Raw genomic sequence first — 120,315 nt, forward strand, 5'->3', positions numbered from 1 at the left:
TAACCCCTTCTCATACAAATTATTAAGAGCTACTATTATGCTGCTCAATGAGGGCAATTCTTGCCGTTGTGAGACGAGCCAAGCTCGAGGACAGTCCAGCCACCGCAGATAAACGGAAGACAGTAAATTTCAGCTAATACGAAAGGTGACGGAGAATTTTAAGTGATGTGTGATTGCCAATATAGTCGTCAGTGGGCCATCACTCTCAGTTGGGACGTGCAGAACGGGTTTGAGACCATCGCTCACTCAAATTTCAAACGTTTTGTAGTTCGTCGGGCGCGGTCTCAAAGGCTAGCAGATAAATTACCCGCTTTCGCACCTCGAACAATCCTCTGGCAAGGACCTTTTTTTTTTGCAAAGAATCAGTCAATCTTTCGTTTTCCATCGGATTCCCTTTCACCATGCCAAAGGCAGCGACAACGTCGAGAAACCCGTTGGTGCCGCCCGAACGCGCGGTTCCCCGGTCGGCAGGGGCGGGAAGATCACTTGCGCAGCCCATAGAGACTTTGCCTGGGAGCGTGGCAGGTGGTCTTGAACCGACGTCGCAACGGCCAACGAATGTTCGACAAGTATCGGTCCGTCCTTTATTTCTATAGCTACGGGCGTGCAGTCTCACTCTCATATAATTTGATAGGGGACGAATTTCCCACGCATCCAGAACCTTGAATCAAGACGACAGAGAAGCAAACTGTCAATGCTGAAATTGACATCTCCGCCGGCCGGTAGAATGATTACAATCTGGAAGCTTGCCCCAGCGCTGGCGACAGGCAATGTCCTGATCATCAAGAGTTCAGAGGTGTCTCCACTTTACGCTCAGCGATTGGCGCAGCTCATCAAGGAAGCAGGCATTCCAGCTGGAGTAGTAAACATCGTGACCGGCGAAGGAGCCGGCGCTGGCCAGGCTATTTCCGAACATATGGAGGTCCGCAAAGTTGCATTCACCGGCAGTGCAATCGCAGGTCGCAAAATCCTGGAAGCTGCGTCACGCACCAACTTAAAGAAAGTGAGCCTCGAGCTGGGCGGCAAAGGCCCGTCGATTGTCTTCGACGATTGCGATCTTGAAAATGCCCTGTTCTGGACGCGCATTGGAATTACCGCGAATAATGGGAAGGTTTGTGCGGCGGGTTCGCGTATCTACGTCCAGGATACTATCTACGATCGCTTCGTCGAAGCGTATCAAGGGGAGAAAAGAGGAAAAGCCTTTGTCCGGAAGAAAATGCTTGATAAGGGGAGCCGGTCATATTGATGCCGAGCAGGATGCTTTTGGAGAAAGACCTATCTGGCGTAGCATCTCCAATCTCATACGATGCGCATCGTCGACCTGCCCATTGGGCCCATATTGTCGGGTGGACCCAATCGGAAAAAAGCATTACCAACTGAAGATTCATCATTTGAAGCGGCTCGTTACCCACGAAAAAGGTGGGTTGTTAGACAGGCCAAATGATGTGCCAGAAACAGTATGCGAAGAATTATATATGGAAGAGTAGACAGTTAATATTCTTTGTTGTGTAATTGCGGAGCCGTTCACTACGGGTTATATCCTATTTTCTTCATATTCCGGCCGTAGTAGCGAAACGAAGAGATACCCAGCTTCTTCTGGGGCGTGAACGTCTTTCAAGAGAGCAGTCTTGAACAAAAACCATACAATCAAGTACAAGTATGCAGATAAGCTGCGTCAGTAAACACTAAAACTTTGACCGACTCAAAGCACCTTTCCGCTCAACCTTGGTCATGGCTATCGGCTAGGATGGAACAATTTCTTCGTGCTTCACGCTCGTCCCTTTGGGGCCATGACTGTCGACTGATTTTTCCATATCTTGCGACAACACCAAATGGCCTTGTACATTGTACAACCCAGCATCCATGGGGGCATCGATGCGGGCGTCAAAGTCAGCTCGCTGTTCCCTTATGAAACAAGATGCTGTGGCTGATAAGTATGTATTTTGATATGGGACATTGGAAGACTCACATATCACTAAGACGACACAAAACGATGCTGAAATAACCCAGGCGTTTCTAAAGGCGGACAAGTACGCCTCTTTCATCGCTACCACTGCCGCCTGAGCAATCTCGGGGGTGACCCCTGGCACCGCGGCGACAGCGTCCTTGCTTTGCGTGGCCAGAGCGTTGATCAGTTCAGGCAAAGATGAGGATGGCAGTCCCAGTGAGAGCGCCGCAGCACCGACTTTCGCAGGTAGCTCCTTATCCAAGGTGTCGTTCAGAACGGCATTGTTGATGGCTAGGCCAATTGCGCCTCCCAAACCCCTGACTGAAGTCATCAACGCCGATGCTAAAGTGATTAACTCTGGGGAAGTTGTTAACTGAGCAGAGACCATTGAGAGTGGCACAATAGAACCCATAGCAATGCCAGACAGAAGTGGGAATATGTAGAAGGCATAGCGGGGAGTGTCTATCTTGACCGTTGCCAGAAGAATAAAGAACAACAGAAGGGAAACACAACCCAGAATGAGGGGCGGCCGAATCGTCTTGCACTTCGACGACCACAGCCCGAACACTGAGGAGAAAACCAGACCTGAAAAAAACATGATGGTCAAGCTGGCACCAGCCGAGAGAATGTTCGCGTCATATATAACTGTAATTTCAAAGGCGAAGTAGGAGTTGACCGCGAAGAAGGCAAGGCCTTCGACGAAAATGACAAGAAGGGAGACGGCGAAGTTCCTATTAACCCACAGGTCATGATTAAGTATGCCATCCCTCTTGAAGCGCCATTCGTGAACAGCGAAGAGGATCATGGCGACGACGCCGATAATGAATGGACCAAGGATGTTCGCACTGCTCCAGGAATATGGGTTGTTGGACCACGACAGCGCCATGGAAAATAGGACGAGCCCCGGGGCAAAAAGGAAGTATCCAATCCAGTCAAGACGGTTGAGCTTTTCATACGTGCTGAGGGATGCTTGAAGTTCTCGGGGGGAGGATTGTAGCCGATAAGACACCCTAGAGCCCCGATTACGTAGAGACCAGCTTCAATATACCAGTATATACGGTAGTGGGTAAGGTTGCCGTGTTGGAGCATTCCTCCACCCATTAGCAACCCAGTAATTGCTCCCAGGCTGGATGCTACCATGGCAGACGCTTGACCCATGGGTCGGTATTGTCGGGGCAGAACTTCCGACAAAACAGCCAGGATAACTGACTGACATCCGAAGTTGAGGCCGAGAATGGCAAAGCCGGCGATGATGGTGCTAGAATTTTGGGCCCGGGACACAATTATGGATCCGACCATACCGGTAAGAGACAAGGCAATGAGGATTGGTTTCCGGCCCCAGTAGTCAGCGGCCTGGCTGACGGGCGGGTTCAGGGCAACTGTCATAATGACGATGCAAGAGGAGTACCAGACGGTCTTGTTTGTACCACCGACAATTTGTGCCATTGACTGTGCCAAGAAGCCTGACCCGATGAGAGAGATGAATTGTGCCATGTAGGTGATGTTGATGGCCTGCATGGAGGTATGTCAGTCTGAAGCCGATCGCTGCGGGTAGAGGATAGAGGGTAGACACACCACAAGACAGATGATTGTCTTTGAGTTAACATGGGTCGTCGGTTCTTCTGGCGCCGAGGGCGCAATGGCAGACTGTGAAGCCATGGAGGGCGGATTCAGACCCCGAGTTGACAAATGCTACGGAACAAAGTTGTTTTGCAACTTGGGCGCCAGCAGTGCGAAATCTGGGGCGCCTTTACTTATTATATATATATTTATATATTTATTTCCACAATGGCAACGCCACAGATACAGGAGGATGTGACTTCCACTAGGAAAACGTCAAGTTGGAAAACCACGTTGAACGGTACCCCGGCTTCCCCGTATTTCAACCCAATTACTGGCACTGGCATTTTTCAAGATTGGGAGCATTAAAAACCTTCCTTTCTTCGGCATTTCTCCCCGCTAAGGTTTCCCCCGGCTCGGCGTTTCTCCCCGCGCATTCCCTGTTACGGTGGATCCGCCCCGCAATCCAGAATCGATCCCGGCCGGAAACAAAACGCGGCTTCTCAAGCCGCTAAGACTGCGTAGTGGAACGAGAGCACCGGGAGGGTGAAAGACCTGCCGATTCGAAACACTTTGGTGCTTATGTGGAGCTTGCACAAAATTTAGGGTTGAAATTATAATAAATTTCGGCAATTGAATGACCACTAAGCCGGACTCTGACGGCATGTGTTTATGTGTCTTTATTTCCTCGGGTCATTCAGGGCCTTGGCGCGCGCGGTCTCCGTTAGTCTACCCTGGACGAAGGTAATTGTAAACATGTATCCCAGAATATAACGAGAACAAGCCAGGGTTATTGTTACTTCTTGACGTTTTGGATAGCATAAATGTCTGACGGGGCCTACTTAATAGCCGGGCACTGACCTAGCACTTGAAAATGCAGATAATAGATCAGACTTCGACTTGCTTGCCACCTCCTGATGCTGGATCATGGCCCATAAGAGGGAAGTAAAATAAGAGGGAAGTAAATGTGTTTGCGGTTGTTCCAGTGCATCCAAAACTTTCCTCAGACGTTGGTCAGCTAATATGCTAGACGAAGTCGAAAGCCTCACTTACATCCCGCCCATGCATTCCTCCGCAATTTCCAAGCCTGTAAGCGGTCGGCCGAGGTAGCCATCTTTTTCTCCGTACAGGATGGAGCAGAAGGACGCCGTAACGACAGTGTTCTGACGGACTCACAGTAAAACATAATGATCTTTAACCTATAACAGCTTAGTGCATTGGAGTGCTGCTGTTGCGAGAGCATCCAATCACGTGCCGTCAGGATTGGTCTGAGGTAAAAAGATGCCTTTCTTCGTCCACCATGCTACAAGCTCTGACGTTCCTTGTCTCCTCCCGCTTGAGAGATAGAGAAACCCGAGCAAGCTGCCTGCCTAAAAACTAGGTCTTAGCCACCAAGAGGGGTAAAGATACGTAGGAGAGAGCTCACCCCTGTTGTAGAGGTAGAAGAATAACCTTGCAAAAGAAGGTGGTTGATTGCATCAAGCGACAACCGGCGAGTCATGCAAAGAATAATAACATCAGCTAAGCAAGCAACCGAGTTTTGCGTCTATTATGGAGATGAAAGGGTTGGGTCTTGTACGGTAAGAATACACAGGCATCAGTGTAATTTAGTTGACTACTATCATTCTAGTGTTTGATTATCCTAGATAGACTGTTTGAATACATGCGAACTCAATTTACCCAAATTTTTGGACCTTTAGTCACATCCATTCCAACAACAGTTGTGGAGACATGGAGCGGTAACTTATAACTGGGCCAAGGATAAAACAGATGGGTAAAGGACACAAAACATCTGGCCTTGACCATAAAAGAGGGTCCGTTCTGAGTAAGTGTTAGCAGAGGTGATGAACGAAAATCAAAACGACTTACACGCCATAGAATCTAAGCACTCATAACACACAACTTGCGGAGCTACATGAACACCAAGTCCAGTGCATTCCGATTCAGCCGGATGCAACATCATGGTCAAATTCTTTCGCTAAATTGGATTGGTAGATCTGAAGATAACAGAGCATACTAGCTCAGCGTCGTATTCTTACTTATTCGAGGTTGGACTCCTATGTAGCGAATCCTGGTCCACTGTTGACGACCGATTGCGTCGAAGCGCTGATTATGAAGAACAGATAAGCTGCTATAGACGGTCTGAACATCCTGCGACTGATAACACGTGCTGGGAGAACCCGTACGATGGGGTTTACCTTAGGTCCATGACCGCCGATGCTCGGGGCATCTGGTATTGCCAAGCAATGCATCCATTTTAACCGAAAAATACATTGGAAATACAATTACTACGCCTTACCTGTTACAGTTAGTAGAACGGAGAAGGGGGTTCTTCTAATATAGTCCTTCATTTGCCCTGGCCCCTCACCTCAAATAATACGCAAGCTACCTTTACTATGTGTAAGTCTCGCTGTACTTCTTTGAGTACCACTTCTCAAGTAAACTAAGGGCCAAATTCAAAGTCTCACAAACCCGAACATACCACAATATCCATTTAAATAATATCATGAAAACTGTCTGACAGTACAACACGAGGTATGCTCTATTAAAGCTCACTCATACCAGAGTCCTACGTATCATCGCTATAGCCTCTTAGATCATGTCTTTATTAGTTACCGCAACGCCATTACAACAAGATAGATAGTAAAAACTTATCAAACTGGTTAGTCAGTTCTCGATACACATCGCACTTAGCATCTTCCCTCCTATTTTCTCCCCACCAAAGCCTTGTAACCTTCCGACTGCGTTTTTGCCTCGACCCAGTTACCATGAACCTGGTTCTTAGTCCGAAACGGAAGCTGTATGATAGCGACCGGCTTACTGAAGTCCTTGGTATCAATCACCATTAAGTCGCTTCTGTTTTCGTCCATCCTCTGCACCATTCCCATTATCCATCCATCGCCCTCTGGAGCACTCTCCGACCGCGGAATAAAGATTGGCTCTTCAGTAGTGCTATTATACCCAGGGTCGAAGAATGTTCGCCTACCACTCTGCTTTTCGAGCATGACATATCCGTTAAGACAAATAGGCACGATTGGCGGTAAGGTACTTGGCTTGTTGGGAAGCAGCACAGGGGAGAAAATAAGGTCATAAGGGCGAGTTAGAAATCTTTCGTCCACTCGCGCTAGTTCGGCTGGAAGATCCAGGATGATTTCAGGATCTGCCACGAGGGTTCCACTTGGTTGACTAAGATCGATCTTCCAACGGACATAATCTGCCTTCATATTCTTCGAGCCATGGTGGTCGCCTGGGGGGTCGAACACGCGAAAAATGTTGTAAAAGACACGGGAGCCCTCGAAATACAGCTTTCCATCGGCGTCTTCCCAAGCCGATGCTGTGTGCATCGCGACGGCATTTTCCCAGTGATACAACCGGGATTCGCCCATCTTCCAGCCGGATGGCAGCCTATCTGGTCTTCTTGGCACAACAATGAATGTAGCAGGACGATCATAACTATACTGCCAGTGCTGACCACCCGCCTTGATACGTTCTAGCTCAGCCTCGAAAGGCCAAAGAACCAGGACGATAAAGTTCTGGGTGATAGCACAGTCATGGATAGGAGCACACCAGGGTGCTTTGATCCACTGCTCATGGTGCTTATTGCCCATTTTATCCAGGGAGTAAATAACGACATCGTTAGTTGCGAGACCTTTGGCTTCATAGCCGAAGCAGACGAGCTCCTCGGTAAAGGGGTCAAACTTTGGGTGAGCAGAGAAGGTCTGGCCAGGACACTGGAATGGGTCGTACTCGATGGTGTCGAGGGTATCCGGATCCACCGCGTACGGCTGGGCTCCTTCCTTCAAAGCTAGAAGCTTCCCAGCCCAGAAAACGAGATTGGTGTTTGCCGTTGAGTCTATAGCTGCGCGGACGCACGGATGATGAGAGAATGGACTCCGGTATAGGCCAAAGAGCCTCTTATTCGCTTTTCGCTCAAGCTTTAGGCGTTCAGTCTCGACATATTTAATCTTCATGTCAACGGAGCCATCGTGGACGCGGAAGGCACAAATATTGCCATCACCCTCTACAGGTGGATTTCCCGGAGGAGGAGGAAAGACAGGATCGACCATGATGCGATAAAAGGTACCGTCAATCTCTTTGGGTATTTCGCCAAAGACAGCGAGGTTGGCCACCTCGCCTTCGAAGCGACCAGGGATGCCGTTCTCTATCGGGTTCAAACACTGCGACCATGCCGATGGTAGGCCAAAGAAGTCGTTATGGCTGCTGCTGGTGGGCACTGTAGACGCCATGTTGAAGGATTGGCTCAAACTAAGAAGTTCCGTTCCTTTTTGTCGTTGTGCAACGTGTTCCAGAAATAGCACGCAAACGTCGAAGTACAGATGGCGAAGGGCACAGATTAATGTGTAAAAATCAGCAGGATAGTCAGCTGTAGATTGCCCAGCATGTAGCTACGATGAAGGAGGCCGAAAAGGCCCTTTTTATATAGGTGCCTGTTGCTGCATCAGCATTAAATTGGTCAATGTTCTTCGCCGTTGGCAAGTGCCGTACTTTTACGGATTGCGGAGACAGAACAGCCGCATTTCCGAACGGCTTGTATGAGGGAAGCTACTATGCGTATTCCTCGGAAATCAGGGAACTCCCCTATTGGTTGCCTAACTCCCTAACTACCACCACGCATTCCCTGGTGCAGTGGATCCACCCCGCATTCCGGAATCGATCCCGGCCGGAAACGAAACGCGGCTTCTCAAGCCGCTAAGACTTCTTAGTGGAACGGGATACCGGGAGGGTAAAAGATCTTCCGATTCAAAACACTTCGGTCCTTATATGAGGCTTGCACAAAATCTATACTTGCAATTTTCTCTAGTACTTCTTCGTCTAAAATAATAGACTCCAGCAATTAAATGACCACTATGCTGGACTCTGACGGCATGTGTTTACGTATGTATATTTCCTCGGACCTTTGCATATGCAATCTCCTAGTCAGTATCCCCTGGACAAAGGTAATACAAAACATGTAGCCGTGTCACGAGACGACCCCCCACCCTTCGGGTAGGGGGTGTCCAACAGCCAGAATGCAATTAACAGCCATATTGCAAATTTCCTACCTTTTCAACTTTTACGCGTATTCCTACCCACCAAAAATGCCTAAAAAAACTCGGGATGAAGAGGATCTGCTAGCTAAGGCATTACATGCTTATACTACGCGAGAATATTCATCCCTACGTAAGGCTGCGGACCATTATCGCGTGTCTTATTCGAAGCTTCGCGGTCGCAAAAACGGACAGACATCTGTCTCCGATCGCCCTACCACGAATAATACATTGAATTCGAATCAGGAAAACGCATTGATTAGCTGGATCGAAGTGCCAAATTCTTGCTATACACCTCCAACTGCAAAAGGCATTGAAATTGCCGCAAATCGCCTATTGAAAATAGCGGGTTCGGAGAGAGTTGTTAGTTCAATGTATAGCTATCGGCTTATACGGCGTCTACCTCCACACATCAAGCTTATTACCCAGAAATCAAAGGAATCTTTACGAATTCAAGCCGAGGATCCTGGAGTTATTAGCCATTGGTATGATAGGCTTGAGTGTCTCTACCGTGAGCATGGCTTTGAACCTCATGAGATCTATAATTGGGATGAAACCGGCTTCCAAAATGGCGGACTCAACCAACACGTCGTCTCTACGCGTCAAACTGTTAGTATTGCTACTGGAGATTGAGGTGAAACTATTACTGGCATTGGATGTATTGCTGCTGATGGCTGGGTGATGTTTCCGTGGTTTCTAGTCAAAGGTAGCGTCCACACGGAAGACTGGTATTGTAATATGTCAACCTCTTCTTCGGCGTACAAATTTATCCATTTAACGTCTAGTGGCTGGACGGATAGTGAGTCTGCTTACCGATGGCTATGCTCATTTCATGAAGCCACAAAAACCCGTGTCCGACGCGGGCGACCGAGGCTTTTGCTAATGGATAATCATGCGTCGCATACAATTATCGAATTTCTCGATTTTTGTAAGGAAAACCTGATTATTCCTTGGTATTTTGTACCTCCCACGACTCATATATGTCATCACCTTTATGCTGAGGCTTTTTTAAGCCTAAAACATAAGTTTCAAATAGCGAATACTGAGGTTGTGGCTTGGGGTGGAAGCAACGAAAAACGCGACCTTTTCCGCAATATTGACGCCGTCCGACGCCACGCCTTAAGGTCCAAAACTATCCAAACCTCCTTCAAATCTACCGGTATCTGGCCACTAGATCCGACACAAGTTTTGGGTAATTTAGGGCAGTATTCGGACGAAGAGACCTTACGTATATACGACGAGCCGTCACCCACCCGCGAATTACCAAGTTCAGCGACTAATTACCCGCCCAATTCTTATGCGCGTATTGAAAATTGGAGAAGACAGTTTTCCCGCTGCTTGATAACCCGAATCCTGATTTACATAAAATTCGGAAGCATATACGGCGCGCAATTGATGCCGGAGAATCGTCTCTATACAATGCGGAACTTGCTGAGATGAGCCTTGGGCGCGCCCTTAGCCATAAAACGTCAGGGAAAAAACCTACAAAAAGCAAGCGACGGGTAAAAGGTGCTACAAAGAGTCCCTTTCATTTATTTCAGGCAATAGGCTCTTACAGCGAAGGTGTGAGAAAGAAGCTGACTCGAAGCTTCGTGCTTGGCGGAAAGACGCAGAGAAAATGGCGGCCGATTTGGCGGCTAAGGAATTGAAGGAAACACTTGAAAATGAGGATCATGATACATTATTGGCTAATGAGGATATTGATGGGCTTTACTTTATGGATCCTGGACCCTATATGTCTAAAAAATGAGCTAGAAGTTGAAGATATTGGAAATTTGCATTATGGCTGCTAAACGCATTATGGCTGTGGGACACCCCTCGCTGGTAAGGGGGCGGTCCTGTGACACGGCTATCCCAGAAGATATAATTGGTCCCCAGGTGACAGTATTCCCGTATTCCCCGTATTCCCCGTATAACAGTGGCTTCAGACGGATGTATTCACAGGAGGTGATGTTCCGCCGATAATGCTTCCGGCAATAGCATTCGGAAGACAGAGTGCATAACGCTGACAGTCCGTACTAAGGATCACTTTGGCAACCGTTGCGGCAGACCCGGAGATAAATTGTCTTTCCAATCGTTAGCAAAGCAAGCCTCCGTCCCTGATGTTTCACTCCATAATGATATAGTGCGGTAGGGTGGAGGTAGGCCTTATCTGTCGCGCTGTTTAAATGTCCGAGACCCGATGGAGGAAGAAGGGGGCAAGAGTTATCGGGTGGGCGGAACTCAACCACGACACATTTATTTTGCTTTAAAGATTCTTCTTGGACATTTCTTGGATTCCGCTGGCAGAAATACTTCAGAACAACTGCCACTGTTCAGGTCGCCCGTACCCCGTCGAGGTGTCTGCGTATGTCTGATAACGAGTGCCAAACCTGTGAAGTTATTCGCCAAATGGCTAGTTGACTTGCTAGTTAAATAAGTGAGTCATTGAATGCCACAACCATCCAAGATTAATCATCTGTATGTGTACACCACATTTTGAAAGTGAGGAAGAAAGCCTGGCTTCGCAAACAGCTCTTCATCATAGGCGAGATAGATGCATTGAAGAAGGAGAGTGGATCTTAGACGCAGGAGGATCATGATCTAATCATCCGTAGCGAGGAACTTCATGTAGTGACCTACTACGAGCAGCCTACCACGCAGGGCACAGCCACTCAGGCACCTTCTAGTGACTCTGGATAAACGAAAGAGTGTTGCATGTGAAGTGGAAGATAATTGTTCTGAGACTACTCCGTCCGATGACGAAGTAGATCATTCTCTACTAGGCACGCAGCAGCGAGAATGTGGAAAGGTTCGAAAGCGCTCCCGGCTTATAGAGGGGTAAGGGAGTCATGTCACTATTCTCATTCCAGTGGAAGTTGGGTTGGGTTAAAATGCGTGGGAAAGCATCATTAGACAGGAAATTGCGAGGGCGAAGTGAAAAAATCTGACAGAACACTCATAACGCAAGGGCTTCGTATTCCGGGGCATAACCCGGATCGACAGAAATCCTACCTGACTTGAGCGCTAGGTCACATCATCGGCAACTGTTCCTCTCTCAAACAGAAAGATGGGCTATCATAAGTCCGGCATACCTGTATTGCAACGAAATCCATGAGGCTCGGAGCAGTAGTTACGGGGAACATTTTCGAGGCACAGCCAATCCGGTTGCTGCATCAATGAACTATTCACCGAACTCCTTGCCCATCGTCAATAAGCCATATTTAAGTACGTTACAATGCTTGGTATCGGATTATTTATATGTATTTGTCCCTTGTTTGCGGGCAAATGTAACGATGGTTTTCCCCGGAAGCTCCACCCATCGCGCTGATCCAGATGCCAGCTCCAATGGCCTACCAGCACCACTGGTCTATCAACACTTTCTATTGATCGGGATCGTACATTCGGCCTTCACAATCCTGATATTCAAGTCATGATATATTACGCTCTAATGGTTGTTGGGGCCTTCCGTATAAAAAGCGACATCTCTTCGTTTTGATGCTCAAGTAACCCTCCTTGATCATTTCCAAGAAGCTCTCTGAATATCGTAGTGGAATCAACGTGTCAAATTCATTGCTTGAGCTGCACAATAAGCATCACCGGTCGAGCAAACGACAGCTTTTAAGTCAACCCGTTATTGGGGTTAATGAACCACTCTTTGTACATGGATCTGACTGGCTATGGGCTGTGACACCATCTATATTGTCCGAGCCTAATTGAGCCTAGCAGCAGGCGGACTCGACGGTCTACTTTCTTGGCTGGTGTCTCCGGCCTAGCAATTATGGATGCTATGCATGGAATTGCAAATAAATATCCACAGTAATCTCTAGCTTGTACTCACATAGTGTGAGGCACTCTCTGTGCTTTACACTGTTGGGCTGCCCCTTCTTCTCACCCCTTGCTCTTCTTTCTTCTTCTTCCCTTATTCATCTTGGTACATCTGTTGCACAAGGTGGTCATTTCTTTCTTCTAGGCCATTTGGTTTGTTGTTTTTGTTTGATTTCCATTTATCTGGGCTATACCATCGCCACTGGCCATCTGATTTTGGAACGCAACTAACCAAGCAGCAAAGCAGCGTTAGGCTCTGTTTCTGTTGATATCAATGTAGTCCTTGACCACCTGACTACTGAAGAACTACCTGTGGGGACGTGGTTGAACGTGGTGGGCTATGTGAGAGAGTCACTACTACCATCGTCTCTTTTTCTTCAACGTCAGAGTCGAAGCAGTCCGGTGATACCACTACCGGGCCTGTCAAGCCTGTTGTGCTGTTCCCAGCTGATGCCATTGCACCTGGAGAGTATCAGAGGATCTTTCGTAATTTGCAGCATATGGGGCGTATGATACAAGTTACCAATTGAGATACCAAGCGGTGAAGCCAATATAAAACCAAAAGCCATAATATCATTCACCTGGACACGGCTTCACAGGCCACTGGTATTTTAAACATCTCTAATATAAAAGGCACTTTACAACACCCCAAATGCAAGGCTCGGGGTATCAGATGCTAATCAAAGACCAAGACCAAAAGACCAAAGTCCCGGGCTAAAGAATTCCAACCTGCTTCTCCTCATCGTTCTGCGAAATCAACTGAGCTAACCTCTTAGCGCTCTTCCCTCCAACTTCTTTTTTATCCTCCTGCATGCGCATAATAAGCGCACTGCGCTGCCGAATCTTGTGTCCATACTTATAAAACACGAACGGAATCGGCACAATAACAATCTCCAACAAACCCAGCAACGTCCCCGACCAATTCGGCCCAAGACTAGCATACATGTACGAGCCCGCCAGCGGCAGAACACCCCCAAGGATACTCCGAATTACAGAACTTCCAGCCAACGCAGAGGCAGCATACATGCCATAACTACCTGTGAGGTAATTAGACGCATAGACGAAAACACCGGTGTTTCCCGCGCCGAAAGGGATACCCGCGAGAAGGGGAGCGATCCAGTGAATCGAAGCTGGGGAACAGGTCCAGGCAAACCAGAGCTCGCCGATTGGGATAAGGACTGCACAAATGCAGATGAAGGAGACCATTGCTTCGGCTGGTGGTTTGCCTGTTTCTGGGTCGACGGCGTGGTTGCTGATTAGGCGGCGGATTAGCGGTTCGCAGGCGATTGTGAGGACCAACCCAATTCCTATTCCGAGGAAAGCGAGGCCTGATAGTCCAAGGTCCCAGCCACGGATTTCTTGGAAGACAATTGGGTAGGCTACGAAGCAGAGGTAGAGGATTCCGTAGATGATTGCCATGTAGATGTTCCAGAAGATACTAGTTTTGGTTAGGTATTTGGTCTGTTGGGTGTGTGTCTTATGAGATGGAGGGTAGTTAGGAATTTAGGGCTCACCAAACTGGCTCGGTGATGGCCATCATGAATGGGCGGCTGAGGTTCAGCTTGAGGATCTCGTACAAGCCTGCCTTTTGGTCGTAGCGGCACCACCAGCGAGATTCACCGCTTTCTTTGCGGAGTCGAGCTGCTTTCTTTCGGAGTAGGGTTGGTGCATATGTTTCTTTAAGGAGGATAGCGAAGACCAATGCGATGGCGGACAAGATGAGCGCGATCCAGTTCATCCAGCGCCAGCTTAGATATTGGGTCACGAATCCCCCAATTACAGGACCAAGGACTGTCTTGGGTTACGAATTGCTCGACATGGTACACGGGGAGCAGGGATTACGGACCTGGTCCGTTCAGTGGGCCAATACTCCAGATAGAGATTGCCAGCGCGCGGTGCTCGTCATCTACCAGGTCGGCGACCATACCAGGAGCAGTGGAGATCATGACACTGCCGAAGAAAGCGCCGATAAAGCGAACGACGATCAATGTCGTAACGGATTTGGCAAGCGCGCAGGGGATGATCAGGACCGAGAAGATCAACAGGCAGATCACGCAGACGGGTTTACGTCCGTACACTTCACTGAGCGGCGCCATGAACATAGAGCCGATGGCGAGACCCATGAGATAAAATGTCAATCCGAGAGTAACGATGGTTTCGGACTCGCCGAATTCATCGGCAATCGGTGTGGTGCCCGAAGTATAAGAGGTTGAATATAACACACTGCCGGGCCAGTTAGTTCGATATTCCCATCAGACCAGTGGTCAGACAGGATACTCACACTACGAGGGTGTTCCATGCCAGGAAAAAGACTCCCATGGCTTTATACCCCAGTGTCCAGTTCTTGGGGTTCTCTGAGTCATCTTCACCCTCCCAATCCACCTCGTAGTTAGGGTCGGCAGTGGCATTGGTCACAATAGTAGTCACTCGTTCCGACAAGGACATATGCGAATTCCTTGAAGCGCGGGCTGTCAATGTCTTTCCCCCGGCACCGTAACTATCGTGCGTTTCTACCGAGGAGATAGACTCGCCGATGAAAGCGGTATCGGTGTTCTGGGGCCATTCCTCGGCTCTTGAATTGGGATGTTCAGACATCCCGAGAAGCTTTGACTGGCAATAGAAGGTTAGACAAAGCTTCCTTTATGGAGGTCTCAATGGAAAGATAAAACAAAAAGCTAAAAGTCGAGAGCGGAAGTGAAAGGGGAAGAGTCCAATTTACATATGTAGCAGGAAGGAGTAAACCTGGAAATCTTTCTAGCAGTGGGGCCAATACAGTGCTAAGCATCTTTAATGAATTAGATGCCGAGTGAATGAGGACCCCGGAATGAAAACCGAGAGCTAAGAACTGTTATATTGGTGTAGGTTTGGGTGTATGAAGACGTATCAGATGGCGCAATCTTCCTACGCAGACTTCCCATCCTATAGAGATAAATACACTGTCATATGGAGACTTCCTCATGGGACGAAGACTCCCTTGAGTGTAGAGATTTGTTTCGACACTCTGGGTCTATCAGGCCGGATGTTCATGCTAGATGGCAAAAGGACGGAAGAGAATACATCCCGACCGCTAGTTAAGCTACGTGAGAGTGGAACCAAGCCAAAATCGCAATCTGAAACTGGAATTGCGTTCTAATTGGAAGCGGGGCGAAACTTAAGCGGAACGTTCGCCATGCGTGTTAACGTTGGTTCCAATCTATGCACTATCTGAAGTTTTTAAAATCGGAAGATCCTTTACCCTCCCGGCGCTCCCGCTCCACTAAGAAGTCTGAGCGGCTTAAGAAGCCGCGTTTTAGTTTCCGGCCTGGATCGATTCCGGATTGCGGTGCGGATCCACTGCACCAGGGAATGCGGGGTGGTAGTTAGGGAGTTGTTTGGTCTCCCTTGCGAAACTAATAGGCGAGCACCTGATTCCTTAGTAACACGCATAGTAACATCCGTTACAGAAGCTGTTAGAAAATATGGCTATTTCTGCCTTCGTGATCCGTAAAAGTACAGCACTTGCCAACGGCAAAGAACATTGACCAATTCAATGCTAAGCAGCATCAGGCATTAACATATTACGTGCAGGGCAACCCACAGCTGACTATCCTTCTGATATTGTACATGTATCTGAGCCTTTGGCATCTGTACTTGCTGGTTTCCGTGCTATCTTGTGGAATACGCTACCTTACTTATATTACCGCGAAGAACAGATGTCCAAGCTTCTGTGCGGCGAGGAGGCCAAGGGGAGGAGGGGGTGGCGCCGAAGGGACTGACGGTAAAGGTGGCGGATGTGCGAGTAGGGGACACCCAGGGGATGCTGGAGGTATGGTGGACTCAGTCTCGGGGCAGATGGCGGTGGTGATCTCGGTTCTCTGCACGCCAGTGGAGACAGGCGAGGGTAGCGTTGGTGGCCGGGGCAGAGACGGTCTCAATGATGTTAGCGACGGACTGGGGAATAGGGGTTGCAGTAGATATTACTTATTCCTGAGGAAATGCTGGGCCTGGTGCACCCCGTATATTAGTCCAAGTTGTATTCGGATGTTTCGCCTTATCTTTCTTTATTTTTACTAGACTTATCTTCCTTTATTTATAGATATAATCTTTACTGTCTTTTGGGGAGACGGACACCAGGCACTAACGAAGAGGTGCCGAGGAAACGAATCACAACAGAGCGAATGCGATACGGACTCACTCCGAGAGTAAAGATGCGGCATATAACACAGAACGGACCATTGAGTTCGTTGAAATTTCCAGTACTTCCGTGTATGCCGCCTGCTTCCCTAGTTACAGGGGCCCGGACGAGACGAGGCTCCGCTATTGGTGTATGCGGCTCAGCTCAACGCCCCAATTGGGAGAAGTCCTCCTAGCCCCATTCTTTCCAAGGGACAAAAGTCCGGACATCTCATGGTCAGGATCTATTCGTGCCAAGTCACAGACTTGCTTTGCAGGAACTCTTCATAGCCTGCGGCTCCTCCGAAGCGACCAACCCCGCTGCTCTTCCATCCACCGTGGGGCAGGACTGGCTCGTCGTGCACTGTCATTGAGTTGATGTGGACAGCACTAATAAAACTGGGAGTTAGCACTTGTTCAAGTGGCTCTGAAATACGGTATGATGTGATCAATTCACTCACCCCGAGTCAATCTCCTTCGCCACCCGCAATCCGCGGAACAGGTTCTGGGTGTACACCGCAGCGGTGAGGCCGTATTCCGTGTCATTAGCCAGTGCGATCGCGTCCTCTTCTGTGTCCACCACCATGAGCGACACTGTCGGTCCGAACGACTCGGTAGCGTATATATCCATTTCCTTGGTCACGTTGTTGACAATGATCGCGCGCATAGCCGCGTTGACTGACTCGTTGGCGTTGGCGTTACCGAATAGCAGGGTCGCACCGCGGGACACGGCATCGCCCACGAGTTTCTTGTTCTTGACCGCAGCGGCGGAGTTGACCAGCACCAGGGCAGGCGCGTCCTTACCGAACAGCTTCTCAGCTGTCCCGGCAAGCTTCTGGCGGAACTCTTCGGCGATCGAGCGCTGCACGACAATGCGCTCCGTCGACATGCAGATTTGTCCGGACTATATAGGTTAATTGCTTTGTTCCTGGTCACTGATGTCATGGGTGGTACTTACGTGCATGAAGGAGCCAATGACGCAGTTCATGGCGGCCTTGTCCAGGTCCGCGTCGTCCAAAACAACAGCGGACGCCTTACCACCCAGCTCAAGCAGCACAGGCTTAATGTACTTGCCAGCAGTGGAAGCAATGATCGAGCCGACATTGGTGCTACCAGTGAAGTTAACCTTGCGGACTGCAGGGTGTCCGATCAAGGCGTTGGTGACAGCTGCGGCGTCGGAGGCCTGATGGAAGATAACATTCAGACATCCAGCGGGAAGACCAGCTTGCCGGAAGACGTCGCCAATAGCCCAGAAGCACTTGGGCGAGAGCTCGGATCCCTTGAGTACGACGGTGTTACCAGCGCCGAGAGGCTGCGCAACGGCACGGACACCAAGGATGAAAGGCGCATTCCTATGCAACCAGATAAGCTTTTGAGTCAACTTACATTCCGCACGTTATCGGAGTACTACATCACCGTGAACACTCACCAAGGTGCAATTGACAGGATCACACCGTATGGCTCCTTGAACACAATAGCACCCTCGCCATCGCGGTTGACGTTAGGCACAATACCCTGGATGGAGGAGATTCGGCCAGCAAAGTCCCGGATAAATTCCACACCTAGACCGAAGGTGAACTCGGTGAAGGGGCGACTGGCACCAGTCTCTTCGCGCTGGTACTGGATGAATTCCTCTTTGCGCGACTCCATGATTTCAGCGGCCTTGAGCAGGATCTCGCGGCGCTCATTGTACTTGGTCTTCTTCCATGCGTGGAAGGCAGCCTGGGCGTTGTCAACTGCGCCTTTGGCCTCCTCGACGGAGACACCAGCACAGTAGCCGCTCAGCTCGCCGGTCGCAGGGGCGTGGACTTCGAACTTGATATCTGTCTCAACGAACTCATTGTTAATGATGAGCGGGGTCACCGGCTTTTCGTTCGCCATGCTTTAAGGGAGAGAGATAAGATATTTAGGGGGGAATATGGAGATTCGGACGCAAACGAAGAGAACCTAATGCTGGTGGAGGGGTTTAAAAGAGATGAGCTGTCCAATCTTAAGTGGAAAATGGTGGGGATTGCCAATGAGCGACATAGAGTTCATATTCCGAGACTGTTTCCAAACTGGGGCCCCGGGTGACCTCCGGATCCCAGTTTTGCAGTAGACCTTGAGTTACCTCCGGTTCGTGGCGTTCCAGAGATATATCTCCGGCACGCGTATAAACAGACAATGCCGTTATTGTCGGGACTTCCGTGAAGGAAACACCCGATTGGAAGGAGGCGGGAACTTCCAGAACCCTTCCGCGTCAAATATAGGGGTAACAAAATCTGTTGTGATATAGGGCTGGAGCATAGGAGCTAAGCCGCATCACCGGAAATGATTCCTCTGGACTACAATCTATTCCGCTCTCTCCACATCCCACGCTTTGGTGTGTCAGGAGCGGCTCGCCCGGGGAATACATCGGCAGTGGCATTAACCGTGTTCCCGGATATCCCGAAGCAGGTATATATTCTTCTTTTCATACCGGAGGCGTTAAAGCATCATCTGCAACTTCCACGCGAGATCCTAAATTACACCATGCTTAATCTACACACTCTGCCCCAAGGCACCTGGCCTGCGCAGGCTATTCGCAACAATGGTCCTGACAATCTCGTTTTAGAGCGAGCGAAGCTGCGCGAGCTTGCGGAGGGCTGGCCCTGCTACCGGTAAGCTGAGATTCAAGGAATCAAGATCCAAAATATCTTCAGCGTCCATTTCTTAATCCGCCATAGTGATGCTTGCGAGTGGGAGAACTTCGAGTCAATCTTTCACGAGGATGCGCATGTATACACCACCTGGTCCGGTCGAGTCTCCTATAAAGAATTCATTGCCGCTTCCAAGACCGGCATGGACGAGGGGGCCTTTATCATGCACCGCTGCCTCGGAGTTACCACGGACATTACTCCCGATGCCACTCGAGCCGTCACCAAAATGAAGGCGACGATCACTCAGCGCTTCACAATCGACGGATGCGAAGTTGACGCCGAGGCCGACTGCCGATTCTGTTTCTTCTTCGAGAAAGCGAACGGCCGCTGGGGCGCCCGATTAGTTCGTCACTGGTACGAGAAAGACAAGCTGTTACCTGTCAACCCCAACAAGATTCCTCGGATCGATGAGGAGAAGCTCAACTCGTATCCTGAGGGATACAAGTGTCTTGCCTACTGTCAGGAGCTCATCATGGGTGTTGCTGTGCTAAAAGATATGCCTGGGCACAGAAGGCACTTTGACACTGTTTGTGGAGAAAAGCATGATCTACTTTATCAGTTTTCTAAGGACTGGTTGGATGGGAAGGTTATTGATATATAAGTGAATTAGAAATCAAAGATCCTGTTTCAGTGATGCACCACAATTGGATAGGGTAGACTATTAGCTTCACAGGGCACAGGTAGCAAAGGGCACGTCTTAATGAAAACATCGCTATGGCTCGCTGAGTTCCGCATACAATAAATTGGAGTAACTGCCCGAGCATGATTTGGATTCTCCAATTGATCATGACCAAAACATTGGGTTCCAAAACATACGTCGGAAACTCCTTTAACCGTAAGTCCTTTTGCTCCGAGCCAGAGCTGTGCTTTCGAAGCCGATACTGACCTTCGTACCAGCGGGCGACTTCCTTGTGACTAACATTTATGGCATTTATGGCGAGAATCTGGCCCGTCTTCAGGATATCATGGCCCGATATGAACCAGAAATGTTTTCGATAAGATGCATTCTATTTCAATGCTTACCGGAGAAGACTTGAAGTGAAAAACACCAAGTCGATTCCTTACACGCCACTTTGATGTGCCGGTAATTTTTCTCCTTCCCTTGTCCCTCCTAACATCGATAGCATGTTCAAGATGGGTGAGTGATGTACTGCAGCAAAAACTAAATATCCTCTGTGAAATAGTACGCCTTGCAATTAATCTCCTATATTCCCCAGCAAGCCCTCAGTCTAGGTAAAATGTGACCTAGCGAAGGAAAGAATGGTACAGAGAAATGGATTTTCAATTCCAAGATAAAACAAAGGCATCTCGTCCTTGTCATAAAATTCGGTCTAGAAGCGTGGAAGGATATGATACTTGACTGCCTTGACGGTTGTCCAGCCTTCAAGGGCATCCTCACCCATATCGCGCCCGAACCCACTCTCCTTCACTCCGCCGAATGGAACATTGGGACTGAGCACTGCCCATGCGTTTAGCGTGACCTGGCCAAAATCAAGTGCCTTCGGGACGCGGTGGGCGCGATTGATGTCATTGGTGAAAAGGGCCGCACTGAGACCGTAATGAGAGTCGTTGGCTTTGGTGATAACTTCTTCCTCGGTGGAGAACTTGGCAATGCTCTGAATTTCCCATGGAGTAAATATCATTGGCTCGAAGAATTAGTGGGAAATAACTTACTGCAACGGGACCAAAAATCTCTTCACGCATAATTGTTGCATCATCCGCGACGTCTGCAAAGGCTGTGTTTTGAACAAAATACCCCTTTTTGCCCAATCTTTCTCCTCCGAACAGCAACCGGGCACCAGACTTCTTACCCTGCCGAATATAATCCAAGATCTTCTGATGCTGGGTGCAATTCACCACGGGACCCTTGGTAGTCGCAGCATCTAGCGGATTGCCAGCGACGGTTGGATTGTTGGCGGCGGCGTTTTGATACGCTTCGACGAAGCGATCGTAGATAGTATCCTGGACGTAGATGCGCGAACCCGCCGCACAAACCTGCCCATTATTCGCGGTAATTCCAATGCGCGTCCAGAACAGGGCATTTTCAAGATCGCAATCGTCGAAGACAATCGACGGGCCTTTGCCGCCCAGCTCGAGGCTCACTTTCTTTAAGTTGGTGCGTGACGCAGCTTCCAGGATTTTGCGACCTGCGATTGCACTGCCGGTGAATGCAACTTTGCGGACCTCCATATGTTCGGAAATAGCCTGGCCAGCGCCGGCTCCTTCGCCGGTCACGATGTTTACTACTCCAGCTGGAATGCCTGCTTCCTTGATGAGCTGCGCCAATCGCTGAGCGTAAAGTGGAGACACCTCTGAACTCTTGATGATCAGGACATTGCCTGTCGCCAGCGCTGGGGCAAGCTTCCAGATTGTAATCATTCTACCGGCCGGCGGAGATGTCAATTTCAGCACCGTTAATTGACATCGGGGATATCTCGCATGGAAATGGGTAAGTAACTTACAGTGGGGCATTCCAAGGAACGATTGCAGCACAGACACCTAGCGGCTCACGGTGGGTGTAGGCAATACCACCATCCATCTCGAGCACTTTCCCATCGATCTTATCAGCCCAACCAGCATAGTAGCGAAGACAGCCAAGCGCCTGTGGGATGTTCGTTTCCATGGAATCCGTAAAGAGCAGTCCGGCATCCACAGCCTCGAGCGATGCCAGATCCTGGGCATCGCGCTCAATCAGATCGGCCAGCTTCAGGAGAAAGCGACCTTTCGCAAACCCTGGGACTGCTTTCCAGGCCTGGAGGCCAGCCTTGGCCGACTCTACGGCCTTGTCAATGTCCTCTTTCCCGGCAGCGGAGATGGTTCCGAGCTCTTCGCCTGTTGAGGGATTCTCTAAGCGCAATGTTTGGCCGGTCAGAGACGGCACAAATTCATTGTGAATGAAAAGACCAGTAGGAACTGTACGAGGTTACAACATATTAGTGTCGAGGAAAAAGGGGACTTGGATCAATATCAAACAGAGCGGAAAGGGAAAAGGATCACCTGTAACTTGGCGGCCTTCTACTCCAACTATAGCCAACGAAGACGACATTTTGAGCATCAGCCGATGTTTGTAAGATAGCCCGGAGTCAATTCTACAACCGTTTTGTATGAAGGGTAAATATCGAAGTATTCATTCTTTCTAACCGACCGTCTTAAGGCTCCCTTTTGAAGAGCGAACCCTTCGGGTATCTGAACCACTAGTGGGAGAGCCAGACCGGCACTACGCGCCAAGTGCCGAAATTCTACGGATTTAGAAGACATAACAGGCCACATTTCCTCACGGCTTGCATGACGGAGTTTACTACGCGTATTCCTTAGGAACCAGAAACTCGTCTATTGGTTCCGCAAGAGAAACCAACTCGACTCCCTAAGTACCGCGCATTCCCTGTCACAGTGGATCCGCCCCGCAATCCGGAATCGATCCCGGCCGGAAACAAAATGCGGTTGCTCAAGCCGCTAAGACTGCGTAGTGGAACGAGAGCACCGGGAGGGTGAAAGACCTTCCGACACGAAACACTTCGGTCCTTATGCTTGGCCTAACATGATAAATTTCGGCAATTAAATGACCACTAAGCCGGACTATGACGGCATGTGTTTATGTATCTTTATTTCCTCGGGTCATTCAGGGCCTTGGCGAACGCGACCTCCGCTATTCTACCGTGGACGAAGGTAATTGTAAACATGTATTCCAGAATACAACAATGGTCCTCAGGCGACAGTATTTCGCTGTATAACAGTGTCTTAAGACGGATATATTCACAGGTGGTGATGTTCCACTGATAATGTTTCCGATAGTAGTAAAAATGCTGGCGTGCAATTGTGATTCTGATGTATTGTATGCTATATGTCAACACGGTCATGTCAACGCTGTAGGACATGGTGCTTGGCTAGGGATGTACCAATAGAGCTGAGTCATGAGTTTCCGATTGAGCCACGATTAGGGCTCGGAAAGGAACAGATAAATGCGAATAAGCGCGTGATATATTCGCATTCATATTACAGCTATATCCGAAAACAGTTTACCCCTCAGACACCACACTTCGTTTCTGGGCGCCAGCTGAACAATTGACTAAGGCTCGGAAAGGAATATTTAGGCAACATTCATGAGTAATTGCGCATATGAATTATATTAATTGCATAATATGAATAGGAATAAGAGTGACATTCATATCCGCAAAGTCATGAATATATGAATAATTCACGTTTAAAGTCGACTAGTGGAAACCGGTATTTCAGTAAAACAAAAACCGCACAAACGGAAGAACTAACTTATTAATATGCACGAAATGTATGATACGGGCCGATCACCTGAGGGCATCCTACTCTCCTACAAGAGCTCCCTACAAACTATGAGATCGCCTACGCTCGCTTTTTCACACCAGAAAGCTATCCCTCTTGCCTGATGAAGGGTATATGATGTCGGCCAGTTCCTAATTAGCCCAGAAGAGATGCATGCTGAGTAGCCTTTTCGCCATTTTGCTCGGCTTGGCATTCCCACCCACAAAGGCTTGATGCTTTTGGCGAAGGTTCAATTACACATAGGGAGCGATGACTCCACGGTGTTATGGACAACATGAAGGATACTACGTGTGTCTTAAGTCCTAGCGTATGGTTGGCGAACAACGGTTTTTAGTCGCAACCCAGGAACGCCCGATTGAGGTCGGCATGAATAACAAATATATTATTCGATACATATATTCGTTACGAATATTCGTAATCATATCTGTATTCGCAGGCTTTTTGCACCACGAGTGAGAATGCGAATACTTTAACGATAACGTAAATAAAGTATTCTGACAACAGGTGTATCCGTTGCCCGTGAAGGTAACCCCTTCCTCTCACTTCGCTCGTTTCAGGCATACATGTTGAATCGATTCGTCGGATGATTAAAGATCAGGCCACTTGTTCAGTCCGAGACATACGGTGTACGAAAGTGGTGTAAGCCAACAGTTTTTGATGAACTGTTCATAACTTGCATGGGTTTGTTGTTCGGTGGCAGGGCAGGGGTCATTGCAGCAAGTGTGGATGGTGCTGACTATATGGGAGCTGGCTTCAAGGAATTTCCTGGCAACATCTAAAAACTGCCGTTTTCAATTCCCGGAGTCCAGGTGGCTCCCAACAAACAGCAATTATTAGCGTAGAGTTCCCCACTTCTGCGATTGCCCACACTCAACCCCGCAATTCTGCGACATTGTACATAACCTTAGGCCGCTCGTGGCCCTGAGATCTGGCTCGTCTTTCTTTCACCCACGCGTCAAAGAGGCATAATCCAAGCTCATCAAGCTACTTATCGACGTGTTCTCCACCTCTTAGCTTTAGCCGTTAGTGCCAATTCCAGATGTCGTCCGCCAGGATTAGCTTGGAGAGCGGATTGGACTCTGTCTTCGCTAGCTTCGCTAATGCGACCAACACACTTCCTGAGGCACGGCCCTCGAAGCGTCGCAAAACCCCACTGGCCTGCAACTGCTGTCGCATGCGCAAGGCTCGCTGTGACGGCAGGCGTCCAGTTTGCTCTCCCTGTGAAAGACGTGACTCGGGAGAAGATTGCTTGTATGAGGAGGGAACACTAAACACCCGCAAGTATGTTATTGCACCGCAAAATTCAATTATATTCCGCCGATAACAACTCCGCAGACATATCCAGGCATTGGAAAGCAGGGTAGAGCAACTGGAGAGGGGAAGCCAACCTAAGCATACGTGGTTAGGTGACAGTCCCATCGTTAGTCAGAGCAATAGCACTGTGAACACGTTTAGAAGTAGGCTGCGTCCAGAGTCCCGCCCCGTGCGAAGTACAAGGACATGGCTACTGACTCTTGCAGCAAACCATCGGCCAAAGTCCTCAGCACATCGCGAAGATGACATAATAGAAGCGTCCCGCTGTGCCGATGTTCTTGTCAGGTCTACAACGCACAGTGGATCCACAATTTGCATGGCATCCAACACGGCTTTGTCTGCTAGTAAAACGAAATCTTCCGATGCGCTGGCAACCGTCTCCCCATGTGACCGGGATCCTGGTGTACAGTATGGGGCATCTTCAACAATCGCATTCGTTGAACGCATACAAGTGACCCTGGGCAAAAGAATCAGGTTTGACGAGCTATCAAACTCCCACACAGACGAGTGCAATCTCGAAACGCTTGGTGTAGAGCGGGCTGAACGACAGGCAAGTCAACTGTCCGGCCTTGACCTTCTCCCAGTTCGCAAGGTCGCGGACAGCTACTTGAAGTGCTTCTGGGACATTCCGCATTCCGTATTCCCCATCCTGCACAAACCGGCATTCATGCAGTTTTATAGGCATATTTGGGAGCCAGCAACCTTGACAGAAATGCCGGAAACAATTGACGACCTGGTCATGCTGGCGACATTGAACCTTGTCCTTGCAATTGGCTGTCGATTCAGCGCTATTGTACATATCGGAAGCCGAACTTCTACGTCGGATCATTTCTACCAACGTGCGAGAAAAATTGTGTCAGTTGATGCTCTCGATGTGGCCTCGTTACCGGTTGTCCAGATGCTACTATTAACCGCTCTCCATCTCCAGTCGACCATGTATTCGAGTCGGTGTTGGAACTTAGTGGGGCTTGCGATACGAGTGGCTCAAAGTCTCGGCCTCCATCTCGACCGCAGCGATTCCATATCAAGCAATCAACTCGAAAGAGAAATGAGGAGACGGATCTGGTACACATGTGTAACATTAGAAAGGTAAGCAAAGCAATATGTCAAGGGAGCAGCTCGGTACGTGCGTCGGGACAAGAAAATGGTGGCTAATCAAATGTATAACCACCTGAAGGTTAATGTGCACAACCTTCGGGAGGCCGGCCATGCTCACACATAGCTCACTGGTACCGTTACCACTCATGGTGGACGACGAGTATCTTCTGGAGAATGGAGAAGGTACACAGCCAGTAGCATCAAAATGTCGAATAGGTGTGTTTATACATTCGATCCACCTCCTGGACATTTTGAACGAGGTGTTATCTTCTTTCTATCCAGGAAACGGCGGTGCACAAGTTTCCACCACTGGTAACCATCTGGAGAGATCCACGCCGGACATGCACGAAATGCTGCGACTGAATTTGAAACTGGATCAATTCTTTGAATCTCTGCCAAGGGAACTGCGACTGCAAGCTCCTTCAGAGAATTCAGGAGTTTCAACGGGTAATTCTCTGCTTCAAGCCAGGGTCTTGTACTGCAGGTGCGACTTCTGGTTAAAACCTGTCGAAACCATTGTTATCACGAACACTCATCCCTTTCAGGTTCCTTTACATACGTCTTCTCCTGCTTCGACCACTCATTCCGTACCTGGCCCGCTCTGCTTCAGATGGGAATCTGGATTCGACCATACCAGACCAGAACAGCCTGGGAGTGGAACTAGCCAGGAGGATGTGCCAAGTGTGTCTGAGTACAGCGCATGAATTGATATGTGTGTTGTATCATGGCATAGATAGTGTATACAGTTGCTCAGCATGGTGGACCGTTTACTGTGCGCTTTAACTACATCAGCTAGTACGTCAACATATCTAACTTTCTTGCACTAGTCACCTTCAGTGCAAGCACTATCGCCATAGCTGCACTACTATGCTCTCCTCAGGATGACACCAGAACCTCTGTCGACAACCCGCTTTCTCTAGCAATGGCGATACTTAGGCACTACGCGCCCGAAGTCGAATCCGCAACACGGGCAATTCAGGTCCTTGAGGGTCTCAGAAATCGTCTACAAGAACGGGGGAATACTGGTATGTTGAACGAACTTGATTTCTGGTTTTATCTGTCCTCATGAAATGGTTGCTTTTCGTTCTTTCTCTACTAACTCTAATTGCGTCATAGGAGCTCCGGTGCCCCATGCGGAAGGTCAACAAACCCAAGGTACGAACGAATCTTCATGTCGAGGCTACGAGGTCATGTATGATTCTGGTGTCGGTAATATTGCGTACCATGGGCAGAGTCACGCTCCTGATCCCCTGAGCGAGGACTGGTTCACAGGCCAGGCGCAAAATTTTGCTGTTCAAGATTATCTCTAGAAGAGCTGCAGCCAATAATTCGGTCCGCCATCAATCAGAAGTTCATTGTCGTCTTGACGGATATGTAGATTCTACTATGCACGTTGACTTCATGATTCCCAATATATCTGACGATACCCTCAAAGCTGGATTCCGACGAGCGTGTGATATAACGCTGTCAGATGGCTTTGAACTTGAGCACATCTACAAGGATCAAAACCCAGAATTCTTCGTCGGCAAGGGGACCAAGCCAGGAATTGCCCGAAGTTTGGTAGAGAATATTCGTGACTGGGTCGAGGACGTGAAGAGGGCGATACCGATCGTCGAGGTGATGTAGAATAGTCTTTTTGGCGTTGGGAGTGGCTCTTTGGGAGATTAAATCTGTATCTGATTCAATGCCATGTTATAGAACACAGTAGGATTGATTGAATATATTAAAGGCGACGAAAACCATTCGGTGATATGCAGTAGTGTTTCTTACTTTTTTTGCGTTACTACATTCCTATAGGCGAGTGCTGTCTGGGAGTCAGTTCGGGTCAGTATGATAGGGGCGGTGCCAACCGCTATCGCCTCTCATATCAGAAATAGAACAAGGCTCTTACGAACCTTGATCGTATGACATGATCAAAATGCATTGTGACATAAAACACCAGATGGCTGCCTGTAATATTTCAAGGTTGAGTTGCAGTTGCTCGATTGTAAATGTCCCTCGGTTCCATTTATGGCCAAATTAAAGCGTGAGGCCCGACATCAAGCCACTATTTCCTAGCCTCCCCCATTACTTGTCCTGCATGGGCCATAATCTCACCAGTCGCTTTTCGGAATTTTATATGCATCATCAATTGCATTGGACTCCTCCGCTTCATCGTGTGTGTCGCAATAAGTCTCACTTTCAATATGCCAATCCGCCTCACTTGATGAATTCCAATCTTCATTAGATACCGAGTTTTATTTGTTGGAATGGTCCGGTTTCGACCTCTTTTTTTTGGCCTCTGCTAACCGAGACCGAGAGCATCCTGGGCAAAGCACTTTGTAGGGTGGACATGTCAAAGATCGCCTCAGTTTGACTTCTGCGCACGAAGCCATCATAGTGCTCTTTGAAAGCAGGGATGATGTTGTCGCAACCACATTGCAGACCACACGCCTCCCACTTTTTTCTGTCTGGCTCGAATTCCTGTTCAATGATATACCTTTAGTGCTGATCCGTTGGCTCTCTTCCGTCGAATAGCGCTGCCTGGCAGCACTTTGGGTTTTGGGATCCATATCGCACCTAGGAATATATCGGCGCCACTATAAGCCCCGTTGGCCAATCAATCCTCAGCAGGTAAGATAAAGATACCATTGGCCGATGGAATTTCAGGGGCTCGATGGCCAGCTTGGCACAGCGGGAGCCCTATTCCAGGGCTAGCTTCCTGGGCCAAATAAATAAAGTGGATCATTGTGCCACTTGGTGTCTGATCGTTTCTGCCATCTTGTACTGCCCCCTTCCAATTTTGCCCTGGATCACTGGCTCTGTCTATGAATATGTCTTCATCACCTACCTCGAAGTCATCACCTACCTCGAAGTCATCACCTACCTCGAAGTCATCACGTACCTTGTAGTCCTCACCATTCGACATTCTCTTCCACATAGCAGCCTACCTCGACATTCGAGACTATATGCACCTCAGTCGCTCAAGCCGCTCAATGTTTAGCTTAATGAAAAATTGCATCATTGCACGGGCTACTGTCAAGGTGAGCAATAACGAACAAAAGATTTCTACCCGCTATGGACCAACACACCATGCTGAAACTTATCTTAGAATATTCTACTTTACCGCAAAGAAGGACAAGTAGCTTGCGCCACTAAGACCGGCTATTATCAGGGCCATCCAGCATCGCTTTGATGTTCATGAAGCAGTTTCCACTGCGTCCCCATATTCTGTTTCAGTGCTGGCTTATGCCGCAGACTTCTTATACCACCAAGGCTTTCTGTGCTATCGAGTCAAAAACCAAATTCGTCTACTGGATGTACACAATGCAGACCAAAAAGAGCGTGTTTTGGACCTCGACCATATGAACCGTGACCTCATCGGACTTGAATACATTCTCTCAGATGTGGGGGAACAAACCACCCTTCTACGGTTCAGTTGCGATATCTTGATCCTTCTGTTCAGCCAAGCCAATTCAAATGAGGGTGATCTGGTCGCCATCGATTTAGAGCTTCACCCAGAGCAGGCTCGACAGAGATCGTTCCTTCCTTTCCTTCTCCACGAACCAGTCTCCTCCTCGGATCCAATTTTTGTCCGACACACCCTTCTATATATCTGGTGTGGCATGTTCACAACCGTTTGGGTACTGTGGGGCATAGATTTTGAAACGCTGGGACGAACTCAGTTCTCCATAGAACGTCTTGTCGATGTCGAGCTTGGCAAGAGAATATGTTTTGAGATTTACGAGGGGCATCTTTATGTGGTCTCCATAATAGACCAGCAAGAGTCTTCCTTCTACCACTGGTCATGCTACGCCCCGAATCATAAGAATAACCAGGGTAATGGACGTCTTTGGCGCCTTGATCATCGTGAAGGCCCTATTCACGAAATGTGGGCTGATCTCTCAATACAAGTGGACGAGGAAAAGGGCCGACCGGTCATCGTTGAATGCCGCCGTGAATGGCTCGACGGCAGAAGCGAAAACTATCGTACCTACTACACCACACCGCTTCCTAGGCCAGACGAAGCCCTGGCGATGCATTCAAAGGAGCTTACCCGCCTCACTGATACGATGGATTCAGGTGAAGCTCATAGCCAGCTCCAGGGAAAACCACTGGTTCGCGATCGCCACGCTGAGCATGATATTAGCCGTCCTCTGGACCAACGTTTCGACTTCATTCCGGCAGATACCAGGCACAGCAGCTACCACCTGGCTGCGGCGACCTACGTTGACCCTAATTTGCAAGCAGATGGGGTGCGCTCTCAGCACTGCTTGCGACTTCGAACGCGGGAACGTAGCTGTGCAATTCACGAAAGGGGCGTGGAGCATTTCGACTCTCGTGGTGTTTGCTTATGGCCTTCCAAGGATGCTCCCTCGGATCTACTGGCCCTACTATGTCCAGACTCGTCCACTAGTCTTGTTCGGACTGTTTGTGACGAGCGGTCGATCATATACTCTACCTCTGCTGAAGGATTGCCCCCCAATCACCATATACTGATTCTCATCAATTTCGACCCTATGATACACTTTCCTTACATGACCTCCCTGCCTGAACAGAATGCGAGCACAAAGTCGGCCCGAAAAGTGCTTGATGCACCGCTGCCTGATCTTCATTTTCCCCGCCGGCTCGTACAAAATGCGGAGGCATATCACCAATCTATTCGTCAAGGCTATCGATTTGAACGCCTAACTTCCAAGAACTTTTCCAACTCACCTTAACTTGATTATGGGCCAATACTGGGCTCTTTCTTGTTGCAGCCCAAGACAGACTCCGCTCCAGCCAATCGCTGGAGCGTCCCCAACCTTGATGGTGAGGAATTGAACACTACCGACCCATTGATATACTTGTTCTTTGCAAATGGTGGCAAACCGTAAGCCTCGCACTGATTTCAAAGCCTGCTTCATACTGACATAGATAGGATCGAACGATGTCAGACAATTAATAACGCTGGTCCAATTATATCCCACGCAGCCCTCATAAGTCTCGGACCGGGATCTATTTAGCTAGTAGTGAACACGACAGGGTACGTATGGTGAAGGATCTCGTCTATAGTTGTGTACATATCCATCTAACATGATATGGAACAGTTGCGGCATACTGCCGGACAACAAACCCGCCAAGGTGTAAGACCGCCTGATATTCGAACTAGTCGCTTGCTCACCAACTCGGCAGAAGTATTGTAAAAGCCCAGGTAACAATTGCCCAGATCAATGGAGGTTGGTGTATGGCTTTGTCGAGGGCCACTGGCAAAAATGATCTCTCATAGCTCGGCAATCAATTCTTTTCACCTATTCCCACTGTACGCGCGCTGTTTTGGAATTTAATCAGCGGCTGCGTAGAAGAAGGTGACAGGGAGAACTTGGATTTCCTCATTTCCTATTGTCGTCAGAAATTTTTTGGCGACTCAGAGATGAGTTATCTACTAAATGCGGAGGATTTACTCGAACACCTTTCAAGGGGCAAGAAACTTTTGATTATGTGAATATTGTGCACAGTCTTTGCCTCTATATTGTGTAATCCAGTAGCCCAGAGGAACTGAATCATACTCATCTCTTCCACATTTTGTCTGACGACCTGCATGTCCACATCGCCGATTCAGAGGCTCGCCTTGTTGATGAAAAAAATGGTGAAGCGTTTCCCTTCCCTTTCAAGTACGAAATGGGCATCTTGTATTTTCCCCTTTTCGTCTTCCTATTACCTGCAACGCGGCAGTGTCTCACTGGGTGTTTATTCTTCAGTCCCAAAAAAAGCCTTCAAACCCAACTCCCCCTCAACTTCCTCCCCAACTTTTCTTCTTTTGATCCTATTGCCCGGCCAATGGTTACCCTGCACAGCCTGTGTAAAAGGTACGTGGGATTGGGCTCAGGAAAGGATCCACTTAACATCCCCCCACTCGTCATCCGCCGATTACATGTCGTTTTAAACATCCGCGTCATGAATTTGCCTCTGGGGAATACTAATCATGAACAAATTTGAAATAGCAAAGCATGCGATAATGGTCGTGCACGGTTTTGACCATTTTATTATAGGCCAAAATCGCAGGGGGCTGGGGCTTTTCACGACCGACTATGAAGTGACTCGCAAACGGGGTGCTTTTCGGTTATCGGCCTCTGGAATCCAGAGCGCGTTTGTTCGCAGTGTAGCTCAGGTAGGCTTTTTCCAGAGCTGGCAAACCTCTCCATGAATGCTCAAAATCACTTTGGACGGAAATGTTTCGTTCCGACAAATGTATTACGGAACAGAGTAGTGATAGGGGAGAAATAAAAGCTAGCAACCTTTGTAGCACCTTAGGCCTCACTAGATACAAAGAATCAAGTCCACATCCACGGCCCGGGGTCACTCCATTCCTTGGGTTTCGAATATCTAGCTATTCAAATGCGTCCCTAAAAAAGGCCAAACGCTTCTGCCATTTGGGACAAGGAAAGTTCTCCCTGAACTTTGCAACTGCTGGTTCAAAATGGTTTCTGGTAGCTTGCGTCATTGAAAGACCACGCAATGCGTTAAGTCTGCCAGGAGCCCACATAAAATTTTGATGCTCATCCTGATGCAAGACGATGGGGTAGGATCTACCGCGAGAAGACTTCTTGACCTCAACCAGGAAATGAATTTGTTCAATCCATATCTTGCTTTTTGGTGTTTCAAACACGTCGTTCCCGCCAACTTGATCATATATGCAAGTAAGTATCAGGCCGGTCTCCTCAAAGAATTCCCGAATCAAAGCTTCTAATATCGTTTCTCCGGGATCAACTTTTCCACCCCATGCCTCGTACATATTTGGCGAAGAGTCATGCTTAGCACGCTGTCCCAGGGAGGCCCGTATTTCGCCCCTCTGCCATCTGCAGAGCCAACCTCTCACGCTAATTCCAGATTTTTTGCAAATATTTTCCAGGGGGTCACACTCCTCTTTCCGCTTCTTCAGGTAGTCTTCCCATGGGACGTAGAATTGTCGGAGGCTCTCTGCAACACAGCAGATGCCGAATTTGGTTTTTATGAGAAAAAACCCGTTGTTCATCTTTCTTGATCACAATGGTAATGAATTGGGTCACTAAATAATAAGAGTTAGAAGTTCCTGCGAATCAAATTCATGGTAAGACAAGATATGGAACCTTGAGAAAATGGCAGATGCCAAAGTAATCAGCGGAATAGACCCGGAAATGAAACTGACAGGAAGTTCCGTTCTTGTCAATTTAAGCCTTTGGTTCAAGAACACCGTAGTGTGGGCCAGAAAAATCACATAAGCAGATGATATGACTCACGGTCTGAAACAGACACTAGCACACCGTCTGATATGACGCCTACCCCTGTATACACGCCAAGGGTGAGCTGATTGGATCTCATTGTATCAAAAGTCATAGTTGTTAGACTAATAATATGATTGCTTCTTTTCTACACACAGCGGAGGTCACCCGGAGCGACTCGGAGTCTCCTGCTTACTTCGGACATCGTGACTGCAGTGATGGGTGCACGATTCACTTTCATAGGCTTGGTAATTGAATAGGCAGCGGCCTATTAGTGACTAGTAGCTCTAGCTATCGGCGTTGTTATCACTGCTGCTGCGGGTTAGATCACATTCAAGGCTTGGAGACAAACAGGGAGACCCAGCTCAGTGTGGATCCGTTCGCATTCTTTGAGTTGGTATACAGCACAGCAAAGATTCTGACCCTCGGACACTCGGCGCCATTGTGGATGATGACCACTGGGGCATGGTACGGGCTTATTTGTCACATCACGGGTTAAAGATAATCTGAGCACCTTCGTTGGGTCCCTGGTCACCCACCTCAGGGTGGTTAGGTTTCGCAAGAGAGGAACGAGCGTCCTTAATCCCGGACTGTAAGAAACAGCAAATGGGGCTGTTGAGATTTCGTCCGTGAGGACCTAGCCAAATTTGGTGAACTGAAGGCACTAGCTTCCCAATCAGTAGCAAGAAAACCCTTAGTCACTGTAGACCTATTTGCTTTCTTGTCAAAACGAGCTACTCTCACTGCATGGTGGCTGCACTATAGTTGAGGATACGCGCGGAAATTGTGCAGGACAACTCGCCACTGAGAGCCTCGATGGCCCATGGGGAGACCAGTCAACTTTGCTGCAGCGCATGTGACGAGACTTCCAGACCGGTGCGAGGAAAATGGCGCGCCAGGGCAATCAAATTGCTGACTGAGACACCTAACACCGACAAGCTGCGTAATCCGGTTCACAGGAACATCATCGCTTCACCTAGGTGTCAGGACTGCGTATAGACAGCGATCAAGTCCGCCACCCGAGGCATGCTTGTGCACCCTAGTCTTTTGCGTCTCAAGCGAGATAACGGGGTCTAACTTCTATGACCGGTCTATGCCCTAGGAATCAACATCTGGCCCCTAGCCTGTATTCAAGCCCATAGCAAATGCCCAATTCGATGAATGTTTGCGTAGCCAAACAGGAAATCTAATTGGTCCTTGCATCCTAAGGTGGAATTAGTGGCTAGGCCAAGAGGATACTCTCAGGATCGGCATGGGACTTGCGAGGAATTCGAGCGGAAGAAAAAGTGCACTAGTCGTGGGCCTGTGCATGATGTCGGTGGCTAGATGTGGCATTACCACACGTACCTTTTTTGAGATTATGAGTTATTTCGTATCACCCTCTTCGTGATGCTTCCAACTCGAACTTGCTTGAGCCTCGTCGCTCCCAGGAATCAATGACAGGTAAGCAAACAATAATCTCATTGATACTCCAGGTCAATGTGTTACTAGTAGGGATTTACAATACCATTGGATTTGTCTGCTACGGTTCTTTTCAACCTTATTGGCAAGAGCATCGCGTGTAGCGTGCTTCGTTCCATTTACAGAACAAGGGGCTAGGCATAAGACGGCCAAAGTCCATGTCCAGGGATAGGATCAATACAGCCCTTTAGCGTCCTGTTCCTCCAAGCCGACTGGATCAGCCAGACGTCGGATTTTGGTGCTTTTAACTCAGGAGCAGTGCTATAATTGGCTTGCTGCATCCTGACCAATACAACGGCTCCAAACCGATCAGTCCCATGACCCCGAGCAGGTCCAGGACGGACCATCCCACTCCAAATTTGCGGGATAGGCCAAATACATGGTCTATGGAGATCCATGCACGAGGAAAAGTTCTTAAGGTGTTTCACCTGCTTCTTTCTCCGAATCACGTCCGTCACCTTTAAAGCCTAATCAAAAATTGCCAAGCATCTCATTTTTGCAGACCTTTTTTGTGTCTGTTCTGTACCTCCGGTGCATTCCTTTGACACCAGAAGCGCACTGATCTTGTCTCTTACTTGCTAGATCGAAGGCCAGAAGGAAATTTCTCATATCTCAAAATTGGAGATGGGCGTGGGATGAATTTGAGTACTCAAGGCAAAAAGAGTACAAAAAAGAGCCGGTTTGTTATAATTGCGATTTCCGGTAGAAATTTTGATACTTCACTATCTATGGGTATTTGACCTGTTCTTATACTATACCTCATTTTGAAAGCTGGAACTGGCTTACAGTAGTATTAATGCAAAGGGTGACGTATACCTTGTCCACCAAATTCAACACACACATAATCCTACGACGCATGCAATCCATCCTAGGAGCAATATGAACCGTGCAGCCAGTTTCCAACCCAGATTCCACTGGACGCTTCATGGTGGCTATGGTGATTCCTAAAAACAAACCAAGAGTCCTTCCAGAAGCTCATGAACAGGCTAAGATGTCAAAATTGGGGCATCGTCTGCTCCCAGGAACCGACTCATAATTAGCCCCACTAGGAAATATCTTAAGCACCTACCATTGGGTCCTATAAACAAATAAGCTGCTCTCAAAGTATCAAAGAATATTCTGGACAGGCTAGCACACGATATGCTTTAGTCGGATCTTCGATAAGAAGCTTTCCTCTAGCTACTCTGATTCTATTAATATGTCTAAGTAATGAAATAACGACGACAATTCGATTTTTTGTGGTCTCACAAGAATATCAAGAATATAATATGAAAAGCTCGATGGCAGTAAGTAGATCACGCCAAAGATAATTCTGTATCATACAAACGAAAACATAACAGTTACGTTACATTACATCGGATAAAATACCTCCTAAGCCAAGCCTTGTCAAGTGCGGCGGTGCAACAACGTACTAGTAATGTAACGGTGTTTTGATTTGTGACATGCCGGCTGTAATCAGTTTCGCCAGAACACCTGCGTTCGCACTCGCTACTGTAATGATTTTACGCAGCGAACCTCTTCAGCTTCAAGTCTAGCACGAATGACGGCTAACTTTCTGACAGAAGATTTTTCAGCAAAGCTGGCTCTGGAGGATGTAACAATGATCTTTCATTTTTCTGGTTTTCGCTAGCGACAAGTACATTTCGCTGGAGTCTTGGGTAGTGACATTGTGACCTTAAAAGACAGAGGTTTGTTGAAGAATTCAGTCTCTATTATTTATGAAAAGTAAGTTATGTACAAATAGACTACAATTGACACACAGAGTAGTGCTCGAGTTACATAAACCACTTAGCAAGCATATTTCCGACGGGCCATCCGACTAGACCCTGATCTGGTGCATCGCTGAGGAAGTTCTAAATCCTTCCAGGCCTGTCGCAGAAAGGCCGTATCTATGTCTACAAAGTGGAGCCCAATCTGCCTCAAGGTCAGATTTTGACCCTTGAGTTCTAGCAGCTTTCGTTTTTCTCTTGTATTAAGCTTCTGACGGAGCTTGCGAGTACTCAAACCACCCAGACTATTGAGTGGTGGCTGTGATCTTGACTTAGCTCGGGTGAGCGGGACACAGGCTTGATTACCAGAAAGGGTTTTGTCGTCGGATTCTGCCTGCGTATGATGGTGCTCCTTGCGCCTAAGCTTCGGCCTTTGATTGCTGGGGGTGATGAGAGAATCTGTTCGCAAAGCCTTGCTTGGCCTTTCATTTGCTTCGTTGCCGGCACAATCTTCGCTAGATCGTTTAGACGGCTTAGGGCAATTGAAGGGTTCGTTCTTTGTCGCCAGCTCGTGCATAGAGAGATCGGGCGAGTCCAGTTGAACAGGTGCTTGGTTGTAAGGCTGGCATACATCCCCCATGTAAATTCCAATAGGCTTGAGGATTCGAGGATCAATGACATCAAGACCGGGAGTTGTTGGCGGGGAGCTGAGTGAAGATTCTGCTGCGGAAAAGTAGGATGCAGTTGAGCTACCTCTACTGCTTTCACTTGGAGTATCACTGAGTTTCGAACAGTAATATCGTTCGGGATGTTCCTCAACGTACGAAAGCAATGCAGGAACAGACATAAATACGTGATCTGACTGCTGTTCATGGCGCGGAGGCGGATAGGGGCGAAAGCGGAATCTCTTGGGTCGCTCCTCCTCTGGCTCTGTCGAAGATCTTTGTGCTTCCAGCTCCACCTTGCAGGCACGCTTTCTCTTTCTCGGAGGCTTTGGACTAGACCATATAGCTTTGTTCAGCCCGTGGATGTCGTGCAAATGATGTCGAATGTCACGCTCATTGTCGAAAGCTTGGGCACACCCGCATACTGGCTTGGATGTAGGCCACTGGAGCCCACACATATGCTGTTCTTCAATGTGTTGCCTCAGGTTGCCACTTTTCAGCCAATAATCCAATCGTTCTTCCGCGGGAAGATCCGCATTCCACAAGCACAAGGGACAGTAGCCGGGGCGGATCACTGTGTGACGATATATAATAACTTCACAGTGTTGAGTTTCCCATAACTGGAGGTGAGTATTGCAGTGATCTCGCCATTCGCTTAACAAGAACCACTCCATACATTCGTAACAAAAGCGCATTTGTGACTCCGAGACTTGAAAACCAGATGCCTTCTCGCTTCGGACGCATGCATGGACGTGAGTGCTTCGTTCACTCTTTTTTAAGCTGATTGAAGTTGTTAAAGGGCTGCATAATCACGGCCAAAGATCCACTTACCTTGTAATGATGACCTGGCAGGCTTTCGCGGGACAGGCACCATGAATTGGACTTTCATTGGGAAGATAGACCACATCAAAATCGCGGGAACACTGAGTCTGTAAGTCTTTGACGAACATGATTTTCTCTTCAAAGGACAGCTCAGTGGTACGGGACATCGCTATTGCGATTCGCGCAATTTCAGGCATGATCAAACTCTGAGCGCGTATACTAACATCATTTGTTACTGAGACCGGCTGCTCTTTGCCACGGTTGAGGATTTTTGATCCCGTCTGGCCTGTACCCACGAAGTCTGATACCTTTTGAGCTCAGACCGGCGTTGCCGAACCAATGCGTTCCTGTACCGCAGCTTCGTGGCCCGAAGATCCGTCTGATTATTGCACTTTTTGAGGTCTCCGATGCAGCTTCTCAATTCCACCAATTCAGGTAGCATCAGAATGCTTTCGTCGATGTGAGCAGGCAAATTAACAGGTAGACCAGGCACACGAAATTGGGTGTAGCCCTGGAAGTACTCAATGTGTTTCGTTTCAGCTTTCTCATCAAGAATAGCCGAGACTGTGTCTATAGAGGAGCAATGGGCTTGATAGTGCTCTGGAAATGTTTTTGGATCCCGATGCGCCAGAATTTGTGAGACGGGCGCAGAGCCATACCTTGCTGTATTAGGCGTCAACCACCGGATCATGCTCAGTCGTATTGATGTTCATATTTGCTTACATTCGACCTCTTTCGCCAGGTTCCTTCGCATACAGTGTATTGTCGGGCGTTCACTGTAGCCAGCTGCATCAAAAATCTGGTGTAGGTAGGAGGAAAACTGTTTGTTCGTAAGAGGGATATCTTGAGGCCCATCGGCTGTGACATTCCGAAAAATCGGTTTCGTCTTATAACTTTCCTTCCATTCTAAGGGCATCTCTCCATTTGATAGATCACAGTCTACCAAGTCTGCAACAGTCTCTATGCCGAAAAGGGCGCCATGTTCAAGTGCGAGTGCGAGGAGAAGTTGACCAGATGCGAATTGCGGTTTGTTGCTGTCACGGATACCGATTCCGAACCTGGGAACATGTTAATAGAAGAGAGAAAAAGCCAATTTTTTTTGAAACCTTACACTGTGTACTTTTCATCACGATTATTCTTGAGCCATTTCTGGTTGACTCTCCATCCAACTTCCCATGGAGCGGTGGATGAAGGGAATAGAACCAACTTGATGTCCTGGTTCAAAAATTAGAACAAAATGTACTTCAGAGACGGTTCATACATACTTCGTATCGAAGGCCTTTGTGGTGTTTATCCTTATCAGAAGGCATAAAAGTTCCGACTCTTGCCCCCGTGAAAAGATATAATTGAAGAGCAAATAGAATGAGAACCTTGGTCAGCCCGGGAATAAATTTTTGATGGTCAGTTTGCCAAATTGAAGAGACAACTTTCAAAAAGTCATCCCTCTTGAAGTTGTACTTCTGCTTTTTCTGGTTCACAACAATTCCTTCTGCTGTCAACGTATTTTTTATCCACTGCATTTCATGGAAGAGTAGAGTTAGTGATTTGTTGATGACAGAGTAATAGAAAACCCACATCATATACTTCTTTTCTATCCTCCTTGGGTACCTCCGTTTTGGTGCTCTCTTTGAATCCCCCAAAGAATCGTTCCGCCCACGCTTTGACAGTTCTAACAGTTGGCTGTTTGCCTTCGCTGAGTCTGCCCGTAGCAGAACTCACACACCAGCGAATGAATTCCTTAACCACATCATGGCTCGGAGGGGAACATCCGGGAACAGTTTTGTAATGTTTGAACTTATTGCTTGGGTCTGCTGTGAAGCTAGGAGAGAAGTCAGCTTCCTCCAAGAACTCGCGGGTCCGTCAACGTACTCGAGCCAGAGGTCCAGCGTCTCTTTGTGTATTTGCTTGGTCTCGTCGAGCTTCTTGTCTTTATTTCGGATGCTGTCTTCCTCCCTATGGGCCCCGGGGACGTATCCATTCTTTTCTCGTAGTAGACGGCGCCTTTCCTTGATTATCTCATCGCGTCTAACGAAGAAGTCCATTCGCTCCATCAATATGAACCTTGCTCGAATGCTAGCTGTAGAAGCAACTTAGTGGGATGGAAGATTTGGATGAGATGATGAGAGAGCTGGTTTATGGGGACATGGTGTCCTTATATAGCTGAGACTTCGAGCTCGAGTCGGCCGCCGTACTGGAGAAAGACAGGAAACTTTCATTAGACTATCCCTAATCGGATGGCCTTCGCCGTATTCTTTGTGCCTGATAGACATGACGCATGATTTTGGGGGCAAGGGATCCTCCAGAAAACGAGGGCAGCTCAAATATCGTCAACGCACTAACCATCACAGAATAAATGGCCCTGTGGGGCCTGCCTCTACTGGGTAAAAGTAAGATGGAGTTAAACAAATCAGGGGTGCTCACTGAGCATTACTAAGGTATCAGTGAGCACTCACTGAGCACTCACTGAGCGATCCCGGAGCACGCACTGAGCATGCCAAATTGGTCACTGAGCACTCACTGAGCACGCCGCCGATTAGTCATCATGCACGTGACCGAACCAGAGCATGCTCACTGAGTCTGAGCCCGTGCTGACATCTACTCACTGATCCTCAGCCTGAGCGCCCTCATAAAGCGGCGGCAGCCCAGATAGGAAAGGCCCCACCCGGCAGACATTATCCTGGCTATATAGGTGCATATAAGGGAGTCCGTTCTCAGAGCTTAGGCAGTTTAGGTCGGTGGGTATTATTATTATCGTTAAAAGGAGAATGAGTCATCACCCTAAGGCACAAAATGCCATTGAGGAGTCAAGTAATATAGTTGTGTGTTAGCTTTTATTAGATGTGTCAGAAGCCCCTAGATCTGTCACTTAGACAGTGGAGTGGCAAAAGAAAGCGACAACTTGCTTGACTCTCGAGGCCCTTTTCACTTTCAGGCCCTAGAGTTTGACTTGTTGCATTACTATTGAAAATTCCGGTCCCCCTGCATCGCCAATACAGCACAAGGCATTTGGTTCGTATTTTGATCAGGGTAGGTCACGGCAATTATATGATACAGGACTATTGATATTCCGGGTCTAGCCCTGTTATAGATTAATGAGTCTTGGCATGGGGGTTGGAGAATCGATCAAAGAGTCTGGCCTGGCACGAGGAGCGAGCAGGGTAGAAAAGTTCCTCTGGTTGCGTGTCTTGCCGAACATTATTCCGCTTTTGCGGCTGTTTATTTCGCCGAATATCCATACTCCTAGGGAGTCTGGGGCCGCGCTGGCTAGGTTGGCTGTGGCGGACGATGTTGAGGGGGTTAGTGGTGTGTACTATGAGGGTTTGAAGGAGATTAGGTCTAGTGAGGCGAGCTATGATCGAGCAAAGCAAGAGGATCTGTGGGGGTGGACACTTGATACTATGGCCCGAGATGATCAGGAGAGGATGGCGATTACGTTGGATTAGGTAGTTTGTAAGGTGTTTTTGTCCTGTCCCTACTCGTGTTGCTAATGCTTAGTCTCATCCCCAAGATGTTGTTGAAGTAAAACATGTAATTTTGGTCATAAAGAACCAAATACTATTACATGATTGCCGTTTCTCTCTTGTACGTGTTTTATTTTGTCCAGCAGTACGCGGATAGATCGCCTCCTGGGTGCGCCCTCAAGAATCGTCTATAACCTTGGGCGTAAGAATTCCAGAACGCACTGCGTTGAGATGCCGAGAAATGACGACAAGTTTAAGTTTTGTTGGGTACGAATGGTGACAAGCTGCTCAAAAATTAGGCTTCAGAGTGGCTTGAATGCGACCGTGTCGGAGAGACCGCACCTTTGACGTAGATCGAGAATTGCGACTCCCTCGATATCGGCAAACTTAAGAAAGTCTGCGCATTTTTCTGCGGTAGTTTCATCCGGGCATTGTTGTTTGGTCAGGACAATGATTAACTGTATGGACGCAGGAACAAGTTAACTGCCGACTGCCAGCTGTCGGGGTGGTTATTGGAGCAAGTTTCGTGCGGACCAGACTCGGAGTCGGAATCTAGAAAGTGAACTGAATCAGGTCCATGGCAGGATGAGTTGCGTTTTCACTTCCTGTTGTAGCTTTGCCGGCGAACAGGAACCGTCTGCATCTAATATAGTGCATTTTCGATGTTTCTTTGTGGAGTGTTTTAACCATTTTGAATCTCCCAACCCTTTTTCGAAGCATAGGCTAGTCTCAGCAAGATGGGATTTTCTATATGAGCAGTGTCTACACTCAGATTAAGACTAATCCGCCCCGCAGGGCCGCCCACTCTCATCAACGGCACAGCCGAGTTCGAGAATCTTATTTCCAAGAACGCTCGATGTTGGGTAATATGTAATATAATTCGTAATATACAGTACTATACAGAGTGCATCTTACGGTGTCCCTCAAAATACTACAGCACGCTCAATAAATGATCTGCGCTAAGGCCTTGGCGGTGGGGCCAGGAAAGAGTTATTATGTGTGTATTGGTCAAGCCGATTTCGAGAATGACTATAGTGTGAAAATAAGTGTGAAAATAAGTGCGATGGTAGCTAGGGATCTTCTATACACCCTAAATTAATTGCTACTTCCCCTATCATTGTAGACTAAGATAATCGAGGTGATTCAATTCGTCCGAAATTCTGGATTTCAGGTTCAGGCCTCGGTCCCAACCCGAATTTGCCCAGTTTCCCGTACCCTTTCAAGATATCTCCAAAGTTTAATTGCCATTTTCTCGACCATAAGAGGGCGAAAAAAAGCTTTAATGAAAATGAGAGATAAGTAACATAATCTACTATAACTGGCCCAGCTTTTAGACCGATTGGACATAATTTAGATGCTGACCCTGGCAAGGAAAATTAACTGAACCCAGGCGGGGCCCACTTTTTTCTCTCATAGTAAAGGAAACCCCTAACCTGAACTCTGGCAGAGTTCAGCACCCCCGTGGTATAGGGGTTCGCTAACGTGTCCTAGACTAGTCTTCGGGGCTAGCTGAGCCTGTTAACGTATCTCGCCATGTGCCGTGTCTCTGCGCGTACACTTTTGTCTTATCTGACGATCAATAAGTAACTGCCGTTTACCTCAGTTCCCTCAGACCACAGCCAATGATGAGACAGAATTCTGCCGATTCTGCCACGCTAACCCGATTGGGTTGCTTCATCAGCCCGTGGTCTGAGCCGGGAACCCCTTCCGTACATACAAGTTTCCGGTTCTCGCCAGCAACCCCACCATTTGGTCAAGGTGTGTTTTCTCAAGCTCTCTGAGAGTATTTCTGACATTGTTAGAAAGAATGGCATCACCGGATTTGCCCAATATGATCTCTAGATCGCGAAAGCGTGCTCGACAATCCTCCCTCGAGTGGCCTTCTTCCAGTTCACCATTACAAGAACCACCTGCGTCTACTCAGCGATCTCGTTATATCTCAGGATTGCAGCCACGCGAACGTGTCGATATGGTACTGGCTGAGCTTAATGATAAGCACCGGTGGACAATCAAGGATCTTCTTTACCACATGGTGCATGCACAACCAGTCAAAAAAAATGGATATTCGACATCGTATCGAGCACAGAAATTGTCTGACGCTATATATGGGCAACCTGAAATTATTGAGCGGCTAGGTAGTGTCTCAAAAGACATATATGCCACTGGTGCATCCGATCTCGTGTCTCGGATACAGACCGAGATTCGAGGGCTGATTAACGGAGATATACTCGGCGAGTTCCAGTCCAATGTGGACCCTAAAGATATGGACATCTCTAGCTTGGCTACGCAGATGCAGAGGAAAGCTCCAGAGCTCTGTGGACTGCTCGTTAGCATCATGACACCTCCAGGAAACCATCGCGATACACCCAAGATCCACCAGGGCAGCATTGTGATGGTCTGTTCAATTCTGGCTTGCGCTTTTGCACCACGGAAAAGCAACAACTTCCCGATGTTGATCGGCTTGTATTTACATGCAATGGGTGTCAAGCGACGTGTGATTAGCTTTCTGGCTGGCCTGGGGATAAACTCAGCATACCAGACTATCATGGACAGACGGAAGGAACTTGCAGAACTAGGACAGGTACTATAACCGCATTTACCGGAGAATAACATGTTCTGGCTGACTTCTTACCCCAAGATGTGTACAGAAACAATTGAAACAGAATGCCCAGGCTTCTCGCAGGAATCTCATTGTGGCATGGGATAACTTTGACTACAGCCAGACTGTTCGACATCAAACTATTCGTGATCCATCAGAGCATATCTCCGCCACCACTGGCAAGCTTTGTATCGGTCAGTCCATCCCTGCAGGAGGGCTTCTCCGATCTATGTTCCATCCAGAGGTTACACTGAGTCCTCATGATATCTACATGGCACCAGGCAATCAGGATGATGAGATCTTCCATCAATGTCAGCGCCATTGGATTGCAGAGGCCATTCGCTATACTCATCGGGAGGCAGTAGAGAAACTATTTACTGCGGAAGCGTGCGTCAAACCAGGCCAGATGAAACCGCGAGCCCATCTTATTGACTGGCCTGAATTCCCAGCAGTTAAACGACTGCAAGCGCAGAAGACAATTCACTACAGCCTTGGGCCAATGTTATACAACGAAGGCACGACAGAGGGGACATACAAGGTCATTCAGAATGTCTTTCTGGAGCAACTGGGGGATGATGATGATACAGACCTTGATGGGCTTTTACAACTGGTTTATGGAGATCAGAAAACAGTGTCACTCCTTCGTGCCGTCAAAAAAGAACGTGCGGAGGCTTCTCGTCTTTTCGATCGTTTCAGCTGGATATTGCCAATCCCCGGACTGTTCCACTGGCGTATGAACTACTTGGATATGATCTTTGAGCTCTATGCTGGGACAGACCACCCTACCGTTGAATCGACGATCCATCATAATAAGGTCTGTCTCGGTTGCGTACAGGGACACAAAAGTCCATTCCACCATAAAGAAGAGGTGGCTACTCGCTCATTTGACGCTCGCGTCACGGCCATGTTCTATCAGTTTGTCCCATTAACAGTCAATTTCGCGGATGCTAAAGATGTGGATGATTGGATTCAAAGCCTCGGAAGGGGTCAATTCCTGGACGTTGTGGATCAGATACGCCAGTCTCTGTTCCATTTTAAAGAGCAGCAGTCTAAGGTTCGTGAACGAGAAGGAGAACCAGTCGACTATGAGTTCTCAGCACATGCGAAATTCCTTCAGCAGATGGAGACTTACAAGTCCTTGAAGCTTGCCATCAAACTTGGTGACATTGGAATTATCCAGCGGATCTTTGCACAATGTTGTCTCCTCTTCCCTGGCACAAAGAAAACCCGATATTCTTTCCTCTCCTTGTATATGACATGGCTCACTCAAACCAAAGCAGCTGATCCCGAGCTGCAGACTGCCATTCTTGCCAACGGACTTGTGAATCTACGGGGTGCGGAGGACGGTTGGTTCGAAATTGATCGACTGAATGAGTTCTTCAATCTTCATATGAAGACACTCATGTCGACTCGACGGACCTCAAATCTGGACATCACTACCATGTTCCGTCGAACTGCTCTCACAGCCAGCTACTGTACTGATCTAAAGGAGCTTCTGGAGGCTACCTTTGGAGAATATAGCAATGGGCGACACCAAAATAAGGATGCTAGCCAGGATGTTCGTCATCTAGCTTATCAGATCTCGAAGTGCATCCAAAAGCAACCAAATGGTCGGACAAGAGGCTTTCAACCATGTGATATACTCACAGAAACAATTGGCGAAAAGCTCTTCAAAGCCGTACAGAACTTCAATAGCCTCGTCGTCAACGGACAGTGGGCACAAGAAGTTGATTTTAGCAAGATGACATCGACTCCTATTGCTGTTCTAGATGAGATTGAAGAGAATGACACATGACACTGAATAGCAGGTTGCTGCCGGGACAGCTTTAGCTATACTTCTCTTCATTCCATTGATAATACTCCCACGCTATATTATAAGGTGACTGACACACATTGATGGAATGCATCAGATGGATTGTTCATCATTCTCTACCAGACCTTAGAACCTAGGTCTTCTCCACCCTTCATCACGCGACGCCCATTTCCTGATACCACACCGAGGGCCTTGCGTTTGGGAACTGGAGTTGCCGAAGGAGGAGGCATGTCCATAAAAGCTTGGGATGGCGTGTTAATATCAACCCACGGAGAGATATTCCGAGATGGAGTTGGTTGACTGGTGCTTTCTGGCGTGACTGCAGAAGACCATGTGAGGTTGCTGCATTCACTCATTTGACTAGAGTCATTCGACACACGCTTCCTCTTTGCAGGGGTTTGAATAGTGGCCATAAAGGCTGCTTGATATGCATTCTTCAAGACATCCACAAGACCCTCAGCAAGCTGATTCGACAAAGCCCATATTCCCAATATTGTCTGAAGATCCTTTGCCTGGAAATATTCCCGCTCCGAATAGGTGGCATTTTCAATATATATCGCAAGATGGACATATTGTTCTTCTGCCAGTATGCTTGAGCAATCAGGTATGAACTTCACTCCGTTCAAAGCGCTTGAAAGGACCTCCTTGGACCAATATTTTAACTGGTTGATGATTATCTCGTCCATCTGTCCTGACCTCGGACCGTGCTCAGTATACAGATAACGAGTTGGATCATTGAGCTGATACTCAGGATTGCAGTTGCTGCAGCACCGGTCACGCCGAGGATTACATCTGAACTCTTCAGGTTCATTGAAGTAGTCCAGGAACCGTTTCCGGAGGCATTCTGTAGGCTCATTGGCAAGGAGATACCAAAATTCAGGCAACACAGCACGTCGCTCTTCATGACTTAAGCGTCCACCTTTCTGTGGTCTCTCAGGGTTTGCTTCTTTGACTTCATCATCTGAATCGGCCAGTGGGTTGTCTTCCGCTAGATCATCATTTTCTGTATGAATCTTGCGTTTCACGGCACGTTTCTTGATACGCCCCTGTATCCACTGATCAACGAGAATAACGATCTTTCCATCCTGTCCAAGGCGAGATGCCCGACCACCGCGTTGCCAGAGCGTTGCTGGTTGTAGGTTTTTGGGGAACCGATACATGACAACTTGATCAATATCCTGGAGGTCCACTCCGAGCGCTAGTGCCTCGGTGGTCATGAGGACACGAAGCTTGGATTGCGGTCCGGGTTTCTGAAGCTCTTTGATCATTGCTTCCTTGTCTCCCTTTGCGGTGTCGCTATGGTAGACCTTCACCGTATCCATTGCCTCTTTGAGGGTATAGTTGCAATGTTGAACACTTGCCCCATCTGGTTGCTTGTTATGCTGCAGCCAATACCGACAATTTTCCATGGCAGTATATGCATCATTCTTCGAGTCAAAGAATACCAATGTCTTTGGGATTCGTGACGGTCGTAAAATGGGCTGACAAGGACCATTGTCAAACAGGAAACGCAAGGCCGTTGCCTTCTTATGCGCGCCTTGTGGGATCCAAGCTGTTTGAATGAGCAACTCTGGACGATTGACGGATGTCCGCAAGATTTCAACATCCTTTGGAAACCCAAGTCCCTCAATAACAACGCGCAATGTATTCATATCAAGCGTAGCAGAGCATGCAAACCAGGGGACGCCACTGCCGAATAGACTTCGCAATTGATGCAATCGCGCATAGTCCGTTCGAAAATCTTTGCCCCATTGAGCCACAAGATGAGCTTCGTCTACAACAACCAGAGCCAGCCGGTCTCGGAAACCTGGATGCATAGCAGTTGAACGGAACTTGTCACTGATTGCAAGCTCTGGACTCACGAGGACATGTGTGAACTTGCCCGCTTGTACCCTGTCAAGAAGTTCGGATGAGAATGTTTCCCTGTTTAGGAAACAAGGTCGCCCTCCAATGTTCTCGATGTAATTGGTCTGCTCAACGCCAATTTGATTCAATGGAAGCACAACAAGGGTGATAGACTTATCAAGCAAGAGTGACACTGCTTGCAATATCATACTCTTCCCAAATGACGTCTTCGCAATCAGGATAAGGTCCTTTCTCAGGTAGATCAATTGTCTCAATGCTTGCAACTGACCCGCACGTGGATAATAGGGATACAGCTCTCGAATTGCTTGTCTGATGGCTTGGTCCTGTTCATCCTTACGCTTCTCAGACGCATCGCGAATCAGTTTCTGCGCTTGAAGAACTGAATTCTTCTCAACTTGTTGTTTCTCCAGCAAGACAGTTGCGCCCTCATTCTCGTACTCCACTCCCAATTCAATAGGCTCTCCAGCCTTTGAAGAAGGTCGATTATTCTCAGAGGCCAACCAGTTATCCAACTGTGTCTGTCCATTTCCGGGGTCGTTCAGTTTCGCGTTATATTTCCGAGGAGGCTTCCGTCGTGATGGGCGTCGATCTGGCATCGTGAGGCGGGTTTGGAGTCAATTCTCACGCGATAGAGTTAATATTGTGGATCAGATGTAGCCACTATACATTAAAATATGTCAATATATGCTTCATGGAGGTTTTGGCGGAATACTTGGGGCATATAATGGCTTTGACAGCTTAAGAAAGGGTTCCTTCGGGTATTTTAAGGACATATTTCTCACCCACCTTTCCAGTTATACATACAATTTTGGTGTCAATGGGTTCAGCTCAGAAAGATGCAGAAGACATCGTCGCCCGATTCTTAATATTCGCGTGGGTGCGCGAGAAACTTGGAAATATTGAAAGACGCGCCTGGAAACTTCGCCATATAAACACGGGCAAAAACCCCGGAAACTTGTATGGTACCACCAAATTCCCAGCTCAGACGTTCCCCAAAAAAGGTGTGTCAGCATCGCTGGAAACAGCAGGCGGTGGATGGCCAAATTCACCGCCTTTTTGGGGGCGGCTGAGGTAACTGAGGTAAACTGCCGTAGATGAGTCACCTGCTTATTAAGACCACCAGTCCGTCTAATGCCGTCTTGACCGCCATGACCTCACTTCTCCGCTCTAACGTCGGTCCGCCCGCCTTTCCATTCTCTTCTTTCCAGTAGTGACCATGAGTAACACGGAAGTAAGAACAAGCGCTCGGAAAAGAGCTTTTATTGCCTGCGAATATTGCCGAAAACGGTTTGTTTCGCCCCGTATGGCTGCAGGAACAAACGCTGAATAGATCTCATCCAGAAAACGTCGCTGCGATGGAAAGCAGCCCATATGCTCACTTTGCCAGCAATCTAACCGAGTAGCATGCCACTATGATATCAACATCCCAAATCAAGCCGAAGACAATCTTGGGACCGGGGCGGGTGGCATTGGAACAGATCCCTCCCCGCATAGCCGCTTCATTGAGCTTGAGACGCGCATCAGCGAGAACTCGGTTGCAATCGACGCTATCAAGAGGCAGTTGGGCAGTTTTGCGACCAGGTTAGGCGCGTCTCACTCTGACTATACCTGCCCGGTATCGTACGATACGCCTACAACAACTATACAGCTGGCCAATACTTCACCGCGTGGCACGACATTCTCTCGCCTCCAGGACACGATGCCCATGTCCATTCCTCTCGGCAATGGACTAACTTCTGAAGATCTCCTTCGGACTGCAAACATACATATTTTTCTCGGCGAATTTCCAAAGAAGATGTTTCTTAAAACAGAGCAAACTCGAAAGCCTGAGGAGCTTTCACTACGGCATGATACGTGGCCTGATATATCAGCCATATCCCTACATGATTCTATCACTAATCAGCTAGTCGGTCTTTACTTCGCAGTGGTAAATCCAAGGCATCCGATCCTTGACCAAGGGGCTTTTGAGGTGACCTGCAATTCGATTGAACCACAAGGTGCGGTAGGCCCGAAGGTCGCTTTGGCATTGATGGTTCTTGCACTGGCAAGTATTTCTCGATCATCACCGGACGACATCAAAAATGGTAAGCCGTCAGGGGCCGAATTTTCTCGACCAGCGATCCAATTCCTGCTTCGGGAGTGGGCATCATATTGCGAGACGAATATTCATCTATGTCAGGCTCTGTTTCTGGCAGCCTCTTGGTACAACTATTCATGCAGGCCCCTGCAAGCTTGGCGGATGGTTCACATGGCCTCAACTAACATACAACATGCGTTTCTTGAGTGAATTTGCGCCCGCCCTCTTCTTGCGTAACAAATCTGATACTTTCTAGGTGTGAGAGCCGGAACGAAGGGATCTCTCAGGACCTGGTGCGACTGTGTTGGGCGATTTTTCTCGTGGAGTGGTATGTTCGCACCCAAGGTCTATAGAGGGAAGCAAGTGGCCAAGGAACTACCACTTACCATGGCAGCGACATTCTTGCCGAATATGATCTCCCCCGAAGTGGAATTGAGAACGTCGTTGAAATGCTGTCTTACCCGGAATGTGGCCCGAGCCACGATAGTCAAGATCTTTTCTGGCTCGCAAATCTATCTGCTCGCCGGCTAATGAACCGTGTTCATTACATCATCTATAACACGGCTAGTAGTGATGCTAAAGACCACGGGGGACATATTTTGGACAGACTATTTGACTCAGAGAATGCAAACATTCTCGTCGCTGCCTCGGCGGAGCTCAACAATCAGCTATATCTATGGTGGGATCTCCTCCCGTCATCCATCAAACCAGAATTGGATGACCGCGACCCAAAAGCCAACCAAGGAGACCTGCTCTTACGATACTGGGCTTGCGGCGATATTATATATCGCCCTTTCCTTTACAAAGTATGTTCCATGCCGCAAGGATGGATTCCAGATGAGGCCCTTATTGGGCCGGCTTTGAGCTGCATTCATCACTGCCGCAAATTCTTGCAACTTGTTGCTTCCCTCATGAAGCTCCCATCTCCATTTACGACAATTAACCTTCATTCGTAAGTAATATTTCCATGTGTACTGTTCCCAAAAGTAAGAAAATTAATACGTACTATTCTGAGCAATAGGACATTGGCTGTCATCATTAATTTGACAGTAGCTTCTCTGTGTCCTTTTCTAACGGAACATGTGTCGGATATTGAAGAGCTCGGGGAACTGGCAATATCCATACTGGAAAGATGGGCTTGCAAGGGCTCAAGCACTGAAATCATGTTGAAAATTGTAACGATGCTGGTCGCCAAGCGCCAGATGATAGATAAATTCAGGTAAAGAGAGACAGTAACAAAAGGGGTCATTTGTGCCAGTGATAAGATCTAGTCCACCACAATTTTAAGTTCTGCGACAATATCACGTGAACTGGAGCCGACAAAGCACTGGTAGACACCTGGATCTGTGCGCCATTTTCCGGCTGGACTGCCGCCTTCGCGGCCCTCAACTTCGTACCAGCTGACTGCGTGGCTACTGAGAGAAAGGCGAACTGTCTTCGCCTCTCCGGGGACCAAAAATACCTTTTCAAATCCTTCCAGCGACCTCGAGACTCTTTGTTCACCCTTGATGAGCGGCGATGAAGACATGTAGACCTGAACGACTTCGCTGCCCGCATATCGCCCAGTATTTGTGACAGAAGCACTGAGTATTGCATTTCGCGAGCCATCTACTGCAATAGTGCCCTCTACCTGCACGTCTGTGATCTCAAAAGAGGTATATGAGAGCCCGTAGCCAAACGGCCAAAGTGGTTCGATCTTCTGGTTGTCAAACCAGCGGTAGCCAACGAGGACACCCTCTCCGTATTCGGCACGATCTTTCACCACATCTCCCGGAAACCAGGAATAAGACCCGTGGTCTTTGAGCTGATGCGGGAAGGTGATGGGCAGCTTTGCAGAGGGGTTGAAACGGCCTAGTAGGACATCCGCCAAGGCGTTTCCATTTTCCTGTCCCTGGTACCAAGCGTGGACGATTGCGCGAGCCTTTTCTGCCCATGGCATTGTAATCGCGCATGCGGATTGTGTCACAACGACGGTGTTTGGGTTCTTCTGGCAAATATTTTCGATGAGCTCGTCAGTCCGCCGTGGGAGAGTAAGAGACGTCCGATCACAACCTTCGCGTTCCGTGTCATTGTTATGACCCGCAATAACAATCGTCAGATCTGCCTCCTGGGCCTTATCAATCGCTGATTTCATCATGAGTTCTTCATCAGTCTGGATTAGCATTCCAACTTTGACTCCGGCAATCCGATGGAACAAAGTGTTATCATGAGGACGGGTTGGTGGTGGTACCGCCACATTGTCGATGCGGAAACCATACGTGATGCCAGCTTCGAGGTGCATCGAGTTAAGCTTGTCTGGACTGCTGCAATTCATGAAATTGGCGCAAATGTTTGTCCATTCCCGGTTGTCGATAAATAACTCATTATTCACGAAGAATGTGGCCTTCCCGGTGTTGGAAAGGCTGAAATCATACTGCCCGCTAACGGTGGGAGTGAAAAGTCCCAGCGCGCGGAAGCAGTATGGCTTTCCGCGAAGATTGGAAGGGATGTCACCATCGCTCATCAGATACACCATGGAATTTTGCCAGTAAGTTGTCGCGACAATGTCGCCCTCGAAATCGTGGCCACGGTAGAAGTTAACCTGGACACCGGGCGTCTTCCCATCTGGGGTGGTGATTATGTTCCCAAGCAGAGGCAAGTGCAGGTGGGTACGAATCCCTTGTTCGTATTGTATGTCAATCTCAGAATTCAGGGTTGTGATGGCCTTAGTGATAGATTCAAAGGGCGTGGTAATGTAGTATGGGTTCACGACCGCACTGCCTGTACCGCCTGGCGTTGGTGCCTTTGCATTTGGTCCAATGATGGCGATCTTGTTGATTTTTGTTGGCTGCAGGGGAAGAATGCTGTTCTCATTTTTCAGAAGCACAATTCCTGATACTGCTGCTTCACGCGCAATGGCTCTGAATTCCGGTCTGTCAAGGACTTCTTCACCTGTCCTAACATCAGTGTCATGATACACCAAAGCATCTTCCGTGGTCTTATCAGGGGAAACAAGACCGGCGCGGTCAAGTGTTGCTAATAGCCTTCGCAAGGAAGGGTCGATATCCTCCTTCTCTGAAACTTCATTCGCACGCACAGCAGCTTCCAGTGCAAGGCCATAGCGCAGCGGTGGTCCGGGCATCTCGAGATCGGTTGTCGCCTTGATGCTTCCAATCGTCGAGTTGAGGCCACCCCAATCGCTCATCACCAGGTTCTCAAATCCCCACTCCTTGCGCAGTATCTCATACACCAAGTGTCGACTGGTGTCTGCATGCTCACCATTGATCTTAGGATAGGCCGTCATTGCTGCCCAGGGATCTGCCTTCAGAGCCATTTGAAAAGGCCTGAGGTACACTTCACGCAGGGTTCGCTCGTCAATTTGCTCGTCCATATTGAATCGCCGGGTCTCCTGGTCGTTCGCGACAAAATGTTTCATACAAGCGCCGACTCCCTGGCTCTGGATTCCTTTAATGTAGTGCGTAGCCATGATGCCGGTAAGAAATGGGTCTTCTCCAAAGTTCTCGAAGTTCCGCCCTCCTAACGGAGATCGGCTGAGATTCATTGTGGGCGCGAGGAGAATATGAGCCTTTTTGCCTCTAGTTTCGGCTCCCAAAACAGTGCCGATGCGTTCAACAACCTGGGGGTCAAATGTTGCGCCCAGCGAAATTCCGCAAGGAACAAAAGTCGTGTACGATCCATCCGTCCATTTCGCACCTCGGACTCCGGCCGGCCCGTCGGTGGTCTTAAGGGAGCGGATGCCCAGTCGAGGCAGATCTAAAGTTTCCCACATATTTTTCCCGGAGAGTAAACTGCATTTCTCGGTAAGAGAGAGCTGGGCCAGGATGCCTTCGATCTTGGTGGGAAATTCCATCATTTGAGAATAGTGGGGGAGTGAAGACAAAGAAGTCAGGATTTTTGAATGCAGTTCGCCAAAAGGGACATCTATCATTTATTTAATACCATCATCCTTGCAATTGTGCTTATCCCCATCTCGCACTTCAAGGGTATCATCGAAAGGTGCCCGTCCCGCCCTTTGAGATCCGCCTTGGCATCGGCGGCATCGGCGGTATTGCCGCCTTCTTAAGCCAAAGTCACATCCTAGCGCCTCGCCGTCTCCACGTCTCCATGTCTCCATCTTCTTCGTCTCTTCCGCCTTTTCGGCACCTTCCGCCTATTCCGCCCCTCTCGCCACTTAAGCCCAAGGATGAATTCGACATTTCCTATTGTCGGGTACTGATCTATCACCGGGCGGGACTAGAGACAAGCCTCAAGATAAGAAATTCAATTTGTCCCCGCGTGGTTGACCCCGCGTGGTTGACCCCGGACCCCGGGTACCCTGATACAGAAGTCCAAAGTAGCTGACTATATCTTGGACCGTTTGCGCTACTCTGTTGGGCGTCATCGACTTTATCACAGAACTCACCGATCTCTTGTATTAGTCAATTTGAAACCTCAATTTCTCACCATGCCTGCCGTCGGAGACACGCTGACCTCCCTCGCACCTGTCCGGGGCTGGTGGTCAAGTCCTTATTTGATTCACTTGAATTTCTGCATCATCTCCTTGACATTCTTGTGTTAGTCTCACCCAACCCGTTCACTTTCCTGTTGAAGTCTGCTAATACGGACAAAATAGCGTCCGCCAATGGCTTTGATAGCTCGCTGCTCAATGGCCTTCAGTCTCTCCCAATATGGTTGTCTTTTATGGAACAACCGGGAGGCAAATGGCTTGGCTTCATAAACACACTATATTGGATTGGTGCTGCTGTTACTGCTACCGCTGCTGGCTGGTGTTCGAACCGATATGGCCGCAAGAAAGTGATTTGGCTGGGATATCTCTGCCTGGTTATCGGTACAGTTCTCCAGACAGCAGCTCCTTCGAGGGCTCTGTTCATGGTCGGAAGACTTCTTGCCGGAGCTAGCATGGGCTTTATGAACAATGCAGGACCAGCACTGATCGCTGAAGTGGCTTATCCTACACACCAAGGTGTGGCCACTGCCTTGTTTATGACCAGCTACTATATCGGAAGCATAGTTGCCGCGTGGGTGACATTCGGAACCCGCACTCTAAACTCGGACTGGGCCTGGAGGATACCTTCATTATGTCAGCTACTGATGCCCTTGTTGGCGCTTCCTGGATCCTGGTTCATTTCAGAAAGCCCTCGATGGATGGTGTCGGTCGGGCAAGTGGAAACAGCTCGGCAGACTTTGGTCAAGATCCGCACCGATAATGACCCCAACGCACCGTGGGTAGAGCAAGAGCTCCATTTGATTCAGTCAAGTATCCAGGCCGAAATTGAAGCTGAGCGGTCTTCAGGGTACGCCGAGATGGTCCGCAGCCCTGGAAATCGACACCGTCTCCTCATCTCCGTCACTCTTGGTTTCTTTGATCAGTGGGTGGGCAATGGATTACTCTCCTATTATCTCGCCATTGTGCTGAAGTCGGTTGGTGTCACGTCAACCAAAGATCAGCTTCTCATTTCAGCATGTCTTCAGATTTGGAACCTCCTTTTCGCAGTTGGCGGTGCACTCTCCGTGGAACGAATGGGTCGTCGCTCGCTCTTCTTACTGTCGGCTTTTATTATGCTGATTTCCTATGGAATCATGACGGGGCTCTATGGCTCCTTCGTGATCAACGGGGACTACCCCACCGGGATCGCGTTTGTGCCGTTTGTCTTCATTTATTTTGCAGGATACGATATCGCTTTGTGAGCTATCTTCTTCATCTTTGATAGTTGGAAGCTAACTCAGCATAACAGGACACCTCTGTTGACTTCTTACCCTTGCGAGATATGGCCATTCCGACTGCGCTCTCGTGGCTTGACGGTTACGTGGATGTCTTGCATCATTGCTGTGATTTTCAATACATTCGTCAACCCAATTGCCCTGGAGGCAATTGGATGGAAATATTATATTGTATATGTTGTTTTACTGATTTGCTACGGGATCATTGTTTTCTTTTTTTACCCCGAGACTCGCGGTTTATCATTGGAGCAAATGTCGTTGGTCTTCGACAAAGACGCACCTATAGATGCTCGGTCTATTTATCCTGAGGACGACGTGGTCAAATCATCTGCAGAACACAAGCAACAAATCATGTGAATCTAAGGAATCTTGTCTTTTCGGTCGGGGCAGTGGGCGTTTTTCGGGGGCTGCCGTGTGGCCCTATGTGAAAGGCTGTATCATGGACCAGCGAGAGATTCTCACTCACGTGGAACCCAGATGACCTGCCGAGCTCTCATTTCCGTTATTGTATCCATAGTCTCCTTCTCTCTCCGTGTCTCTCTGACAGATGAGGTTCATCAATTACGTTTCCCAATCATCGCTTTCCATCTCAGTAAACACCCACGGACGAACCCTGAGGAGATTCCCAGGTTTTCAGGAATCTGGGAAGCCCGACTGCAGAGGAGTTGATCGGCAGTGGACTAGGTTGGTAAGATCAAGAGGGTCTACTAAGGCACGGCACCCTAGTCGACCGTATCCCTCCGTCTGGGAAATGATAAATTGGGTCAGATTAGAGTCCCGGTATCGAACAATCCTAAATTTTGCTTATTACATTCCTCAATACCTCAACGCACGGACAATCAATTACTTTCTCTTGTCTGAAACCATGCCAAAATTACCAAAGGCGCGAACCAGAGTTGACGTCGGGCGCTGCGGCTACTGCGGTTCCGATATCTCAGCGCAAAACCCCCCAGAGCTTAGGTGGGCGGCATTCCCGCCAGTCTGAACCTCTCAATCTACTAGTGTTTCTAATGCCAATATAACTCAATGTTCATGCTCCACTTGATACGATTGAAGAAACATCAAACTCCTAGTCTGCTCTCATTTCTTCATCAACAATGCCTCCTACACTTGTTGCCGCCTGTCATGTTGCCCCTCACTTTTTATCTGCCCGAAAAAGCGTCGACAAAGCTGTTTCCCTTGTTAGCCAGGCAGCCAAGAATTCGGCCAATCTAGTGGTCTTCCCTGAGACATATATCTCGGCTTTCCCCGTATGGAGTGCTCTACGTCCGCCAACCGAGAACCATGACCTATTCCACCGTATGGTCCAGGAGTCCATTTACGCAGATGGTGAAGAAGTACAGGCCATCCGGAATGTTGCACGAGAGACAGAAACCGTTATCAGTATTGGTATCTCCGAGAAATCTCGCTCCAGTACAGCCTGCCTGTATAACTCAAACCTGATCATCGATGACGCGGGTGAGGTTGCTGTGCATCACAGGAAGCTGATGCCGACGTTCTTCGAGAAACTCATCTGGAGCCCTGGGGATGGCCACGGCTTGCGAGTGGCTGACACACCTTGTGGCCGGATCGGCGCTCTCATTTGTGGCGAAAACACCAACCCACTAGCTCGCTATTCGCTGATGGCACAAAGAGAGCAGATTCATATTTCTTCCTGGCCGCCTATCTGGCCCACTCGCCTTCCAGCCGCACCTGGTGAATCTGCTGAGCAGTGCCGGGCCCCAGCGAACTACGACAACGTCCTCGCCAACCGGCTTCGCGCTGCTGCCCATTGTTTTGAAGCAAAGACCTTCGGCGTCATGTGTAGCGGCTTCCTCAACAAAGAAGCCATCGAGAATATTGTCGCCAGCTCCAGATTACCAGTTATCATCCAAAATGCATTAGAAAGTTCCCCACAAGGTGTAACTATGTTTTTGGATCCGACAGGAGCGCCTCTTCCCTCATTCACTCTCCACATGCAAACCAAGGCAAAAATAGCTTGCGAATTTTTGCAGGCGGAGGAGGGTGTTCTCTATGCTGAAATGGATCTCGATCGCTGTATTGAAGGAAAGCAATATCATGACGTTGTTGGAGGATATCAGAGGCTGGATGTGTTCCAACTGCAAGTTAACAGGTCTCGAAAGGACCCCGTCGTCTTCATGGAAGGCAAAGAAACTAAAGAATGATAGAAGCAAAACAATCTCTACTTGCCAGTTTTGATAATCCTAATGCATTTTCCCTGTTACCAGGAACTGTTTCGCTTCTGTCTGCGCCCCTTGTATGCTAATATTAGAATTTTGATTGCTCCATGGTTTACGATCCTATAACCTGGGATTTAAATGCTATGTAAATTCCCATTGGCGCATTGTTCTCGTATGAGTAGGTTTTTTGTCTTATTTTTCGCATTTAGTGCGACCTTCAACCTCAAGATGTCTGGCGTTCCTAAAATTAGACGTCCTTACATGAGAGTGGACAGCTAACGAAAAGTAGAGCAAGTGGGGGAATTATGGTTCATATTCTTACGAATTTTTTTGCTTAACTCTTCTCCTAGCACACAACCAAGTGGAATGCCCGTTTCCGACTACGTTGGCGGTAATTCCGCCTAAATATTGCAGTAGTAGTGCCCCACTACTCGGCCCGATGCAATTAGTCCCATCAACTTAGGGTGAAAAGAGCGTTGATTTCGGGAAAGCCAATTCGCAACCCGCGCTGTCTGCCAATTTCCGATTTTCACTTCTCTTACTTATACGGCTTAAGGCATTGCAAAACGATGTCCTTATAAAACCACGAGGCATTAGACTTCCAACACCAAACCCTATCTACCTTTCAACTGCGAAAATGGCACCTTTGTCCATTGCCGTAGCGAGTTTCGCAAACATGTTTTGTGTCGGTACCATATATGCTTTGAGCATGCTTCAAGCAGAGCTACCCCGACTCTTCAAAACATCAAATTCATGGGGGTCTGCACCATTCGGCGTATCAAGCTTGGGCCTCTCCATCGGGTTATCGACGTGTTCCTGGACAATAGCGCAGCGCGGAGCTGTTCTCACCGCCGCAAGAGGCACCGCGCTTTGGGGCTATGCTGTGGTTTGCGCCGGTTTCTTCCTTGGACGTCTGAACCTGGAGCTTATGATCCTATCTTTTTTCACAGGGGGCGTGGGCGTTGGATGGACCTATCTTGGTGTTGTCGTCATGGTCAGTCAAGGGTTTCCCAACCTCGCACTGGCTCGGAGTGCTATTGGCCCAATGGGATTTTCCTCGGGCACAGCAGCCTGTATTTCTCTGTCGTCGATTTTCAAATTTGGTACCCTCGATTCAGCAGAGCTAGGGCACGTCCTCATGATTGCCGGAGCGACATTCTTGGCTGTTGGAGTAGCTACCGAGCTATTGATGCCCGAGCATATTCGAAAGATCCAATCCCCGACCTTTGGGAAAGCTCCGTTCAGGGACTCGGAACGGTTCTTTTCCATTCTACTCTTCTTCAACGCGCTGCCCGGAATGACAGTCTTCGCTGCTCTGCTACCACTTGCCTCCTACTATTCCAGAGAAGCAGAGTGGGCTTCTTCGCAATTTCTGCCGTATAGTATGCTTTCTCTTGCATCTGGGGGTATTTTGGCGCCCATTTTCAGTGCTCAACTGGGAGGAAGGACCGCTTTTGTGGCCTTGCTTTGCATACGTGGTCTCCTGCTCATCCTTCTTGCGCACCTTGCAACGCCCAAGCAGGCAATGTTGACGCTGTTGGCTATTCTTTTTCCCACGGCGTAGGGTTTAGTCTCCTTCCAGGGTTAGTCAAGGCAAAAAACCCACATCCTGTGCTTTTCGCGCACAGCTATGGTCGGGTTCTCGTAAGTTGGGGTGCTGCGGGAATTGTCGGCTGTCTATTCAATGTGATCGTCTTACCGTTAGTTGGCAGCACGTCGATGGCAAGCTTAATTGTTGGCTTGGTAACATTGTCCTTTGGCGGAATTCTTCACTTTACGCCTGCCTTTGGGGATGAAAATTTTTGAATCAGCGGTATTTGGAGTTAACATAGGAAATATTTCGTTAGAAATTACTAATACCAACCTTAGATAATCACATCGAATGGAAGGGCTTAGAAGAACTGATGCTTGTTGCAAATAAAGACTGAATTATGTAAGAAAAGAATGTAGGTGATGCTCCTAAGAAAGCCTTCATCTGCCTTTTACCGGTAAGCAAGTCGTGTATAACCTCCTGGGGCAATAGGTATTTATGCAGCCCCAACTATGACACTCTGGGCCATTAGGGCCTCCACGTCGCATTGCTGGCTCCGTTCGCTACCACAGTCACGAACATTATAACAGCTTAGTGCATTGGAGTGCTGCTATTGCGAGAGCGTCCAATCGCGCACCGTCAAAATTAGTCTCAGGTATAGAGAGGCCTTTCTTCGACCACCATACTGCATGCTCTAACATCCCCCTTTTCTCCCTCCGCTTGAGACATAGAGAAATCCGAACAAGGTGCCTGTCAAATAACCAGGTCTTAGCCACCAGGATACCAGTATGGGTAGGAGATACATAGGAGAGAGCACCCCCATGTTGTAGAAGTAGAAGAAGAACTTTGGAAGTAGATGACTGTTGATTGCATCAAGCATGCGAACGGCGAGCCATGTTAAGAAAAATAACGTCAAACCAATCAACCAACCGAGTTTTAAGTCCATTATGGAGATGAAAGGGCTGGGTCTTGTAAGAATACACAGGCATCGGTGTGATTCAGTTAACTACTATCATTTTACTGTTTGATTATCCTAGATCAACGGTTTGAATAAATGCGAACTCAACCCAGATTTTTGGACCTTTAGTCACATCCGTTCCAACAACAGTTGTCGAAACATGGATCGGTAACTTATCACATACGTGTTAGACTGAATTGGTCACTCCCCTTTGTCTCTGTTGCAAATTTGTACAGCAGTTCAGCAAACTAGGAGAGAACAGTTCACCTTCAGCGGATAGGATAAACAAATAGCAAAGGTCATTCGAGTCAGGTACGCACGGACACAAGCATACAGACAACTTAAATACAGCATTTACGTGATCTTAACCAGACGGAGCATTGAATGATGTTGTATCATTTCATGCATCATAAACGTTTGTGTACGGCTTGTGTGCTGGGTCAAACTCGGACTCTGACGAAACTCGATCAGGATGTCGATTGACTGGGCCAAGGATAAAACAGATGGGTAAAGGACACAAAACATCTGGTGTTGAACATGAAGGAGGGTCCGTTCTGAATAAGTGTTAGCAGAGGCAATAAACGAAACTTAAAACGACTTGCACGCCATAGAACCTAAGCACCCATAACACACAACTCGTAAAGCTACATGAACGCCAAGTCCAGTGCATTCCGATTTAGCCAAATGAAACATCATGGTCTAAGTCCTTTCGCTAGACTGGATTTGTAAAACTGTGTGTAATTGGGTAATTTAGGGTTCATGCCTACATGTAAGCAACTCGTGTATGAACTCGGGCGACACGACGCTCGCTGCATGACCCTCTTCCAAGAGATGCAACAGAAACGACGAGCATGGACTCGAACTATCGAGAAGGTGAAGGCGTCAGACCGGGAATAATTCCTAGACGATGCCGGGGAAGGGAACAGCTGCGAAAGGAAGTGATGAACAAAAACTTCAGAGGATAGAGATAGGTTACATAAATCGTAGGAAAACACTGGGAGTTTGGCAACCTGCAAATCGCCCAGTCACGAAGGTCAATGGCAATAAACACACACACAGGATAATTTTACCAGAAATCACGTAGAAATATTACGAAGCAGGGCGCCGAGTAATGTGGTGGGTGACCGTACTACAATCCCAAGCCTCATGAATGCCACTGTATTCCTAACTCCTCGCAATAAAAGTTAGGTTATAAGTCACAGCCCACTAGAGTTGGGTACGTTTCGTATTTGGTCTAGTTTGGTAAACTAACTCGCGAGTGGTCAGGGTAAATGAAATCATCCATCCACCCATCCGAGTGTAAAACTAGTCAGACGCCTAGTTTGTCCATTTGCGAGGTGGTTGGTGATTTGCTCAATATCCTATCATGTATTGAATCATTTTCAAACTTTGTGTGAGGGAGCATTGTACCGTGATGGCTACACGAAGAACCCGCCATTTAGAGGAACGATTCCAATTTATATTTAGTTTTCGGGCATTCCCGTCTGCTTTTTGCATTCGCATTTTGCCTGATACAAGTAAAGAAATTCCAAGTATGAATCCGCGTTTGTCCACATTTATAGGTTTAAGCACAATAAGAGTCTGATACCAGCTCACCAGGCTGGGCCAAAGCTCATAAACACATAATAGTCGGCTTTTACCTGCCACGCCACACTATAACGTTTTAAACTCAACAATATTACACCTTCCAAATCACTTTCCGCTGTTTGTTCACCCGTCTTGGCCAATTCCGCAACTTGCCCGAGCATCACCATGTCCCCACGTAGCGCATACGGCTGGCCGGAATGAGAGGAGAGAAATCTTCTCCCTTGGTTGGATGCCCATCGAGGGCTGTCGTGGAAAGCTCTCTCCGACGCATACTATGAAGAATATCCGGTGCATCGAAGCGTTGAGTCTTTACAAGGGAAAAAGTACCATATTCTGCGGAAGCATAGTCGCACTGGTGCCAAATCATCCCAGAATCCAGGAAAACCAAAGCGAGCAGCCGCCGTGCAACGCTCTATGGTCGATAGCGCTTCACAGTCGAATCTTTCAGCCAAGACCCCTGCCCAAAGGAACATCGACACATGGTTTCTAACAAATCTAGCGGCAGACCCTAACCAGGCTGACGACAGCAAAAAAACAACCCAAACGAACCCCATTTCGGGTAGGAAACACTTAATCTTCTCATATTACATGCTGACCTTTTTGTCACAGACCGCATGACGTCAGCACCGCTTCCGTACCGGCCTAAAAGAACACAGTCGTCATCATGGAGGTGGGACTATGTGCATCGTGTCTGTGCCGCCAGGAAGCTGAGATACCGGCCAACAGAGCGTGCATTTTAGCAGCATTTCATCAGCAGGAGCACTACAATGCAATGTCGAAGGAACAGTGGCCAACTACCTAGGTAAACTAGTCCTGGTGCATGTTACTATAATAAAGGCTGTGATCAGCCATGAAGCCTCAGCATGAGAATGATTCTGGGGTAAAATTCACCGAATAGGCATACTTTCAAGTAGGTGAAAGCAAGAAAGAGGGGATTGGCCCCGCATGCATCTCTGCTTGGCCTGTAAAACGGGTGGTTACTTCACTGACTGACTCAAGCAGCGAAGCCCGGCTATTCACCACCCAGGACACCAACACCGCCAATACCGTAGACTGAACCGCGCTTTTACGCCTACTAGTAATTTTTGCTTTTCTTTTCAATTCCTGTGACTAGCTTTCAAGTCATTGGGTGTAACAATCTGCCCATAGACGCTGATATCATCCTTTGTAATAGGACCGGCCATTGATCACCACGTTTGTGGCTAAGTACTTTTTTTTCTTTTTTCTCGAATTGCTGCTTAGCCAAATCCAGAGCCCAGACCAATTGTAATGCATTTGCCGAGCTGAGACTTGTAGATCCAAACCCAAAGCGGAACTGCAGCTGTAGTAGAAAAATGCAAATGTGATGGTGAATTTTAATAGAAGGAGGGGAAGCCTGCTCAATGAGATTTTTTGCTCTGGTTCCAAAGATGCTCTGTTTATTTATGTCCCGCTGCGCGTCGTTAGTAGTCGGAACTTTCGGCCGAAACTTTGAAGTCAGGGGGCCGTCTCTGCAGCAAATGGTTGACAGGGAGAAGGAGAAATGCACGATTAGGACTCTGCAGTCCAAGCGATATGATGGCCGAATGAAAGTGGGTGTAGTTTCTCCATTTCAAATATAGCGATTTCAAATGTCAGCGCTAGATTACCACTAGAGCCCGTTTCGGAGAGGATCCACAGAAAAAGCGCTTACTAAGAAGCAAACCCCTGAGTTTTAGTATGCACGAACAGATGGAGGGGCAGACTGAAGGAGAAACACCTGTTTAATGATGATCCATTGCTACTTACGAAACCTTACCAGTTCACCGATCGTTGACAGGGTATTATGTCACGGCATTTTTAGTTGGGGGACCAGTACTTTTGTTCTAAAGTGATCCGCATTCCGAGTCCACTCGGGTTTGAAAACGTTTGGATTACTCTAAGGATTGCCTTGCTTTAGTCCTCGGCGAATCATTTCCATAAAATAAATCCAAGCTGTCATCCGACTAAGCCGGAAAATACTTCATTTGCCTGCTCAGTGCACAGAGACATATTGAGGCTCAGATGGTATTTCCATAATTGGCGAATTTCGTCGTTCTAAGGTAGAGGTCCAAATCTCAGGGCGTCTGCCAAGGCCATGGTTCGGCGCATGAACCTCAACATGGGTGTGTGGGGAGCAATCCTGACAGTCGCATACGTCAAAATTAGGGTGACCACTGAGTCAGATAACGGTTCCAGCTAGGATATCCGCTTGTCTGCAGATGTCGGCTTCCCTGGCTAACTTTGATTGTTCGATAATATCTACAATTGTAAGATCAATTATTGACTGGCCGGATTATAAAGGCCCTCTCTATCAATCCCTTCATTTCCTGCTTTTCTTTTCACACAAAAAATCCGCCACTTAAGCGCCGTGCTTGTCCAATTAAGCATCCAAATGTCGCTGGCTACAAATTCCGCAGATGTGACTATCGTTGATTCTACTGCTCCCTCCCTGTTCAATCTGACAGCCAGTAAGACCCCTGTTGTGAGCGCTCGTCCAAAGGGTTTGACTGGGAATTCCTAAGGAAGACCATACTATCATTCGTCTTAAGGGGGAATTTGCTTGTGAACACGGGCTGATATAGCCTTTAATAGCATCCCCGTCGTTACAAAACCGTGATGAAGGGGGCTTTCCTCATTTTGCATTTATTTACATTGATCAGGCAGGAAATATCCGCCATGAAACTTCGACTTCCATCTCCAGAAATCGTGACCGTATCCTGTCACCAGAAGTCACAACCCGATTTCTACAAGCGGTCTCGGCGTTCGAAGATAATTCCGATAAGATTCAATGTTGGTGAAATTCTTGACTGCATCTTGTTCGTTAGACTAACCCGAAGAATTTGGAATAGATGTACAGGCAACGCCGCCTCACGGGCTGCTAAGTCGCGGAACCTCTGCCCAATCCAAACGAACCTATAACCTTCAACCCGCGGGGCTATCAGAGGCTCAGGCCCATATCGCTAGACAAATGGGCCCAGCACCTCATGGATTGCCAGTCCAGTGGCCTGAAGAGCTAGTCCATCAATCTGTGAGAACCAGTGTATCTTCGCAGGATGAGGTTACACCACAAATAGCAGAGACCGTGCTAAATTCCAAGAACGTTATGATATCTATTGGGAACGCAAGTGTTCTTCGTCGGTACTACGAAAAGGTTTTTGAAAATCTGCAACAGACGAATTGCAGAATTCTTGCGAAAGTGTATGTCAGGCTTGTCGAGCCGCGGAAACAGGTCAAATTTCCCTACAATGGGCGAAAGAATCTGGGAGGGATAACATACCAATGCAGCCCTGATGAGACTAGGCCGCCATGGTGGCCGCTTGAAGTGAGACATCGAGAGCCAGATCATCTGTACAAAGTCGGTGAGTACTTTCTTTTTCTCTGCGCATACCGACATACCTTGACTATCGATCTAGAACGAATCGAGCTTCTCGTTCATATTCTTTGTGATTTACGTGCCAGCCACGGAGTCACTGCGCGCAGATTGAGAGCAGCAGATGAGACCATCCGACGACAGATATGTCCAACCGATCGAATAAATCTACTTGATGAACTATACTACGTGCGAGAGAAGGAAGAGAAACTTCTCGATGGTAATTTCAGTATGTATGTCTCCATACCCGTGGAGCTTATTCTGATTATTTACAGATGTGAATGCAAGAGTTTCGATTTCGGGGGACAACGTGCCAAACGACTTGGAACTTACGATCTTCCAAAATTCCACTTGCGCAAGACGTTCCCCACACAGCCAGAAATCTGAAGAACAGCGGATACCTCAAGACCCTCTCCTGCTCAGCGGGCCAATCCGAGAGGTTACACACATTGCGCTACTCAATTCTGGGGCGCCTGATAGCGAAACAACACGGTATCCTCACCAGACGTCCTTCGCCAGTCCTCGGTCTGTTCCAACTTCCACGTCTGTCTTCCCTTCAGGTTTCGAGTACGGCAATGAGTCTCAGACCAGCTACCTCTCTACTCCTGGCTCTGTGTGTATGGAGCATTATTTTCTTAGTGGCCTGGACTATCAGTCCTATCTGACAGACCCTTCGCAAGTAATACTACCCCATCGACTGGAACATCCCCCAACAAAAGCCCAGTCTATAATTGAAACAAATGAAGAGTCCGTGGACGTTGATGGATTCAATCAGGCCTTGGAGGGATCTGCGTGGCACTGATGTGAGAGACCCTTCTCGGTCGGTAGCGATAGTCAATGTATCTTCCACAACAGAGAGCACAAAGCGGAAGTGATTGAAAAAGTTTCCGCCGGCATTTATTTAATACTTCGTATATTCCAACGCTGTAGCCTTTTGGAGCTCAATCCTTTATAAATCGTGTTTCTTCATATAAAGTATACTGTCGAATCGCAGGATATCCATACGCGCCAGTACTGAGAGAACCAGCTATGAGACGAGTGAAAAATTTAACTAACAGACCACCGTTGAGAGGGTCTATATCTATACTAGTCTTGGCGTAATACAATGGGTATCCCGAGTTGATGCGTAAGTATGCGTCTTATTCCAAATACTTCACCCCGCCCCACTTGTACCCATTACAGAAAAGACTAGTTGCATCCACATTCAGCAGTGCAGGGCTGGGGATGGAAAGAATTGATCCTTGCGAGACCAAAGGGTCATCCGGCCAACCGCAGGTGCAATTGAACGTTTCTGTCGGCCACAAAGTCTCCAAAGCAATATTTCTGCATCTGTTGAAGCACTTCAACCCTCACGAAAGAGACGGTCACCGTGGGTAAAACGGGCAGATGTAAAGTGCTAGCACCTCGAGCGATTTAATTGCAAATTCAATGATATGTAGGAATCATATTTTTGCGACATTACTTTCTTCTCAACAATTGATGAAAGTGGTCCACTACACTGAACGCACGATTTCGAGAAAAATGATTCCGCGAGTACACCCGAGGCTTGTATCTGTCGGCCACAGACTCCAAAACACCATTTCGACGTCGTTTAAATCACTTCAATGGCTATCAACGCAACGATAGTTCTCGCTAGCAGGTGCGCAACTGGTTCCTTGGTAGAAACGTAGCCGAAAAAATATAAAAGGAGCCGGATTCCCAGTCCAAAAAAAAAATCAGGACCTCGGTACTCACACTTTGATGCATCATAGTGTCCCTCTTTAGCCTGCGGACTTGAGAGCTTTCGTGACCACAACTGTCGCTGCCACGAGCCCCGCGAGCGTAAAAAGGTGCTTCGCAGGATATGTCTGCGTCACCAACAATCCGCGCAGGGAGGTGCTGCGCAACCAAGGACTTCAGAGCTTCCGTGACCACGGCTGTCGTTGCCACGAGCCCAGCGATGTAAGACTTGCGCTCCCTCACAGCCAATGAGCCCTGTGTATGTAAAAATGTGCTCAGTCATGCAAGACTTGGCTCGCCAAGGTCTTGTTATGGCTCCCCAGCAATGTGCAGGCACCTCTCCGTGGTGCTGGGGACTAGTATTCGAGTATTCCAAAAGTATTCGAAGACGCCAGACCTGCACAGCATCTTCCTAATCAGTTTCATATTCCGAAGGATCATCATTGGATAGATAGAATGAGCCCTAGATAGATCATTCCAAATTTAATGGGTAAAATTATAAATCACAACTGAAGTGTCCTGGTTACCAAAGGACGTATTCCCAACTGATCTGCATTGATATTTTGCGGTCCGTAATGGAATTTGCACTCTCATTCTGGCGTAGAGCAGACAGGGACGAGAGTGTTGTGCTGGGATGCTTGTTTTGATGGAATGTTTGTTGTGATGTTGGTGAGTGTTGGTGAGTGTTGGTGTTGATGTGGTGAATGGTCGGGCGGTGAAGGGAGCGGTGGTCAACGTAGAGGCAGCGTGGTTTCTTGCATCAATGGCATTGTTTCGATTCCACAAGGCATTTTTGATCCTTTATGGTCACTCGGTGAAGTTGACGTACAGCCTCCAAATCGATTAAGGTGATCCAATTCTCACTATGTTCACGCAATATACTGTAGGCTCAAGATCAGAACTACGAGGTGAAGAGCCATGTGATGAGGTCTCGCTCGAACATACGAATCGTGAGCTCAAATAAAAACCATGATGCGACAGACTCTGTTTCTTGTGTAGTCAGAGCCGTTTCTCCACATGGATACGAAGAAGTCCACTCCGGCGATTAAAGCGACGGGCATTACTGTTTGTGGACGTATTCCGAGTCATGCAATACAGCATGCCCCGCTGCTGATATAGCGCGGTTGAAGTCCAATCGGGGTCCAACTAGCCATCTGGAACCAGAACTGGTAAAGACACTCTCCGCGATCACCGCTCAGGACCGGGTGATATCTGCACGGGGGTGCTCTGATCCACGCGCGGTCGTAGCAGGCATCCGCTTAAACTCCTCCCCAAGCAAAAATGACGTGAGCGCTTATTAGGGGTAGAAAATTCAGTATAGGCTATAAGAATTCAAGAGGTCCTACAACTCGATGGCTCTTGTGGTGCTGTTACAGACATCAAACCCACCTTCACGGTAAGTTGTTCGAACGGTGATACGCCAGGTATCGTCCGGACGCGATGAGTTTGAGGAAACATCATCGATGCTCACAGCACAGTGAGCTCGGGAGGTAGAGAAGTCGGCGATTTACTGGCAAGACTTGCTTGCGCCGCCAATTGCGATATGTAGATAACGGTCCCAACGGACAAAAGATACACGATAGCTGCAGCTGCAGTGACATTCAAAGCAGATGGGCTTTGCAAATAGTGCTCGGGCTTGGATAGAAAAACGCAGGTTTAGGAATCAAATCAACCAACCATGGATCCAACAAGGAGAAGACAAACACACCTGATAGCATGCAGCCCCGTGTATGTCCGAATGGTTCATTCCCGCTCGTTCGAATATGTCGACAAGCTCAGCAACGCGGAAAGCGGAGAGGGATCAAGGGGAACTATATCAGACGGTGGTTCTTAGGTCATGGGTCCTCTCTTTCGTTTGGCAGTCCTCGGTCTTGTCCACTCGATTCGAAGCTGAGATGGTCATGTTGACTTATTCGGCTAGAAATGACGGGACTTTCGCCTCGGCTTCTCCTTGCACGCAGACTTGGACCAACAACCTGGCCGTCTAACGTACTGCTCGTCCGCCATGAAGCAGACAGAAACACCAGAACTTCTCAGCATCTTTCAGAGTTCCAAGCTCAAAAGACACCAGATGCCATCCAAGGACAACGATTTTCAGCCGTTAGACTCGGAATGCAAGCCCTGAGAAGGCTATCCTACGAGGGTGTTCGAATGCCGAGAGACAGACAGTGGTATGCGTTCATTGAAGTTTGGGCCTTGCATCAGGTAGGCAACTAGTAGCAGCGGCTCTCGGCCCCAGATATCCGAAATTTTACCCCAGGCGGGTATGGTGGCCGTGTTAGCCAAAACGTAGGAACTGCCGATCCATGTGTCGGCAGAATTAGACCCAAAAAAATGTGCAGCGATCGACGGCAAGGCTGTTGTAATAATAGTGACATCAAAGGCGGGCACAAATACTCCTGCACATAAGGCACTGAGAATGGTGCATGTTTGCAAAAACGATCGATCTAACGTGAGGCTTGGTTCTAGGCGAGATGGGGAGCTCGGGCTTAATTCTGCGTCAGAAGTGATCGGGTCCATTTGCATGAAGACTCTCAAGATTGTTCAGAAGATTGGGATAATATCAAGTGAGAGACAGTGTAGAATAAATGTACAGAATGTGAAAATAATGAATAGTCTTCCGAGGTTGAACTCTGTACCAGGTACAGTTTCGTATATCGAATGTCGTATGTCGTTTATCGGTTATCGTTCGAATATCCATGGGTAACACTCCACTTTCATTAACCTACAACACCCTGGTCAGGTCAGAACTTGGTATTGAGACCAGCGCGTTGCATATCGTGGGGAGCCAAGACTTTGATGTTGCTTCACGAACTGATTGTGAAGAGATTGCAGGCATAGTAGCTGTTGGGGTACGTCGAAGGGACCCGGGGATCTTTGGACTCCAAGACTTAGCCTAGTTGAAGATGCCAGTTTGATTCACTATATATTATATTCCTACCATTTGCTGCGGCCACTGCAATGCCGATTCCCACTTCTCATTCTGGTCCTTCAGCTCACTCAATAACTCAGCGACTAGTGCCTTCCCGCAGTCCTTAGCCCACCAAAAGCGGGCCCCTAATTCATTTAATAAAACTGCCCAATTCATGAGGATGAACAACTGGAATGGCTGCCGTGTGCGCAACCCATCCACAAATTCCCTGTTGGCGTAGGTGAGCCAAGCTATGATAGGTGCGGGATGCGGCGCATGGGTGAATTTAGCGAAGGAGTCTTGGAGGGAGTCGATAGCTTCCTGGTTGATGCGATGTTGTGCCGGGTCTGTATTCTCGTTTAGGCTATTCAGCATTCGCAATTGTGCGATAGCATTGGCCATGTCTGGATCCAGCACCGTATTCTCTCTCCAGTCGTATTTGAAGAATATGCTTGGCTTCCGCCATGGTTTGCTAATTTGTGAGATCTTACTTGCTCCCTGCAGCAGCTCAAAAACTGCCATCATAGTTTCGATCATGCTGCAGGATTCACCGCGATGCTGAGCATTCAGCCGAGGGAGTGCTATGCCAATGATAGTGACAACCGCTGACTGGGCAAAGGCGGCGTCGCAGTTGACGGGGGTCAGGTGAGCCAATGCTTCTCTAAATGGGGCAAAGGCAAGATTATTGCACTGTAGTGCGGTGTCTAGGTAAGTTAGAACTTGTTCTCGGTCCGTGGCGGTGGCTGCCATGTGAAGCGCGGCGATGGAAAAGATGCCATGTAAGAGAAATTCATGTTCGAAAGCAAGCTTGGGGATGAGGATCTGCCAACCCTCCATGTCAGATTGGTCGCCGCAGATGCTTTTGTAAGTTTCGGTTGAGAATTTGTGCATCAGCAACAGATGTCGGGCATCATATTTTGGTGATATCAGAACTGGCATGGCCGGTGATTCTTTTTCAGTCCTCTATATTTTACTCTATTTTCTTTTGGGGTTTCTGAGCTCTCAAACGAATGTGGAAAATGCGTTGTGATTGAATATATATCTCCCCGACTCTACATCACCAGTAAGCCACTAATGAGGCACATTCACCAACCACCAACACCACGAGATTGATCACCAGCACCATCCCAAGGGATGTATTTGTGTTGCATGGTGGATACTAAACGTTGAGCATTCAGAACCAACACCATTCGGAGCCACCGCTATGTGAAACTCAAAAAGCACTAGGCCGTGGCGTGAAGCTAGAATCGATAGCACGGCATTCCTTCGTAGCTTGTAAGACTATTCACTGTCACTATAATGAAACCAGTCACGTTGCTATTGACGTTTCTATCAGTGCTAGGAACTCATGTCTTGGCCCTGGGAGTTCTTTTGCTCCGGGGGTGGGCTTTGAAGTGGTTTCTGGGAGCTAAGAAGCAGCTTCTAGAAGCCACGTAGCCCCAAGGAAACCCGACATAGCTTCTGGGGTCTAGTACCCCCAACCTCGGGGAATCAAAGCCGCGTTCCTGTTGACGATTTGTTGATTCCTGGAGGCGTAAATGCGGTTCCTGGGGCCATAGCTCGGCCTTCTAGGAGTGATCGAATGGCGCAGATTTGTGCGCACGTCTGGTGAAGGTGGCGTGTGAGGGATTTCTCCGATCTCAGAAGGCAAGGTATTGACTCTAGGGCCCTAATATAAGCTCCCAGATCAAGCCAATGTATTCCCAGAGCGAGTTTCGTATCCACTCAGGGAACGTCGAGTGAGGATCCCAGGGGTAGATCTCGTTTTCCTGGAACTAATAATATCCCCAGGAGCTCAAGTGTATCTCCTAGGGGATCAAAAGCTCCTAGAAATGCTTCGAGGTTCCCAGAGGCAACACTTTGATTCCCAGAGTCAAGCTAACCAGCACAGAGGTTTGTCAGTCTCTCCAGCCCGCAAGTTGCGTTTCCTGCCCAATAATTTCCGCCTTATGCGACACAGCTCCAGAGGTGAATCCGTGTCTCTTGGCCACCACTGTTGGGTAAGATGAGACTTCATCTACCAGCACATTTAGCGCTATGTCATTCGAAATAAGGAAGCACCCAGTAGCTTTTGGCTAAGGTCTAGTGGTCCAGCATTTACAAAGATGAACGGTCGCCTTGTAATCTGAACTCTAAACAATCGGGATCTCATTTCTTGCTAAGCTTGAATTCAAAAATCTAAATCAATGCTATGGCCACAGTTGCTGATCACAATGCCGAGTGTCTGGTCACGTGTACCCACGTGTGATTGGCGGTCGCTTTCCTATTTTCCTTCTTACCTTGCCTGCACCCTACGATCACCCACGCTGAGTGGAGAGTGGTGCCGACCGACGAAGCGGTGCAGAGGTGGACTGGTCTCGCGGTAGATGAGGCCCCGCGAGTCTGGCTGAGCGACGGGGGTCACTCCCTGGGGATCCCATTGACCGCTGACGCGGCTGACTCTGATGAGGATTGTTTGGTGATAAGATCCCGACGGTGGCAGGTTCTCCATCGGGAGACGATTCACTTGCTGTGAGGACGGAATGTGTCTCGACATCCGACGAGGGTATTGGTAAAGAGCGAATCAAGGCGTCTAGGGCTCCTTCGTTTCGACTGCGGTCATCAGTATCTTGATCGTCTCAGAAATAAGATCATCCACACTTACCACACACAGCATGACGTGCCAGACCCTGTATCTCGCCTTTCCAACCATTCTTCCGCGCAGGATAGATGAGAGAGCGATGTGCACTGACGGCAATGCAAGATCACGCACTCGTTCGCATGGTCTTCATCCTCGGTGAGGCAGAACACACAGTGGATGCTGTCGACCTCTATGTCGACCTCTTCGCTCCGGGTGAGACTCTGGAGCGTCAAGTCTTGGACACCCGCCCAGATATTAGTTGCCGATGACAAGATGGCTGGTCGGTCCGGCGAAACGCGCCATGGAACACTATTCGTCCGCAACATTGTGGCAGTCACAAATGGACTGAATGGCTGCACTGGCTCGGGGTTGGTTAACAGGTGCACCGGCGGGTCTTGTCTGAGCCCGTGAGGTGACCGGTCAGTGCTGTCTGATGCACCGCGTCGCCTGGAGGCTGACGATGTCTGACGCTGGCCCGGATGTACAATAACTGATGGAGAGGCCATTCGGGAGCCACGTGGCACTTGCACCTGGTTGCGGACGGCTGCTTCATACCACTGCTGGCCAACTTGTTCGGCCTGCCGTTGCCGGTGCCATCTCGCGCAGAGGAAGTCTCTGGCGACATCACAGAGCTTCGACTGCAACGTTGACAAGTCAAACGGCTCTCTGGCGAGAGTGGTCAACTTTTGATGGCCGATCTTGGTGTCTTCAACTTTGATCGAGTTCTTGCATGGCTCGCCTTTTTTCGTCATGCCGCAACAGGAGCCAGGACCACTGTGAGGGATCCCGCAGACAGAAAATGGGTTCCAAGGCATGCTAGTCGTTGATGTGGTCGTGTTGTGGTCGTCAAAGGCAGAAAATGCTTTGGATTGTTGGTGGTGTTGGACAATCTCTGCGGCGTTCCCTCGCCAGCTTTATATGCCATCGCCGTAGGCTCCTTACCTACATGGCTGCGTGGCTGCTGGCATGCAACGCCTTCCTTGAAACAGTCATTACGTCGAGGAATGCATTCGCACGCAGTCTGCGCCGGTAAACGGTCGATCAGTGGCCTGCGAGAAGGAATGTCGTATTCCAGATCACTGTTGCTTACATCAATTGCAAACGTGGCTGTACATTACGACCATGCATTGGGGGAACCGCTGGCTGCCGCTGTAGGCAACGTAGTCCGCAAGATTACGAATTGCCTTTAGACCGTTCGAAGTGCGTGTTAGGTTATGATTTGCTTTAAAACTCAAGGCTCTAGCAGCGAAAGTCGTACCCATTTGATTTAGTCTCCCGGAGGCCATTGACGTACTCCTAGGAAGCATTTGGGTGTTTGTGATGGTCTCACGTATCCGTAGATGAGGACAGCGTATTCAGATCAGTAATCAATATTAAATAAAGCTATAGTCGACTCTAGATACAAGACGTAGCGCGAGGAAGCTACCTTCGTTTTGCTTCCTCGCGTTCGGGGAATTTTAAGGTCCAGATTTGAGTGCCTCAAGTATACATAGCGCGGGACAACTTCTTCCTGATGGTTAATGAAATCCAAAAGTAACTATATTCGGCTCTAGATACAAGACGTAGCACAAGGAAGCAAAATCAAGGCGGCGGCCTCGCGTTAGGAGGAACCCTGATGCACCATGTTGGTCCGCATATCATTTCTCCACGCATCGCGTATGCTTCATGTGTAACCCTAAAAATGCGACTCGAGCTCCCAGGAATTAACAGCCAGGAATGAGTCGAGAAAGTGGCCAACTGAGCCCGGATTTCATTGCTCAGGCATGCAATAAGGACTCAGTGAAATTTAAAACCCCAACCCAAGCTTTCTCAAAGATCTATATATTGCACTCTTCCTACATGATCATAGATACTACACCCCGAATTTCACCATCATCCTGAGACGCATCTGCAGTTATTCCTCATCATGGCCTGGAATCCTGCTCATCTCCAACGGGTATTGGGCCAAGTATTGGGTGATCCCTTGCACCGTGAGCGGTGCATATGGGTTGCAGATGACGGAAATCACTGTCAAAACACCGTGCCGATTGAATCCCGGATAAATGGAGTATTGTGCTTTCAGCTCTCCCAGAACTCTTCTTTCGCATATCCTCTAGCGCAGAGATTATCTTTGGCTGCGAAGCAATTATTTTGTTTTGAGTGCAGACGCCATAGCTATCGACGAAAAGTGTGGGCCAACCGAATTTTGCGTTTGTTAGATGCTCGCCCGGATCAAGCCAAAGATGTCATGGGTCAATCGGAAACTCATGATTCGGCTCTATTGGTACATGCGTGGCCAAGCAGCATGCCCTACAGCGTTGACATGGCCGTGTTCCCCAATGAGGCCTTCTCAAAAACAAGGAAAGACTGCCCGAAGAGGCAAATCGAGCGGTCCTTAGGTTGGCCGGAGCCGTGAAAATCCGTCGTTCGGATCTTCTCAAGACGAGAAACCCCTTCAATTGAGCTGTATCCGTTACATGCCTCCAATGATAAGCACGGTGTTCTCCGATAAAGAAAGTTGACTGACGTTCTCTGGCAACTGTCACATGTTTCCCACGGAAGTGGCCACCCGAAGGCTTTTGCTTGTTCATAACCCACCCGCCCAATCCTGCTACTCTCCTCGCGGGATCTGAGTCAGATCATGAGTTGAGCTTGACTCTGTTTTGTGACGCTCTGTGGTGATGGACTGCAAGTCAATCGAGGTGTCTGTTGTTTCTTTTCCATGGTTTTTTATGTTTGTTGGGGACACCTCTGGGGATGGGGCAGCTGATCGCCGCGTGCGTTCGGATTCAGAAACAGTAGCAGGGATATCTGGGAGATATTTTGATCGACAGGGAGAAAAGATTTTGGATGAATTTTGAAGCTTTCGCTTAAGCTTTGGGAAACAAGAAGTTAACATTTTTTTGATAAGTCCCAATTGTATTTGCGCTTGTAGTGTGTAGAAGACTGACAAAATGGTAGTTTGAGGAGATCTTTAGAGTTGGGAAGTGACTATTACATCCGAAGGATTATTGGGAACCGGATAGAAGACGATAACTCCGGTTAAACGATTTTGGCGCCGTTGCCAGGGAGACACATGGGCCGTGGACTGTAAAAGCGAGTGATATTTAATTTAGGTAACTCTCGTGATATGAAGCGCTATCTGAAATCGAAATCTGCATCACCGTCCTTCAGATGGTTCGCAGTCACAATAACGTTACAATTAACTTCAACGAACTCTACTCGATTTAGGATCCAATGCATCAGGAATACACTTGCAGGCCACCATTAGGGATATCATCTACAATGTATGTTGCAAGGCTTCACCTGTCGCCCAATTCCTCATATAACTGAGTATTTGGGTGAACAACAGGTGAGATCGAGCATCAACAGTTGAGTAACAGTTTACTGAACTATTCAACGCTGTTGGAAACAGACCTGAGGGGATACGAGTGCAATCACAGCAGCCTTGGCGTCACTTTGCCGGTCTATAAAAGGCTCTCGAGTAATTTTTTCCTCCATTTCATTTCTACAGCCACGATGGACCATGCCACCTCGCCTTCTCCATTTGATCGGCCAGCGAAGAGACAGCGTCGGGTATCCCAAGATGGGGAAGATGAGTCCAAATTGGAAAACCACCCGCAAGGATCTTCAAACGGCACAATCGTCGAGCCCAAGGTCGGTCATACCTCTTCGGCAGGAAACGAACAGAAACACTAATACTCTGCAGATCTCAGTGACACCTGGTGCCCTGACGGCGGAGTTTATGAAAATTCTACAATACAATTACACCCTCGCTACACCAGCCCTGAAACTGCTCGACCTGTACTTTTGTCTATGGGAATGCTACGTGGTCAAATCTGCCGAGAAGATGCGACTTGAGGATGAGCAGCGACAGCTTCAAGAGTTGAATGAGTGGCTAGCAAGCGACAGTGACATCCTTCTGCAGCTTTGCGAGGAACAGAAACTGGTATTGTGGGATCGAAAACGAGCAGTTCAGGCCCTTTGTAACGGTGTGGTTTCAGCCTTGCAAGCGAGCGATCCTCAAGCCTATCATGTTGATGGGAATTGATAAGGACTCAGTATTGTTGGGCGCTCGTGGATAAGGACACGTTTGGATATTTCTGCTATGTATTGGTGGTCTCTACTAGTTATTTTCGCTGATTATAGAGAATGCGAATGCAATTGCGGATGAAATTGATCGGGTTCTGTGACGAAGTGTCAACGTTCCACGACTGTTGATATTTCCAGCGCTTGGTTTTCGAGGCCTTAGGATCTGGCCGTAAAGCCCTCCTAACGTGCCCTGGTCTTCTATAATTGAAGATAAATAAGATCTCTGCTCAGCTTGCGGCATCTTGTCTCTCCCAACCCGTCAAATGCTACTTTAGACACTTCTGTAATTTCCCACTAGCAGATCCTGAATTGAAATGGACGAAATGAGCGAGTATTGTCCGTACATGTTTCTTCAATGCATGTTTTGTGCTAAAGTTAGTGACTGTGATTTCGATCTTGACCTTCAGGCTATCTGGCAGAAGTCTTCTGGTATATCGACAACGCCCTCATGTCTTGCCATGGATCTGGATCCGCGACATATTATCTAGGATGAAACCGAGCCTGCAGAATATGGGACCGGGGGTCTCCCTTGAATGAATGTTTTTTAACCCCAATGACGACAATCTCTCCGGCTTCAAGTGGACGGGTCCAGGTTCTCCGTTCATTTCTACTCAGGCTAGCGATAATTTCTACATGTCAGCGTTCGCTTTTTTTCCGAAGAGGTGTAATAGATAGAGGGTCAACTAGCTCGGTTTGGTTCGACATCTGGCGAGACTATAGGAGAGCATATATTTTTCCCTGGATTGAAACGGCCCTGGGGAATCTGTGTCGGGTACGCAGGCAGGCAGTTGCTAGACACAGTCGCCCGACATAGGATTGGTGCAATAGCCATTAGGCTCCGCATGACCCTATGGCCTCGTATGGAGCCTCTACCGCATTCCACGAAGGCTATTCATGCCCTTCTTCTGTAAATACGTGCCAAATATAGAATGCTTCCATGCGGTAATTCTTTTTCAATTGCGGCTCTGTCGTATTATCTCCAAGTTGTTAAAGTAAGACATAGGACAGATATAAATGTGCAATGCTTCACTCTTCTCTTGCGTTGTCCAAGAACCCTGGTAGATTGAGTCTGCAAGGGTGATCCCAGCCATCGAGGATCCTAGTCAATCGACCCCGAGATGATTCCAGTGCCTGCTCAAAGAAGCGCAGCCGAGACAGCTGCTTGTCGTGGCGCAGCTGAAGTCCATCCCTCTCTTTAGTCAGGTGTCTGCTAGCTTCCTTCAAGATCTGATTGCTCTGCTCTAGCTTCTGGCCATCGATGTGTTTGGACACGCACGACTCCCATAGGCGTCGATAGAGTCCGACAATTCGACCTGCTGGAAAGGCAAACTTGGGATCGTCGCGTTCGAGGTCTGCTAGCACCTTCAAAATAGGTTGAAAGGGCTCGGTCGCCAAGGTATGTCTTGTTTCTGCTTCCTGTTGCGAGGGAGAGAGCTGCGACGGTCAGCAAGAGCATTGGAAGCTGAGCCGCCATACTTACCAGTGGAGGGACATTATCAGAAGCCTCCTGCGAATTCTCTTTTTCAGAAACGATTGGCAATGCACTGGGCTGTTGTTCTCCTTCTTTTTCCTGGTCTGGCGTGCTGTTAAGGGCATCCATCTTGATCGCAGGGGAAAGTCGAATATCTGGGCAATAGCATGTCCACTAATTCTTGGAGGCTTTTATAGACTAGAAAACATCGGCGGCTAGATACTCAGTCTCATTTTCACCATGAAAGTCAATCAGCGTAGTCAGCATTTCAATCTCAGCACTCTGTTAGCAGTCCATTTAATGATGGTGCTGGTGATCAGTCTCGTGGTGTTGATGGTTGGTGAATGTGCCTCATATTAGTGGCTTCCGGTGATGAACGGACCGGGAGATATATATTCAATCACAACGCATTTTCCACATTCGTTTGAGAGCTCAGAAATTCCAAAAGTAAATAGAGTAAAACCTAGAGGACTGAAAAATAAAATCGAAAAAACAAGGTATCCATCTCAACCATGATCACAAGTTCAAAAGTTGACTCTCGTCAACAAGGACGGCCAAGCTTCAACGGGTTGACGGGTCGAGTACGTACCCGCGCCCGCGCACGACCGTGGCCTGACGCTTTCCGCAGCCTAGACGAACAGAACCACACACAGTTCAGACAATCAACACTCGAGCGAGGCCAGAAAATTTCCATCTTCCTTAGATGAAAATGTGAGCGCTCTTGGTAAGATCAAAGAATGAACAGCTTCCGTCGCCTCAATATTAAGACCGTAGATTCAACAGTGACCCAACGTTTCTTAACCGACTGACTCTCTTTGACTCATTTTCAACATGACTTTAGCATGTTTTCCCGATGAGCATCTAAGATCGCACCACGAATTTCGCTGCTAATAGTTGCGGTAGAATGAAGGCATGGGTTGCAACAGGCCTCACTTAGGATAGACATCGTGTTCAATGTTTGCTCTCTGGTAGAGCCCGCGTGCTACAGGAGCCGAGAACCTATAAATACGTCCTCTTCCCCCAGCAATTTGTTCTCCATTACCATCACTTGGCTATGCAGAGTCGAGCAGGTCTTCGATTCCTGATAAGTTCTTCCCTTTGACCTACTGGAATTTCACTGTATTGACATCTACAGTTACATCGTGGACCGACAAGCTAGAAAGTGCTTGTGAGACGCGACGACCACCAGGTCCACTATGTCACTCATGCCAGCCGATCAAAGAAGCAGATTTGGGTTAGCTAGTCAAAGTACCTATGCGAACATCTGTCCACCATAGCAGCCGACCACTGTCCGCTCCTGAATATACCGATGCAGAAGAGCGGTCGAGGTAAGTCTGTCTCCGCGCGACCCTATCCGAGACTAGACTGAATTCAAAGACGGTGCGAAACAAAGATCCATGCATTCCATCCAATATACACCAGCCACGGTGCCCTTTCCCGTGTCGTCTTTCAGAACATGTGAGTCAAGCATTGCTTCGCCGATCGACAAGCTAACGATGGACAGGAAACCGTTGACAGCGCACCAGACTGAGTCCGAACCAGCTCTCCGTCAGTGCTCCGCGCAGGGTCATGGCTTACACGCCATTTCTGGCCCTATCACTTCAAACCATGCAACATGTCCTATGTGAAATACTGCAAACTAAGGCCGCGGGCAAACAGCAGGATGCATAAGCCCCAGACGTTCGTTGTGCACGACGAGGTGAGTGCAATATCACGCCTCCTGCTGCGCCGGGTCCGATGATTTGTGCCAACTCTGTGCCGGAAACACAAACACCACTGACATCTCTATGCCATTGCAGGAGCAGCCAGCCCATCGCCAACCGCGACAATTCTTGTGGCGAGTAACCTATTCCCGCCGAGTCAGATAAGACCCAGGGCCCGACGCGCCATTGCGTCTTCCCCTTCCTCACCGCCTTCACACCATGAACAGCGGAGTGCCTCAACCTCTCGCTGTTTGCACGAAGCTGTCTCCTAATACAACTGTACAAATTTTTGTCACACGTGAGTTCGTCATGCGCCTTTGCCGTGTTGTGAACTTGTCGGTTCATCCAGCGCGACTTCTCGAAGCGACAGCCGGAGAGTGTGACGAACCTGGATACAACATGGTATATTGGTGACTGCATCGCAGAACTGAGTTGGCAGTGATCTAGTTGGTAAGCAGGTATGATCACGAATCTTGTTGATTATCTGTCTCAAGCATACACTCGAATTCTTCATGAACGGCGTAAAGTACAACACCTTGTCCAACTGAATCAATACTTGCTGACTCGGGTCTCACCACAGGAAGACGCCGTCAGATTCCCATCACCCGAATGCAAAGCGAGCAAATCTCTTATCTGCTCGACCTCCCCTACACCAATACCATCTATGCTTTGTTTCTTCCACATGACTACTGGTGGCATCGACGAGTCGCTACCTCGACCTTCTCCCAGTCGATTTGGTTCATCAGATCATGCGTTGGTATGCCTACCTGATGCAGACCCAATGGAGCGCATAGCAGTGTCTGTCTCCCGGCATTTGAACCCTCTCATAGAATGGCCTACTTGCGGCTTGGATCCCTGGCGTCCAGTGGGTGACCATCGTTGTCCTCAGATGGCATCTAGCGTCTTTCGAGCCTGAAACCCCTAAGAAACCGGGAGAAGCCAATGCTTTGTCTAGCTAGAGCCATATTTTCGTACTGGCGAGGTTGTTAGTCGGGACTGCTTGCATGGAGAAGGTGAGGCAAAAGTCCCGTCATTTCTACCCGAATCAACTAACAATAGCCAGTCAGCTTCAAATCGATGGACAAGACCGAGGATGGCCAAACGATTGAGAGGACCCATGACCCAAGAACCACGCCTGATAGAGTCCCCCTGATTCCTCTTCCTCTCCTTGTTGCTCAGCTTATCGACATATTCGAGCGAGCGGGAACCACTCGGACATACACGGAGCTGCATGCTATCAGGATTGTTTGCTTTTCCCTGTTAGACAGAAGCTTGGCGATTTCATTCCTAAGCCTGTGCTTTTCTATCCAAGCCCGAGCACTACGTGCAAAGCCCATACACCTTGAATGTCAGAGCAGCTGGAGGTCAGTCAAGTTATCCAGTTCCTTCGTCCATTGAGACCGTCGTCTAACATATCGCAATTGGCGGCGCAAGCAGGTCTTGTCAAAATCACAGACTGCTCTACCTCCCGAGCGCATTGTCCTTTGAGCATCGATGATGTATTTGTCACCGCGTCCAGGACGATATCCGGCATATTACTGTTTAAGCAATTCATCGTGACGGTGGGTTTGATATCTGTAACAGCACCACAAGAGCCCTCGGGTTGTAGGAACTCTGAATGTCCCGTACAGCCTATACTTTATTTTCTACCCGTAATAAACCCTTATGCCATATTTGCTTGAGGACGAATTTCAGCAGACGCCCTAGGGCCGGATGTGGATTACAGCATCCCTGTACGAATACCACCCGGTCCTGAGCGGCGATCGTGGAGAGTATCTTTACCAGTTCTGGTTCTAGATGGCTAGTTGGACTCCGATCGCACTTAAACTATTTCAGCAGCAGAGCATGCTGTGTCGCATGACTCAGGAATACGTTCACAAATAGTAATGACCGTCGCTTTAATCGCCGGACTGGACTTCTTCGAGAGATTGGTTGGACTATGAATCGTAGTTACTGACGGGATATTATTCACAAAGATGTGACGGCTCTTACATGTAGAAGGAGCGGATCACATATTCCTGAGCGAAAGCTCCCAATGACATGTTGACCTCGAGCGAAAGCAACTCTCACTCAGAATGTAGGCGTTTTATCATAAGGTACGTTCGAGCGACACGCAATATTCATGTGGAGAAACAGCTCTGACTACACAAGGAATAGAGCCTACCGTACCATAATGTTTGCCCGCCATTCGTGTTTTCGAGCGAGACTTCATCACATGGCTCTACACTCCGTCGTTCTGTTGAGCGTACAGTATATTGCGTGATCATAGTTGAGCAACTTGTAGATTAAATCATCTCAACTGAGTTGGAGGCCGTAGTCATACTAGTCAAGGCGTGACCAACAGGGATCAAAATTGCTTTGCAGGATCAAAAAAAAAGCAATTAAAGTTTCTATGATGTGGGGGACATGGCAAGAGACCAACGTTAATAATGATGTCGTATAAACGATGTATTTAAGCTCTTACTGAAATAATTGAGCCAAGCTACCTTTCTACATGCTACCTTATCTAAACGGACCATCCAATGATTATAAACGTTTGAACATATCAAAAACGCCAAGAAGCATAGAATAGGACATGGACTAAAGCAAGGGGTGACACTAGTTCCCAGTGTTGGATCCCCTGTACTGATGGTATTGTCCTGTCACCCTGATACGCACTACTCATGCATTAGGGTTAGACCTGTATCTATGGTACTGGGTCATGACCCACAGCACTCCACAATAATACAACTATCATACACATGCATGCTACAAGAGAGAGGATTGACAGGCGCCCCTTCAAGGGGCTGGATTTCCGCAACATTGCTAATCGTCTTCAGTTTTTCTGCGACGGGCCGTTCGCTCGCCCTTACTATCCTTTTCGTCTTCTACGCTCATTCTGCTCACCACTGTTATCATATTCCACCTACAATGGAGAATACGAAGCAGAACAAATTTGAATCATGTGCCCACCAGATACCTTTGCCAGAGCCAGGTTCAATGTCACCATCACCAGGTGTTCCCGTTGCTCCAATTGAGATACCAGAAAACAATTCAGAGCCGAGGGAAATTGAAGGCAACCGATACCTCACGGGCATCAAGCTTGTCATGCTAGTCAGTGCAGTAACCCTCGTTAACTTCCTGACTCTACTTGATTTGACGATTATTGTCACGGTGAGTATTTGTTTTCAAGCTTTTTGAGGTTCCTCTATTGACAAAATGTACAGGCCATTCCATCAATTACCTTGCAGTTTCATTCTCTACGAGACCTGGGATGGTATGGTAGTGCATATCAAATATCTGGGTATAACGGAACCTATTTTTGTTGCAGACTTGCCAAGAAACTGACGGATGATCAGAGCCTGCCTTCAACCTCTAACAGGCAAATTATATACCCATTTCAGCTTAAAGGTAATTATAACTGTAATACTTCTCTGGGCCAGCGGAAACATTCTGAGTGAAGTCATATAATCTAGTGGACGTATCTCAGCTTCCTTTCCATTTTTGCGTTGGCATCACTGCTCTGCGGAATAGCAACTTCTTCCAAGATGTTGATCATCGCGCGAGCAATAGCGGGCCTAGGGTCAGCCGGACTGAATAGTGGGGCCTTAACTATACTTTCAGCTTCGGTTCCTTTACAAAAGTCCCCGGGTATGCATATGATCCTTATTGAATTTGATGAAGTCGCTAATACCCTATGCAGCACTGATTGGGGCAATGATGGGCAGTCAGTGCTTTATGGGTCGTTTCATCATGAGCTAACCCCGATGTAATAGTCTCTCAACTCGGCCATGTCATTGGTCCCCTACTTGGCGGTGCATTGACGGAGTATACAACTTGGAGATGGTGTAATTGCCCCAGACGCTCATCCTAGAAAAGGAAAACTGACATACCATGCTCCCAACAGGCTTTTATATTAATCTTCCTATTGGTGTTATTGCTGTTTTACTTACGGTCTTCATTCATATACCCGACCATGCTACCAAGGTACCACGCAAATCGGCAGCCCAGACCATTTTCCACATGCTTGATCTCGTTGGTTTTGCTCTATTTGCTGCAGCTTCCATTCAACTTCTCCTTGCACTTGATTACGGTGGAAGCAAATATAGCTGGAGTAGTGCGACTGTCGTCGGGCTTTTCTGCGGCGCTGGCGGTGCATTCATCACTTTCCTACTCTGGGAGCATCACAAAGGAGATAGCGCTATGATTCCTCTGTCGATGGTCTCCAAGCGGATTGTTTGGTCAAGCTGTCTAATGTTAATGAGCCTCTTTGGCATGACTATCTCTGAGTCATATTATCTTCCAATTTACTTCCAGGCTATCAGGGATAACTCTCCCTTGATGAGCGGAGTGTATATGCTGCCTAGTATCCTGTCACAATTGGTGTTTGCAATCTTGTCCGGAGTATCAAGTGAGTCTTGACCTACTATATTACCTCTCACCTTGCATTGACCAATGAATCTATACTGACTTGTTGTTCAGTTGAAAAACTTGGATACTATTGGCCATGGGGAATTTTCAGTGCAGTGGTTACCTCTATCGGCAATGGTTTGATGTCGACCTGGAAGCCAGACACACCCACCGCGAAATGGGTCGGAGAACAGATCTTAGTTGGGGTTGGCAGAGGTGCAGGCTTTCAATTGGTACCCAATTCCCCGGTGCCCAAGACATGTTTTGAATCGAGCTAATATCGGCCATTTGGCACAATAGCCTATCATCGCAGTCCAAAATACACTCCCGCCTAGCCAAATACCAGTTGCAATGGCTGTTCTCATGTTTTCTCAAACACTTTCAGGTGCGGTGTGGCTTACAATTGCGGATTCAATTTTCTCAAGTGGGCTCAAGACTTTGGTGTCCAAATACGCGCCTGATGTGAATCCTAAAACGATTATCGACAGCGGCGCGGGTGGCATTCGGAACGTCGTATCAGGTCAAGATCTGATTGGCGTTTTAAAAGCTTATTCTGAAAGCATGAATCAAGTCTTTTACATGACCGCTGCGCTTGGGGGATGCTGTATTCTGTTTGTTCCTGGGATGGGATGGAAAGATATTCGGAACAAGGCCTCTTCCCCAGGACAAGCTTAGAGGTCCACAGTTATCCCTGAATCCTGTTTTTTACGTCCACATGGATGACAAGCCCAGTGTATGTTTTTTTGAGGCAGAACAAAAAGACGAAGCATAGAATTACTGTACCACAGTATATGGCAAGGGAGAAAGAGAGAGAATAGACGGGAAAAGGAGGGACTACTGAGCTTTACAGGCATCTATCTAGGGCTCAGTTCTATATGCTGTCACGCTGCCTTTGATCTCGACGGTCTCAAATGAACTGGGTTCACGTTACGGTGTCTATAAAAGCAATCCTTGCTCTCATAAGCATGAATCTTGCTGATCTGGGGAACTAACTTTAGATCGGTAATGGGAAAACGATACAGAGGGCGCCAAATCAGTTTCCTCTGAGTTTCCTCTGCGAGTTTGGGACTGCAATAGAAAAGAATACATTAAGTTTGATGGAATAAACTGTCTTCTGCCCACGTATTTAGAAGGGATAAATTTAGAATAGTCAGACAATCGTTCTGGTTTAAAATATGTTGGACTTGCTTTCAAAAGCCATCCATTATCTGTTAAGCTGAGTAAGGCAATAATTCTATGCAAGTTGAAATGCGCATCATTAGGGGATAATACGATCTGCTGCGTTTGTTCATATTGCCACAGATTGCCATTACCATATCAAAGGGACCCCGGAAAAGTGGCGGTGTGATGAACTTCACTTCCTGGACATCTCATATTTCATGGGACTAATATCTGCGTAAATTGCGCTGTGAATCGTGACGCTTGGGCCCGCCAATACCAGATCGGCATGATTAGGTCGCTACTTAGGAACCAATCATGTATTTGCCAAAATATATGAAATTCCTTAACCCTTGCATATTTTTAGCGTTGTTATACTTGGCTACGCCTTCAAGTTATTTGACGATCTCCCCTATGATACTACTCCTCCCGAGTATTTCACATCGTATTGAACTTCATTATGACGCTATCATCGGTACGCGGTCCGGACGCGATTGCTGAGCCTCGCTCTAGTGGAATAAACGTTATTGTTGTTGGATTAGGGATTGGAGGATTAGCTGCAGCGATTGAATGCCATCGCAAAGGTCACTTGGTCACAATCCTTGAAAAGGCCTCCTCACCACGAGCTCAAGGTGATCAGTCCTAAAGACATATCGATCCTGCAAAGAAAGCGTCTAATCAGAAAACAGGGGATTGTATTGGAATTGGAACGAACGCAGCCCGTGTTGTCTCAAAATGGGGAACAAATGGACAGGTTCACCGGCAGCTCGAAGCCCAGGTGAGCCATGTCCGAGCGGTCGATATACACGACCATACGGGGGCTTTCATCGTGACGAATGAGATGTCTGGTTTTCGAAAAGGTGACGGGTACTTTCTGAACCGGTGTGACCTGGCAAATATTCTGTATAAGCATACGCAAGAGCTTGGAATTGAGGTCAAGTTCAGTGCGCGAGTCTCAGAATACTTCGAGACACACGAGAGCGCCGGGGTGATAGTCAATGGCCAGAGGATGTCGGCAGATTGTGTAATCGCTAGTGATGGTGTTCATAGCAAAGCTCGAGGATTCGTGACAGACATGGACCCGTCACCCGTGAGTTCGGGCTATGCTGCCTTCCGGGCTTATTTCGACGCCGATGAAATTACTTCAGACCCCGAGGCAAACTGGTTGCTTGCCGGCGCAGGAAAAACTGACCAGGCGTTAGCATTTGTGGGCAGGGGGTGCGAGCTCACCATGTGCACTGTGAAGCTAGGTCAGGCTGTGATGTGGATCTTTACCCATGCGGACCCCAACGGCAATGCTCGCGAGTCCTGGACAGCCCCGGCTAATGTTCAGGATGTGCTTGATCGGATCAAGGATTGGCCCTGTTGGGGCCGGATTGCTCCGATAATCAAGCGGACACCGGCCGGAAAGGCGATCAATTTCCCCCTGCTCACGAGGCCTCCCCTCGAGACATGGCTATCGCCTGAAAGGCGAGTTCTCTTGGTAGGAGACGCTGCCCATCCGTATCTCCCTATGGCTGGCCAAGGCGCTAGTCAAGCCATTGAAGATGCGGCTGTGTTGGCAATTGCTCTGGAGCTTTCAGGGAAGGAAAACGTGCCGCTTGGATTACAGGCGGCGGAAAAGATCAGGTTAATACATCAGTTTGTTATTAGTGTCGTGCTCTGTTACTAATGTTTTCGGACAGGCATCACCGAGCGACCCTGATTCAGACCGGCGGGAAGGAGAACCACGATTCATGGCACCAACCAGATTGGGACGCAATTAAAGAGAACCCGGACCTGATGAAAACACCACGGCCAACATGGATCCTTGGGCACGATTGCCAATCGTCTGCGTACGAGGAGCTTCCTATTGCGGTTGAAGCTATCTTGCTTCATAAGGAATATGTCCCTGTCAACATTCCTGCCGAAGGAATGCACCGGGCAAACGACTTCAAAGGCTTAAAGCAGTCTCTTGGCGGGCGGTGAAAGACGACTACTTGACAAAGTAGGAAAGTAATCCACATCAGCTCATGCATATTGTATTTCCTTAGCACGATATGCGCCTATTTGCTCAGAAATTTTCGGAACAGTATTTTATATTCGTCAGACCATCGGTGCCCGCCTATCCTGATGAAGAAAAACAGAAGAGTTAGCTAGTACAGCGATTTTCGAAAACAGTTTACCCCTCGGACACACTCACTTTTTTGTCGGCCCGTATCCCAAACACACTTAACCATTTTTGGGACACCGGGTAAGATATCATCCAGTAATAGAGCATTTCAATTTACGGATTAGCCGTATATGGCATAGCGCTGTCTCGGGTACGGGCCAGAAACGAAGTCTAAGTGTCCAAGGGGTAAACTGTTTTCGAAAATCGCTGTACAGACCTCTTTGTCACACCGCTTTTGGGGCTATCATATAGCTCCCTTCCTAGATAGAGAATACATGACCCTCAGATATCATTCCCCCTCTGTAGTCATCAAGTTTCAGGTTACCAAGTTTCAGGTTATCAAGTTTCAGGAGTTTTCAGTAGGTTAAATAAGTTGCTCTAAGTAATAGAGTTGAACCTTGAAGTGCTTAGGTTTATAGTGGCCTTTTTCAAAAAACAGTTATGTTACTATCCATTTGTTCAAAGCCACCAGACTTAATGATGAATTGGCACCCAGACAACATCTTCCGCAGCGAGATTGATCCACCCTGACGAGTTCCCCTTCAGATCATCCAAAGATACTGGCGAGGTATCCTTCATCTCGATGCGGTAGTTCTCAACAATATGGGCCAAAAGAGTCTTCAAAAACAGGTCAGCGAGATATTTGCCGAGGCACTGTCTCGGGCCAAACCCAAATCGCCAAAGCCGGTACCGGAATGCGGATTGGTTTTTCGCATCTAGGAATCGACGTGGGTTGAATTGATACCGGTCCCCCCCCAAGAGGGATCGTCAATGTTCAAGCCGTGGATATCCACTGTGACATTCATTCCTCCAGGTATAACGTACGAGTCAACTTCGCGGTCTGTCGGTGGGCTTTGCGCGCCAGAGAATGACGCAATTGGTCGTAGACGAGCTGATTCGAGAAGACACGCCATCAAGAGAGTAGATGACCCCGAGATGTACTGATTCCAAACAGCGGTAGGCTCCTCAGAAAGTTTGCTGCGGATCTCTTCTCGTAGCTGATCCTGAATCTTGGAATGAGTAGCCATAAAGATCAGCACCCAAGAGAGACTGCCAATAGTCACATCAAGGTTGGCGAACAGAATTTCATCCATGGTATCGAGCATTTCTCTCTCGGTGAGCTCCTGGCGTTCCACCGCATCGTAATAAACGCAGACTGGGGGTGTTCCAGCGAATGACTGGCGGGCACGATCACAAGCCTGTCGGTTGAACTGGTACCAGTGCGAGCGGAAGAGCTTGAGTGCCCTTTTTGAAGCGGTTGGCAAGTATTGTCCGATGGAAAGACGGGAGAGCCCTCCGGCAGTAACATTTGCCCAGACCCGCTCCCTCTCACTGACAATCTCCAGCATGTTGGCCTCCATGTCCGGCGTCATACCGCCGTATAGGATGTCACAGAGAACCCAGAAAGACAACAATCGTAGATCATCCGCTGGACTGATGACTAAAACCCCATCCGCATGGATCTTCGGTGATGCATGTAGCTCATCAAGGCATTGCTTGACACGTCGTTGCATGACAGGCAAGAATTCGTCGACTTTGGCTCGATGAAAGCTCGGCGCAAAGACGTCTCGCACCCGGTTCCAATCTTGACCGCTGAGAAGGCCCACAGCTTTGCCTACAAGCTCACCAAACAGCCAACCAGCGTCAAAATTGAAGGACTTGGTATGGAGATGGGAGTCTTTGAATACTACGGGCATGTGCTCTTGACGGGTAAGGACCCTCAAAGCTGTCAGCTATCTCTATTTGCTGCGACTTGAGGGGAATTGTGTCAAACTTACACTTCAGGGGTGGTACCAGCCCAGATACGGTATATCTGGCCGAAACTGTTCGCCCACGTGCGAGAGTAGGCTCGGCCATCCGCAAACTTGACGTTTCCTTGTCCATTTGGAAGTTGGAATGGGCAGCTCGGTATGCTGGTGGATTTGTTCAGGGACTTGACTGGGTGTTTCCAGCACAAGTAGGTCTACAAAGTCCTCTGTCAATCATCATTCTGGAAAATAGCAACGTGTGACTTACGTTGATAGGTGCCGATATGATGGTGTTAAGTGATCTGGCAATTAACCCGTTGCGGCAAATCAAGACCAATAGCACGGATATAAGGATAACCTGAGCCAACGACATTTCTGCCATAAAAGTCACAGTGTCTTCGGGGTTGATGGATGTGTATGGAAAACTTGATTGCTCGCGAGCAGGAAATCAGAAAGTTCTTGGTGCACATACCGCAACACCACACCCACCCCTCCTGCATATTTAGTAGCTGCAATGATTCTACTACTAACAGCTCACAGGTCTCATTTGTATGTATTGAACTAGCAATTCTCTTGCAGACAGCTGAACATGTCGTCTGTAAGGAGAAGTGGGCTGGTTTATCCCTAACTCCTGCAGTTTAATGATTCTTTGAATTGGATCCTAATTATTCAAGGGACCCATGACATATTTGGCTATCAGATGCCAATGAAAGGTATACCCGTCTATCAGACCTGGCCACCGGAAAGATCACGAGGCGAGTTGCGCGAAGAGAATGTAGGGATATTCTCTAAGACGAAATCCCTTACCTCACTGAAAATTGACACGTCCCGAAGTTGTGGAGACCTTGAAGAATGCAGATGAGCATATGAGGAAGGTGCTGTAGCTGTTATTCGTGGGATCCGGAATAAACACCTTCCACCAAAGGAGGTTACCTACGAACTGACTGCGCTTATTGGCCGCCTACGCCAGATAGTAGTGAAAGCCCAGGAATGGGGAGTGCTACTACCTTCTGTAACTTTCACTGTAAATGCTGGGCTATTGAAGCCACCTGGGTAGGCTATCACAGTATATATGCTACGATGTGTCTCACGCCAGAGGCAAAATCGAGTTTTCCCGCATTTTAAGAAATATTTATTTTTAGAATCACGCTATCTACTTCGACAGTTTATGAGACGGAGCACTTAACCCATTAGCGTAACGAAGCTGGCTAAAGCATTGCTCTTTAGGGTAGGGTTTGATGTGCGTTTTGCTCTTTACTTCACCACTTTTGTCTCCCGGCAATGGTGAAAGCAATCCGCCAACTGCATCAGTGTAGTCGTAATCTGGCCCCCGCGAATGGCTTGGTAGATAATAGAGATCCAGGACCCGACTGTCTTGCGTTCCCGGTTCAGTTTGAGTCCCTCTTCCACAGTTGGGTGCTCAGTCCGCCCCGTATGGAAGGGCACCTGCAACTCGCGTCGAATAAATTGATAGAGTAGCTTAGACGCGTCTCCAAGATACTTCTCGGTTTGTGGCTCCGAGCAGGCTGCTGTTCGCATCGTTGCATATAAGGTCTCACAAACGGCAGTAACACGAGCCTTGACTTCTGCAATTGCAGAAAGACGATCCGGAAACTGAGAAGAACTGGAGCCATGTTTCTGCAAAAGGTCCATTAGGGGATTTGCTACTTCATTTCCAAGGAGCTGTGCACGGAGCTGGAGATTTTCCCGTGCGGAGGTAGACCAGGAGCTGCGAGCTGCCTTCGACAAAGATGCCAGCAAGGAGTCTAGGTGCTTACTGGCAAGCTGATCACAGACATCGCGGGTAATCTTTTCCAGTTCCTTATCCAGCGCATCCTGGAATTGGACACTGAGCACTCGAAGGTCAAGGGCTTGGCAGACAACGTAAAGGTGGGCGGCGCACATCAGGGATAAAGTCTCGACCGCCTGCATGGTATATCTCGAGGAAATCAAGGCAAGCGAGTTGATTGGTTGATTATTCATCTCTGCTGATTGAACATGCGATGAAACTGGATTTGCCAAAAATGCAAGCTCCGACATGTAGGCTGCCATGTTGATGTCAACACCTTTCATCGTGAAGGAGAGATTTGGGTCATCAGCCGTGAGATTGGGTGGTAGGCCTCGGTTCAGATCGGGGTTGATGAGCTCGGAAGAAACGCTGAACAACATTTTACCCATCATTTGTAACGCTAGGCGTGTCTTTTCCGTTGCTGTTGTGACAGAGGCAGCTTGGAAGTTGCATCCCGAGTACACTTCTCCTGACTCTGTATCAATCACAGGGTTATCTTGTGTAGAGTTCAACTCGACACTGAGCTGTTTAATACTGAGAAGAAGATCCTCGAGCCCAGGACCTAACCATTGTGATGCACCACGAATCGCGTAGCGGTCCTGGAATAGACCAGCCCGGGTGCGATCTTTGGTTTCAGACGTTTCCAGAAGGGAGGAACCACGCACAAAGTTTCGAATATTTCGAGCGACCTCTAGCTGACCGCTGTGAGGCCGTATGGCAGCGATGAAGTGGTGGTAGTTTTCGGCATTGCCTAGTAACGCTTCACAGGACATTCCAACAATGACTTGAGAGAGGGTAGCGAGGTGATTGGTGTCATACACGGCCAGACTTGCCACTGCTGCGGACGCTGCCGCTCCGTTAAGCAGGCCTAACCCTTCCTTAGGGCCCAAGATAATCGGATTCAGCTTAGCGATATTCAAAGCTTGCGGTGCAGAGATGACAATGGGAGCCCCTTGCCTGTCCTTATCCCAGTGCACTTTGATATCCGGATTGCCTTCGAGGATACCAGCAATGTAGGCCAACGGCATCAGATCTCCAGATGCGGAGATGGAACCTCGCAATGGGACGACTGGAGTCATTCCAAGATCCAACAGCTTGAGAAGATTGTCGATAATCTCATATCTCACGCCAGAGTGTCCTCGGAGCAAGTGATTGCAACGAACAATGACTGTGGCTCGCACCCAGGTGACTGGCATGCTGTGGAATCCAGTATCGTAGCTGGCCTTTTCGGGTGAGAAGTCGGATTCAGTCAGGATCCCCGTTTGCGTTAGTTGTAGCAGAGCAGCCTGAAGGCCATGGAAATCCAGAGTGCGCGAATCAGCACTGCCGCCAAACCCGGTGGTAACGCCTAGATAGAATGAGCTGTATTCTTAACATAATTTTAATGTGTGACCAACCGTAGACATCATAACCTTTTGCGAGGTAGTCCCGAAGCCATTTGACACTAGAATTGACTCGTTCGACAATATTGCCATCCAAGTTGACGGCGGCTCTCCCATGATATCTGAGCATGAACGGATTAGTCTGGTTTAACAAGAGTTCGAGTCTGGGCGTACCTGGCAACAGCGACAACACTCGGGATATCTAAACTCTCGCCATCCAAAAGAACAGAAGCTTCCTCGCTGCACTTTTGTAGCTTTATCCACGAACGCAATGATTGATCCAAATAAGGCGACGCAGTCTCCTTTTCGAGCGGTAATTTGACGTCGAACATGGTTGAGAAAATTGGCGACACGACACTTCAATTGTAGGGTATCTTAATCCAACGATTTGAGGGCACATGAATGACAGCAGAGGCGAAAATAGACATATAAAATAAATCCTCCGTTTATCTTCGCCATGCAAGTGTCGGTCTGGCTACAGGCGAGATAAGTCACGTCTCTGAAATGCAGCACTCGTGTTAGGGTGGATCTAGAAGATGGCCCTCTGGTATTACAGTCGAAGATCATACGCTTGCGACGAATAGATACGAAAGCAGATCGAAAACAGGGGGGAAAAAAAAAAAAAGAGATACAGATATTGACTTGATTGCTAGTCTGGACCCATCATCGACACAGAACACCATCGATTCCTCAATGAAAGAGAAGTGGGGGGCGCAAGGCATGATGCGGTATGCTGCGGCTTCTATGGAATATATGATGGATCTCTGGTCATGTGGCTGATGTAAGGTTCTGCAAGTATGTGTATGTATTGATAAATTTGAAATAGTATGTGGACTGTGACAATTTAATGCAAACTCAACGAAGAATAAAACGCCAATAGGAGATCCAAAAAAGAAGGTCAACAAGAGAAACCATTATCCATAGGTAGGCTAAGCTACTATCTCGCGACTCATCTCATTCCGACTAGCCAGGTAGCTAGCGATTCTATAACTAGTCCGGTTTCGTGCAATAACATTTGAGAATCATTCCACATGACTTTGAATCTATGTCCCTTGCAGTTAAGACCTAGAAACATGTAAGATTTGAAGTAAAAAAAGGAAATATAAATATTTATCGTCAAATTCCACAATGTAGATCGATCGCATTCACGATGTCTGACCCCTTGCTGGAAACTCCAAGCCATGTGGAGCCTCTACCAAACTCTCCCACGGCAGGGCCCGGTCAGGAGTTTCCGCAAACTTGATCGCGATCGTGCAGAGCATTTCGCATAGCCTCACCGCTTCATGTTGGGAAAGGAAGTCTGTGCGACCGGCGACCCTGACCCCAACGGCGTCCTCCTGGGGGGCAATCAAGGCGTAAGGTACTGTGGGGGCTTTCTGGAAATGGAATTGGGTGGGACAGTGGATGCCTTCAAGCAAGATTTCGGAACTTGCACCAAAATCTTCATAGGAAAACACGCTACCAAGCTGCGCGCCCGCGGAGCATGATGTGCTTTTAGAAACAATGTCCTCGAAGTCCACGACTTCATATTGAGCGTTCGATATCCGTTGCATCTGAACCGCCCAGAGGAAATCGGCAATGGACCACGATTTTTGAATGACGAGGCGCAAGGGTACCGTAGTGACAGCCGAACCAACAAAGTCATTCGCACCATCCAATGGAACGTCTCGGCCACTGGATACATACCCAAAGACGACATCCGATCGACTGGTGATAACAGCCAGAACCCAGGCCCAGGCAGACATAAGTAAAGTGGCACGCGTAATTCCTGTGGGAGGCAAGGGGAGTTGTACGTCTTTCATGTGGAGGGATAGGCAGCCTGGTGGACCTGGGCGGGGCCGCCACAATGTTGCCATAGTGGCCCCGTCCAATACTTTTCGCCAGTAGTCGAACGCTTTCGACGTGTTTTGAGCACAGCGAACTCGCATGTAGTCGGGGAAGTCTGTCCCTTGCGCCAGATGTTTCCCGGAATACGCAGCCATCAGATCGTGATAAAGAATCCGCAATGAAACCCCGTCATATTGAGCGTGGCTTATACGGACCAAGAGGGCCCGATGTTCACGACTCGATATCAAAGTGAGATGGAATGGCGATGCCCCGGGACCTGGGAACTGTCGTGAAGGCTCACGAATGAGACTTTCAATGGCGCAAAATAGGTCTTCATCAACGTCAATTTGTTCCAATGAGAGCTCAACATCATGCTGAACAACTTGGAATGTGTGATCCTTCCAGGACAGAAACTCCGTTCGTAGGGCTGCATGTCTTTTCAAAACTTTCTGCCAGGCAGCCTCAAGGCGTGGGATATCCACTTCTGCCGGTAGTTGGATAGAGAGGTGATCGCAGGGCTGTTGTAAATTCCATCTCTGGAATTCAGTGCTAGGGAAAATGTCAACCGTATCCGCTGAGGATATAAGTTTAGCTTCGACTAGTGCTTCCTTGACGCCCGGTACAACGTTTATCGGGCTCACAAGCCATTCGCCTTTGTCTTGATGGTTATCAATCATGGAGGACATTTTATCGAGCTCAGGGTTGGCCAAAATGGCTGAAACTCGAATTTTGAACCCATTTTTCTGACACAAAGACGCAAGTTTCATCGCATTGATTGACGTGCCACCGAGATGGAAAAAGTTATGCTTCGCCCCGATGCAATTACCATCACCATCCAAGTGGAGCACCTGGCACCATAGCTTCCACAAAGTTATTTGTGTCGGGTCTGAAACGAGCTGTGGATCGTCATGGGCCGAGCACGGGGCATTATATTCAGCGAGCTCAGGGCGAGACAGCCTTTCCACCGCGAGCCGCAGCTGCCGACGATCAGTCTTGCCTGTAATGGTGGTCGGAAGAAAATTGACAGGGAAGAACGTGGAGGGAATCATGTAATCAGGGGCGGTTTGGCGTAATGTATTCGCAGCCTCCTGGGCCGCGGCTTGGAAAGAAACACTAGGTGCGCTCAGAATACTCTTGCAAGGTTCTGAAGGCAGGAAATTGCACACAAAAGCGACGAGCATTGGTTCTTCAGCTGTCTTGGCTATCTCAGCAACAACCTCAATGTCCGGAGCATAGAAGTTCTTCAGTCGCTGCTCTACCTCAACCAGCTCGACTCTTTGGCCTCGAATTTTCACCTGAGTGTCTTTTCTCCCACGAAGTTGCAACGTTCCGTCAGGCAGGTACACGGCTAAGTCACCGGTCTTATACACCGGGCTGCATGGGACCTGGCGGAAATTTATCAGCCAGCGAGGTGCGTCCACAAGACTCTTCGCCGTCTGTTCCGAGTTGGAAAGATAGCCCTTTCCCACAGTGTGTCCTTCAACCAAAATCTCTCCCACTGCACCGATTTCCACCAGCCGCTCGTGGTCTTCGGGATCGACAAGCCATAGGACAGCTCCGAGTGGACGGCCAATCTGACCAGGCTCAGTGGCAGAAGTGACGGATGGGCACACAGCACAACAAACAGCGCACTCGGAAGGACCATAGCCGTTAACTAGTTTGAGGTTGCCGGACCATCTCTCTACATCATCTTCCCTCATAGGTTCCCCTGTCATGACGAGTGTGCGCAGCGTGGGTACTTGGGCAGGTGATATAACGCGGCTCACGGATGGTGTTAGGATGATCCAGTTGGCTTGGAATACATTGATGGCTTCGGCAAGAGAACTGGTGCGCGCAGACTCTGAGGGAATACATAGACAGCCACCCATCACGAGACACGCAAGATACTCAAAAACGCTTGCATCGAAAGCATGAGAGGCGAATTGAAACACGCGACTTGTCGACGATAGGTTGAAGGCCTCCGGGACAACTGCAGCCATTGTCGCAAATGCATCATGCTGAACGCAGAAGCCTTTCGGCTGTCCCGTTGAACCGGACGTGAACACACAGTAGGCAGGACGGCGAGAAGGGACTGGCGCCAATGGAGGGCACGACTCGGTCTTGTTGGGTGCATTCTCATTGACACCTACATAAACCACCTTCAGATCGAGCTGCCGAACAAGCCCAGCCTGCATCTCAGAAGCAATGACCAGCTTTGCAGCAGTTATGTCAAATATCTCCTTCAGCCGTGGAACTGGGTGGGCAATATCAACAAGGAGAAATGCGCCACCTGCCTTCATGACACCCAATAAAGCTATGGTGGTCCACATAGACTTCTCGAATATGAGGGGTACGATCCGATTTGAGCCCATGTCATAATTGACAAGCCGAGTTGCCAGCGCGGATGACATGACGTCCAGCTCACGATACGTGAGCTGTCCATCACTGGCATGAACCGCCACGGCTTCTGGTTGCGACAGGGTGCGAGACTGAATGAGTTCATGCACACATTGGTCAACCTTGCTGGGAATAAGTTTGTTCCACTCTCTTATGGCGCTGGCATCTTCAGGGCTGAGGTGTGAAAGAACATGGGTGGGTTCAGTTGGCTCAACATCCTCAATAGCTGATATCGTGTCATCAAATGACGGTTTGGCGTCCAGGGGAATAGCGGCTGGAAGAGAGAAGCCGTGCGACATTTCGTGAGTAATTGAGTTGCTCAGGGTGGCTCGTCAATCAAAAAAAATTATGACAGGATATGTGATTACCCAAGGATATCGAATGAAACAGCTGACAAGCCTTCTGTAGTTTTGAAATTCAAACCGCCGATCTGGACATCTGGGGGATCTAGCAGAATCATACCAGTCAACAGCGTACCAATATCACACCTTCAGCCACAGCTGCTGCCGCCCCCTTTCTGTAACCTAATTAGTTTTTGCACTTGCGTTTTCTCTGCATGCCTTGGATTAATTATTGAAACATGCAGATGCAAGGAATGGCATTCTCCACTCCTGTAATAACGTGATCGTCGCTGCATTCTACCGATCTCAAACCGGGTTCTCGGGGGGCCTAGGATTTTGGGGCTTCATAGGAGCTTAAACGGCATGTATATAATCAGGTAAAAAGGATATGGTAATAAACATAACACTTTACCAAAGGGCTTTTCAAAACGGCCCTTGTCACTTTTCTTGTCCCACATACTTTCTCCAAAAAATGGCCTCATATTCCATTCTAGATTTGTTCCGCAATTCCGTTCAAAGGAGCCCTTCCCAAATTGCGGTAGAAGATGGGAAGGACTTTAGCTTGTCATATCATCAGTTGGATCTCGATTCTTCAAGACTAGCCAGTCGTCTCTGCAATGTTGGCATCGAGAGACGAAAACCAATTCCGTTGTTAGCAAGTTCTTGCGTTGATATGGTGGTTGGCTTGCTTGGGATCCTCAAGGCTGGTGCATCTTATGTGCCCATCGACCGCGCTCAATGGCCCCAAGAGAAAATCGATTATGTTCTCAACAGAGTGGAAGCAAATGTGATTGTATACACTGGAGATCAGCCTGAGGTCAGGAGTCGGCAGGTCAAGTGTGTTTCCGTTGAAAGTGTAAAAGACTGGGACGCAAGTGAGAACGCCGCTGTCTCTCGGTGCGACGATTGCCAGACAGACACAATGTGCGTTATATTCACCTCTGGGACAACCGACAAACCAAAAGGAGTGGTTTTGACACATTATTCGGTAATGAACCTCGTTTCTTCTCCACATTTTAATTTCGGAGTGTTGCCTGGTAATCGCGTGCTTCTTGTACTCTCTATCGCGTTTGACGGTAAGTGGCTACTTCATTTAGATGTTGGAGTATCGTTACTGATTAGATGAATAGCCTTTATGGGTGCACTCTTCAGTACCCTCTGTAATAGCGGAACAGTGATTCTTGGAAATCCACACAATCTGCAAGATCGTGCAGAAACAGCCAACATTTTTGCCGTCACGCCCTCCATCCTCGATGCGTTGACTCCGCCAAGTGGTAATTGCCATTACCCCAGACTTCTAAGGATTGTGCTAGGAGGCGAGACTCCGCCGCAGAAACTCATCACAGACTGGCGGAAAACGAGTTCAGATATCTGGATTGCCTATGGGCCAACAGAGGCTACATGTACCATCTTGACAGGCGCCCTTCAGACACATAGCAAGACCGGAATGCATTATACCACTCGACTAGGCCAATGCATTCCATCGTCCTCTGTCATGCTAGTTGACCAGAATATGCAGCTGATCAATGAAGTCGGCGTGGAAGGCGAGATGTTTGCTGCGGGTCGGTGCCTTGCGAGTGGGTATTGGGGCGACGACAAGTTGACCAAGGAAAAGTTCATTATGTACCAGGGGGAGAAAGTATATCGCACTGGTGATATGGCCAAATGGGCCCTTACAGATTCGGGCTCTCGAGAGTTGGAATTCCTTGGTCGAAGGGACAGAATCACCAAGATTCGAGGATTTCTCGTCAATCTCGGACAGGATGTTGATGCCAAGATTCTGCAGCTTGATGATCGCCTCAACTTCTCGTTCTCACTTCTCTTTCATGGTCGTCTAGTCTCAGTGGTTGGTCCAAATGCTGTCAACACAACTAGTCTGCTTGCCAAGTGGAAGACGAATGCTCCAGCTTACATGGTCCCGGACCACCTCCTGGTCCTGGAATCCCTTCCGACGATGAATGGCAAGACTGATGTAAAGACTTTGAAAACAATCATCCAGGAATCTGTTGGCTCAACGATAGAGGATCCCATATCTGCTACCTCAACACTCAACGAAGCTGTCATGACAGCTTTATCTCAAGTAGCTAGCCTTTCGATTGACCGGATCGACGTCAAGCAATCTGCGATTAGCTACGGAATCAACTCCTTGGCTGCTATCAAGATATCTTCGCTGTGTCGTCAATACGGGTTTACAGTTCCTGTGCAGCACGTTCTCTTAGAGCCATCCATCCAAGCATTGATCGATCGGTGTAACGAGCAGAGATTACTTGTTCCCGTGCATGGTCCCAATGTTCAGTGTCAGCGAGATTCAAAAATTACACCACTTCAGAAGGCCCTTCTGTTAGCTACCATGGACAATCATGAGATGAACTATGTGCAACAGCTTTCACATTATGCTACGGCTGATATCCACCGGATCAAAAAGGCATGGGAGGCTGTCGTCTCCGTTGAGCCAATTTTTCGCACGTCTTTCAGCTGGGCGACAAAGGAGCCTATCCAGAAGGTGCAGCCACAAGCTACATTCATCTGGGAAGAGACATCGGTGAAATCTCATCGTGATATTCAGGTGGCCTTGCAGGGATTAATCAGCCGTGCCGACCTGGGTAGTAATTTTGCAGTTCTGCACTACGAAGGCAGTGAGCTCAGCAGAGGTCAAAGCACAGTGGTGTGGACTGTGCATCACGCCTTGGTGGACGGCTTTTCGGCATCCCTGCTGTTCCAGAAAGTGGATGCTGCCCTTGAAGGTAGACCCCTCGAAGGCTCTCTCCCATTCACAGTGGCGGCGCAGGATATGGAGCACCTACGGCGTGCAACATATACAGAGATCCAGAAATTTTGGAGTGATCGTGAGGCACTCTTTTCTGATGCATGTGGCGATATAGCATCTCCCAACACCAGCCTCACCTCCCGGCAACCTGGTCATGCTCAGGTTTCCGTGCCCGACAATGTAGATCGGGACAAAGTCATAGAATACGCCTGCACTGTGAATGTAACCCCAGCGGCCATCTTTAACGCCGCATGGATACTGCTTCTCACAACCTACACCAATTCGGACACAATCGTGTACGGAAGTGTCTTCTCAGGCCGCAGTCTTCCCTTCGCATGGGTGGATACCATGATAGGGCCTTTGATACAAACTTTGCCTGTTCTTGTTCAGGTTGACAGGTCCTTGTCTGCCGAGAGATTCTTGCAGCAGATTCATCGTGAAATTCAAGGCCTTGCCACCATTCACGTGTCAGAAATTCCATCTAACATACCAGCATTTTCCACCACCGTTGCCGTTCAAGATGGTGGGTTGAGAAAGGGAATAACAGCCATGAAGTGCCTCCAAGAGCCGTCATTCCAAAACACTGCAAACATTCCCCTAAACCTTGTTATCAATCCGGATGGAGGCATCAGCCTCTTCTATCGGACCGAAAGGTTTTTACCAAGTCAAGTGCAAGACATGGCAGATATCTACGGTAGCATCTTGCACTCCCTCGTTCACGGCCAGTCCTCTGTGCAGCAGTGTCTCGACTCAAAGTTTCCCCCACATATGCGCGAGAAGATATTGGCAGCAGGGAACGGTAGTTCAACCTCCAGCTTCACACGCAATGCGGGGCAAACTATCAGCAGTCTGTTCCAATACTCAGCCTGGCAACATGCTCCTGAATTCTCCATTCAAGCAGCCGGGGACACGTTGACATATACTCAACTGGCTGAACGTGTGGATAAAATCGCGAACATCATTGCTTTCCTGTGCCCCGCTGGGGCAGTCGTTGCAGTTCTGGCAGACAGATCTAGCAACTGGATCGTGGGAATGCTCGCTGCAATGCAAGCCGATACGATTTATTGCCCGGTGGACTCATCGTACCCTGAGGAATACCGTGCTCAGCTACTTGAACGCAGCGGTGCTAGGATTTTATTACTTCCGGATACTTCGCACATGGAAAGAACTGGACCACATGGTCCTCTCACTCTAGCGATTGACCATCTGCTGAGAGACAACATCAAGCCAGCGGATTGTCAAACCAGGTTACCACACCCTAGTTCCACGGCTTATCTATGTTTCACTTCTGGATCCACTGGCCAGCCCAAAGGTGCGTCTCAAGATATATTCAACATGACAAGGACATACTGACTAGTTATAGGAGTGCTGTGTAGGCATCGGGGCGTTGTCGCCCTTTATTCCTGCACGGCCGCTCGGCCCACAAGCCGTCCTGGCACACGAATCAGTCAAATGCTCTCTCCAGGGTTCGATGGCTGTATTCACGAGATTATCTCGACCCTTTGTTTTGGAGGTACTTTGGTACTGCCCCGAGGAAAGGATGATAAATTCTCTCACCTCTTAGATGCGGAAGTAGCAATACTTACCCCTTCTCTGGCTGCGGAGCTCGACCCGCGAGACTACCCTAACTTGAAATCGGTATGTTGCCCTTTCGTATATTGGGATTTCAGGATATAAATCTTTTTGCTGACGGTAACAAAGATTCATTTCGGCGGGGAACCTGTGCCAGAGGCTTTGGTCGAACGGTGGGGTTCAAACAAAGAGCTTTATAATATCTATGGACCCACAGAAGTAAGCAATATGACCTCCGTCTATTGGAGTATGTAACAGAGCTGATAGCCACTTCCAGGCTTCCCTTCTGGTCTGCCATCATCCTCTGAAGCCGGGCATTCCAGTGACCCTCGGGCGCCCTTTGCCATCAGCACGCCTATACGTTCTCAACAACCACTTAGAGCTACAACCCACACTGACGATTGGAGAAATATATATCGCTGGGGTCCAGATCTCCCGCGGATACCTTGGAATGGAAAAAAAGACATCGGAAGAAATTATACCTGATCCGTTTTCCATGGGCTCAGACCAAGAAATGATGTATCGCTCTGGGGACATTGGCTTCTGGGATGAGCAGGGAAACTTGCATTGCTGTGGTCGAGACGATCGGCAGGTCAAACTTCGAGGATATCGGATCAACTTGGACGACATCCCAGAAGTTGTTTATCGGACAATGCCCTCGGTCTCCAAGGCCGTCGCAGTCACAGAGAACGGCGCTGTTGTGCTCTGGGTTGAGCCAGAAATCGATACAGAGACATTGAGACGTGAGCTGGTCGTAGCGTTGCCACCTCATTCAGCCCCAAAAAATATTCACTCCATGAGGAAGCTGCCTCGAACACAAAATGGTAAAATTGACCTTAAGGGACTAGTCGCAAAGAATCACGTCGACCTCCCTCCCAAGTCGATTCAGCCGTTGAATTCTCTAGAGGAGACCCTCGCAGGCATCTGGAGACAATTGTTGGCATTAGACCCCACGAGGCATATATCAAACGCAGATGATTTTGCTGTTCTTGGAGGTCATTCTCTCCTCCAGCTTGCCCTGGCTGCTCGCATCAAGAGCCTTTTTAACATCCCAATTACCGTCAAAGATATCATCTCCGCATCCACACTCCGAGATCTAGCTCATCTAATTCAGACTCAGGGTGAGTCACAGCTACGCAGCACATCTTTGGCATTACCGGAAACTCAGGCCCAGCCGCTTGGTTCAGAGGCTCCTTCCCCAGCAGAGATCGAATGGATACATCGCTACCAACATTCACAGACAACATCGAGCTTCAATGTACCTTACGTTGCGGAGCTCTCGAATGAAGTTGACATCCAAAAGCTGGCTTCTGCGCTCCAGATAGTCTTTAATCGCCATCGAATTTTGCGTTCCAGGTTTATGACCCTGGAAGGCAAGGTGCTTCGTTCAATTTCAACCAACTTGATCACAGTGCCTGTCGTGGAACAAGTTGACGTCGCAGAGTACATCAACACGCCATTCGATCTTCAGAAAGGAAGCCCCATCCGCGCCACGGTCTCCCGCAATCAGCTTGTCATTTGCGCCACACATGTTGTGTGTGATTTAACTTCGTTCAATGTGATTTTGCGTGAGGCAGCCGCTGTGTACTACGGTCGCGAATTGGAGCCCATTAGGCGCGAGTACTTCGACAGCACGGTCTGGAACCAGCCTGTTGGCAATGATAAATTATCTTTTTGGAGTTCTTATCTGAAGGGTCTTTCTTTCGAAGGTGCTCCGACTCCAGATACTCCCACAAAGAATCCATCGTGCCGATCATACCGTGGAGAGTCGGTGTTCCAGATGGTTCCGCCACCATTATACAAAAGGCTTCTCGCTATTTCCTCCCTCAAAGGAACTACACTGCATCAATTCGGCTTGGCAGTTGTAGGTGTCGTCCTTCAGACTATGTGTGGACGACATGATGTACTGCTCGGATCTCCATACATGAATCGCTCTGATCCGAAAGACATGGAAGTGGTTGGCTTGTTCCTTCAACCTTTGCCTGTTAGGATTCTGCTGCGCGGAGCGGATTCTACAACCGGGAACGCTCTTGAAGAAGTTCGATCGTCGTCTCAGTCTGCGCTTGCAAACGCCCTTCCTTGGCCATCGCTGCTGAATCATATAGGGCTACCATTTCCAAGTCACCTAAGTCTCACGCAAAGACAGCAACAACCTTTATTCGACTGCGTGGTCACCTTCCACGACCAACGGACATGTGGTAACGTTGAAAACCCCTTCCCTGTCAAGGGAGTGAAGCCAGTTCAGATTTTCGCACAAGGCTCGAAGTTCTCATGTCTATTCGAATGGCAGGTCGATGACCGCGGCCTAAGCATTCGATATGAGTACGACACCGATGCCTTGCCAACCACATTTATCAACGTGGTCAGAAGCTTAGTACTTCGCTGTCTAGAGCATATGTTAGATCCAAAGGTTTTGCTGCGCGATTTACGGTCTGAGATTGATGATTTGTTTGGGGCGGAATGCCAGCGTCAAGGATTGTTGAAAGCCGATGCGCAGCGATTGGGAAGGGCCTTTCTGATGGGGGTGTAAGAAGGTCTTCTCTTCAGGGCCTATTTCCCGGCATTCTCTCATTCTGCCTATCTGGAAAGCTCGCACTCGTGTTCTTGGACAGCGTCAGCCTTACTGCGATCTCTTTTCCAACCTTCGCCGCCTGATGCAACGGCGGCGTCTATAACTGCCCATCAACTTCACTTGTACTGGCCCAGACGCAAGCAATAACAACAGCCCGCTCTTGGTTAAATGTCGCGATCGAGGTGAGGGACGTGCGTCCCGACTCGGCGTTACACATCTGAAACTGGCTCTCGGTCAAGCAAAGTGGATTTTCACCCCCTGTGACTTAGATATATATTTCTAAAGCTAATTGCAATGTAATTTTCGGGCATAATTAAAATGATGAGAATACAACTTTTTGAAATACAAATTTAGGGTTACCAAGGTCAAAATTGGTCCAACGAGCAGAATCGCGTGTGCACTCCGCCATGAGGCGGCTATCCGGGAAAGATCTATTGTTATGACAAGGGCACCACTGAGGTCATAGCCTGGAGAAAGCAGAAGCTGATAGTCCGGTCCCGATTTGGCGGCTTGGCAGCCTGGCACGGCATCCCATAGCCTCGCAGATAGCCTGGGAACCTGTCTATCCTTTCGTAGAATTGCAAGGTTCACTCAAAAGTCTGAATGCGTCAGCGGCAAATTACAATCCTCATGTGATGGCTGGGAGCAGACATAAATCGACTTACAATTTTCAGTGCTTCCTTTGCCCATACTCTGGTTACTGCTGTGTCATCTGAACAAACCGTAAGACGAATGCGACGAGCAGTCGGTCGAATGAATTTGTTGTCGACATAGCGATGGCACCGTTACACTACTTGTTTTGCAGGTACTGCTTTTAAAAGCATGTTCATCCATCATCATTAACCGACTAGTGAAGTTTGTCATCCCGGCGGCGCTACAAATCCTCCCCAGTTCTTGGCGGTGGTTAGAGTTCTACATATCTGTGTCCGTTACACCCTGCTCGATCAGGACTTTTGGTTTGGAATACAGAATCGATTTGAACATATAGGATTACATCAAGTTACTTGCGTTGGATCTTTCGATTTGCGAGCAGTATTGACAGTAAGCTGTCTCGGGACACTTGTAGACCCCATAGGGAATTGTTGCAGAGAGAAAACTACCTCGTCCTGAAGTTCCTTGTGCAACATCTTCCGAGAAAGAAGGGAGGCGCTAAGGTGAATAGGATCATACATTCATGTTACTTTCGGAGCCCTACGATTCAGAACCCGTATTTTGAGAATCGTGGCATGGGCAGTATGTCGGAAGAATAACCGGTGGGCTTTCCGTGGGAGCAAACTACCGGATAAAATATCTCATATAATTTGGTTCGGCGTATATGGCTTTTGGAAAACCCTGAATCTCATGCGGTTTTCACTGTTTCTGTGCTGGTGGTGTTCGGAGAACCAAGTGCACCGAGGAAGTCCTTTGCTCTCAATGTGTCTCTCATCGGCAGCAGCAGTTCCACCCCGACGGGTGGGCTGAGCGGTAGATTGACCTCTGATCTACAGTTTGGCTATCGCCAAAATAAGAATGCCTTCGCTGTGTTCAAGGACCTCGCCGTCTGCCAAACAGGGACATACCAACTCCGCGTCTTACTAGGAGCTTTTTCACGCGGCGAAATGTCGAGGGGCGTATCGATTCAGATATGTTCCAAATCGGTAAATTCATTACCAGTGCTTACTGTTGTTCCCTGTGGAGGATTGAAAGGCTCGTGAACAGATTAGACTGACACAAGTTAGTCACCTAGCCCTGCAACGGACTGTTCCTTGCTGATCTCCCATCACTCCATTTTTGCAGACTACCACTCAGCATATCTCCTATTTGATATAAATCGTTCCGCATTCTCACCACCGGCTCCTTTTTCCGCAAATCATGCTTATCTATTAAACTGGGGGACAGAACAGGATATGCATCTATTAATTTCAGTGCAGAGAGATAAAGGTTCCCAGGTCTGCTCGTTCTAAGACCATATTTTTTACGTTGATCTAGCCGAGTTTCAATCTGGTGATCATTCAAAAGTCTTGTGCCAATGACTTTTACGCTTAAATAAGCTATTTTGCGCCTTTGGGCTCGGAATGGTGTTATCTAATGACAGAGATGTTGAGTAATATTGTATGGGAATAGTGATGTCATACTCTCTAAATATAAAAAGAAGCGACTCGGTTTGACATGATGAACGAGAGAGCTAGCGGGAAATAACTAAAAGTCCACATGTAGATTCAGACGTTTTGTGAAATCTCACGACTTATCTCTGGAAGCAAAACGGCTTCTGCAGTACCGAAATCAAGTGTAAGAAACGGCCGTAGGGAAAGCACAATAGTATCTGACCGGCGAGCCATTCTAGCAACCTCTTCCTAACAGGTTTTAGTAGCAGTAGAACGTTCTCTAGATTCAACATTATTTCTAGTATAGATCTGTCTCACTCATTTATAAAGCTAAATCCCCATAAGCCGCGTTCCCTCATGACCATGAAAGACTATCAGAGGTGATCCTTTGCCTTCTAGTTTATGTCAATCTGCACTTAAATAAGTCTTTTGCAACAATTTCTACTTTTCGGTCCTCTTGCTCGTTTACATCCCAATTGGAGGAGATGAATCGCCCGGAGAGCCAGTCACGCGTTGCTTTTGTGAGCCAAACGCAAAATCCACCGGGCAGGCTGATATCGTCGATGGGATCTATCATATAGCGTTAGCGTTCTGATGCAATGATACTTAGTGTATTCACACATATCATGGTACTCCCAATCTATGGCACAGTCCTTGTGGACCTGGATACAACCCGGGTGAAGTGCGAAGGAGACAACACCATTGGCTTTATAGTCTTCATGGACATATTCCGCTAGACGGTTCAGTGCAAATTTGCTCATTTGGTATCAGCCCCTGAATTTTCGAATCATATCCCCAGGCGTCCCTCCAATGGCATGCGCCTGGACTATGACAAGGATGAAAATGTGCAGGCGGACCTGTTCCAAGGGCACCACTATCGTGCTCGAATCCTCCTTACCTTTTGACTTTGGGACTTCCTCACTATTGTTGTCATTCTGAAGAAGGGCGATTGCTCATTTCTATACAGAATACATGGAATGATATGCGACCACGCTTATATTTCTCATGCTGAGGCTTCATTGCTGATCATAGCCTTTGATATAGGAACATGCACCAGATCTAGTTTATCAAGATAGTTGGCCACTGTTCCTGCGGCATCGCAATGTAGTGCCCCAGCCGATGAAATGCTGCTAAAGTGGACGGTCTGTTCGCCTGTAGCTTAGCTTCCTGGTGGCACAGACACGATGCACGTAGTCCCACGTCCAAGTTGACGACCGTGTTCTTTTAGGCCGGCACGGAAGCGGTGCTGGCTTCAAGCGGTCTATGACAAAGGGTCAGCATGTAATATGAGAAGATTAAGTGTTTCGTACCTGAAATAGGGTTCGTTTGAGCTAGTTCTTTGCTGTCGTCAGGCTGGTTAGGTGTCGGCCGCTAGAATTGTTTGGAACCATTTGTCGATGTTCCTTTGGGCAGGGGTCTTGGCTGAAAGATTCAACTGTGAAGCGCTATCGACCAAGGAGCGTCGTACGGCAACGGCTCGCTCTGGTTTGCCTGGATTTGGGGGAGATTTGGCACCAGTGCGACTCTGCTTCCGCAGAATATGGTACTTTTTCCCTCGTAAAGATTCAACGCTTCGATGCACTTGATATTCTTCATAATATGCGTCGCAGAAGGCTTTCCACGACAGCTCCGGATGGGCATCCAACCATGGGAGAAGATTTTTCTCCTCCCATTCTGGCCAGCCGCGTGCGCTACGTTGGGACATGGTGATGCTCGGGCAAGTTGCGAAAGTAGCCGAAAACGGGTGAACAAAACAGCAGGAAGTGAATTGAAAGGTGTAAGGTTGTTGAGTTTAAAAGGTTATGGTGTGGTGTGTGTGGCAGGTAAAAGCCGACTACTGTGTGCTATGAGCTTTGGCCTAGCCTGGTGAGCCGGTATCAGACGCTCACTACTCGCACCTCTTCAAACTTCTGAAGACCAAAAGGACCTGATGCACTACGTTTCGTTGAGAATCAACAACGTTGAACGCGGCCACAAGAGCCCGTTCTTATTGGCAATTCCCCATTGTTTCACCAATTGTTGAAATTTATTTTCTGACCCGCCTCTAAGTGAGTCATTGTTCAAAATGTGTAGAATTTGAAATAGATATCTACGGGTAGAAAGTAGGAATGAAAAATGCGGGCACTTGCGATCCCCTCCTCAGTTGCGAGCAAGCAAACAGTCAATCCTGATCCCGCGATACAACATGCTATAAAACCCGAGCGCCTCCTCCTATCACAAAAAATCGGAACTAGGACCACTCGTCACCCCAGCGTAACTCAGACCCAAGTATGGGCGGAATTCGGAAAGTCTCGCACACTCCTCGACAACAGAACTTTCGAAACCGATTGCATCGTGCATTGTCCTTGTCGTCTTCTGAGTCTGAGGATACTGGTAGTCCATCCAGATCCGCTACAGGCGATACCACAGAGGACGATTCATCCTTTCAGGAGGAGCATGACTCTGTCGACCAGGACAATAGCTCCTCGGCCGATGAGAGTGAGCAAGAAGCTGTACGACAGCGGAAGACTGTGTTTGGACACCAACGGGACTTGGAACCACGCGGGCAGACTCAGCTTTCCGGAGATGGCAATTCGGTTGCTCTGGAATGCCTGACGGAGTAAGTACAATCCTATCAAGCACATAATCATGATTGGCCTGCTAACAACATCTAGACTAGATAACCGGATGCGGACAGTTGTGGTCGGTCTCGAGTGAGAATGTAAACCGCTAACTGTCTCAGCAGGTCTATTGAGGGCTCGTCGCATGACCAGGCCACCTGGAATGAAACCATTCGCAACGATCTGGCCGACGTTTTTGGTCGGTTGGCGATCGTCGAAAGTGAGCTCCAGAAGGTGACAAGGCAGGATTCAAACAAAGCTACAGAGGCCCAGAAGGTCAGGCGGTCCCTGCGTCGGCAGCAGTGATGCGACTCAAGCTTTACTTGGATACCCAACCATGTACGTCAGAGCAAGATATCAGTCTGTATTGCTCTTGCAGTATGACTACCAGCTCAACCAACAGAATATTAACACGCTCATCGTCGATGCTGGATTGGACGGTCACTGGACAAGGCTCGATTGACTCAATGCCAAGCTGATGCCATGGCGAGCGATGGATCGTTTGTCGTTGCATGGGGTGTTGTATTTTACCAGTGCTTCCCTTAGCCGTGCAGACGCAAAACTATGACTGGTATATGAACTGTGCCGAGATGGCTCTCCTGAACCGACGGGCTATAGTCGCGAGCCACTATATGTTACCGAGTAGATTAAGCATTTGATAGTTCCATCATTGCAGATGATTTGTATTGCCTGGCCCACTATGCTTGTACTCGGTCTGTATAAGTGACGAAATTCCCAAGAAGGCTAATCCTACAGTAGTGCTCTAGAATCATACGCCATGTAGCAAGGTGCGATCCTTGGCAGTTGATACTCGCAGACTAGTGCACCATCTATCAACTTGCGATATCCCACTCAATGAGCAATTGCTATTTGTGATTGGGCTGGACCAGGATACTACTGCAAGCTTTGGTTAATAACTATAATGCACAAGAGAAGCGTGGGCTTCTCCACGAAACCCATAGCACAGATATTAGCGATATTCCGATCGGACCATTAGAAACTCGTTTCCTTTACGGCATGGGAGACTATGTGAGTAACAAATCCACAGACCAAGGTGGCAAGGTATTTTCTCTCATCTAAAGCGTATCTGGGCGTCTCGGTCTTGGTCGGTCTGATGTTGAATACTGTATCGAGGCGCAGGTGCTTGCGCGTGCTCAAGTTACAAAAGCACGTAGCCCTGCCCTTTAGGACAATTGATAGAATTTACAATACACACGGTTTGGCACAGGACGTATATAATCAGAACGTAGCAAAATGCTTCTTCAAGAACTATCTGCGCGTCGGATACAGCAAAAACCTTCTTCTGCAGGAAGATGAGGACCTTTTCAGACCAACGCACCCCAATCGTCAGACAAAGGGGTCGTCTCAGTTGGTTGTGCTTAGTTCAGGTTGAATACCTGGGACATAGTTATTGTTCGATTCGGAGATGCTGGGGAGCATATCCTGGCCAAGCGTACCCGCGCCGCCCTGATCGGGCCATTCTGCCTGCATCATTCCGGAGCCTGGCAAATACGATGCCAGTCGTCTGTTCTGGAAGGCGTCGATCGTGCTCCAGAATCGAGTGGTCGCGGAAACCAGCTCTGCGTGTGCCTGATCCAGCACCAGCTGTATATCATTCCACGGGACCTGATCTTGCAGTGCGTGCTAGTTCGCCATGTTCTGTTCGGTCGACAGTCTCTACGTCCAAGGCGGACCGTAATACTCTGAACCCAGTGGCGAAGCTACGCAAAGACCTGGTATGTCATTCCCTATCTTGTCTACAGTTATTCGTATCTTTCTGCACCGAAAGACATGATGTGATCTTCCTTCGATACTGTACTCTTGGCTGACGAGCGTTTCCAGGGACATTCTATAACGAAAAACGCCCGGAAGAAAGATTATGAGGCGACACATCGACAATGTTTGGATGTGATGAACCAGATTCAAGAAGAGTTTGAACTAGCTCTTGGGAAAATAGACGACGAGAGAGCCCATGATTCCCAGTTGGTGCAGCGTCTGCATGTTGAAAAGGCCCAGGAAACTTCGAACCTACAGCAGGCTATCGCAGCAAAAGACAAAGCCTTGGAGGAGAACCAGAGGCTTGAAAGAGAACTCTGCCAAATGAAGCAGCAGCAGGAGTTATTTGACGCCACCATGCAGGATCAGGTCTCATGGAACGATATTCAGCCGGTCTTGCATCAGACGCACTGTGAGCTGGTATCTGCGACTACTCGGCTCTGGAACACGATCGATGCCCTTCAGAATCGTACGTAGACCAGCCTCGTGCCTGCCTGGCTCTGAGGTAATTCACGGAACTTGGCCAAACCAGGACGGCCCGCTGGGGAATTTGGATCACAATGCCCTACCCGGATTCTCCTCATCGAGTAATTACCCACTTGTTACTCAGCAGGTGCCAGCTCCAACCAACCAGTATGAATCGCTTATGTGAACCATGACAGACTAGGGTTTGGGACGGCTTTGGGAGCGGCGGAACTTCATAGTCAATTTCATATGCCCACCTCGCAGGTATATAGCTCAAGGATTAATCTTTAGCAACACCATCGCCATCCCAGGATAACAGCAAAATTGAAAACAAATGTATCTATTGGATTATCTTCCGCTATAGTAGAACGAATTTTCACGTAAGATCATAGTTAGATTATCAGACTATCGCTCTGCCAGTTGGACGGAAGAGAGAATGCTCTAGGGCCGCTAAATGTGGTTAGAAATAGGGGCCCACAGCCCGGGTGGGCCATGCAGTGTGACTTGAAATGATCGCCAGGCCATTGAACTTCCAAAAATGTTAATCGGATGTTTTATCGTATCAGGTTGCGACTTCCAGCCGGTCAGGACAGGAAGTTCATCTCACCGGATTTCCATCGACGCTTTCTCTCCTGCCCCGCAGCGCTGCAGTTATATACAACTTCAAGCGAGAATCTGCCAAGGTGAAATATAATTGTTCGCAAAGCACAACGGCAGAATGATAACTTAGTTAACAAGGGCTGACATCTGGGTCTAGGCTAAAGATATAATTTCATTATATCCATTTCGATCTGACTCACTTCCGCGACCGAAGCGATCGTCTAGATGTATCACCCTCAATAGCATTGTTCTCCCTCCCTTTAGCCCTCATTTCCATAGCCGTCTCCACAACCGCCAACCGACTGCGGATGTCCTCCAGATCACTGCGAATATGTCCAATCCAGCTGTTCTGGTTATTCAATGAAGTCTGCATGGACCTGGAAAATAATCAGTGTTTGCTCTTTCCCTGGTGGGTCGTACGACTGACTTCGTTCGGACATCTAGTCTAAATGCTGTAAGCAGACATACCACAAACATGATTCCAGGGGAGCGGATTGACTCACTCTGCGAGACATTGGAAAATGATCATTTTGCAGTTTTCGGAGAGATCCCGTCCGGGTTCTTCCAGTTCTTCTTCTGGTCTCGGGCCCACACTCCAGGTGCGTGGAGGACTTTCCTGGCCATCATCCGTTGTGATTCCGTTGCGGTGGTTGCCGAAAGAGTCGTCCTCCTGAGAACACTCGTCCTCCGTGGTATCACCCGCCGCGGATCTTGGCGGACTCCAATATCCTCAGACCCGGAGGATGACAGGGACAGTGCACGTTTTAGTCGTCTCCGAAAGCTTTGTCGTTGATCAGTGAAGGGAAATTTTTGAATTGTACCCATTGTTGAATATGAGTCACGCTGAGATAACGAGTTTGCAAGTAAGACGGTAGAGAAGAAGTCGCTCAGACCTTTATGAAGAGTTTGTTCTCCAAACCGGAGCTTGTGATCGATGTTTGCAAGGCCCACTATCTTCCGTACTTAGCACAATTGCTTGATTTGGAATTCATTTTAGCCAATCAGGCACGAAAGTCATTCGACTTTTGTGAAAAAAAACTTCGTCCAAGGCAAGTCTTTTGCTTTTAAAGTCTGTTTCATGTTACCTCACTCAGTACCCAGTGGGGCACGGTTTGCGAACTCATTATATTCAAGATTTTTAGAAGTACGAAACTGAAGGTTGTCGTTACTGTAGCTACGAATATCTTCGGACGCTGGGAGTTCGGGGGATTCTGAAATACGGAGACGATAGTTCACAACTCACAGACTGACCGAATCGACTGTCCAGAGTGGTCCATGGGTCATGCCACAAGCCTTCAGAAAATTTCAGATGAACCAAGGATACTATCTCAGCTTTTACTGGGACCTGGAGGGGATTTAGGCTCACCTTTACCATCCATGCGGAGTTCAAGTCGTGCCATTGCCTGAAAAGGTCTCCCTGATTCCTGTTAGTTCATCCGAGCGCTATGTCTACTCGAAGTGAGGTAGTCTGGTAGGAATGGGAGGAGAAGAACCTTCTCTCCTGGCTGGACGCCCATCGAGCGCTGTCATGGAAAGCCCGCTCCGATGCATATTATGAACAATATCAGGTGGACCGAAGCGTTGAGTCTCTACGAGGGAAAATGTACCATATCTTGCGCAAGCAACGTCGCACTGGTGCCAGGTCGCCTAAGCATTCAGGCACTCGAAACAGAGCAGGAACTGTTCGACGCTCGGTCGGCCGTAGGGCTTCATTGGCAACTCTCCCAAATAAAAGGCGGGCGCAAAGCAACATTGAAAAGTGGTTTCAAACAATCTTAACGGCCGAGGCTAGCCATATCGACAGCATTGAATCAACCAAGACGGAAGGCTGGAGACGAGGTATGAGCTGACCTTCGTCCACCGTTTGTTACAAACTGATCATCAATCACAGGCCGCGCGATGTCATTACTCCGTCCGTCATCGCAGATTTGGGACTACGTACATCGTGTCTCTACAGCCGGGAAGCTGAGATACCGATGCGTGGAACGTCCATACTGCCAGCAGTTCGCTGGCATGCGCGCTACATTGTGATCTCCAAGCAACCATAGTAACTATCTCGATGAATTAGTGTTGCTGGATGATGCTGCAAACGGAGGATGTGGCAACTGAGCAATCAAGACGCAGCATGATGAATATCTAAACGATTGTATCTATGAAGCTAGTTTCAAAATTTGAACAAGCGTCAATCCTCGGAATCCCAACAATAGATCACAACAATACCGAGGTAGTTACAAGGTCATGGTTTGACAAAAGTTTCCCCAAACACGGTGGAACATTACCGGGTTCGTCGATCAATGGCTGAACCCTGAAATAGAATTTCGATGAACCATGGAAACGGTCACACGGTGAGAGAATGCGGCTGTCATGAATGATCGACGGGAAAAGCTTATCTACAAATTTCTGCTCCACTTGCTTTCTATGTTGCTCGTGATTAAGTCCTACAGCCTAAAAGAGAAGTCCAGAGAATTGGCATAGAATCACCACAGTCTCAACCTGCTCATGCAAAGGACATTGGACCAGCGCGGTACTAGAAAGATTCTCTATCGCTGGAGTCTGAAGATGCGGAGGGCGATTGCAATAAAGTTCGGGGCCGCAGGAGGGCCGACCCACAGCGTCAATCCATATCCGGGAGCCAACCGGTTCCTGGTTTTAGTGCAAAACCCGGAGATATTTTTACATAAGCTCATGTGGTCTGTCCATGATTGGCATAGTTTCTACAAGCTATCTACTAGAGATATGGGACTGGCAATTGAGCTGGGCTGATGATGGGGTTGTGTCTGATTCAAAGAGAGTACAATCTCTACGGGAAAGCTTTATGCAGGACAGAAGACATAGCTTCTAGAACGTTCTACAGATCAGATAGACAAGGAGCAGCTTGCCACTTGACAGGAGAACTTACTCTCCTGTGACAGGAACCGGGAAAGCATAACCACGGATCGGGATTTAGCCTACCATTCTGTTGCCGAATTCCGCGTGATATTCCAAATACCTCACTTGCTCGACCGTACCTCCTAAGCAACAAAGCCGTGTTCCATCGGACACTGACGGCCGTCAAGTTTGGCTCTTTGGATCGTGTCTGGACCTTTGAAAACTCTTCATTTCTTCTCCGGGCTATAAATAGAACCTCCTTGATCTACTGTCCCGTGGGTCGTCGCTGGGATCTGCATCGCAGAACCGTACCAGCGTCTGTCTAAATTCGCGCATGGTGTTTGGTTGGTCCGTCGGATGCTATTTGTATCCAGCGTTTCATCAATATGATAGTAGCGTTGCAATCTCGCGAGGTGGGTGGCGATCACGAGAACCTAGCTCGTGCCCTTGGTAGCTACAACAGTCCACATGGCTGTCCTGGAAACTACGCTCAGTTTCCTATTATATGCTTTTCAATAGGTCCAAGACTTTTGATTATTGTCCCCAAAAGAAAGACAATCTTCAGCCTGGGCTTGAGGGTACGTTCATAGTGTCTGTGCCGCGACATTGCAGAAATCATAATGAAGGCAGCATTAGTAGGCTGCAGGCAAGCACAGGAAAACACAGGAAACCAGCAATTGATTGGCATTCCAGCAGTGCGGGTACTAGGCAATGGTATAGACGCAATGAAGTCTGGCCATTCCAACAACCTGATCTCGTTGCATACTTGGTTGTGATAATGCCGCAGCATTGGATAGTGGCCGCTCTATGTATTATGCCTGGTTTTGATTCTTGGACATTGAAGCTCATACCGACCGCCCACCGCGATGCTTAGACGCAATAGGAAGAAAAAGCGCTTTGAGGCGCCTCTCGTCAGTTGCAAGTTATTTAGCTCACATTATCTTGGAAAGAGACGCGCTTTTTCTGATACCGTTCATTCGGCAGGGATTGGGAAGAAACAAGCATCTTCTTGAGATCTTGCACCTCACGCTTGAGAACTTCGAAGTCAGCAGCAAGACTTTTCAGGGTTATTGAGCGCCTGATGTCCTTGCTCTTTCTCGTCCTGCATCCATCTGTCAGCCCATTTCTTGTATATAAAATCAGATTGTAAAAATTCAAATAAACATAAATGAGGCAGGATAGACAGACAGCGTGCAAGGAGGGTGTACTGACTTCATTCGCCCGGCAGGTCTGAAATTACTTTGTTAGAAGATTGGAAGTCAAGGCGGCACATGATAGCAGAGGTGTTTGCTTACTGCTTGGTCGAATATGCGCGCCTGTGCAGCCGGGACGATGGATCATCGACTGTCACTGATTCTTGACGATGTTTGATTGAATCCCCGCTGCGGCGCTTGCACCCATGTTGATTTTCTCTGCCAGCTGGTACTCTATCACGTTCCATCTGTATTGAGGCAGTGGATTCAGATTGGCGTTCATTCCCGGTCCGATTGCGAAGATTTCGTTCTTCCAACATTTTCACAAGTTGGGCAGTGTATTTGCGAGGTCGATGCTCCGAACTTCGATGATCCGGAAGCGGCAAGTCCATGGTTCTTGGGATTTCAACGAAGTTTGGAAGGGAAATAGAATTTGTCACGAGTGGTAGAACTTCCACAGAAAACCAAGTCTTATTTATACTTCAAGCGCGTTGAAAATTTGATCGCGAAGCTTTGCTAAGCCAAGGAAACGTTGTCTTTGTGCCACTTTATGCCCAACAATTGCGGAGGCGTTTCACCACAGAAGGCAGTGAAATTCGACATATTTGCCACCAGTGGGGACCAAGGGTGTTACTTCTTGGCGAGACGGGCCAACCACGAGTACAATCGAGCGTGACTGTGGGCCACAAAGTCCATAACATTATTTCAGCCTTGTCGAAATGTTTCAATTCTCTTCAACGAGACAGTGACCAACAACCAGGATGATTTGGTGTAGAGTGCCACCGCGTTGAGCGATTTGATTGCAAATTCAATGTTATGTAGTAATCACATTTTTGCGGCGTTACTTTCTTTTCAACAGTTGGTGAAAGTAGTTCACCACACTCAACGCATGATTTTGAAAGGAATTAATCCAGGTCGAAACTTGAGTCTGTAGGCCACAAAGTCTCCAAACACCATTTCAACGTCGTTTAAATCCCTTCAACGGCTATCAACGAGAAAATGATTCTTACTATCATCTGCGCAACTGGTTCCTTGGTAGAGACGTAGCCGAAAAAATATAAAAGGAGCCGGATTCCCAGCCGAAAAAAAATCAGGACTTCGGTCCTCACACTTTGATGCATCATAGTGTCCCTCTTTTGCCTGCGGGCTTGAGGGCTTCCGTGACCACGGCTGTCGCTGCCACGAGCCCAGCGATGTAAGAATGTGCTCCCTCGCCGCCACGAGACCCGCGAGTGTAAAAAGGTGCTTCGCAGGATAGGTCTGCGTCAACAAAAATCCTCGCAGGGGGTGCTGCGAAAACAAGGCCCCTAGTGACGTGCAGGCACCTCTTCATGGTGTTAGGGACCAGTATTGGAGTATTCGAAGAGTACTCGATGAAGCAAAGACCTGCGCAACATCATCATCTGTTTCGTATTCCGAAGAATCATCATTGGATAGATAGAATGAGCTCTAGATAGATCGTCCCAAATTCAATGGCTAAAATTATAAAATCACAACTGAAGTCTCTTTGTTATCAAAGGACGTATCCCCAATTGTTCTGCATTGATAGTTTGCGGTCCGATAGTCCCTTCGACGTATGGAATTGGCATCTTTCATTCAAGCGTAGAGCAAACAGAAATGTGAGTGTTGTGCTTGGATGCTTGTTTTGATGGAATGTTTGTTGTGATGAGCCGTGAGTGTTGGTGAGTGTTGGTGAGTGTTGGTGAGTCTTGGTGAGTCTTGGTGTGTTGATATGTTGATATGTTGATGTGTGTTCGGCGTGTTGATGTGTGTTCGGTGTGTTGTGTTAATCTGGGTTGGTGTTGATGTGGTGAAATGTGTGTAGTAAAACATCACTGTTGGGGGTGAATGGTCGGGAGGTGAAGGGAGCGGTGGTCAACATCTCACAGAGGCAGCACGGTTTCTTGCCATGTCACCCACATCAAAGAAGCATCAATTGCATTGTTTCGATTCTGCAAGGCGTTTTTGACCCCTTATGGTCACTCGGTGACGTTGGCGTACAGCCTCCAACTCGATTAAAATGATCGAATTCAATTATTGTTCAACTATGATCACACAATATACTTTACGCTCAAGATCAGACCTACGGGTGTAGAGCCATGTGATGTGTCTCGAAAATACGACTCGTGGGCTCAATTCAAGATGATTATGCGATAGGCTCTGTTCCTTGCGTAGTCAAAGAAATTGCCTCAGATGACTATTGCGAGGCACTCAAGCCTACCCAACAATAAGATTCCTACATAGTATAGCAATGACGAGAGTAAGTCGGTTTGCCTCGAGGACAAACATTTTATTGAGAGCTTTGACTCAGGAATATTTGATCGGCTCCTTCTACATATAGGAGTCGTCGCAACTTTGTAATTCCCCGTCAGTAACTACGATTCATATTCCACCCAATCTCTAGTAGAAGTCCACTACATCTATTAAGAGACGGCCATTACTTTCTGTTTGGCGTATTCCCAAGTTCATACGATACATCATGCTCCGCTGCTGATATAGCACGGTTGAAGTCCAATCGGGGTTCAACTAGTCATCTGAAACCAGAACTGGTAAAAACATCTCTCTCCGATCGCCGCTCAGGACCGGGTGATATCCGCACGGGGGTGCTCTAATCCACTTGTGGTCGTAGCAGGCATGCGCTTAAGCCATCCTCCCCAAAGAAAACATGACATGAGCGCCGATTAGGGGTAGAAAACTCAATATACGCTGTACGGCATAGTCCAAGAGGTCCTACAACCCGATGGCTCTTGTGGTGTTGTTAGAGACATCAAACCCACTTTCCCGATTGCCCGAACCGTGATATGCCAGATATCGTCCAGGACGCGATGAGTTTGAGGAAACATCATCGATGCTCTAAGAACAGTGAGCTCGGGGCGTAGAGACTTTCGCGGTTTGCTGGCAAGACCTGCTTTGGTCGCCAATTGTGATATGTTAGAAGACGGTCATAGTGGAAAAAGGATACACGATAGCTTGACTGACCTGCAGCTGCAGTGACATTCAAAGCATATGGGCTTTGTACATAGTGCTCGGGCTTAGCGGTTGGGGGTGGCCGGAGTCACGGATACCGTGCGGCAAGTTCGAAACAAATCTCACCACTTGACTCAAACAAGTCTTTTTTAGGCCTATGGCACACCTTACCAATTCTGTTTCTTGGCAGTATCTATGAAAGCTGAATCTACTGATATTTCAGTTGATGGATTGCGTATCTAGCTGAAATTAAAACCCCTAATACACTAAAACGAGCTTTTTGTTCCATCCTGGCGTCAACCGAACCAAACCACCTTATTTCCTTGTTCGAGCGCTTAGTTAGCTAGTCAGTGTTTACTCATTAATCATTTTGAATAGCTTGCTTACTCTGATCCGTCACAGTAACATCCTTATTAGCAGCAAAGTCCACATCCTCTGAAAGTCGCCAGGACCTTGTAGAATAGGTCTCGTAAGGTTCAATACTAACAATTTTTCCAGTGAAATTCTTTCTAGTCTCTCCAGGGCAAAGTAAAGTTAAAGGTTCATCTGTATTATTTTCATCGAGTGTCAACTTCACATCGGACTCTTTCGACACTGTGATATTGTCGTTGACAAATTTTGCTGTAGGCATAGTAGGATATAAGATTCGTGCTTGGTATAACGTTGTACCAGCTTGGTGACGATATGGTGAAGCAGTGTCTTATAGCAACTGCTAAATATGTTGCGGGGTTCATGGGTTCAACTCAATATATATTGCGGTTGATTCTATAACGTCATAATGATCAGTTCTTCTCCGTTACCTTGAATGTAGTTGGCCCACCACCCATTCGCTGGACGGCCACTTTGGAATATACGTTACAGGTTACCAGACATGAGCTATGTAGTTTATACAGGTAGATACCGTACAAATGACTACCCAGGAATATTGCTATTCTGGGCTATCACTCATAGAGATTAGTATATTTTGGCATTAGGGTTCCAGAAACAATCGAAGAATGTAAGTGGTGACGCCGGTTTACTGTACGTTGCGATAGCATGGACATCTCTGTATACAAAACACAACAGACATTGTATAGACTGGCGACCACTGCACATCGCGTGAAATTGTTGTTGTGTATGGAGCGGGAAGGATTTCGGACCCACATGCGGGTGCTCCCGAGCCCCCTCGCGAGAAACGAGAACGGCCGACGCGTTGGAAAACCTTGATTCGACCACTGCGCCTCGGCTTAGCGATGGCCAAACCACCGCAGCTCTCTCGAACGCCGAGACCACGAGCACCGGAGACAATAATGGACGCGTCACGACTCGAGAAGTCTGGCTGCTGAACGACGGCTTAAAAGAAACGATCGCTTACCAAACCGAGCTCATCTAATCCACCTCTTCAACCGAACCACCAACGCCCGGACAAGGATCAGAACTGCGCCCGAATTAGCACTCAGCGCTCCTTTGTGGATCCGAGGGACAACGATAACAGCGAACAAAACACCTTTGGCGCTATCTCCCAACGGAGACCACGAACATTCACTTCCGTACGGCGCACCGTCCACACAATATGCCCAAGTGGCCTGGGTTGGCACCACCAAAACCGGATATGTGATCCGGTTCAAGAACCCAGAGTCGGCGGAAGCGGCCGCATCAACAGCGAATGGCTGAACGAGCTAGGAAACAACACGAAACTGGTCAAGCCCGGTTCGGCGTCGTGGTACACCGTACCCTGACAGAGGACATCGACCTAGAAAACGCAAGCGCACAGGCAACCGAGAAAATCATTAAAGAGAATGAGCTGATTGAGCGAGGCTTCCGCATCAAAGAGCTAGCGTGGTTAAAGATGAGAGATAAAGCGCTAGGAAAGTTTGCATCACTAGGAATCTGGTTCGACTCGGCAGAGGGCGCGGAGCGGATCCTAGTGCGGATCCTAGACTACGGTCTTCTAGTCGGTCAAAGATATGCAGTATCGGCAGCGTGGAACGCCGCGAAATCCAGAACAAAAGATGCTTCCGGTGCCAACGATTTGGACACTTTGCATGGTCATGCAAGGAAACGCCTTGATGTGGACATTGCGCTGGTCAACACGAACGACAACGGTGCCCTCCGGGTGTAAGAGCCCGATGCCTTGACTGCAGTGGTGAACACCCAACCGGCGATCGTCAGTGCGTAACGCCGGCAACCTCTAACTCCCAACGTTAGAGACAACCCTATGCGTACTACAGTTGAACATCATGAAATCGGGACCGAGGATGGAAGCGCTCATCA

At 48.2% G+C, this 120,315-nt stretch overlaps 25 protein-coding genes across 25 annotated transcripts; 13 read left to right on the top strand and 12 right to left on the bottom strand.

Moving 5' to 3' along the window:
* Nucleotides 1-401: 401 nt before the first annotated feature.
* Nucleotides 402-1,632, top strand: N7446_005045 (uncharacterized protein; the record flags this gene model as incomplete). The annotated part of the gene is made up of 3 exons (XM_058513793.1): nt 402-575; nt 635-1,111; nt 1,591-1,632. 3 exons carry the CDS (start codon nt 402-404, stop codon nt 1,630-1,632), a joined length of 693 nt encoding a protein of 230 aa, XP_058375122.1.
* A 110-nt stretch (nt 1,633-1,742) lies between these two features.
* Nucleotides 1,743-3,607, bottom strand: N7446_005046 (siderophore iron transporter; the record flags this gene model as incomplete). The annotated part of the gene is made up of 3 exons (XM_058513794.1): nt 1,743-2,958; nt 2,997-3,460; nt 3,524-3,607. The coding sequence occupies 3 exons, from the start codon at nt 3,605-3,607 to the stop codon at nt 1,743-1,745; spliced, it is 1,764 nt and encodes a 587-aa protein (XP_058375123.1).
* Nucleotides 3,608-6,213: 2,606 nt separating this feature from the next.
* Nucleotides 6,214-7,755, bottom strand: N7446_005047 (carotenoid oxygenase family protein; the record flags this gene model as incomplete). Its single annotated transcript, XM_058513795.1, has 1 exon — nt 6,214-7,755. The coding sequence occupies one exon, from the start codon at nt 7,753-7,755 to the stop codon at nt 6,214-6,216; it is 1,542 nt and encodes a 513-aa protein (XP_058375124.1).
* A 5,322-nt stretch (nt 7,756-13,077) lies between these two features.
* N7446_005048 (MFS transporter) lies at nt 13,078-14,958 on the bottom strand (the record flags this gene model as incomplete). Its single annotated transcript, XM_058513796.1, has 4 exons — nt 13,078-13,801; nt 13,878-14,154; nt 14,210-14,586; nt 14,645-14,958. The coding sequence occupies 4 exons, from the start codon at nt 14,956-14,958 to the stop codon at nt 13,078-13,080; spliced, it is 1,692 nt and encodes a 563-aa protein (XP_058375125.1).
* A 1,802-nt stretch (nt 14,959-16,760) lies between these two features.
* On the bottom strand, nt 16,761-18,396 carry N7446_005049 (aldehyde dehydrogenase; the record flags this gene model as incomplete). The annotated part of the gene is made up of 4 exons (XM_058513797.1): nt 16,761-16,905; nt 16,977-17,419; nt 17,474-17,867; nt 17,945-18,396. 4 exons carry the CDS (start codon nt 18,394-18,396, stop codon nt 16,761-16,763), a joined length of 1,434 nt encoding a protein of 477 aa, XP_058375126.1.
* A 630-nt stretch (nt 18,397-19,026) lies between these two features.
* Nucleotides 19,027-19,794, top strand: N7446_005050 (uncharacterized protein; the record flags this gene model as incomplete). The annotated part of the gene is made up of 2 exons (XM_058513798.1): nt 19,027-19,154; nt 19,221-19,794. 2 exons carry the CDS (start codon nt 19,027-19,029, stop codon nt 19,792-19,794), a joined length of 702 nt encoding a protein of 233 aa, XP_058375127.1.
* A 730-nt stretch (nt 19,795-20,524) lies between these two features.
* N7446_005051 (uncharacterized protein) lies at nt 20,525-22,239 on the bottom strand (the record flags this gene model as incomplete). The annotated part of the gene is made up of 4 exons (XM_058513799.1): nt 20,525-20,809; nt 20,868-21,573; nt 21,656-22,106; nt 22,191-22,239. 4 exons carry the CDS (start codon nt 22,237-22,239, stop codon nt 20,525-20,527), a joined length of 1,491 nt encoding a protein of 496 aa, XP_058375128.1.
* A 2,350-nt stretch (nt 22,240-24,589) lies between these two features.
* Nucleotides 24,590-27,211, top strand: N7446_005052 (fungal specific transcription factor domain-containing protein; the record flags this gene model as incomplete). The annotated part of the gene is made up of 5 exons (XM_058513800.1): nt 24,590-24,740; nt 25,010-25,892; nt 25,981-26,348; nt 26,729-26,926; nt 27,018-27,211. The coding sequence occupies 5 exons, from the start codon at nt 24,590-24,592 to the stop codon at nt 27,209-27,211; spliced, it is 1,794 nt and encodes a 597-aa protein (XP_058375129.1).
* A 1,289-nt stretch (nt 27,212-28,500) lies between these two features.
* On the bottom strand, nt 28,501-28,809 carry N7446_005053 (uncharacterized protein; the record flags this gene model as incomplete). The annotated part of the gene is made up of 1 exon (XM_058513801.1): nt 28,501-28,809. The coding sequence occupies one exon, from the start codon at nt 28,807-28,809 to the stop codon at nt 28,501-28,503; it is 309 nt and encodes a 102-aa protein (XP_058375130.1).
* Nucleotides 28,810-29,245: 436 nt separating this feature from the next.
* N7446_005054 (uncharacterized protein) lies at nt 29,246-30,601 on the top strand (the record flags this gene model as incomplete). The annotated part of the gene is made up of 1 exon (XM_058513802.1): nt 29,246-30,601. One exon carries the CDS (start codon nt 29,246-29,248, stop codon nt 30,599-30,601), a length of 1,356 nt encoding a protein of 451 aa, XP_058375131.1.
* Nucleotides 30,602-39,493: 8,892 nt separating this feature from the next.
* On the bottom strand, nt 39,494-39,829 carry N7446_005055 (uncharacterized protein; the record flags this gene model as incomplete). The annotated part of the gene is made up of 2 exons (XM_058513803.1): nt 39,494-39,572; nt 39,648-39,829. The coding sequence occupies 2 exons, from the start codon at nt 39,827-39,829 to the stop codon at nt 39,494-39,496; spliced, it is 261 nt and encodes an 86-aa protein (XP_058375132.1).
* Nucleotides 39,830-48,665: 8,836 nt separating this feature from the next.
* On the top strand, nt 48,666-50,550 carry N7446_005056 (fungal specific transcription factor domain-containing protein; the record flags this gene model as incomplete). Its single annotated transcript, XM_058513804.1, has 5 exons — nt 48,666-48,693; nt 48,754-48,804; nt 48,921-49,719; nt 49,851-49,922; nt 49,989-50,550. 5 exons carry the CDS (start codon nt 48,666-48,668, stop codon nt 50,548-50,550), a joined length of 1,512 nt encoding a protein of 503 aa, XP_058375133.1.
* A 311-nt stretch (nt 50,551-50,861) lies between these two features.
* Nucleotides 50,862-53,447, bottom strand: N7446_005057 (glycoside hydrolase; the record flags this gene model as incomplete). Its single annotated transcript, XM_058513805.1, has 1 exon — nt 50,862-53,447. The coding sequence occupies one exon, from the start codon at nt 53,445-53,447 to the stop codon at nt 50,862-50,864; it is 2,586 nt and encodes an 861-aa protein (XP_058375134.1).
* A 591-nt stretch (nt 53,448-54,038) lies between these two features.
* On the top strand, nt 54,039-55,672 carry N7446_005058 (general substrate transporter; the record flags this gene model as incomplete). Its single annotated transcript, XM_058513806.1, has 3 exons — nt 54,039-54,147; nt 54,207-55,278; nt 55,330-55,672. The coding sequence occupies 3 exons, from the start codon at nt 54,039-54,041 to the stop codon at nt 55,670-55,672; spliced, it is 1,524 nt and encodes a 507-aa protein (XP_058375135.1).
* Nucleotides 55,673-56,412: 740 nt separating this feature from the next.
* Nucleotides 56,413-57,480, top strand: N7446_005059 (carbon-nitrogen hydrolase family protein; the record flags this gene model as incomplete). Its single annotated transcript, XM_058513807.1, has 1 exon — nt 56,413-57,480. The coding sequence occupies one exon, from the start codon at nt 56,413-56,415 to the stop codon at nt 57,478-57,480; it is 1,068 nt and encodes a 355-aa protein (XP_058375136.1).
* Nucleotides 57,481-58,132: 652 nt separating this feature from the next.
* N7446_005060 (Major facilitator superfamily domain general substrate transporter) lies at nt 58,133-59,059 on the top strand (the record flags this gene model as incomplete). The annotated part of the gene is made up of 1 exon (XM_058513808.1): nt 58,133-59,059. One exon carries the CDS (start codon nt 58,133-58,135, stop codon nt 59,057-59,059), a length of 927 nt encoding a protein of 308 aa, XP_058375137.1.
* A 5,480-nt stretch (nt 59,060-64,539) lies between these two features.
* On the top strand, nt 64,540-65,743 carry N7446_005061 (DUF2841 domain-containing protein; the record flags this gene model as incomplete). Its single annotated transcript, XM_058513809.1, has 3 exons — nt 64,540-64,930; nt 64,985-65,170; nt 65,217-65,743. 3 exons carry the CDS (start codon nt 64,540-64,542, stop codon nt 65,741-65,743), a joined length of 1,104 nt encoding a protein of 367 aa, XP_058375138.1.
* A 3,846-nt stretch (nt 65,744-69,589) lies between these two features.
* On the bottom strand, nt 69,590-70,408 carry N7446_005062 (uncharacterized protein; the record flags this gene model as incomplete). The annotated part of the gene is made up of 1 exon (XM_058513810.1): nt 69,590-70,408. One exon carries the CDS (start codon nt 70,406-70,408, stop codon nt 69,590-69,592), a length of 819 nt encoding a protein of 272 aa, XP_058375139.1.
* An 11,938-nt stretch (nt 70,409-82,346) lies between these two features.
* N7446_005063 (uncharacterized protein) lies at nt 82,347-82,876 on the top strand (the record flags this gene model as incomplete). Its single annotated transcript, XM_058513811.1, has 2 exons — nt 82,347-82,589; nt 82,643-82,876. The coding sequence occupies 2 exons, from the start codon at nt 82,347-82,349 to the stop codon at nt 82,874-82,876; spliced, it is 477 nt and encodes a 158-aa protein (XP_058375140.1).
* Nucleotides 82,877-82,963: 87 nt separating this feature from the next.
* N7446_005064 (uncharacterized protein) lies at nt 82,964-84,500 on the top strand (the record flags this gene model as incomplete). Its single annotated transcript, XM_058513812.1, has 5 exons — nt 82,964-83,066; nt 83,192-83,263; nt 83,323-83,826; nt 83,898-84,058; nt 84,126-84,500. The coding sequence occupies 5 exons, from the start codon at nt 82,964-82,966 to the stop codon at nt 84,498-84,500; spliced, it is 1,215 nt and encodes a 404-aa protein (XP_058375141.1).
* A 943-nt stretch (nt 84,501-85,443) lies between these two features.
* Nucleotides 85,444-86,951, top strand: fqzB (FAD-dependent monooxygenase fmqB; the record flags this gene model as incomplete). The annotated part of the gene is made up of 3 exons (XM_058513813.1): nt 85,444-85,615; nt 85,673-86,612; nt 86,669-86,951. 3 exons carry the CDS (start codon nt 85,444-85,446, stop codon nt 86,949-86,951), a joined length of 1,395 nt encoding a protein of 464 aa, XP_058375142.1.
* A 900-nt stretch (nt 86,952-87,851) lies between these two features.
* On the bottom strand, nt 87,852-89,256 carry N7446_005066 (cytochrome P450 oxidoreductase GliC; the record flags this gene model as incomplete). The annotated part of the gene is made up of 3 exons (XM_058513814.1): nt 87,852-88,854; nt 88,914-89,098; nt 89,152-89,256. The coding sequence occupies 3 exons, from the start codon at nt 89,254-89,256 to the stop codon at nt 87,852-87,854; spliced, it is 1,293 nt and encodes a 430-aa protein (XP_058375143.1).
* Nucleotides 89,257-90,137: 881 nt separating this feature from the next.
* On the bottom strand, nt 90,138-92,386 carry N7446_005067 (uncharacterized protein; the record flags this gene model as incomplete). Its single annotated transcript, XM_058513815.1, has 3 exons — nt 90,138-92,020; nt 92,070-92,176; nt 92,229-92,386. 3 exons carry the CDS (start codon nt 92,384-92,386, stop codon nt 90,138-90,140), a joined length of 2,148 nt encoding a protein of 715 aa, XP_058375144.1.
* Nucleotides 92,387-93,199: 813 nt separating this feature from the next.
* On the bottom strand, nt 93,200-96,556 carry N7446_005068 (non-ribosomal peptide synthetase; the record flags this gene model as incomplete). The annotated part of the gene is made up of 1 exon (XM_058513816.1): nt 93,200-96,556. One exon carries the CDS (start codon nt 96,554-96,556, stop codon nt 93,200-93,202), a length of 3,357 nt encoding a protein of 1,118 aa, XP_058375145.1.
* Nucleotides 96,557-97,070: 514 nt separating this feature from the next.
* N7446_005069 (uncharacterized protein) lies at nt 97,071-103,467 on the top strand (the record flags this gene model as incomplete). Its single annotated transcript, XM_058513817.1, has 5 exons — nt 97,071-97,674; nt 97,729-100,677; nt 100,729-101,003; nt 101,067-101,156; nt 101,215-103,467. 5 exons carry the CDS (start codon nt 97,071-97,073, stop codon nt 103,465-103,467), a joined length of 6,171 nt encoding a protein of 2,056 aa, XP_058375146.1.
* Nucleotides 103,468-120,315: the final 16,848 nt, after the last annotated feature.

Source organism: Penicillium canescens, assembly GCF_028828765.1.
Source record: "Penicillium canescens strain IBT 15451 chromosome Unknown utg000003l_segment0_segment0, whole genome shotgun sequence".
In the NCBI taxonomy this organism is placed as follows: Eukaryota; Fungi; Ascomycota; class Eurotiomycetes; order Eurotiales; family Aspergillaceae; genus Penicillium; species Penicillium canescens.